Source organism: Hemiscyllium ocellatum, chromosome 14, assembly GCF_020745735.1.
Source record: "Hemiscyllium ocellatum isolate sHemOce1 chromosome 14, sHemOce1.pat.X.cur, whole genome shotgun sequence".
In the NCBI taxonomy this organism is placed as follows: Eukaryota; Metazoa; Chordata; class Chondrichthyes; order Orectolobiformes; family Hemiscylliidae; genus Hemiscyllium; species Hemiscyllium ocellatum.
In genome coordinates, this window is record NC_083414.1 from 8,881,607 (window position 1) to 9,019,616 (window position 138,010).

The 138,010-nt window shown below is 43.5% G+C and overlaps 1 protein-coding gene across 2 annotated transcripts; it reads right to left on the reverse strand.

Moving 5' to 3' along the window:
* Window positions 1–8,480: 8,480 nt before the first annotated feature.
* On the reverse strand, window positions 8,481–82,396 carry LOC132822234 (coatomer subunit gamma-1). 2 transcript variants are annotated; one of them, XM_060835347.1, is made up of 24 exons: window positions 82,186–82,396; window positions 67,727–67,779; window positions 64,922–65,002; window positions 60,268–60,339; window positions 57,819–57,898; window positions 56,167–56,242; window positions 51,486–51,578; window positions 51,099–51,185; window positions 49,605–49,759; window positions 42,557–42,690; window positions 41,604–41,671; window positions 38,626–38,814; window positions 35,842–35,937; window positions 34,022–34,265; window positions 33,189–33,264; window positions 24,374–24,477; window positions 23,221–23,346; window positions 22,508–22,576; window positions 22,253–22,395; window positions 19,115–19,286; window positions 15,265–15,362; window positions 12,755–12,893; window positions 12,227–12,325; window positions 8,481–9,017 (listed from the first exon to the last, which is right to left on the reverse strand). In XM_060835347.1, the coding sequence occupies exons 1-24, from the start codon at window positions 82,217–82,219 to the stop codon at window positions 8,887–8,889; spliced, it is 2,619 nt and encodes an 872-aa protein (XP_060691330.1). In that variant the 5' UTR covers window positions 82,220–82,396; the 3' UTR covers window positions 8,481–8,886. The 2 variants fall into 2 exon arrangements, with proteins under 2 accessions (XP_060691330.1, XP_060691329.1); XM_060835346.1 differs by lacking the exon at window positions 82,186–82,396 and adding an exon at window positions 75,241–75,420.
* Between the last annotated feature and the right edge of the window lie 55,614 nt (window positions 82,397–138,010).

Below are 138,010 nucleotides of genomic sequence, written 5' to 3' on the forward strand. Positions count from 1 at the left end.
TGGAACAGCCAGAGGAAACCCACATAGACCATCACTGGAGGCTGGAATTGAACCCTGGCAGCAGTGCTCACCCACTGAGGCAGCACAGCTAAGTTCAATGCTTTCCCTGCTCAATTTCTGTCAGTGATGAGAGTTGGTGGATGCTGTTCCCTCTTTCTGGAGGAGAAGAGACCATCGGAGGATGTGGGAGAAAGGGTTTAAAAACATGAAATGATCAGAGTGCACTCAGAGATTACTGCATGCTGCGTCTACTGCACGCAGTAGAAACAGGTGGGATCTTCGGAGCCTGAGAGAATGATAACTGATGGTTTTACTGGTCCTCCAATAAATTAACTGAAGCAGCGGGAGATGTAGAATTAATACAGAACAAGATTTAGCACAAGGCTTTAATGAGCTGTTAGCTCAGAGAAAGCAGTAAACAATTAGATTCAGTTGTGGTAGATTTTGAGGCAGCTTCTTTGTTTTGACGTTCTGGATTCCTGGAGGAAACTATCATCTTCCCATCAGTGACTAAAACTTGCTCGCTGTCTCGTCTACAGCAAACATTTCATTCTTAAATAAAACAACAAACGGCAGACACTGGAAGTCTGCTGCGAAAAGCAGAGAATGCTGGAGAAACTCAGCAGGTCTGGCAGTATCTGTGGGAAGAGACACAAAGTTAACATTGAACCCTTTCTAACCAAGTGTTCCACAAATGCTGCCAGACCAGCTGAGGTTCTCCAGCACTTGGTTTTTATTTCATTCATATATTTTGTCTCTGTCTATGGAAGTGCAGTTCTATAAATCTCTTCAAGGTTGTGAGGAGGGTTTGTGCTCTCGGGAGAGGCTGGATAAGCTGGGGCTGTTTCCCTGGAGTATCCGAGACTGACAGGTGACCTTATCGAGGTTTATAAAATCACGAGGGGCACGGAGAAGATAAACAGAAAAGGTCTTTTCCCTGACGTTGGGCAGTCCAGAACTAGGTTTAAGGTGAGACGGGAAAGATTTAAAAGAGACCTAAAGGGCAAACTTTTCACAGAGGATGGTGCGTGTAAGGAATGAGCTGCCAGAGGATGTGGTGGAGGCTGGTACAGTTACAACATTTAAAAGGCATCTGGGTGGGTATATGAATAGGAAGGATTTGGAGGGATATGGGCCAAGTACTGGCAAATGGGACAAGATTAATTTAGGATATCTGATCGGCATGGACAAGCTGGACTGAAGGGTCTGTTTCTGTGCTGTACATCCCTATGACTAAGTGCTGGAAAGTTTGACGACTGTTGATTTTTTTGTCTGTGCAGACTGAATGAGCTAAAAGCTCTCTTCAGTCCTGTATTATTCCCTATTCTTCCCACTCCCCAGTCCACACCAAATGAGCATGACCTTGAGAGGCAGTGGGACATCTAGGTAGCATAGGTTTAAGGTGAGAGAGGAAAGATTTAAAAGGAACCTAAGAGGCAACGTTTTCACACAGAGAATGGAATGGGCTGCCAGAGAAAGTGATGGAGGCTGGTAAAATTACAACATTTAAAAAGCATCTGGATGGCTATATGAATAGGAAGGGTTTAGAGGGATATGGGCCAAATGGGACCAGATTAATTCAGGGTATCTGGTCAGCATGGAAGAGTTGGACCGAAGGGTGTGTTTTCACGCTATGACTATCTCCTCTTTCCTCCAGTTCTGTCTTTCTCAGGCTATGGAATGCAAAACTTGCCTGGTCTTTACAGCTCAGTGATCCTAGTTTGTAAGTTCACTCGCTGAGCTGACAGGTTTGTTTTCAGACGTTTCATCACCATGCTAGGTGACATCTTCAGTGAGTCTCCGATGAAGCGCTGGCGTTCTGTCCTGCTTTCTATGTATGTGTCTTGGTCTGTGAAGGTGGGCGATACCATTTCCATTTCTTTTTCTCAGAAGTTAGTAACCTTCAAGGAACTATTCACCTACACCTCATGGTCCTTTCTGGCCAACACTCCCCTTCTATTAACCGTGTAAGTCCGGACTTGGTTTGTCTTACCAAAATGCAACACCTCACATTTATGGAACTGAAATTCCATCTGATCAAGGTCCCGTAGTACTCTGGTGCTTACCTTCTTTACTGTCCACTACACCACCTATCATCTGCAAACTTACGAGCCATACTTCCAATATTCACATCCAAATCTTTTCTATAAATTATAAAATGCTGAGAACCCAGGGTATAGTCTCAGTACCCAGGGCTGCCAATTGTGCACTGAGATGAGGAGAAAAATATTCTGTGGGTTCAGGGTCTTTGAAACACCTTACCACAAAGAGCTGTGGGGGCAGAGCTCTTGTGTATATTTAAGGTTGAGACAGAGAGATTCTTGATCAGAAAGGGTTATGTCGTAAAGCAGAGATGAGGAATGTTGCCTGATGAAGGGCTTTTGCCCGAAACGTCGATTTTCCTGCTCCTCGAAATCTGCCTGACCTGCTGTGCTTTTCCAGCACCACTCTAATCCAGAGTCAGGTTTCCAGCATCTGCAGTCCTTGTTTTTACCTTGAGGAATGGTGCAGCAGGCTCTAGGGACCCAGTAGCCTACTCTGGTTCCTATTTCTTATGGGAGGTTTGAAGGGCTGAATAGCCTACTTCAGTTCCTGTTTTCAATGTTTCTACCTCATTGGTCTTTCCCCACACTATCCACATATCCCTTGGTGTCTTTCACAATCTTCCTGCAATTCCCCTGTTGGGATTTTGTTTGCTTAAACCCTTCTATTTCACACTCTCCTCTCCTGATAATCTTCAGCTCTGTGACCAGTCTCTGCTACACCTCTGACATACTTTAAAACAGATTCAGAAAATCCCAAAGACCAATGTATAAACATACATCAAGTCGATACTTTATAAGACTGTAAAGTCAGGCCAAGTCTTGATGGCACCATCTGTAAGCAAGCCCTCCATATTCCAGACCTTCCAAATTCATCTCAGACGCTCCAGCCCCACGCTGTTTTACATTCCCTGAGTACAGAAAACCTTCTCACTTCAAAATAATCATCTGCTCAGACTGACTCTAAGATTGGCTCTAGAATAATTTGCACACAGGATTAAAAAATGGTTGGGGATTCTCATCGTGCAGTGGCTATGTAGCTCTGGATCAGGAGGCCTTCGGTCAGATCCCTGGGAGAACACAGCAGACTTGCTGTTAGTCAACCTTGGGTTCCAGCAGCTGCAGTTTTATTTTGTCTCTAAGTTCAGATCCCATCTGCTCCACAGGTGTGTAATAGCATCTCCAAACAGGTGGATTAGAAAGTATCTTGGTTAAATCACCATGGCCTAAGCAGACCATAGTCCTGCTCTCTTGTTACAGTGAGATGGCTGGTGGTGAGTTTAACCTGAGGGTTCCCATGCCTCAGCTGAGGGATGAGGTTGAGAAGACAGGACCCCACATGGTAACCTCTGCGAGTGCAGGAATTGAACCTGCATTGTTGACGTCACTGCATCCACCTAACTAAGCTGAGCTCAAATTCTATCGAGGGGGAAAGACTTGCTTTTCTACCCAGCTTTTCATAACACCACTTGCACCCCAAACAGAAGCACTTGAAACAGGGGTAATCTCTTAATGAAGGAGACACCCAACTTCCAGTCAGCAAGCTCTCACAAACAGCAATGTGATAAAGGACAAGGTAATCTGCCACTTTAGGCACTAAGAGATCAATATGGCCCAGACACTCAAAAGAAAATTGTTGTTTCTTGGAATGCTAGCCTTTACAATCACCTGAAAAAAGGAGACTTGGTTTAACATCTCAGCAAATAATGGTGATTCTGACAACGCAGTGCTCCCTCAATGCGGTATAGAGTGTGTCAGATAGATTACATGTGCATTACAGAGATGCCACACTGCTAATTGAGCCACGAGTGATTGGGCCAGTCCTTTAGAGTGTGATCAATTGATTCACCAGTTCACATTTACCTCAACAGCCTACAAAGATCAGCAATTTATAGAAATTTTCACCTCAGGATTTGACTAATTTTACAGGAAGTGCCATTGGACAGACTGAAAAATGGCTGTCTTTTCATTTGAGTGGAATTATAATCAGTTTCATTGAGAGAGAAACAGGCAACAGGCAGAAATATTTTCTCTGGTCACTGAGTCAGTAAATAGGAGATTAAAATGTTCAATTGTAGGTGATTCATTCTTTTTAAAAGGATTGTTAGAAACACAGATGGAAGCACAATCAATGATAGCTTTTCAAAAGTATAGAGGAAATATATTTCTTTAAGTATTTTAATGGGGAATGGCATGAAATGATTACTCTGAGCTAGCGAAAGTGTAACAGGCTCCAAACACTAATTAGATCCTGACGCCCATATCCCCCATTGCACAATTTTACATGTGCAACACAAAATGCAATACAAAGCATAAGTACAGAGAGAGTTCCCATGGTACAGTGGGTCCTGTGCGCGCGCATCTGAACCAGTTCTAGTTTCAAATCACAGTCCAGGACTTGGTCAAGGAAGCGGTGGTCATATCATGGTTAAACAGGTTGACCATCAACTTGTAAATCCTTCCTAATACACATCAGGGGAAGGAACAGAAGAGATTCGTGCTCAGGTGTGCGACAGAAGGAAAACTTAACCTTCCATCATTATCCTTATCTCCACTGTACAATATTCACTTAAACTCACAACAACACTGTAGCAACTGCTGTCAGGGACGAAAGACCCCATGCCTGTAACGTATAGAACCAACACTATTTACAGAATCCCATGCAGTGACTGCCAGAAACACTCAGCAGATAGACCGGAAGGAGACTAGATACTGGAATACACGAACATCACCTGGCAGTAAAACGACACGACTAATTCTCTCTCATCTCCATACACTGGGACAAGGAGGACTATCGATTTGACATGGATAATATAACCATCGTGGGACAAGCTAACCAAAGACACGCACTGGAATTTCTCGAGGCCTGCTTCTCAACCTGACACTATCCACAGACACATAGATATGGATCCTATATACAAGGCACTGCGGAGCATGACCCGAAACGACACAACCCACCATAACAGACCGGGTCAGATAAATCATGAGCAGAGGAGTGAAGCAACACTTCATCAGAAGGAGCACTGATGATGTTACCTCGCAAGGTGACGAAACATCTAGACACAAACCAACACACCCCGGGGACAAACTAACAATTGCATGTGCTTAAATACATTTTTTGTTGCCACAGCAGTTGGAACTGAGGAAACATGATTTTGTCCTGACACATGTTTGAAGTTTGGATGAGTGCAGGTATATAATATTATTCAATTAATGGACGGGCCCTGGGTAGAGTTGCAGAAGCCCCCTCAGGGTTCAGATACATAATTCTTTGGAATTTGCATCACATGCAGACAAGGTAGTTAAGAAGGGAAAAAAGGTCATTGTTCAGACATTTTGATTGTAGGAGTTGGGACATCATGTTGAAGTTGTACAGGATGTTGGTGAGGCCTCTTCTGAAGTACTGAGTGCAGTTTTAGTCGAGCGCAGCAGGTCAGGCAGCATCGAAGGAGCAGGAGAATCAACGTTTCGGGCACAAGCCCTTCTTCACGCTTATGCCCGAAACGTTGGATTTCCTGCTCCTTCGATGCTGCCTGACCTGCTGCGCTTTTCCAGCAACACATTTTCAGCTCTGATCTCCAGCATCTGCAGTCCTAGTCGTCCTGTTATATGAAGGGTACCATTAAACTGGAGGGAGTTCAGGACGTTGCAGGGTATAGAGAATTTGAGATATAAATACAGACTGGAAAGGCTGGGGGGGGAGCTTTTTTCACTAGAGGTTGAGAGGTTACCTTACTGAGGTTTATAAAATCACGAGGGATGTGCAGATGAGGTGAATGACGAGGGTCTTTTCCTTAGGGTGGGGTAGTACAGAACTGGAGGGCACATTGAAGTGGGAGGAGAAAGATTTTAAAAAGAAGCAACCTTTTTATACAGAGTGTGGTTCTTGTGCGGAATGAACTTCCAGAGGAAGTGGCAGAAGAGGGTACAGTTACATTTAAAAGACATTTGGAAACGTTCATGAGTAAGATAGATTTGGAGGGATATGGGCCAAGCGCAGGCAGGTGGGACTAGTTTAGTTTGGGAGCACGGACGGCATGTGGACTGAAGGGTATGTTTCCGTGCTGTATGATTCTACAACACTGGGTGTAGAAAGACTCCCAAGAAGCCCAGTCAGGCCCAGGAAGTTAAAACCTCATTCACTGCCTCCACAAAACCACCGGGATGCAGAGTGCACAGACTACTATTTGAAAGGACTGACCAAACTGGTAACTGTATCTCCTTGGAGGAGGAGGGGGCCAACAGGTACAGACCAGCACTCACCTCCAAAATCAAACAGATTCTGCGTGAGAGAGAGAAAAAGAGAGTTAAGGTTTTGAGTCCGATATTACTCCAGAACACAAAACTTTAACTTGGTCGCTCTGCCTGCAAATGCTATCAGAGCTGCTGAGTTTCTCCAGCACTTGGCTTGTATTTTAGATTGACACTGTACTTTGTTTTTATCTGACCACCAATCTCCCCCCCCAGTTCCCTTCAAAGTCTCTCAGTATTCCACCTTGTCAATAGCTTGCCGTTATCAGGTCAAAATCCTGGAAACCAAACTCCTTCCCAACTGAATTGTGGAAATGCCTTCACTACACATACTACGGCACAGGTGGCACAGTGGACGGTACGGTGGCACAGTGGTTAGCACTGCTGCCTCACAGCGCCAGAAACCCGGGTTCAATTCCCACCTCAGGTGACTGACTGTGTGGAGTTTGCACATTCTCCCTGTGTCTGCGTGGGTTTCCTCCGGGTGCTCCGGTTTCCTCCCACAGTCCAAAGATGTACGGGTCAGGTGAATTGGCCATGCTAAATTGCCCGTAGTGATAGATGAAGGGGTAAAGGTAGGGGTATGGGTGGGTTGCGCTTCGGCGGGTCGGTGTGGACTTGTTGGGCTGAAGGGCCTGTTTCCACACTGTAAGTAATCTAATCTAATCTACTGTGATTCCCAAAACAGCCCACGATATATCTTCAAGGATAATAAATGCTGGAATACTGAAGAACAGCCATTCGACCTAGAACGTTGCCTCTGATTTCTCTCCACAGATGCTCCTGGATTTGCTGAGCTTTTCCAGCGATTTGTTTTTGTTTATAATGAATGTATGCCTTGCCAGTGATACTTACACCCCTAAAAGTGCATCCCATGCTAAAACGTACAGCTTCAATCGTTAAAGATATTCAGAGACAAAGTTTGTTCAGAGTGCTGGCTCAGTAATACCAATTGTCCACTTCCCAGACCTCAAACTCAACATTAACATATTTCACCTGCTGACTGACCAGCATTGCAGAAATAAAACTCAATTTGCACGCACCGAGGAGCTGTGGAATTTTCAATGTATAAAATCGAGCTGACAGCGTAATCTGCTGCAATTCATCTGCAACAGTAATTTCACAGTTATACCATCAGGGCTGGATTGTAATTTGGAAAAGGATATACTCTTCTCAATGCACGAGTGAGGAAAATTAGGAATTATAAGATTGCTCAGCAGCAGATTCCCCACTGAGAAAATTAAATGTAATGTGTGCCACAGGAAGTAGGGGAATTGAACAGGTAGGGACACATAAACATATTAGGTATAGTAATCAACTCATCGTTCGCTATGATTGTGGAACATTGATTGCACAGCCCGAGCTGCATTCATGAAACCAGAAATAGCCCAACACTTACAACAAGCACAGGATCTATCAGTGACAGAATACAACAACACACGGGAGTACCACTGGTAGAGATTGGGGGGGAGACAGAGAACGAGAGCGACAGAGTGCTGCTCAGGAATGGCTGTCCTGAGGAAGCACATGCCATAGCCATGTATTTGGGATCACCTGAATGTGACTGCAACTGGGATGGTTTCTCTACTGGCCTCTGTTCCACCGCAGCACCTTCCCAAGTCAAGCAAGTGATGGTGTGGGGTTGGAGCCAGGGGAACGAGAAAGGAAGAGGGAGAATGAAGAGAACACCCAGACCAGGCCCTGCTGATTATTCAGGGAATCTCTACAGTGCAGAAGCAGGCTATTCAGCCCATCGAGTGCACACTGACCCTCTGAAGAGCACCCACCCAGACCCACCCCCTATCTTATAACCCTGCGTGAACATCCCTGGACACAATGAGCAATTTAGCATGGACAATCCATCAAACTGCACATCTTTGGATTGTGGGAGGAAACTCACGCAGACACAAGGAGAATGTGCAAACTCCAGACAGTCAGTCAGTCACCAGAGGCTGGAATTAAACCCAGGTCCCTGGTGCTGAGAGGCAGCAGTGCTAACCACCGAGTCACAATACAATCCTCACAAAATGTGGACTTCAGCTAACAGCGAATGTCCGCCTCAAACTGCCCAAGAACCTGCCGACAGTCAGGAAAGGGAATTTCAGATTGTACAGGGGATGGGGCTCCTTTTGAAAGTTTTTTTGGTTGTCCTAATGGGCAGCAAATCCAAAACGAGGCGAACAGAAATTGGAATAACAAAAGCCTTTTTATTCAACAAATTGCAGACAGGGGTGGGGGAGGGGGAAGAAAATTTAATGCCCCTGTGTTCCATACTACATTTTGTGCATTATACATGTGTAATGTAACAAGTCCTCATAGGCGTGAAGGGTATTTAAAATTCATTCTGATTTGTTGGTATTGTCCAGATATTTACTAAGATTAATCACATATTATTACAAGTAATCATTTTATAAACCTGCTTGCAGATGCAAAAGATCCAACAGCAGCATCTATTTTTGCACCACTGAAGCAAGCTCAGTTGTCTTTCCCCCATAATTAGCAATAAAATTAACGAGTCACGGCGTTCCCATAGAAATCTCTCACCCAGCCCGGGCAGTGAGAGTGCGGCTAAGTGTTTTCTTCACAGAAGAATCTAACCGACAGAGGCCATGATGACGTCGACGGGAACCTCGTCCTTGCTGCGCGCGGTCACTTGCATGGTCACCCCGTCCATCAGGGCGAGCCGGGCCCGCACGAGGAGGTCGTAACCTCCACGGAAAACACCTGAAACAGGAGAAGGAAACGTCATTCCCTGGGATCAAATGAAGGTCATTTGGCCATGCTCAATGTTGTTTTGGGGGGGAGATGTTGAGGTCTTATAGAAGGATCAGCCCGAGAACCTGCCGTTCTATGGTATTTATATACATAGTCAATTTCCTCCATTACACTTCATCTCACCCATCGACATACCTTTTCATTCTTAAGGCAGAAACCTCACGACACCCGGTTCTAATCCAACAGGTTTGTTTATTTAAAATCATGGGCCTTCAGAGCACTCCTCCTTCGCCAGGTGAAGTGGAGAGGTGCTCATGCACAGAATTTCATTATTTTTCATTCCTTCTCACCGCAACTTAAACTTCAAATCTGCAAACCTCCCCACCACTCCACTCCCCTCCCACCTCCACTCCAGATAACCTTTCATTCCATTGGTTTACAAAATCATGAGGGGCATGGATAGGATAAACAGACGAAGTCTTTTCCCTGGGGTGGTGAAGTCCAGAACTAGAGGGCATAGGTTTAGGGTGAGAAGGGAAAGATATAAAAGAGACCTGAGGGGCAATTTTTTCAACAGAGGGTGGTGCATATATGGAATGAGCTGCCAGAGGAAGCCAACAGTCAGAAATGTACAGCACAGAAACAGACCCTTCAGTCTAACTCGTCCATGCTGACCAGATATCCCAACCCAATCTAGTCCCACTAGTCAACACTTGGTCCATATCCCTCCAAACCCTTCCTCTGATAACGGTTGGTACAATAATAGCATTTAAAAGGCATCTGGATGGGTACATGAATAGGAAGGGTTTGGAGGGATATGGGCTAAATGCTGGCAAATGGGACTAGATTGGGTTGGGATAGCTGGTCAGCATGGATGAGTTGGACTGAAGGGGCTGTTTCCGTGCTGTACATCTCTATGACTTGGCTTCCACTGACTTACAGGCAGGAAGTTTAAAGACAAGAGTTAAATAGATTTTTGACTGACAGGGGAGTCAAGGATTTGGAGTACAGAGAGGAAAGTGAAGTTGAGATCATAGATTGAAACAGCTCAGTGGCTTACTCCTTCTCCTCTGTTAGTGTCAGTGCTGGAAGTGATTAGTAATAACATTCAGGTTATTTTGACACCCAGGACTGCCAACAGTAAGTATTTTGCAGACTCTTACCAAGTTTCTTGGAAATATGCAATAGTATAGCCTGGCAATCTGGTGGACTACACACTAAGAGGGACAGAGTTCAAATTCCATTCCAGTCGGTCCCTAAACACAATAACTCTGGCCATAAGGAGTGGCAGCAGAAAGAAATCACCTCTCCTTAAAGGGAACTGGGCATTCCCTCACCACTATTACACCTCAATCAGGCTGACACCTGATTCCAGCTCCTACAATTTGCCTTAATGTACTGTTGGAAGCTTAATGCAGCAAAAAAAGGGATGTGAGAAATGTCAGACAGGGTGGACAAAACCATCTGTAATGAGGACAGGAATCAAACAGTGTGGACCTAGGGAGTCCAGAACCAAGGGTCACAGTCTAAGAATATGGGATAGGCCATTTTTGAGGTCAAAATGTCTTCACCCAGAGAGTGGTGAGCCTGTGGAATTCTCTGTCAACAGTTGAAGCCAAAACACAATGTTTTCAGGGAGAAGTTAGATATAGTTCTTAGAGCTAAAGGGATCAAAGGGAACAAGGAGATAGTGGGAACAGGGGACTGAGTTGAATGCTCAGTCACGAACATACTGAATGGTGGAGTGGGTATCTCGGTGCAGGCTCGAAGGGCTGAATGGTCGATTTCTTATCCTACTTTCTACATTTCAATGTAAACCACCCTCACTCAGTCAAACCTACAGGACCCAACTCATTGGAACATAGGGACTGGCATCACTATGTCAAGTGATGCAGTTATTACAGATAGTGCTTTAAACAACCCCATCCTATACCACCATCCCTGAGCACATGGGACTCCCACCAGGTGGACTCCCAGAAGACCAAAGAGATTTAAAGATATCATGTAAGCAAGATGCAAAGCAAAATCCAAACAATAAGTGCAGAAAATGTACAGGGCCCAGTTTAGGCTCTTACGAGTCAGAGTTTAGATCAGAGTGGTGCTGGAAAAGCACAGTAGGTCAGGCAGCATCCGAGGAGCAGGATACTGTGCTTTTCCAGCACCACTCTGATCTAAACTCTGGTTTCCAGTCTCTGCAGTCCTCACTTTTGCCTCTTAGGAGTCAGACACTAGCAGACATTTGCATTCTTACAAATTTAGGACGTGCTGGGGACTTTGGGAAGGGTACATCAACACCCAGACGCTGACATCACCAGGGTAAGGATAAAGGCTCCATCCAGCGATGGCAGAGGCTGAGCAGAGAGCAGGGGAGTGACTGTGCACCATGTACAGCTGTGGGTGTTTATGGAGATAGCCCAGAAATGCCTTGTTTCGGGTGTCTGCGTACCAGGTCAGTGCTTCCAGATTACACTAGAAGGCATTTCCATTAAAGAACCAGCAACAGCTGTCCCCACAACCAAACCCACCCTCGCAATGCTATTCAAGTCAAAGGAAGAGTGCAGAAGCAAAGTAGCTATGTTCACAAGTCAACTTTAATTCCAAAAGGAACAGTCTGAAAATTTGTGTGTAAAAACAAAATCCAGAAATAGAAATTTGTTTTCAGTAAAATGGACAGTGAAGCAGTCAGATCTGCGTGAATACACCACTGGGTCTCTTTACAGAAGGTGAGCTACTCACGCTGACCTCTGAGACTGGAAGTGGAGCAGGAGTCGGCATTCAACCCTGATCCACCATTCAGTAAGATCAAGCCGGATGTGTTTGTGCCTCAAATTCCCATCTATCCTCTTTACTCCAAGTGCTCCCTGACTTGTTGCTACATAGCTTCCCACTTTAGTGGCCTAGTGCAGCATCCAGATCAGGGCAATGGAGGACAGGCAACTAACGCCAGCAATGCCGGCAAAAACACACGGAGCCACCATTTTCATTTTACAAGTAACCCATGCAGCATACGAGGACGGTATTTTACAACATAAGCAAGTTGCTGGCAGGCATCAATATTTAGCCTCGGGAAGGCAAATAAAGAATAACAAAGGCTGAACCTCTGACACCCACCAGAAACAGATCTCTGGGATACTGGGACATCAATATGCTCACAACATCCCAGTCAAAACTGACCATCACTGGGTGGGCGCCTGGAGGTAGGGAAGGGACCAACTTACCTGCTAGATAGAGTGTGTGAGAATTCTTATTCTCTGGCACCTTGTCAGATCTCTCACATGGCTGCATGCCCAGGAAGTTAATAATATTATTCACGGCCTCTGCAAACACAAGGACAGCAAGGTTTAGACGGTGGCTGCTGGCCTGTACCCAGCTACCCACTAAATGTCGACAGCCTGATCCAAATGACCGAATCCCAAAAGCAAGTCATGACCCACTCAATGGCACGGCATTTACTGCGGGATACTAAAGATCACAAGCAGTCAACTTGTGATTTCTAGGGATGGGGAAACACCCCAGGACCAGGGTGTGGGAGGCAGGGAGGGGGATGCCCCTGGATGGAGGGGGGGCCAATTTCAGCAGAGGCACAAGTACAGTGTAGCTTTTGCAAAAACTGCAAGTCTCATCCTGCCACAACTACTTGGAACAAGAGGATTTTGTTACAATCCAGTCCCGGTGCTAAACATTTCTAATTAACTGTGCTACATACAGGTCAGTGTTACATATGCTAACCACGGGTTACCACTAACCATGAAGTGTTTTCATGCTGGACAGGGCAAAGGTCTCCTCCTTCTCAAATTCAGATCCCACTTCCTCCCAAGCAGCGCTGAAGTTTGGTTTCAGGACTTTCTGGATGTGATCTGCCACTGTGATCTCCACATCTTCCAGCTGGGACAGAAGACAAAATAAAGCCGGCTTTAAGCAGAGGTCTGTGGCATCTTGTCTCGGCAATTGCTACTTCACACAACCTCAGTCACGTTCAAATTGCTGCAGGATTCTGGATGCCATTCTGAGTACAGTGGCGAGGGTATGTGAGTCAAGTGTTGAAAGAAAGGGACAATGCTGCAAGATGACGCAGGAACTTCTCTGGTGCTGCTTCAGATTTGCCAGTATTACTTTGCCAAAGTGTAACCAAAGCTTTGTTAATCTGGATAAACAGGGGTCAACACTGCAGGTCAACGAGGTGTCAGCAGAGGAGTAGGAGCACCTCCAAGGAATTTCCTAACCATGCAGTTAGACAAAAGCTATCAACGAGGAGAAAAAGTCAAGTGTTGCCTGGTTAAAAACAAATCTTGTTTTCAGACACCACGTGTCTTCAAATGGCTGGATTATAGGCACTTGTGGCAGAAGCGATACTTTTCAATTTACTGTGCACTCTCCTTTCAGCATTTGCATTGGGGGGTCAAGTATACACCAGACTCAAGTTCGAGGTTAAACAGAGGTATAGAACATTCCTGGCACACAATAAGGCCATTTGGCTTTATTGTGGAGTGCAGTGGAGACCGGGACATTAAATGCCTTCAGGATTGATAAATTCTTGATCTCATAAGGAATTAAGGGCTAAGGGGAGAGTGCGGGTAAATGGAGTTGAAATGCCCATCAGCCATTATTGAATGGTGAAGTGGACTCGACGGGCTGAATGGCCTTACTTCCACTCCTATGTCTTATGGCTCTTTGCATCTGTACTAACTGAAAATAAGTTACCATGTAATCTCACACTCTAGCTCTTGATCAATAACCATGCAGGCTGTGATGTGGAAGTGCTGGTGTTGGACTGGGATGGACAAAGTTAAAAAACAAAATCACACAACACCAGGTTATAGTCCAACAGGTTTATTTGGAAGTACAAGCTTTCAGAGCGCTGCTCCTTCATCAGGCAGTTAGTGGACTAAGATCATAGGACACAGAATTTATAGCAAGAGATTGCAGTGTCATACACTGATGTGAAATACTGAACAAACCTAGGTTGCTGTTAAGTCTTTCATCTTTTAGAATGGGGTTGCAGGTTTCCATTCATTAATATGTAAATCCAAGAACTTCCTTCAAGTTACATTCCTGAGATAATTTAAGGTTTTATATAAAAAAAGTGACATCTCAGCTCAGACAATACATTAAAGGTGTGAGGTTAGAGTTTGCATGCATTACAATCTTGAGTCAGGCTGGTTCTATTTCCAAAATAGGAATGTAGGTTACAGCATTTTATGCACAGAGCCAATTATTTGTTTTTTTTAAAATGTCACCATTTTAAACAGCAAATCCCAGACTGCCACTACCATTGGAGTCAAAGATTTTTTCAATTTCTTTCTCATCCTTCCACCAATTATTTTAAACTTCAGCTAGCTGGTTATTGACCTGCTGAGGGAAATGGGTCACTTCCATTCAATCTCTCCCAGCCTCACAATTGTATCCACCTCAATTAAATCTCCTCGTAATACCATACCCTCATCCTTTTCTGTTCCCAAGGATACATCCTCACCGCTGCAATCCTTTGTCATTGTTAAAACGTACCAGTCCTGGAAACATCCTCGTAAATCTCCTCTATACCCTTTCTCTATGCTCATGACTACAATAACATCCTTCCTGAAATGGGATGATGGGAACTGTGGCCAAGCTATAATTGTACACAGTTCTGGTCTGACCTCCTTACTCTTGTACCCAATACCATGGTTAGTATGCCTTCTTAAGCAGCTTACCACTGACCTGTCTACCTGCTTTCAATGGTTTGTGAGCATGCAGTCCAAGCGGTCTCTGTTCAGATATATTTTCAGCATCCTACCATTTATACTATATTAGTTTGTCTTAATTGCCTCTCACAAAGGCATCACCTCACACTTGTCTGGATTGAATTCAGTTCACCACTTGCTACTACCTGACCAGTCCAGTTTTCTTCATCAGTCTCAACCACTCAGTCACCCTGTGGACTAAGGGAGCCCTGTAATGGGGAAAAGGCTATCTTTCCGATGAACAGGGCATCCCCCATCTGGCCCCACCAGTGAAAACTTAAAAAAAATTCCACAACTTTTCTGAAAAGTAGTGATGTTACTTATATTGTCTTGGCCATTAAATATCCATCAAGTTATCATCACTAAAACAGATTATCTGGTCAGCTGGATCTTGCTATGTACAAATTGCCTGTAAAAAAATGAGACATCCTGAGGTCTTGAAAGGTTCTACATGAAATGAAAGACTTTCCTTCTATTGCTTCACTAAGGTACAGTGCAACGGACTCATCTGGACAAATTGATTCAGTTCCACTTACCACGTATTCATCTTCATAACCCTCTTCATCAGCCTCTCCCGTGTTAGGGTCACAGTCTTTCACGGTGAACTTTAAGGTACAGCTAAACGTACAGGACACTAAAAGCAGAGAAAGGAATGAGCTGCAAGTACAGGCAGGATTTGGAAGAAACACATCACACTCATGCATTGAGGAAGGGAGGAAAAATGGCAAGAGTTAACTCTGGTGCCTGCCACAACATCCTAACACTGCATGGAATACATGGGCACTGCATATTTAACAGCTTAGATCTTCAAATGTCAACAGGCCTGCCGTGACTTCTCCAGTGCCAAATCTAAGTCTTTCAAGGCAAGATTACCCATAGCTCCCATGTGAGTTCAGAACACACTTCCTTGTTTTTCTGCACATAGCCAAGCTGAACGTTGGGAAAGGCAGATTTTTGTTGGGCAAGCATATCAAGGTGGGGAAATGGAGTTATCAGCTTGATACAATGGAATGATGGAAGGGGCTAGATTGCCTAAAATGGTTCTCCTGAAAGGCTGGGGCATTGGGGTACCGGGTTTGAACCAGCAGCCTCAGCTGGTCTAGTTGTTGAGAATTGGAATACCGACAGCCAAGGTCCTAACTCAGGATTTCTGGGATAAGTGCTCCCTGTAGAAAAGAGCAATGGCATGCGCGGCCAGGAAAGAAATGCTGTGGACAGTGCCTCCCCACCACCGTGGTGACACACAGGTCCCACACACAACCAATTTCACGGGTCACAGTAGAACCACTTCCGGTAATTCAACAAGGGGCGGGCCCTCCTTTACAGGCTGGAGGATGACAGATATCAGGAAACAGAAGTGTTTCTTTTTCCTTCAGCGGATGCGAGTGTCACCAGCAAGGCCAACATTTATTGCCCATCCTAAATACCCTCTGAAACTCAGCTCAGGGGTAACAAATAAAGTCACCTCCACAGCAGCGATGACATAAAGGTTCCAGTGGTCAAAATCAGGAGTCATACAACCCCAGGTTATAGTCTAACAGGTTAATTTGAAATCACAAGCTTTTGAAGCAGTGCTCCCTTTGTCAGGCAAGTGCTAGGACTTCACCTGACAACAGAGCAGCACTCCAAAAGCTCACCATCTCAAATGAAACTTTCGGACGATAACCTGGTGTCATGTGACTTCTGACTTTGTCCACATTGCAGTAGGCCAGACTAGTTAAGTACTCTCCTGAAGAAGGGTTACACCTGAAACATTGACTTCTTCACCTCCTGATGCTGCCTGGCTTGCTGTGTTCTTCCAGCCTCCCCCCTGTCTAGACTAGGTTAAGTACGGCAGGTTTCCTTACCCAAAGGAGGACTTAGTGAATGGTCTCAATATTTCTCAGGGCCATTTCTCAGGAACAGAGAGTAGATGCTAATTCCAGCTTTATGAATCACAATTTGCCAGCAGCCCTGGTGTTGGATAATCCAGAGTTGACCTCCAGATTACTAATCCAATGGCATTATCACAGCACTGCTGTCTCCCCAAAGTACTCTACTGAGGTTGTTATGCAGTTGAGCTGTGTAAGGTATCTTGTGAAGTCTAGAATCAGACAACACAACAGCAACTTATGGGGAATAGGAACAGACCTGGCTGGGTACTTGTACTCCTGGCCACTTGCAAGCAGTATTGAAAGTTTGAGAGCTGCACTCCAAAACTGAGAAAACAAAATACCAAGAGAGACTGCATTCCCTATCAGTAATGCCAGCGCAATCCAGGCAGAATCTACTCGACTAAACAAACACAAGTGGCTTAAACTCAAAAGCCATTTTCTCGTATTTCCTCTATCTTTTAAGATGGCTCAAGATTAAACAGCTTTTATCTATGAAGCTCTCAACAATCTCATCTCTGCGTGGGTTTCCTCCGGGTGCTCCGGTTTCCTCCCACAGTCCAAAAATGTGCGGGTCAGGTGAATTGGCCATGCTAAATTGCCAGTAGTGTTAGATAAAGGGTAAATGTAGGGGCATGGGTGGGTTTCGCTTCGGCGGGTCAGCGTGGACTTGTTGGGCCGAAGGGCCTGTTTCCACACAGTGAGCAATCTAATCTAAAAGAGATTCCACAAACTATACTGGACCAGGAAATTGAGCTGATTTGTTTTTAAAGCGAGCATGAAAACAATTTTAGACTGTACCTACCTAAAGGTATTTAATTTATTAAGAAACTGCCTAGTGTACACCAAGTAAGCTACTGGTATAGAACCGAGAACTGTGGATGTTAGAGATCTGAAAACAAGAACAGAAATTGCTTCAGCAACCCACCAGATCTGGTAGCATCTATGGAGAGAAAATTGACTTAATATTTTAAGTCCCCATTGACTTTTCTTCAATACTGTAGAATTACACTGCTAAATTGTTTATTGCAAGGTATTTCTGGTATTAAAATAGTATTTCCAGGGCCTCAGCACAAAATTGACATTCCATCACAGCACCAAGAGGAGTTGAGTTGCTGGGTGTACCAAGTTCAGGTGAAATATTAACTCAAGGTTCCGTCTGTCTGGCTTGCTTAACTGGATGTAAACTACCCAGAGACACTATTCAGTGAAAGATCAAGGGACTTATTCCCAAAATATAGGCCGATGTTTAATACCCTGACATGGCAATAACAGATGATCGAGTCATTGCAGTTTAAAGTAACTTGCTGTGTACAATTTGGCTGTTGTGAGTGCTATAATAGTGATTACACTTCAAAATAAAATGCATTTAGTTGGTGCTTCAAGAAATGTGGACCATTTGAAAGGAATTACATGAGCGCAGGACTTTTTTCTTTAAAAAAAAAGGTGTATTTATAACAATTTACTCACAGATCAATTGATTATTTTAATCCACAACATCTTAAAACCTTCATCAGTGGCTGCACATGCATACAGCTTAGTGCAAGACATTGCTGGTCACTCAATTAAAAACCTATATCATTTGCTGAGAAACCCTTACCTGTTCTCAATAAAACTGCACCAGGTTACCACTCTTAAAAAGAAATTCAACAAGTACTTTTAATGAATAGAAAACAAAATAATTATTTTCTATTATGCTTCGACTGGAAGACTTCCATATGGTTATGTTAGTTATGTTTAGCAGACACCTGAAATGTGACCTGAGCAGCGCAATTACAAGCAACCTTTGGGTGCAAATACCCAATCAAAATACTCAAACGCAGAAACTTTACTCCTGGGAGTTAAACATTCAGAGTCATGCAGCATAGAAACAGGCCTTCCGGCCCAACTGGCCGACCAGATTTCCTAACCTGAACCAGTCCCATTTGACCATGTTTACCCTTATCCTTCGAAATCTTTCCTATCCATGAACCTTTCCAAATGTCTTTTAAGTAAAAAATGAGGTCTGCAGATGCTGGAGATCACAGCTGAAAATGTGTTGCTGGTCAAAGCACAGCAGGCCAGGCAGCATCTCAGGAATAGAGAATTCGACGTTTCGAGCATAAGCCCTTCATCAGGAATGAGAGAGAGTAGCCAAGCAGGCTAAGATAAAAGGTAGGGAGGAGGGACTTGGGGGAGGGGCGATGGAGGTGGGATAGGTGGAAGGAGGTCAAGGTGAGGGTGATAGGCTGGAGTGGGGTGGGGGCGGAGAGGTCAGGAAGGAGAGACCACTTCCTCTAACAGCTCGTTTCATATAATGCACTGTCCTCTGTGTGAAAAAGTTACCTCTCAGGTCCCTTTTAAACCTTTCCCCTCTCACCTAAACCTATGCCTTCTAGTTTTTGGCCTCCAACCATCCTGTGGAGAGGGCCATGGCAGTTTACCTTAGTTATGCTCCTCATAATTTTACAAACCTCTGTTACACCAATATCTCAGCAATGCAACATCTTCCAGGTAATTGCAAATGCTTCCTCACCTGCTGCTGGATCTTCCTCTGGCAACGTCACCAGGGTGTAACAGATGCCTGGCTGATTATAGGATAGGGTAGCCGCTGGAACACAGCACAGTACTTCGTAACCTTCTGTGGGTTCCATCTGTACTGTGACATTCTCCAGGATTTGATCATTCAGAGTGTTGGTACAATCAAACTACAGAGACCAAAAAGAAAGTAATTTACCAAGTGTGATTTATTTTGATGTCACCAGATAGGGTTAGAACTAGAATCTGGAGGCTGGCAACCAGTCCACCTCCCATTTACCTTTGACCCTCAGCATCCACCAGATTTTCACAATTATGGGTCATAGTCATGAGATGTACAGCATGGAAACAGACCCTTCAGTCCAACCCGTCCATGCTGACCAGATATTACAACCCAATCTAGTCCCACCTGCCAGCACATGGCCCATATCCCTCCAAACCCTTCCTATTCATATACCCATCCAAATGCCTCTTAAATGTTGCAATTGTACCAGCCTCCACCACTTCCTCTGGCAGCTCATTCCATACACGTACCACCCTCTGTGTGAAAAAGTTGCCCCTTAGGTCTCTTTCGTATCTTTCCCCTCTCACCCTAAACCTATGCCCTCTAGTTCTGGACTCCCCCACCCCAGGGAAAAGACTTTGCCTATTTACCCTATCCATGCCCCTCATAATTTTGTAAACCTCTATAAGGTCACCCCTCAGCCTTCAATGCTCCAAAGAAAACAGCCCCAGCCTGTTCAGCCTTTCCCTATAGCTCAAATCCTCCAACCCTGGCAACGTCTTCGTAAATATTTTCTGAACTCTTTCACATTTCACAACATCTTTCCGATAGGAAGGAGACCAGAACTGCACGCAATATTCCAACAGTCGTCTAACCAATGTCCTGTACAGCCACAACATGACCTCCCAACTCTGACCAATAAAGGAAAGCATACCAAACGCCTTCTTCACTATCCTATCTACCCATGACTCCCCTTTCAAGGAGCTATGAACCTGCACTCCAAGGTCTCTTTGTTCAGCAGCACTCCCCAGGACCTTACCATTAAGTGTATAAGTCCTTCTAAGATTTGCTTTCCCAAAATGCAGCACCTCGCATTTATCTGAATTAAACTCCATCTGCCACTTCTCAGCTCATTGGCCGATCTGGTCCAGATCCTGTTGTAAACTGAGGTAACCCTATTCGCTGTCCACTACACCTCCAATTTTGGTGTCATCTGCAAACTTACTAACTGTACCTCTTATGCTCGCATCCAAATCAGTTATGTAAATGACAAAAAGTAGAGAGCCCAGCACCGATCCTTATGGCACTCCACTGGTCACAGGCCTCCAGTCTCCCTCTGTCTTCTACCTTTGAGCCAGTTCTGTATCCAAGTGACTAGTTCTCCCTGTTTTCCATGAGCTCTAACATTGCTAATCAGTCTCCCATGGGGAACCTTGTTGAACACCTTACTGAAGTCCATATAGATGAGAGTTCAAATTCCTTTCTGTTCCCTCTCTTCAACAAAAGACAACTTTAGAAGATAGCACCATACCAAGATCCATCGCCCCAACTTTCACATGGTTCTGCAGGTGAAACTGCAGGGAAGTGATCACTGGAACTTTTGGCCCCGCCTCTCGATGAGAAGTGTTCACTTTACAGCTGCCCACAGTAGTTAATAATTAATTCAGGACTGCAGAGTGTGGGCCAGGCCAAGTGCAGTCCTAGGCCTATAGATCAGATGGCATTCTTGTCTTTCCAACATAAGGTCATGGATTTGGCCCCGTATCGCTGACATCAGGTACAACAGGAATTTTGCATTATCAGAGGTGCTGCCTCTCAGCTTAATTTTTCAACTGAGACCCCACCTATCCTTTTCGGTGAACATGAAAGATCCCCCAGCATTTACTCTGTTAGTAGCAGGGGATTTATCTCCTTTCATTTTATTTAGAAAGGAGCATGTTTGTACTGTTGGGAAGAGGAGCATTTCATCCCCATCCCTAATTACATTTGAGAAGGTGGTGGTGAGCTGCCTTCTTCAACCACTGCAGTATTGACAGTGTAGGTGCACCCACAGTGCTGTTATGCAGGAAGTTCCATATTTTTGTCCTAGCCAGAGTGAAGGAACAGTGATGTAGTGCCAAGTCAGGATGGCATGTGCCTCAGAGGAGGGACATGCAGCTGGTATTGCTTCCCTGCATTTGCTACCATCTCCTTATGGATGACAAAGGCTTGGAGTTGGGAAAGTACTGTTGAAGGAGCTGTTTGAGGGAATTACTACTATGCACCTTGTAGATGGTACACACACAATGTTGTCGCTGTGTATGAGCGGTGAACATTGAAGGCGATGGATACAATGTCATTCAAGCTTTGCCTTGCATGGCAGCCAAGTTTCTCAAGCCATACACTTTCAGGTAAGCAGAGACTAATCTATTACACTCCCAAGTTGTGCCTTATAGATGGTGGAGGGGTTATGGGAGTCAGGAAGTGCCAGAGAAATCCCAGCCTCTGGCATGCTCTTCTGGCTACAGTATTTTTGACTAGTCTAATTCAGTTTCTGGTCAATGGTTGTTGACAGTGGGAAATGCAGCAACGATAATGTTGTTGAATGTCAAGAGAAAATGGCTTGATTCTCTCTTTTTAGAGATGGTCATTGCCTGGCACTTCTGTGGTTCGAGTGCTATTTGGATAATAGAAATTGCTCACAAAAGAAACTACATTATCTGGGTATTATCACATAGCTGTTTGTAGGAGTTTGCTATGTACATAATGATTGCTTCAAAAGTACTCCAATGGTTATAAAGCATCATGTGACAGAGCGAGGATGGGAAAAGTGATATTCAACTGTATTTCTTTTTTTGAAATGCCTCTTGACTCCAGGGTGTGCAGCTCCTGACATGTTACAACAGCCACCATACTTCAGAAGTGCTTCATTGGCTCAGAGTTCTTTGGGAGATCATGGAAAGCACTGTATAAATTAAATGCAAATCTTCCCTTTACTGCTACTTCAGCTCAAATCAGCAAGTCAAACATTCAGCATTAGGACCGAGAAACAACACCTACAAGTAGGAAACTGCAAACACAAAAGATTAACGATTCTAACTGGCTTTGGGAAATGAGTAAAGAGGACAGCTGAGAGGCCTAGGAGTCACTTACCTGGAACACAAAGTGATTTTCAAAGGTATGCTTGGTGCAACGGATAACATATTCCGTCTCCAATTCTGTGAGGGGGACGGGATTAGATGAAGACTTGAAAAGTGAGCCAAGGCCTTTGAACTCGGGGATAACAGCAAGTTGTTCTGAAACAGAACGAGATTTTCATTTGCGGTTTATTGCATGCACCAAGTCTGAATTCGGTGTTGTAATTCTTACACCACAGGCTGAAATTCCTGCAGTCAAAGCCACTCCTACCTTGGAAAATATCCTGTCTACTTGATGCCACCTTCTCGGGCACTTTGACTGTGGTTGCTGGAGAGATTTCTGGAAATAATAAAACATCAGTAAAAAGACAACAGGGATAAATATTGTTGGGGAAGGATAGAGGTTGCAGAGAGAGCAGCAAAGATGTGTCCCTTTTCACAACTGCCTATAGGCTTCTTTTTTTTTTAACTCCCAGTGCAATTCACCAAGCTCTGCAGGGATTCACAAGGGGATCAAGTCATCTCTGTCCTTCAGCATAGTTCTGACAGGGGAAAGGAAAGAAGAAAAAGACCTCATTATCAGCCTTTTCCAACAGCTAGCTGACCTTCGCATGTCCTTCTTTCGTAGCAGCCCTAAGCTAGTGATTAATTCAAACAAGCTCATGAAATTCTTTTTTCCCAAAGGAATGCAGCACCAACAAAACTGCCTTTTCCATTTTCTGGAAAGGGAGTAGTTTCAGGGTAGCCATTAAACTCCAGCTGCTTCTCAAAATGTCATTTGAGAGATACAAAAATGAGGAGGGCCGTTCAACTTGTCTCATGCAATTACGGGAAAAAAAAAGGTCTCCCCTAACCCAGTCAAGCTGCTTTTGAAATGATTCGTGCCTCCACTACTTTAGTGAGGAAGTCCATGACAAAAACAAATAAAGTTCATGGTTTACCTGGGGCGAGAAGGGAATAAGCTCCATATGTACATGCACCTACCAGTCTTCTGTTCTGCAGAGGAAGCCATTGACAGAGGAACTGATTTTAAGTCGAAGGGTTTTTCGGATGGTTCCAGTGTGTAGTGGTGCAGTGCTCGCTCCAAGCCTGGAATTGACACTTGCAGACCTGGACAGGGAGAAGTTGCATTGCTTTTTAATTGTGCCTTGTGTGTCAAACAATGTTGGCACTTTAAAGCTAAAATCTGAAACACACCGTGCATATTATTCTCCTAATATTCGTTGTGTAACTACCAAAGACCCTGACACTCACTTCAGTGCAAGTGTCATTGCTCGATCTGGTAGATCACAGACTGTCATAATTCAGCTCAATGAGTGGCTTTTAAACCATAAGATGTAGGCCGTTCAGCCTGTCCGGTCTGTGCTGCTATTTGCTAAAATCATGGCTGATCTGATCACCCTTGACTCTCCTGTCCTGCCCTTTTCACATAACCACCGATTCCCTTACTGTTTAAAAACCTGTCTATTCAGCCTTGAATATTCTGAACAACCTCAACAGCCCTCTGATAAAAAAATTCCACAGATTCATTACCTTCAGAAGAAATTCCTCAGCACTGTCTTCAATTTGTAATCCTTATTCTGAAATTATGCCCTCTGCTCCTAGACTCTTTCACAGTGATCTGTAATGCTGGACTTTACACTTTCTAAATGGTTTTTCTCTCCTTTAGAATTTATACTTTTAAGGAACTGTACCTAAGACTGCACCATAAATGGTGATTTGTAAATTTTTCACTGTACTCAGTTGACCAGAAAGTGAAACCAGCTATCTGTATTCATCCTGTCTAGTCCTCTAAGAATTTTGCAGATATGTTCTAACCAACCTGTGCAGAGATATTATTACACACCTCTGGAACAGATGGGACTTGAACATGGAGTAGACGTATTCCCACTGCATTACAAGAACCCAGCTTTTTTTAAATAAAACCTCCACAAAATCACGCCGTTACTAATTTAGTTAAGTGCAAGCATTGCCCACCAGGTGCAGTGCAACAAAACCCAGCTCTTAGTTATTTCAATTAACTTGTGACCTGTTACAGTTTGATCAGGGCAAACACATGAGTGACCAGGACGAACACGCAAGCAACCATAGTGAACACACGAGCAAAACAAGGACTGACACACGTGACACTCCTTACCATTGAGGATGTAAGCAGAGTTCAGTGCCTTCTGTTTCTGCTCCAGCACACTCAGGTAGAAGGTGGCCCGGTCTCGCACCTCATTGTCATCATCCATCATGCATCTGTGCAAAATATGCAGCCTTACGTCAGAAATGACAGGAGGATCAGCAACCAGAAGAGACAGATTTAAAGGTAATTGACAGAAGAACCTGGGACAAGTGCACGAAAACCTTCACAGTGAGTTACGATGATTTGGTTGGTGGAGGAACCAGATTCAATTACAGTCTTCAAAAGAAAATTAGACAAAAGAAAAACAAAATACTTTGCTGGGCTCTGGGAAAAGAAAAAGGGTGAGGATTTATTTCATTGTGCTCTCAGTGAGCTAGCACAGACATGTTGGGCTAAATAGTCTCTGTATTGTATCTTTCTAGCATATAGACTAGAAAATATACACTGATTCAGTTGAGACAAAAGACATGGGGCTGTGACTTTGGATTGGTATGAGTGCGCGCACAGCATGAAATATTTAAGTCTAAGTATTTTCATCTAATTTCAGAATAATTTTGTGACAATTCTCTGGCTTTAAGAGGTGCATTTTGTCCTTTTTCTTTGCAAGAGAGATTTTTTAAGACAGAGCTATCTGTTTGAATTGAATAAAGTGAACAGCTTGTGATGTCTTGGGCTCTTTATTGAAAGATTAGATTAGGTTACTTAGTGTGGAAACAGACCCTTCAGCCCAACAAGTCCACACCGACCCTCCGAAGAGCAACCCACCCAGAACCACTCCCCTACACTTAACCCTTCACCTAACACTATGGGCAATTTAGCATGGCCAGTTCACCTGACCTGCACATCTTTGGACTGTGGGAAGAAACTGGAGCACCCAGAGGAAACCCACACAAACCCCAGAGAGAATGTGCAAACTCCACACAGATAGTTGCTCGAGGTGGGAATTGAACCTGGGTCTCTGGGCTAACCACTGTGCCGCCCATCAATGTTGGAACAATAGAAGCAGCCTGGTTTTCTAATAGAGAAAAGTTCTTCCAATTTTTTTTCTTTGTTTTCTTTTAACAAAACTGTGTGAAGAAAGTGTGCTTTACTGCTAGTTTGACTAATCGAATTGCAACACAATTTGTTTTTAAAATAAAAAAAAGCTAGAGTCCAGGCTATCTTAATATATTTTGATCATTTACCTTTAGCAACAGTGCAGAATTTTAAACAAAGGTCCAAATTCCCTGGCTTAAAATCTTAGCCAATGGGTAGAGAGGTGTTGGTAGTGGTATGATGAAAAAGTTAACTGTCATTTCTATTGGAAACCTTTCCTACTGGATCAGTCCTCCTTCACTATCGCCCCACCCCCACAATAACCCACTATATCACTAGCAGAGACACTGGAAAGTGACTGCTAACTAAGGTTTGCTAATCCTACATGATTAGAATGTAGTCTCAAGGAATTGAAGTCTAATTTCCCAGACACCACTGCAAGCAATCCAGGAGAAGAATTAATCAGAACGCTGTTAAATAAGGTTGGGGAATTATTTTTGTTCTCAACATTTTTTTGAACACCTCTACATATCGATTATGTACTGTAAATGTAAAAAAGGCTGGTGCGAATGTATGTGAAGAATCATCCAATCACGTGACAAAGTGTCTTTCCAATTGACTAGGGGAAGGCAGGTGCACCACAGAGCAGCTTTAGATGGAAGCAAATAAAAAAGTGGAATGGTTTACTTGAAAAATAATCAAAGTCACTCAATAAATACAGAAATTGTTGGAGAAACTCAGCAGATCTGGCAGCATCTGTGGAGAGAGAATAACAAAGTTAATTTTGAGTTCAATATGACCCTTCTTCCACTCTTTTGCTCTTATCAAAGCCCTTGCTAACGAGAAATTCTTCTAGAAATTTTCGTATGTGTCTCAGTTTTGGTTTGTCCTAAGATGCATGTGTTGTTTAAATTAATTTAAAAATATTTTTTAATTATTTTATATATTTATAAATACCATGCAAGAACTGTAACAAACACTACATGGGACAAACAGACAGAAAACTAGCCACCAGGATACATGAACACAAACTAGCCACAAAACGACGTGACCCTCTCTCATTAGTATCCTCACATACAGATAAGAAAGGACACCACTTCAACTGGGACAACACATCCATCTTAGGACAAGCCAAACAGAGACACACACACGAGAATTGCTAGAAGCATGGCATTCCAACCGAACTCTATCAACAAACACATCGAGTTAGACCCCATCTACTACCTCCTGAGGAAAAGAACAGGAGATGGCATCACACAGGAAATGATGTCGCCAACCCAAAGAAACCCAAACATATAATAGAAAGCAGGAATCATGTACATTGCCTCTCCTGAGGCCAACTGAAGATGTTACCTAGGACGGTGATGAAACGTCTGGAAATGAACCTCCCAGCTGAGCGAGCAAACCTACATCCATTATTTACACTCTTTTATCAGTATGATTTAACCTCCAGTGTAACTAAAAGCAATCCTAAGATATGTAAAGGTATACAGAAACAGCAAGTAAATTAATCCAGTCACACCTTACAATACTAACCTAGCAAAGAGACGTGGCAGGTTATGTAGCCCTACAATTAGTAAAAGGAGGCAACGGTAGTCTGGAACACTATCCAGGAATGTATGTTATTACTTAGATTCTAATAATTTCTCAAGACAACAGGGTTAAGAATACAATAGGAGAGTAGGCCTTTGAGCCTGCTCTGCCACTCAGTAAAATGTAGGCTGATCATTAACCTCAATACTGCCCTGCTCCAAATCTGTCTCCTGAGATTCCCCTCAGTCCACCAATCCCAGCTCGAATATTGCATTGAAGTGACCACCTACAGCCTACTCAGGTAGTGAGTTCCAAAGATTTGCTACCTACAGTAAGGAAATTTTTTTACATCTAATCCTTAAATGGTGCCCCTTGACCAGAAACTATGATCGCTTGCTCCAAACTTGGGGGTGCATCCATTCTGTCATAACCTTCTAAATAACTTTGCAAATTTCAACTAAATTCCCTCTGATTATCCTCAACTTTCCAGCATCTGCAGTCATTGTTTTTACCTCCAATGAATATACATTTATTCTACTTAATCTCTCCTCCTAGGACAACCCCCTCTTATTCCTGGCTCAAAAGGTATTTATTGGCTTTTGTAAGAATGAAGTATACAAGGAGAACTATCAATAAGAACACATTTTCACACGTGAATTCTGCAGAAATGCGCATCATGAGTTACAGTTCAAGATACAAGGGCTACTAGTTATCAAGTTTTGGTAAATGTGAGGAATTGGTTTTAATGCCCACTTTTTGGCTTTGCTTCCACTTTGCCTATGTGTGAATTTGCATTTTTCCATCTTTGCTTATTCAATTAGCTGCAATAACTACAAAATCACTCCGCAGCTCCTGTCCAAGGCAGTCACAGGATTTCTGCAAGTGCCCTCAGGAGGAGTTAGCTGTCAAAGCTAATGAAGTTTTAAGTTTTTGAACAGCTGGCACCAGCAACCTGTCAATAATCTCAGAGCTGCAAGAGCTAGAGAGTTCTTGAGGGTGAACAAACATGGACAGGTTGTGGGATCTGCAGAATTTCTTTATCAGTTGAAGCATGAATAGCAACTGTTTTTACTAGATGATTGTAGAATTATATAGCATTGTAGCTGGCTACTGGCTCATCTGATCTTCAGTGGTTCTTCGAAAGAGCTCTTCCCACTTAGTCGCTGCCTCATCCTAGCCCTTGACCTGATGAATCTTCCTCTTCAAGTATTTACCCAATTTGTATCTGAAAGTTACTATTTAATTTGTTTCCACTACTCTTACAATCAGTGCACATCACCTTAACTCATTGTGTGTGTGTGTGTGTGTGTGTGTGTGTGTGGGTGGGTGGGGGGGGGGGGGGGGGGGGGGGGAGGCAGGTTTCTCATATCGTTTTACCAATTGCCTGTATCCTCTGGCGACCAATCCGTTTGGTCATGGAAACAGTTGTTCCTTACTTATTCTTAAAAAACCCAAACCCTTTAAGATTTTGAACATCTCTAACAAATCTCTCCTTGAAGTTGCATATTCCAAGCTTCTCTAGTCTTTGTGCTGACAGGAGGTCACTTAAAACCTAATGGTAACATAATTAATGAAAGCTTTCCTTACAAGGTGTTTCTGTGCCTCCCTGCTGGGAAATGCCTGATCTCTGTTCTGCAGTTTCCCTTGGCAACGCCACGGGGATCAGAACCCCACACTGAGAATGGGAAACAGCAAGGTTTGTGAGGTATGGGAATAGCAGGTGCTGGCAGAACCTTGTAAATTCAAATGATATCGCCACAAATTTAGCATCAGTCCAAATCTGTGTTAATACACAGTCCTTCTGCTGGCAAGATAGATTTCTCCCTTTAGAATTAGAATTATTAAGCCTTTTAAATAACTTACGACACTGGGAAGTCCTAAGACTGATCCTTCCAGGTTAAAATTCTGTGTGCTAATTCAACAAACTGGCTAATACGTTCATAAAAATGCCACTCAAATCTGTTTAACACACAGTCATTAAACCTTTTAAAATAATTCCTGACATTTAATTGAAAAACCCATTTCATTAAAATGGAATACAGCGCAATTTAGCAACAGCTTTCAAAGCAGAACATTTAAAATCATACAAAAATTTCAACCTCTCTAGACTGAATATAAATCATAACTTTCACAGCATCAAGGTTTTATTGAGAACAAGCAGACTTGTATTTATAAGCCTTTGAGATGCCCCGAAGCGCTTTACAGTCAATGAATTACTTTGAACTGTAGTCACCACTGTTACATAGGCAAATCCCCCACAGTAAATAGAAATAGCCAAGACCATTTCTAATATAACAAACATATTTAAGTATACAGATTTTAAAACATGTGTCACCTTTTTCTTTTAGCGTTGTGTTTGGGAACCTTAAAAAGGGGAAGGAAAGTTGAGGGCAAGATTCCCAGCTAAAGACATGCAGTCTGTACAGCTGGCTGTGCGTTTGCCTAGGGTTTGATAAAACAATTCTCTCAGGGGTTACCAGGGAGTTGTACAACCCTAATGACTGCACTGTCGATGTAACAACCCAATGGTCAAGAGATCCATCGTAGCAGATCTTAATGATTTTAAGGGGGGAAGACGGCCTTGCATTTACATAGCATCTTTCATGATTTCAGGATATATCTAACTGCTGAAAAGTGCTTTTAGAAATTAATCAGTATTGCAGGACAGGAAATAATTTGCACATTGCAAGGATCCCACGACCATCAATCCAAAAATAGACAGGTAATCTATTTTCTATTACTCTGGTGTTATTGCAGAGGTAAATATTGGCCAGGACACCAGGGATAACCCACTGATAGTGCTACAGATCTTTTGCACCCACTGGAGCGAGGTAAGTGGAACCTTGGTTTAATAATTCCCCTGAAAGTCAGCATCTCTGATAGTGCAGCACAGGGAATATTAGCTTAAACTATAACTGGCTTTCCATAAAAGACAAAATCTTATTTCAGAAGTACAGTATGTTATAGTGCTTTAACAAACAGCAGCTTCTTACCCTTATGCTTTAACCCACACCAATTCACTAAGAAATCAAATCAAATACATATTTAAGAAGCAGCTGACAGTGACACTGTGTAAATATCTGATGGGCACCATCAGTGCTTTCTAACACCAATGTTAGGCGCTCACAGTGAGCCTAGGCACCAGGTTGTTAGAAGCCTTCTCCAATAAAACACTGAAAATGTGCAAGTACATTTTGAGGTGTTGTTGGTTGCAGATGGATGAGCTTTGCTCCAGACATGTGACTTTTCTGCCTGCAGTCACAGTCACAACACATCAACCATACATTTAAAAGTCAGTGAAACTTTCCCCAAAACCCGCTGAACTCACTTCTGCTTACCCCACCTGGATTCTACCCAAGTGATTCTCACTTGAAACATAATGAGGCTCAGAAACAAAATCAGAAATTGCTGGAAAAAACTCAGCAGGTCTGGCAGCATCTGTGGAGAGAAGGCAAGAGTTAATATTTCGGGTCACGTGACCCTTCTTGATAACTCAGCTCATCCCCTTCTTTCACCCATTCTATAAACCAAACCAGATTCGGAAAATTTCCTCAACGATATTGGCAAACAGACTTTTTTTTTAAAAAAGTCAACACTGCTTCCATGATTACATCGGACTAGCTTTTAATTCCAGATTTTACTGAATTCCAACTTCACCATCTACTATAATGGCAAACGTACGTATCCATGTCCCCCAAATATTAGCCCGAGGCTCTGGATAACTAGTCTGGCTATGTTACCACTATACCACTGCCTCCTAGTTTTAAGGTGCCCACTGTCACCCACTCAATCAATAGCTAAAGTAAATGCTTTGGTCATTTAATTAATTCCTCTTTGTGGTAGCTTGCTGGATATTCTCTGTGGAATTCTTACATTACACAGCAATCGCACTTTAAAAACTACTTAACTGTACAGCACTTTGGAATGTCCTGGGGGTTGAGCAAAATGGTACATAATATAAACAAATATATATTTGTCTTTCCTTCAACAGCTGAGCTCAACCCTCTTTTTACCCAATAACTCTTTTTCTAGCAGTATTGCTGAGAAGGCTAGCATTTATTACACTTTCCTCAGTGCTCATAAAAAGATGTTGTTACCTTCTTAAACCATACTGTGTGGATTATAGCTTCTCCGAACAGTTTTGATATGACTGAGTGGCCTCAGGTCAAAGATTTCCTTTCTTGAAGTTACAACAGTTATAACAAATTATATTTAAGTAGCCCCTTTAAAGTAATAAAAACCCCAAGGCATTTCGCAGGTGCATTTCAAATCAAAACACAAAGCCAAGCCACACAGGGAATTATAGGTCAGAACTCCAAAAGGCTGAATAGAAGTAGGTTTTTGAGGTTGGTCTTAAAGGAAGAAAGAGACTCAAGTCCTGTCCACCTGACGTAGAGAAGACCACATTGGGTGCAAGGACATGCAGGTCCTGGGCCTCCTCTATCACAAAACCCTAACCACCCAACGTCTGCAGGAAGAACGCCTGATCTTTCGCCTTGGGATCCTGCAAACACATGATTAAAGGGGATTTTTACCAGTTTCCCCATTTCCCCATGCCCCCACCTTACCCCAGTCCTAAGCCTCCAACTCGACACCACCCTCTTGACCTGTCCATCGTCTTTCCCATCTGCTCACTCCACCCTCCTCTCCGACCTATCATCTTCTCCCCCACCTTCATCTACCTATTGCATTCTGAGCTACCGTAACCCCCAGCCTCACCCTACTTAGCTCTCAGTCCCCAGCTCACAACCTCATTCCTGATGAAGGGCTTATGCCCGAAGCGTCGATTCTGCTGCTGCTGCTTTGATGCTGCCTGACCTGCTCTGTTCTCGACTTTAGATTAGATTAGATTTCCCTACGTTAGGGAAACAGGTCCTTCGGCCCAACCGATCCACACCGACCCTCCAAAGAGGAACCCACGCAGACCCATTTCCCTCTGACTAATGCACCTAGCACTATGGGCAATTTAGCATGGCTAATTCACCTGACCTGCACAGCTTTGAATTGTGGGAGGAAACCAGAGCACCCACAGGAAATGCACAAAGACAAGAGGAGAATGTGCCATCTCCACACAGACAGTGGCTTGAGGCTGGAATCGAACCTGGGACTCTGGTGCTGTGAGGCAGCAGTGCTAACCACTGAACCACCGTGCTGCCCAGGAAGCAAGGTAGAAAGGTACAGGAAAGGAAATCCAAACCAAAGACCGAGGGAACTGAAGATGCAGTCATCAATTAAAACATTTACAAATTAATTAGGTAAATAACTTAAAAATTAGAGGAATTAAGATAACTTAGAGGTTGTTAGATTGGAGAAGATTACAGAGACAGGAATGAGCAAGGCCTTGGGGGGATTTGGAAACTAGCAAGAGAATTTTAAAATCGAGACATTTCTTGGCTGAAGCCAACAGAAGATAGCAAACAGAGTGATAGGTGTTAAGATATGGAAAATATTAGTGAACCAGATGGCTTGCTATGACAACTCTCTAGTTGCCTGGACCCCATTACTGAAACAAGATTTTTAATTCTAAATTTAAGTAATCAAATTTAATTTCTCCAACTCCTGTAACTGAATTTGAACTCATGTTGCTCGCTGACTAATTCAGACTTCTGGAGAACTAGTCCAGTAACAGAACTACAATGCTGTCACATCCATGCACTCTAGCTAGTGGTCACCACATCAAAAACAGGACAGAAACGCCAGAGAGATTTTCATTTCTCTTTACCACTAAAGTGACCCTCTCTGCCAGAGATCATCAATGACCAGACGAGAAACTAAGGAGCAATCTCTCATTTTTCTTCCTCTCTTTCTCCTAAAAATACGGTTGTTTCTAATTACAGCAAGCTGAGCTCCACAAATTTTAATCTGAACAGTCAGCCATATAGCAAACCACCAGAGAATAGAATGGAACCAAGTGAATACAACAAAGTCATAGTAAGAATAGAAACACTTGCATCAGACTTTTAAATATCTGTGAAGCTGATGCTGTATTTCTGAACAAGCTGGAAATATTCCAATATATTCTCAGATCAGTAAATTTACACTGGATGGTTTATTTGCTCTCTCTGACACTATACTTACGCAGAATAAATAAATTGTGTTGGGAGGATGAACAGGACAGTACACCTGACATTGGGAAACAGATAGTAGATCGTTCAGCCCTTCCAACCAGTTCCAACATTCAATTAGAGCCACTGCTCACTGTGTCACTATATTCACTCGACTTTGGTAATAACATGTAGCTGTAATGTGCTCTTACCTCTTCAACAGCACGCTTACACTGGGATACATCTCTTCATTTTGGGCTCCAAACTTTGCCAAGGCACTCACAGCAGCTGCAAAAATGTTAGAAAGAGAGAAATACAGTTCCTTTACTTGGGTTTGCAATCCAGCAAGGTGCTTTCAAACCACACACTTGAAGTCGACAGGTACAGTGAAGGTAAAATTCAGTACTCCAGCTTTAACATTTGAGCCAGTACAATTGCCCTTGTATTGTACCATTGTGATTTGCTTCACGGGAACTCCCACACCTGCTCCTTGCCTCAAGAAAAAAATCCAGGAGAAGACAGGTTGGCTAGTTCCACCATTCAATTTGACCTTCTTTAAAGTATATATAGGGAGGCAATGGCCCAGTAGTAGTATCACTGGACTGTTAATCCATAGACAGAGATAATGTTCTGGGGACCTGGGTTCGAATCCCACCATGGGAGATGGTGAAATCTGAATTCAATACAAACCTTGAATTAAGGATTAAACAATGACCATGAAACCATTTTCAATTGTCAGAAAAACCCTCTGGTTCACTAATGCCACTTCAGGGAAGGAAACTGCCAGCCTTACCCGGTCTGGCCTACACAGCAATATGGCTGACTCTTAACTACCCTCTGGGCAGCTAGGGATGGTCAATAAATGCTGGTCCAGCCTGCGATAAACTCATCCCATGAATTAATAAAAAGAAATACAAACAGGTAGGTAATATTATATTCTTTCTTTCTTTCTTCCTCTGTGATCACCACCTTCTGAGCATTCTTTGGCTCATACTTTTTTTGAAAACGAAATATCTTTTATAAGCAGACACAAAGTGCAACTCACCTGCTCGGACCTCTTCGTTCTCCAGGATGACCCGATTATAGATGAAGCGAATGTACTTTGAAGGGTTGGGGGTCCTGGCTCCTTCCCTCCCGAGCAGGTGAAGGATGCGGGTGGCTAGGACTGTAAACTCACAGTCCTCAATGAACTCGCAGAGGTGAGCCAGCCCAGTTTCCTTGCTCTCTGGGTTGTCCTCAATAATACAGATGATGCACTCCACAATGGCACGCTTGTACTCAAATCCACCCTGAAGGAAATGTCAGAATTCAGAACATGAACTAACTTTGGATTCCTCACTGCTGAAGAATTAAACGACAGTCCCACCATCTGCTGGTTGCTGATTAACTAATTTGGAAAGGCCCACCCCTGGAAGGCAGAGATTTAATATTGTACGCCACTTATCTGAACGCCCCATGAACATATATGGATAAACATTCAAAATGGTGTAATGAACCAGAGTTGAAAAAGAGTGTCTCTGATGTCTTATTTTCACCTGCTCTGCTTTATTCACTGCAACAGGAGCATGGTAATGTGGGAAAATGGGATCTTCCAATCATGTAACTCAATAATTGGATTAACAGGGGAACTGATCAGCTGTTGGGAAAACATCCTAACACATAGTTAAAACAAAAATTACACTTTCTGTTGCTGTACTGAAGGAACCTGCTTTGGACATAACCATATACAACAACTTAGTGTATATAAGTGGGGACAGACTCAACGAGATGAAGGGCCTCTTTGGTGCTGTGTGACTAACTAGACTCCATAATTTACAAAGCAGCAAACTATACGTTTGAATAACGTTCCTAATACACTCAACAAGATGCACACTATTTTCTTCTGTATTTTTAGGCCAAATAATATTGTGGTTGTGGGATATTAGGTTAACAGGATTTATCAAGCTCTTTATCAAATTTCTGTTACAATAGCAGAGACCAGAATACCATGTAATGTGAACAAGACTGTGGGTTAACCACCTCACAAGGTGATTTTTACCCCATTGGCGTTGTAATCGTCATAATTCTGAACACCTCTATTAAATCTCACATTAACCTTACAGTAGGTAAGGATAAGAAAAAAAAAATTGAACAGTGGGGTTCAGTTTAAAAGGGGATTTTGATAGAACTGATTGAGAAAACTATTTGCACAGACCAGAAGATCGGTAACCAGAGGACATCAGTTCAGAATAATTGTTAGGAGAACTGGTTTGCGAAGGGAAGGAGATTTTCTTTTTGTTTTAAAATGCAGTGAGTTACAGGGTTCTGGAAGGCATTGTTTGAAGCAGTGACTGCAGATACAATAGTAAATTGCAAAAGGGAATTGAATATGTGCTTGAAACTAAAAAGAAAAAATTGCAGGTCTGTGGGGAGAAAGTGGGTTTAATTGGATAGGTTTTTCAAAAAACAATACAGGCATAATAGTTCTCCTTCTCTACTTTAAATTTCTGCAAAGTTCCTGAGCAATTACCGTCAAGTTGCTATAGTCCCAGAGGATCATAGGACTGTTCTCTCATTAGACAGAGAAAGATGATTAGTGGTGAGGTTAACCTGAAAGTCATCACACCTCAAGCAAGGGATGAGGTTGAGAAGGAAGGACCTTCATAGTAACCTCAGCCAGTGCAGGAATCGAACCTGCACTCTTGGTGTCACTCTGCAGCACACAAACCATCCAGCCCATTGAGCCAACCGAATCCTCCCCATTGGAGGGCAGCTGTAAACTCTGCTCTTAATGATCCAGGAGATAAACAAAAGTAATTGTAAAACATACCCTTTATTTACAAAGGAAGCAGTAATTTTTAAGTATTCAATCTTAAATTAACACACCTCTTCCCGCAGCATAGTGAACAGGAAGTTCATCATCACAGAGTGCTTTCGCGGAAACTTCTGGCACAGAGTACTGATGGCCTGCACCACCACCACCTAAACACAAGATCATTGGAAGAACATCAAAGAGCAAGCCAGAGGAGTATTCTTTCCAAACATGGTTTTTGTCTTTAAATCAGAAACAAAGCGCTTAAAAGCAAGCCAAATCAAAAATACAAAAGCGGCTCGGGCTAGACACAGGATGCGAGCTGAGAAGGGATGCCGCAGATCTGCAGGTCAAAATGACTCTCAAGCACCAGAGATGAGGGCAAGAATCAAACCTAATATCTTCAAGATCATGGAGGAATTGCCAGAATAACGAGTGATGTGCCTCACACGGTCAGCTGTCACTCAGCATAGAGCACGTCCACTCCCAAGTCAGAAAACTTCTATCTAAGCTGCAAATGTGTTGCTGGTCAAAGCACAGCAGGCCAGGCAGCATCTCAGGAATAGAGAATTCGACGTTTCGAGCATAAGCCCTTCATCAGGACGTCGAATTCTCTATTCCTGAGATGCTGCCTGGCCTGCTGTGCTTTGACCAGCAACACATTTGCAGCTGTGATCTCCAGCATCTGCAGACCTCATTTTTTACTTAAACTTCTATCTAAGCTGATCTTGTCAATCCCATTTCTGCATCCTTTCCAGAGCCGCTGGATTTCCACTCTCCTCCTGCCTTTAGGTCCCAGCCCTGCATCGCTGAATTTCCACTCCCCCCCTGCCTTTAGGTCCCAGCCCTGCAGTGCTGAATTTCCACTCCCCCCCTGCCTTTAGGTCCCAGCCCTGCATCGCTGAATGTCCACTCCCCCCCTGCCTTTAGGTCCCAGCCCTGCAGTGCTGAATTTCCACTCCCCCCCTGCCTTTAGGTCCCAGCCCTGCAGTGCTGAATTTCCACTCCCCCCCCTGCCTTTAGGTCCAAGCCCTGCAGTGCTGAATTTCCACTCTCCTCCTGCCTTTAGGTCCCAGCCCTGCATCGCTGAATGTCCACTCCCCCCCTGCCTTTAGGTCCCAGCCCTGCAGTGCTGAATTTCCACTCCCCCCCTGCCTTTAGGTCCCAGCCCTGCAGTGCTGAATTTCCACTCCCCCCCCTGCCTTTAGGTCCAAGCCCTGCAGTGCTGAATTTCCACTCCCCCCTGCCTTTAGGTCCCAGCCCTGCATCGCTGAATTTCCACTCTCCTCCTGCCTTTAGGTCCAAGCCCTGCAGTGCTGAATTTCCACTCCCCCCCCTGCCTTTAGGTCCCAGCCCTGCATCGCTGAATTTCCACTCACCTCCTGCCTTTAGGTCCCAGCCCTGCATCGCTGAATTTCCACTCCCCCTCCTGCCTTTAGGTCCCAGCCCTGCATCGCTGAATTTCCACTCCCCCTCCTGCCTTTAGGTCCCAGCCCTGCAGTGCTGGATTCTTCCAAGTCCTAGACTGCTGTTTGTTTCTGAGATCAAGCACAATCTATTCCCCCAGTGGCCTGGTAACTAAATGTACCACAAAATGTATAACGAGGCACAGAGTCTGTATTCAGTTCTACACCAAATGTGCTGGTTGCAATCAGGTCACAGTTTAATTGATTTTGAGGGCCCCTGGTTAGGGAGGAATAATCATCTTGAGTTGTTCCTGCCCTCTGACAAGTGGTTTCTGCTGGAAAGACAGCGTGTGCACATGTATAATATCCACAGTCTCAGTGGATATACGAGGTCTCTTAAGTGGATGACATACACATGAATTAGAAGTAGAAGTTAAGGTCTTAGATACTGCTTTACCACCCAGTAAGATCCTGCCTGACCTGATTACTCCACATCCCTGACTGCTCCTGACAACGTTTCACTCCTTGCTTATTGAGAATCTGTCCACCTCTTTCTTCAAATTATCCAACGGCCATGGCTCCAACACAATGAGGAAAAGTATTCAAAGACTCACGACTCTCTATGAGAAAGACATCCTTCCTTAACTCTATATTAAATAGGCAACACTTTATTTTTAATTACCCTTTGCTCTAGATCTGTCCAAAGAGGGGAACCATCTTTTTCACATTGCTGGAACCCAATGATGTGGAACATTGGCAACAGATCATGAACAAAATGGAGGGTGAAAAATATTACTATATAATATATAGGTTAATTGAAATAGGTATGTTAGAAATATATGACGCAACTTGATATGCACATAGAGAAAATAACAGAAGGATATGGTGATAGGACAAGATTCAATAGGGAATAAGTTGACTTCATCTGAAGCATAAACACTGACAAAGAAACCCTACAGTGATGAAGCAAGCCATTCGACCCATGGATGCCACATTGACCTCCGAAGAGAACCCCTTCCAGACCCACCCCCCTACCTTATCACTGTAACTCTGCATTTACCATGGCCAACCCACCTAGCCCGCACATGGTTGGACACATTGGGCAATTCAGTGTGGCCAATCCACCTAACCTACACATCTCTGCACTGTGCGAGGAAACCAGAGCACTGGACAAAATCCACACAGATGCAGGGAGAACGTGCAAACTCCACGGTCGCCTGAAGGTGGAATTGAACCTGACTCCCTGGCGCTATAAGGCAGCAGTGCTAACTACATAGCTGGAGCCAACTCCTGTGCTGTCAATTCTTTATCAAACAAGAACATCCCTTTCTTTAATAATAAAGAATATAAATCTAGTAAGGATGCCTGGGAATTATCAAAAATTCTGGAAATGGGTACAAATGCACAAGATTACTGAGTGCCATCTGTGAATAGGGAGGTGGAAATGATTACCTTGAACTCATCTGAGATTTCTGACATAAAAGAGGAGATCTGCTTCATGAGACGGTCAATGCTACTCTCACTGCCTGTTTTCAGCAGCGTGGTGATGGCGAGTGTGGCAATGCTGCGGTTCGAGTCGGTCACCAGGTTTTCCAGATCCAGGTTGCACGCAGTCACGGCTGACGGATGCTTCATCGCCACCTGGAAAACAAGCAGAACAGCAACTTCAAACCAAAAACTCAACTGCACTGACCTCCTCCCCAGATAAATGCCACTGACACTGAACGCACGTTGAAAAATTCCAACAAAATAAAACAAACTCAATTCGACCATCACTGGGGAGGGAATGACCTAGTGGTATTATCGCTAGACTATTAATCCAGAAACTCAGCTAATGTTCAAGGGACCTGGGTTTGAATCCTGCCAGGACAGATGGTAGAATTTGAATTCAATCACAACCTGGAATCACGAATTTGCTGATGACCACGAAATCACTGTCGATTGTCGGAAAAATCCATCTGGTTCACTAATGTCCTTCAGGGAAGGAAACTGTCATCTTTCACTGGTCTGGCCTACATATGACTCCAGACCCATAACAATGTGGTTGACTTTCAATTGCCTTCTTAAATGGCCTAGCAAGCCGGTCAGTTCAAAGGCAACTAGGGACTGGCAATAAATGCTGGCCAGACAGCGATGCTCATGTCCCACGAGTGAATAAAAAAGAACAAATGTCAAGAGGAAGAGTAGGGAAATGGGACTAAATAATTAGCTTTTGCAAACTGCTGTCACAGGCACATTGGGCCAAATGTCCTTCTCCTGTGCTGTATGATTCTGTGATTCTAAAGGCAATTGTTAAGTAAGGGAGCCACCTCTGTTGCATAAAACATTAAACACTTATGCAAGATGAGACTTAAACATAATACCTTGAAATTAATACGCTGATAGCAACAGATTATTAACTCATGGAAAAAATAAATTTACATGAGATAAGACCGTAAGGCATAATTAGACAGTTTTGTCTATCTAGTCTGTTTTACCATTCCATCATGGCTGTTATGTTTCTCAATCCCATTCTTCTGCCTTCTCCCATAACCCTTCATCCCCTTACTAATCAAGGACCAACTTTGTCTGTCTTAAATACACTCAATAACTTGGCCTCCAGTCTTCTGCAGCAATGAATACCACAGATACATTACCCTCTGGCTGAAGAAATTTCTCCTCCCCTCAGTTCTAAAAGATCGTCCCTTCACTCTGAGGCAGTGCCCTATGGTCCTAGCCTCTCCTACTAGTGCAGATATCTCCACGTCCACTTTATTCAGGCCTCTCACTATTCTGTAAGTTTCAATCAGATCCCCACTCATCCTTCTAAATGCCATTGAATACAGATGCAAAGTCCTCTTTGACAATCCTTTCATGGCCAGGATCATTCTTGTAAACCTCCTCTGGAACCCCTCCAATGTTACCACATCCTTCCCTAGATACAGGGCCCAAAACTGATTACAATATTCCAAATAAGGTTTGTCCGGACCTTATACAGCCTCAGCAGTACATCTCTGCTCATGGATTCTAGCCCTCTTGAAATAAATGCTAACAATGCATTTGCCTTTCTAACTACCAACTGAGCCTGCATGTTAACCGATAGAGAATCCTGAACCACAACACCCAAGTCCCTTTGTGTTTCAGATTTCTGAAGCCTTTCCCCATTTAGAAAGTTAAAAATCACACAACACCAGGTTATAGTCCAACAGGTTTAATTGGAAGCACACTAGCTTTCGGAACGTCGCTCCTATCACCTGATGAAATAGAAATGCTCCGAAAGCTACTGTGCTTCCAACTAAACCTGTTGGACTATAACCTGATGTTGTGTGATCTTTAATTTTGTATACCCCAGTCCAACACTAGCATCTCCAAATCATGTCCATTTAGAAATGCCTCTAATCTTCCTATCAAAGTGCATAACATCACACTTGCCCACATTATATTACATCTGCCACTCCTTTGCCCACTCTCTTAATCTGTCCAAGTCCTTCTGCAATATCCCAGCCTCCTCAATGCAACCATTTGTATTATCTGAAAACTTAGCAACGATACCCTCAGTTCCTTCGCCAAGATTATTAATGGATAATGTGATTAGTTGTGATTCCAATACAGACCCTGCTGAACTCCACTATAGTCACTGGCTGTCATTCTGAAAAAGACCGTCTCTGCTTTCTGCCAGGCAGTCAAACCTCTATCTATGCAAGTACCTTGACTCTAACACCAGGGGTACTGGTCTTATTTAGCAGCCTCCTGTGTGGCACCTTATCAAAGGCTTTCGGTAAATCCCCTCAATCAACACCAACACAATAGATTATCTCATAGCTTGTTTAACTGAGAGTTTGCTGTGCACAATTTGAAGGCTGCGATTTTTACCACAGCTTCACAGTGCTTCATTAGCTGAAAACTTTTTAAAATGACTTACAGTTAGGGAAATGTGTTACAAAAATGCACAACAGCTTGCAGAAAAGCATAGAATTAATAACTTCAGAAAACTGTTTTATAACACTAATCATTAGCTATGATAGCGGTAACTACTGTGGGATGGTTACAGTTCAGAAAGTCAATGACCACCAGTTTGTGACAGCAATCGATAACTAATCTCATTTCCATCGTCATTCTCTGCATTTTATTGTTTATCTGCTTTTCCATTATAAAGATGCAACGATCTCTGCCTCAAGTTACTCAGTGGGAAAGTATTATGTGCCCCAACATCCCATAGAGCACAAACTTTTTCCCATGTTTTATTTATCAGGCACCGCATCACTGAATTCCAATCCCAGAAAATCATCAAATTAAATCTTTGCGCAATTTAAATGAAAGTTTTGTTTTAAAATCTCCTTTGCTTCAGCATGTCTCCATAACTATAGGTCTCCATCACTGGCATCAACCACTCAGCATAAAGAAAACCTTTGTGCTAACGTGCAAATATCACCCTTCAAATCTCCTCTTACCTTATTGAGTGTCCTCACTGCTGCATATCGCAGGGCTGCCTTAGGCGAACTACAGAACAACTGTAGCACTGCAGGGAGCAAAAAAGTTCAGAATGAAAGGCCACATAAAAAGCAAAAAATTATTGCATCTCACTGCCATATGGTCATCAGGAATTTGTTAAACTTAACGCAAACCTAATACAGACACTGTTTGTGTAGGGTTTTGTGATGATAATATGATCCAATGTTCGTAAGGCAACCGAGGAATTCTGGCAAAAGCAAAGTAATAAAAACAGAGCAATACGGAATAGCTTGCATAGTAAAATGTAGAATTTGCCTACAGTTCTCCAGGCAATGGGCTACTATCCTCTGTCACACTGTTAGCTCACAGATATCCTAGCCTATATTCTTCAAACTTCTGACATTTTGTCCATCCTTCATCACCTTAGTCCGACCATTAGCAGCCTTGCCTTTAGCTCCCCAAGCCAGAGATGCTAGAATTCCTTCCCTTAACGTGTTGGACTATAACCTGGTGTTGTGTGATTTTTAACTTTGTACACCCCAGTCAAACACCGGCATCTCCAAATCATTCCCTTAAACCTCTGCACTTCCCTTTTTCCTTAAAGGCTCCTTGATTGAGCTTTTGGTTACCCATCCGAACAAGTTCACTAAATTCTTTTTCTGATAGTTGGAACCTATCAAGACTTTTTACCACATTAAAACATAAATTCTTACTGAAATCGAGAAAGCGAAGCACAAGCTATACAAGCACACTGGAGGAAGCAGAATGCTTGGTCAATTTTCTCAGGTCCCTTTTGCGAGGGTGAACAATTGGGAGGCCTCCTTGTGAACCTCTCAGCTTTACTAAGGGGGTCAACATTTCAATCATTGAGCCAGAACAGAAGTTATTCTCTAAGCCTTTTCACCTTTACAATATTTATTCAAACTATTTTTCTTTGCTTTCACACACTTACCAGAGACAGCAGGAGCTAGTTCTTTAGCTGTACAGTTTGGCAGGTTGACAATGGCAGAGGCTGCTTCATAGACTACCATCTCATGCTTGTTCCTCATGCAGTTCTCAATGAAGTCAAATAGAGGACTGTCACGGCTGAGAGAACAACAAAACAATCTATTAACACCCTGTTGATCAACAAACCCTTCGCTTGGAAGTCCAGGAATTTAAAAAGGCAAACTTGGATTCCAGAATTGAAAAAGGGTTGCACTTCGGCAGAGCACATAAAAAGTTAAAATAAACCTTTAAAAGGAAAATATAGCAGTACCACGTGCAGCATTTACTCCAGGAGTGGGGGCTGCCTCAACTTACTCCTACTCGTGTTTTCTCACCAAAGGCAATCCGCATAAATAACACAATGATACCCAGAATTCCTAAATATCAGGACAGGTTGTCAGAATTTGAACCTATTTCTTTGGAAAAGAACACTATGTGGGATGCAAATGCCTGCTCTAAACACTCATCTAATCGTAGACATTTGTACTCAGTTACAGAATATTGCACTCTTGATGGGACCTGCACACTGAATGGGTGGCTACTCAACAGCATGCCAGTGTGTGTCTGGTGCAGACATACCACATCGTATTCTCTCTGTCATAGTAGTCAGTCCTCTACAAAGCAGCTCTTCCATATTTTCCAATAGCACTGGCAAATCTCAGAGTCACAGAGTTGTACAGCACGGAAACAGACCCTCCAGTCCAACCCGTCCATGCCGACCAGATATCACAACCGAATCTAGTCCCATCTGCCAGCACCCGGCCCATATCCCTCCAAACCCTTCTTATTCATATACCCATCCAAATGCCTCTTAAATGTTGCAATTGTACCAGCCTCCACCACTTCCTCTGGCAGCTCATTCCATACCTGTATCACCCTCTGTGTGAAAAAGTTGCCCCTTAGATCTCTTTTATATCTTTCCCCTCTCACCCTAAACCTATGCCCTATAGTTCTGGACTTCCCCACCCCAGAGAAAAGACTTTGCCTATTTACCCTATCCATGCCCCTCATAATTTTGTAAACCTCTATAAGGTCACCCCTCAGCCTGCGACGCTCCAGGGAAAACAGCCCCAACCTGTTCAGCCTCTCCCTGTAGCTCAAATCCTCCAACCCTGGCAACATCCTTGTAAATCTTTTCTGAACCCTTTCAAGTTTCACAACATCTTTCCGATAGGAAGGAGACCAGAATTGCATGCAATATTCCAACAGTGGCCTAACCAATGTCCTGCACAGCTGCAACATGACCTCTCAACACCTGTACTCCATAATCTGACAAATTAAGGAAAGCATACCAAACGCCTTCTTCACTATTCTATCTACCTGCGACTCTACTTTCAAGGAGCTATGAACCTGCACTCCAAGGTCTCTTTGTTCAGCAACACTCCCTAGGACCTTACCATTAATTGTATAAGTCCTGCTAAGATTTGCTTTCCCAAAAATGCAGCACCTCGCATTTATCTGAATTAAACTCCATCTGCCACTTCTCAGCTCATTGGCCGATCTGGTCAAGTTCCTGTTGTAATCTGAGGTAACCCACTTCGCTGTCCACTACACCTCCAATTTTGGTGTCATCTGCAAACTGACTAACTATACTTCTTACGCTCGCATCCAAATCATTTATATAAATGACGAAAAGTAGTGACCCAGTACTGATCCTTGTGGCACTCCACTGGTCACAGATCTCCAGTCTGAAAACAACCCTCCACCATCACCCTCTGTCTTCTACCTTTGAGCCAGTTCTGTGTCCAAGTGGCTTGTTCGCCCTGTATTCCACGAGATCTAACCTTGCTAATCAGTCTTCCATGGGGAACCTTGTCAAATGCCTTACTGAAGATCACATCTACTGCTCTGCCTTCATCAATCCTCTATGTTACTTCTTCAAAAAGCTCAATCAAGTTAGTGAGACATGATTTCCCACGCACAAAGTGATGTTGACTATCCCTAATTAGTCCTTGCCTTTCCAAATACATGTACATCCTGTCCCTCAGGACGCCCTCTACAACTTGCCCACCACCGGCGTCAGGCTCAATGGTCAATAGTTCCCTGGCTTGTCCTTACCACCCTTTTTAAACACTGGCACCACGTTTGCCAACCTCCAGTCTTCCAGCACCTCACCTGTGACTATCCATGATACAAATATCTCAGCAAGAGGCCTAACAATCACTTCTCTAGCTTCTCACAGAGTTCTCTGGTACACCTGATCAGGTCCTGGGGATTTATCCACCTTTACCTGTTTCAAGACATTTAGCACTTCCTCCTCTGTAATATGGGCATTTTGCAAGATATCACCATCTATTTCCCTACAGTCTATATCTTCCATATCTTTTTCCACAGTAAATACTGATGCAAAATACTCGTTTAGTATCTCCCCCATTTTCTGCGGCTCCACACAAAGGCCGCCTTGCTGATCTTTGAGGGGCCCTATTCTCTCCTTAGTTACCCTTTTGTCCTTAATGTATTTGTAAAAACCCTTTGGATTCTCCTTAATTCTATTTGCCAAAGCTATCTCATGTCCCCTTTTTGCCCTCCTGATTTCCCTCTTAAGTATACTCCTACTTCCTTTATACTCTTGTAAGGATTCACTCGATCGATCCTGTCTATACCTGATATATGCTCCCTTCTTCTTCTTAACCAAACTCTCAATTTCTTTAGTCATCCAGCATTCCCTATACCCACCAGCTTTTCCTTTCACCCTGACAGGAATATACTTTCTCTGGATTCTCCTCATCTCATTTCTGAAGGCTTCCCATTTTCCAGCCGTCCTTTTACCTGCGAACATCTGCCCCCAATCAGCTTTCGAAAGTTCTTGCCTAATACCGTCAAAATTGGCCTTACTCCAATTTAGAACTTCAACTTTTAAGTATGGTATCCTTTTCCATGACTATTTTAAATCTAATAGAATTATGGCCGCAAAACCATGTGGAAAATTTCTTCCAGTCGCAGCACAGGTCTCTGCAGTATATCCAACCTTTTCCCTATTCCTTTGAATTTTCCTTATTGACTCACTATCATGAGCAGAAGGGCAGATGGCTCTGAATACCGTCTCTAAACCCACAGAACATTAAATGTTTCAAATGACACTACCAAAATCAGCAAGCCTCAAGTTATCAAAAGTGTCTGAGATATCAATATTTGCCTTTGATCAAAATTCGATACAGTTGCACCTATTAAAATGGCAGTTCTTCAGCATTTTTAAAAAAATCAAGTTCCTTATCACTGAGTCAAGACCATTAACTGGTCAAACTAACCTATATGCTGATGATTACGTGTGCTAAAATGGCTGGAATACTGTGCTGAGCTTGCAAAGGCCTAACAGATCTTAGGAGAAAGTGAGGTCTGCAAATGCTGGACATCAGAGCTGAAAATGTGTTGCTGGAAAAGCACAGCAGGTCAGGCAGCATCCAAGGAGCAGGAGAATCGACGTTTCGGGCATGAGCCCTTCTTCAGGATTCCTGAAGAAGGGCTCATGCCCGAAACGTCGATTCTCCTGCTCCTTGGATGCTGCCTGACCTGCTGTGCTTTTCAAGCAACACATTTTCAGCTAACAGATCTTAGTTCTACTTAACTGTCGCCTATTTATTAGTCAACTGTTCAATATTCTTTCAATCAGGATTAGTCTTCAGGCAAGAATTAATTTGAACACATGAGTTGTAGTGTTTTCCCCCCAATCATTTCTTCCCTCACCTTCTGGAAGTTTTGGCGAACTCTGAGGTTTTCTTCCTATTATATACTGCTGGGTTGTGCTAACTTTGTGATTAAAGCAAGAAATCCATACTCCAAGCACTTCTCACAATGGATAGTTCTTTCACCCACAGGGGAAAATGCTGATGTGGAGAAGACAAAAGAAAAATGGAGTGCATGCTAAGTACTGAACTCACTAACGTTTCAGTGTAATGGTTACACTTCTAATTGACATTGTCAAAAATTTGGCAAAATGGCTTTAAGTCACACATGCTCAGACATTAGAAAAATTAAAGTTATCAGATTTCATAGTGCCATCCCCTCTTACTAAGTAAGTCTGCTTCTGACTAGCTCTGTTTTGCAAAGATAAAGTGTTGAGTAATGGGGAAGACAGATTGCGGAGGACACTTGCTGTGCATCCTGAGGGATTTTGGGCACCAGGATGGATGAGGAATTCAGAGCTGCAAATTTTGGATGGCAGCCCAAAGGTTCCTTTGGAGTTGGAGCGCCAGTCAGTGTTTTTGCAAGGAATGTTGCAAATGCATTGCTACTCGCCAATGAAGAGCTCAGACTCATTTTATGCGAGGATCATAGTCAATAATCCAGTTTGAAAGTAACCTTCACTTCAATTTGACACTGCCACAAATATTAAAATCATCATTTTTTTTTAAACAGTTTTTTTTTCCCTTTTCCCTCTACCAGGGTTATCTGTGCATGAACCATGACAGTCAGTGTCGGCAGTTTTGCCAAATATGGAGCAGCTCAAAGCCAAGCCTGATCTTGTGCTCACCAGGAATCAGCTGTAAGATGCCTGGCTGATTTTCCCAGTGACACAGAGACAGATTGTAGTGCACTAACCCAGAACGGACTACAAAACCCTCCGAGGCCTCTTTGGGCTGTGTGCGTTGAATGAAAAAAAGAACATGTGGAGGAGTCTAAAATAGGAGCACACAGTCTCAAACTCAGAGCCAGGCTATTCAGAAGGGAAGTTGGGATACAGTTTCACACAAAAGGCAATAGAAGCATTATAATTCCTCCACAAAAAAAAATACGAAGTTCCACTCGAGTTGACCACATTAAATCCAAGGTCAAAGGGCTTTCTTTTCTAGACTGGGGCACAAAAGGATATGGAGCCAAGGCAAGTAAACCGTGTTTAAATATGGATCAGCCATGATCTCAATGAATGGTGAAACAGACTCAACAGCTTGAATAGCCTATTCCTATGAAAGGCCATATCTAAGAGAAACTATTCCAATCCTTGTAGTCTGTAAACCATCCTATGGTTTATTTTATTCATTTACAGGATGTGGGTTTCACAAGATAAGCCAGCATTTATTGCCCAACCGTAATTGCCCTTGGGAAGGTGATGTAAGTGGTCTTCTTGAAACAGTGTAGTCCATGTGGTGTAGGTCTTTTTAGCAGACTTTTGGTAGCTATAACATACAATGCAGTGGCTTGCTAAGTCATTGTAGTGGTTGACTCTCCAGTGGGTCAAGTGGGCCAGATCAGGTAAGCACGGCATCTTTCTCTAAATGATATTAATAAACCTGATAGGTTTTTATGATAATTGACAATGATTACGTGGTCACTACCAGACTAGTTTTTAATCCCAGATTTAGTTACTGAATTGAAATTTCGCTACCTGAACTTATGTTTTACAGCATCAACATGATTATTCCACTGGTTCCTAACAAGCATGGTGTTTAGGAGTCTTGATTTTTTTTGATGCATTTTGTGATTAAGTTAGAGCCATGGTACAATGATATTTTTAATTTTAGACCATGTGTTACAAACAAGTAACACATTAAGTAAAATGTGGCTAACTGCAGAGCTTAGGCCTCCCTGTGGTACCCCTGGTGCAACTTCAAAATGTTATTCCATCTCATCTGCAGCAGTAGCAAGGAATAAGGACCAATAGCAATTTCTCAATGCACCAGCGGACAGCCCAATTAATATTAGGTTTGCTGGCGATACAAACAACACATTTGAGCTTTTTTGTTTAAATATTTTTCTAGTTCTCATATCAGCCTTCAAGTGGCATCTATGAGTGAAATGTTCAATCAAAATAGGAACGAGGGTAAATATTATAAAGCCCATACTGGGACCTGCGTTCTTCATCCAGAGTGGTTAAAATATAGAACATGCCACCACAAAGAGAAGTTGAAGCAAATAGCACTGATGGATTTACAGGGACTGCCAGAGGGATAGTAATACTAGCGTCTCCGGATAGGTTCAGGTGATGAAGAACCAGGAGAACGTGCTTGTGGGGCAAACACAGAATACAGCACAGACACATACCCTTTAATCCAACTAGTCCCTGCTGACCATAATCTCAAACTAAACTGTCTGTGCTTGCCTCATACCCCTCCAAACATTTCTTATTCACGTACTTATCCAAATGCCTTTTAAACGTTGTTACTCTACCTGGATCCACCACTTTCTTTGGAAGTTCATTCCACATACAAACCACTAAAAAAAGTTGCCCCTCATTTCCTTTTCAAATCTTTAAGGTGAGAGGGGTAAGTTATGTCCCCTATTCTTGAAATCCCTCACCCTAGGGAAAAGACACCTGCCATTCACCTTATCTATACCCCACATGGTTTTATAAACTTCCAAGGTCACCTCAACCTCCTATGCTCCAGTGAAAAATGTCTTAATCTACCCAGCCTCTCCTTATAACTCAAACCCTCCATTCCCATCCTTTCTTCATCCCAGCAAAACCTTTTCTGGACCCTCCCTTATTTAATAATTTCATTCCTGAACAAGGCAATGCAGAACTGCACACAACAGTCCAGAAGACGTCTCACCAATGTCCTGTACAACCTCAATATGATGTCCCAACTATTATACACAAAAGGTTTGAGCCATGAAGGTAAGTTCGCTCAGCACCTTCTTAACCACCCTGACTACCTATGACACAAACTTCAAATATTTATGTACCTGAACCCCTAGGTCTCTGTTCTACAACACTACCCAAGGGCCAACATTTAATTGCATAGATCTGCCCTTGTTTGGTTTACCAATACAATACCTCACATTTATCCAAATTAAACTTTATCTACCATTTCATAGGCCAGTTGGGCTATATAGCCTGTTTCTGTGCTGTCAGGTAAATGCACTCCTATGCATTGAGATGGTCTATACCCATTTCATAGATGTTTCTTGCAAGCAGCAGACTTCTTGCTCATTATATGACTGAGGGAGACAGAGGGGAGAGCTATGAATGGCACCAACTTGATCCTTGCCAGTTCAGTCAAGTGTGGGAGACCTTGTCACAAGTTCCAATGGTACAAAAGAAGAACATGGTTCATTTGACCCTGAAAAGTTCTCACTTGTCATCCTCCTCCAACAGTTTACTGGCGATGCGGATCATCATGCAATAGGCAAATGGTGACTTGAGGCCCTGGCGTGCGAACTTCGACACCATCTTGTTAACGGCAAGCCGGTCGTTTTTCCTGATGTGGTACAGTAGCCCCAGAGCATGATACTGAAAGAAAGGAGTGCAGTCACCCACTGTTTTGGAGGAAGTACTACAACCAGTATCCTGACATGGAAAAGTTAATAAGCTCTTTATTGTGGCATTTGTTGAGCGAATATTGTCTAGAATGCTGACAAAATGTCTGTTAAAATGGGGATTGTTTAATTCCTTTTGAACAGGTAGACAATCCAATAGATTACCATCTTAAGTGAAAGGCAGTAGGCCTGATGGTGCAGAACGCTCTCAATACAAAAACAGAAATTACTGTAAAAGCACAGCAGGTCTGGCAGCACCTGTGGAGAGAAGTCAAAGTTAATGTTTTGGGTCCAATGACCTTCTGAACAGGAGGTCTGGCAATATCCTCTCTCCATGGGTGCTGCCAGGCCTGCTGAGCTTTTCCAGCAATTTCTGTTTTTGTTTCAGATTTCCAGCATCTGCAGTTCTTTCAATTTCTTTTCAGCACTCTATCAAATCCATCCTTAATTTTCAAAATGACTATTCAATCACCCACTGACCTTCTCGAAGTAGAATAATATCAGATTCTCTCATCTCTAATACCATTCTAGCAGATCTCCTGTGCACCCCCTCAAAAAACTTGACATCCTTCCTAACGTTTGCTGCTCAGCACTAGGCACAATACTCCAGCTACAGACTAAATGGTGATTTCTAAATTACTTCCTTGCTTCTGATCTCCTATGATCAATGCAATCAGCCAATTCAACAGAAAAGTACAGATTCAATCTTGAGTCTTCAAGTGCAATGGGTTTAAGTAGCATACCGGGTGGCATACATACCCACTAACTTATAGTCATAGAGTAACACAGCATGGAAATAGGCCATAATGACCATGGTGCACACTCAGCCAGTTCCCACTGCTCGCATTTGGTCCACAACCCTCCAAACTCATCCCATCCACGTACCTGCCCAAATGTTTTTTTTCAAAAAATTGCTATTTTACATTCCTCAACCACTTTCTCTGGCATTCCATATATGCACCAGTCTCTGCATGAAGAAGTTGCCCCTCAGCTCCTTCTTAAATCTTTCTCCTCTCACCTTAAACTTATGCCCTCTAGTTTTCAATTCCTCATCCCTGGGAAAAAGGCTATAAACAAGCTCACTCCACATTCCCCTATGTTCCAAGGATTAAAGCCCTATCCTGGCCAATCTCTCCCTGTAACTCATGCCTACTAGTCCTGGCAACATCCTTGTAAATCTTCTTTGCACTCTTTCTATTTTAACAACGTCTTTCCTACAAGAGAGTGATCAAAACTGCACACAATACTCAATTTGTCAGTGTCATCAGTGAATAGTTTGCATTGACTTTAAACTGTGCAACTATTCGATTTACCTGCACCATAATGTTGTCACTGGAGGCTGCCTCTTGAGCTTCGTTCACCCAGCGCTTCACCACATCAAAGCCGGTCTTGAGCAAGTGCTGCAGGATACAAAGGAAACAGTGGATTAATGACATCCTCTTCCAACATATCCATCGAATGATATTTGCAATTGAATTTCAAAATTCCCAAAGCAGCACGTATAGCATTTCGAGTTGACAAGACAAATGTCATTCCTTCATAAAATGCCACTGTACAAAATCAGAGCAATGAATTACCAGGAAGTTAAAGTAATAAGAAATGAAGTCAGGCTGTGTAAATAACTTGCATATCAGGACAGGTCAGCATTATTCCTACACCAAGTTACTATGATATATTTTGCAACAGACAACAGCACTCACCAAGGAGGAAAGCAATGCTGAGCTGGAGACACTGGGCACTTTGTCCACGATTGCCTGCTTCATGTACCTTTCGATAGCTTGCAGCATGGTGCCCTTCAGGAATCATACAAGAGAGTGAGTGAAAGAGATCCGAAACAGCACCTTCCATAAGGTCAACACTTTAAAAACTAATGGGACAGAGAAGCCCAACTAATATTTAGTGTTTAAAACCAAAAGAACTGCAGATGCTGTAAACCAGAAACAAGAACAGAAACTGCCGGAAATTTTAACCCTGATTTCTCTCTACAAATGCTAACAGACCTGCTTAGCTTTACCAGCAATTTTTGTTTTTGTTGTTTGTTAATGTTTAGTGTTTCTCAGTTCAACCCTACAGATTCCACACTTACTATTGTGTTAATAAAGGCAGGAATGAAATTGCATTGCCTTTTCCTTTTTGTCTGTCCTTCGATGTTCTGCTCCCATTCCTGGTCTGAAAATGTGTTGCTGGAAAAGCGCAGGAGGTCAGGCAGCATCCAAGAAGAAGGAGAATCGACGTTTTGGGCATGCTCGATTCTCCTGCTCCTTGGATGCTGCCTGACCTGCTGCGCTTTTCCAGCAACACATTTTCAGCTCTGATCTCCAGCATCTGCAGTCCTCACTTTCTCCCATTCCTGGTCAACCTGCAACCACGTCCCTGTAATTTTTTTTAAGATTACTTACAGTGTGGAAACAGGCCCTTCAGCCCAACAAGTCCACCCAGACCCATTCCTCTACATTTTACCCATTCACCTAACACTACAGGCAATTTAGCATGGCCAATTCACCTACCCTGCATGTTTTTGGACTGTGGGAGGAAACCACAGCACCCAGAAGAAACCCGCACAGACACGGGGAGAATGTGCAAACTCCACACAGTCAGTCGCCTGAGGCGGGAATTGAACCCAGGTCTCTGGCACTGTGAGACAGCAGTGCTAACCACTGTGCCGCCCACAATCTCGGCTACAAGATTCTGTTTTCATCCGTTTGCATGATAAATTTATCCTTTTTTTTAGGTAGCACAGTGGCTCAGTTGTTAGCACTGCTGCCTCATGGCATCAGGCTACTGTGCTCGATTCCACCCTCGAGCGACCGTGTGGAGTTTGCGTGTTCTCCAAGTGTCTGCATGGGTTTCCTCCGAATGCTCCTTTTTCCTCCCACAGTCCAAAGATGTCGAACTCGGACTAAGCCCCATTCTCTGCTACTGAATCCTCTGTTTCCTGACCCACACGCCATAGTGAAGATTGGGGACAATATTTCATTGTCACTAACACTCAACATTGCAGCACCCCAGGGGTATGTACTCAGCCCCCTACTGTACTCACTGTTCTCCCATGACTAATGTCATTTACAAGTTCACTGTTGACACCACCATAGTTGGTCAAATATCAGATGGCGCTGAAACAGACTACAGACAGGAGGTGGAAGACCTGTAAAAGTGATACACTGAGAACAACCTAGCTCTCAATGCCAGCAAAACCAAGGAACTCAATACTGACTTTCGGCAGGAGGTTACTCATGCCCCCCTACACATTAACAGTACAGAGGTGGAACAAGTGGAGAGTGCCAAGCTCCTCGGAGTGGTCATCCACAACAAGCTTTCTTGGACTCTTCATGTGGACGTACTGGTTACAAAGGCTCAACAACACCTCTTCTTCCTCAGGCAGCTGAGGAAATTTGGCATGACGGCAAATAACCTTGCCAACTTTTATAGGTGGGCCATTGAGAGCATTCTGTCCAGAAGTATCACTACCTGGGATGGCAACTGCACAATTCAAGATCAGAAACGGTTACAGAGAGTGGTGAATTCGGTCCAGATAATCCCAAAGGCCAACCTCCATCTACAGATTCCATCTACCAGGCCCGCTGTCAAGGGAAGGCCGCCAGCATTCTCAAAGATCCATCCCACCATGGCTATGTTTTTTTTACAACCTCTACCAGCGAGGAGAAGGTACAGAAGCCTGAACACACGCACCAGCTGGTTTTGTAACAGTTTCTACCCTATTGTTGTTAGAATACTGAATGGACTCACAATCTAACGTTCGCCTGTACCTGTGTTTTTGTTTTTGCTGCTGTTTACCTATTATCTACTATCTATGCTACTTAACTCTGTGATCTGCCTGTATTGCTCGCAAGACAAAGCTTTTCACTGTGCCTCGGTACACATGACAATAAATTCAATTCATTAATTCAATTCAAGTCAGGTGAATTGGCCTTGCTAAATTGCCCATAGTGCCCAGGGATCTGCAGGGATAGGTGAATTAGCCAAGGGAAATGCAGGGTTACAGTGACAGGATGGGGAAGGTGGATCTGGGTGAGATGCTCTTCAGAAGGTCAGTGTGGACTCAATCGGCCGAATGGACTGCTTCCACACTGAAGGGATTCTATGATTCTATGTGAATGCTCTTTGCATTAAGGCACAAACCTTTAAGGTTTACCTTTTTAACATTAAATAGTCCATCCCCATTACTTTTCACTGTGACCTTGTTTGATCCAGGCCCTTGATTTCTCTGCTCAATACTTTTCTTAGTCTGCCTTTGTTCTTGTCTTTGACTTCCCTTCCTCTGATTCTGTGCATAGGCTCCCACCCCTAGCCACCTTAGTTTAAAGCTTTCCCAACCACTCCAGCAAGACTCCCTCTAGAACAGCAGTGTCAGTCCTGCCAAGGTGTAATCTGCCCAGCTTGTACTGGTCCTTGCTCACCCACAACCGGTCTCAATGCTGCAGGAATCTGAAACCTACTGTTTCTACTCTGACTAGCACATGGCACTAGTAGCACACATAGAAACATAAAAAGTAGGTGCAGGAGGATATCATTCAGCTCTTTGAGCATGTGCCACCATTCAATATGATCATAGCTGATCATACAATTTCAGTCTCCTATTCTCGCCCTCTCCCCATCCCAATGATCCCTTTAGCCGCAAGGACCACGTCCAGCTCCATCCTGAATATATCTAGCGAACTGGCCCTAACAGCTTCCTGTGGGAGAGAATCCCACAACTCTGAGTGAAGAAATTCTTCCTCATCTCAGTCCTGAATGGCTTACCCCTTATTCTTAGACTGTGACCCGTAGTTCTGGACTTCCCCGATATCAGGAACAAGGTTCCCACATCTAGCCTGTCCAGGACCAGGACCTTGTGCAATACTGCTTTTAGGATATCACTTTTTAAAAAACATTTGCTGTTTGGCACATCTGCTTGATTCACATCTGCACTGAGAAGAGTGCAGAGCTCTTCCAAATTTCTAAGCTTCAAACCACTCTTGTTTTCACAGATCCTTACAGAAGTAATAAGAGTTGACAAGAGCAGTGGGCAAGGAGAGCAATAGGGCTAACCTAGTTTAGAAGAGTTTTACTTAACCATCTAAATTAAAAACACACAGTTGCAATAAGAAGCTCATTGAAGCAACACACAAAAAACATTTTAGTTAGTTTCATCCTCACAACGTAGATTAACAGATCTATTGAGAGATGGCTTTAACAGTTGTTCTCCTCTAGTTCCCCACCTCGTAAGCATGTTATTCACTTTTTTAGATATGTTAAGGTGACTTATAATGGACTGAAATAGCTTTATCTTTCTGTTTTTGAAGTTCCATTTAAAACATTGCTAATGTTTTTTGTGTTTTAAAAAAAGATAATCAATACATATTGACCGAGACATGATAAACTATCTGTGCTGAATCATTCCCTATAGCCTTTTTTTAAAACCCTAATGAATGTAACAAACAGACCTTTGGATTTGCTACTGTGGAAAATTTATCCTGAACAGTTAGCCTGATAGCTTGAGTGCCTGGTGTTACATAAAGTCACTAAAACCTATACAATTCCAGGTCTCTAGGAGAAAGTGAGCACTGCAGCTGAAGATCAGAGCTGAAAAATATGTTGCAACAGGTCTCTGTCAGGTTTGCTGGTTTTACCCTGGTGTAGTATCACATAATTACAAAATATTTTGGTAGCCTTGACCCTGCCACTACTTTCAGGACATGAAAATAGAGTCAGGGCTGCTGACATCCTCCGACTCCAAATGGAGAACATCCCTTTGATCAAAGGCACTGGGTCGAGAAGACTTCAAAAGGCAGAGAATATTAGGGAGGAAACCCCAGGGCTTAAGCATTCAAAGACACACTAGCAAAAGATGGAGTAATGAAAACCAAGGATGTACAACAGGCCAGAAGTGGAAAACGATATAATCAAAAAAACTGTCAAAATACATGTGAAAACAGAAATACATCTCTTCAAAAAAAAACTGCCTTATGAATACAGACAATTACACTTTCAATGCTTACAACTATGGGCAATGAACATATATTTTTCATAATTAAATCCCTGAGCAGGACAGTGCTGGTTAGATGCAAGATGAAGCAATCTCTTGCTGTACCCCAAACAAGGTGTTTCAAACTCCACCACACCAATGTAATCATGTCAGCAGTAACCAGTCTCTGAACCCAGTCATTCCACTACCATTCCATGGGCAACACCACCCATTTCTACTGGAAACTCGGCAGACAATCTCCAATTTAGAGTCCTTACTGCTGCGGAACTGAGATTCAAATATAAGGACGCATTGTGTTAGTAACAAAATCTCTACTTTATAATTTGATTTTTAAAACATTATCATCCTATAAATTATGTCCACACGCAGGTCTGCCTTTTGAACATGGTACTTACATCAGTAATTTTACACAGTGCTCTCACAGCAGGTCCCCGATAATTGTCTTCTTTCCCAGTCATGTCTTTAGTCAGGCTAAAGGAAAAAAAATGCAGAATAACTGAAGCAATAACTTAGCTAGATTACAAAAACCTAATCCTCTTAACTGTAACTAAAAAGAGTATTCCTTTTCAGGATAATGTGACCAACTAACTGTCAAACTACATATATCTGTAATGTGGGCTGTTTATTAAGAAACACTATTTAGATGTCGGGAGGAAGGAAGATTACAATTTGCACTTTTTAAGAGTTCTTTAAAGTCAATACATCATTTGATAGTCACTGTCAACTTTGTAACTTAGTATTACTGCAGATAATTTGACTGCAGTAAGATCCCACAAACAGCAATGTTGCTAAAGGGATAAATATTGTCCAAGACTCAGGAAAACTCCTCTCCTCTTCTTACAAAATAGTGGGATTTTTTATACCCACCAGAAAGCGCAGGCCAGGCCGCCCTAACTTCTCATGTGAAAGCCAGCATCTTAGTGTTACACCAGCAAATGAGCCAAGATTATGAACTCAAGTTCCTGGATTGAGCTCCGAAAGCTGCCTATTGACTTTTAATGAACTATCTCCGACCCAGACTTGCTCGTTCCAAGAAACTTCCATGTTGTGCATCTCCCTAACTTCCAGGTTTCTTTTCTTACAATCTGATCAGATCTCAAATCTGCTTGAATAGTCCTCCTCACAAATACTTTCAAAAACACGTTGATTGGTCATTTGCAACAAGTACATGGAGAGAAATTAATATAAGGTAGCCTTGACTAAAAAGGTGCTCAGACGCTACAAGGTCTTTACATATTGAATTAATTGGACCAGGAGAAATATACCATTGTTAAAAAAAAGTAAAAGAGAAGTGTTACTGTGGAAACAGTATACTGTGTGATGGAGAGTAAATGTTATTAACAGCCCTTGCCTAAGAAGATTGTATTGTCTGCAATCGGTATTATGTGGTTTGATTTATTTCCCATAAACTAGTAACAATCAAAATTACAAGACACTGGAACAAAATTACCCTGCAGGCAAATTTCTACAGCATATGGTATTCCTCCCATGTTGTATTTTACTGACTGAAATTTTCTTGTGTTAAAGTTGCTATTTCAACAGCTTTAACAAAATTTGATATAAACTGGCACTGGCAGGAGCTCCATACTCTAACACCTCATCCAAATGTTTAAGCAAAGTCTAACAGGACATGAAACCAGGTCAGCGAGGAAAAGGAGCGACAGTTGAACAGGCCAACAATAGCAGAGTCAACAAGAAAGCAATCCCATAAACACTCTGCTCATATGTACAAGCCACTGCCAGACGAACAATGACAAGCTTCACGGACCGCAGTGTCTTACTCTTTCAGTACAAAGGAACGTGGGTCCATAGACCAACTTTAATTCATATGACTATAAAGTACAGGAGTACAAATAGGCTATTCAGCCCATTGAGTTTTCTCCACCTTTTAATCATGGCTGATACGCTTCTCAACCACATTCTCCAACAAGACCGTAAGATATAGAAACAGAATTGGGGAAGGAACGGGCAAAAAGCCAAGTTAGGAGGACAAGGGAGAAGCTGAAGCGTTTTAACTACCTGCTAATAGATTCCCTGTGATACTAACCTGCTGGTAACAATGATGACATCCTCAGCGATGTTAGCCATTTCTTTGATTGTCAGGTAGCACATCCTTCGTAGGGTTGGCTGATCCAGATAAAAGCAGAAACAAAACTTAATTCTTTGACATTCCATGTCAACAGTTTTCAGCAATAATTATTTGACAATATGTGCACGAAAATTAGTCAGTTCCTTTACTTCATTGAACAGATTTAGAAAAATTAATCTAGAAAGGGGTAGGATTGTATTCATTTAGCATCCTATTAAGGAGCAATCCTCGTACAATAAATTACTTTGTCTTTACAACATAATAAGTATAAAGCCAATCACAGCAGCAATAATTTGAAACCATAAGATTTCACAATGAATGCAAGTTATTGAGCAAAAGATAATCCAAACGAGACAACATTGTCCTGCTCATCACCAGTTTTCAGTAGACATGATTCTATTCCCTCTCTACATCCTGCCCTAAAATGAATCCTGTTGAGGTCCCAATGCTATATGATAATATCAAATAGATACATAAAGGTGTACACCACAGACACAGAACCTTTGGTCCAATTCATCCATGCCAACCAGATATCCTAAATTAATCCAGTCCCATTTGCCAACATTTGGCCCATATCCCTCTCAGCCCTTCCTATTCATGTACCCATCCAGATGCCTTTTAAATATTGTAATTATACCAGCCTCCACCACTTCCTCTGGCAGTTCATTCCATACACGCACCATCCTCTGCATGAAGTTGCCGCCCCATGGGCCCATTTTAAATTTTTCCCCTCTCACCCTAAAACTATGCCCTTTAGTTCTGGACTCCCCCGCCCCAGGGAAAAGACCTCACCTGTTTATCATATCCATGGCCCTCGTAATTTTATAAACCTCTATAAGGTTATTTCTCAGCCTCCAACGCTTCAGGGAAAACAGCCCGGCCTATTCAGTCTCTTCCTGTGACTCAAATCCTCCAAGATTTACATCCTTGTTAATCTTTTCTGAATCCTTTCAAGTTTCATAACATCCTTCCTATAGGAGGGAGACCAGTATTGCACACAATATTCCACAAGTGGCCTAACAAGTGTGCTGTACAGCCACAACATGATGGTGATTGCACTAAGATGCTCAGAATGTCCTCTCTGGATGACAATCACCAGCCAAGCCCTTTATATTTGATCCAGCCTCAGACATCTCAGAGCCCCCTTAATGGTATCAAAGCCAGCTTTCTATCGACAAGTGTCAAAATGGTATATCCTCCATCCAACAGCGGCTGAAGTTCACCTAGAACATGCTAATTCATGCAAGATAATGCCATTGGGGTTAAAACAAAAGCAAGGAGGCCAGTTGTTGCTGGATGAAAAACTACAGTCCATCTCAGTCACCTTCTGCCATACAAGTGGCTGTATTACACAATAATGGCAATTTTGACACTTCAGAACAGTCAATTAGTCTGTAACACAAGGCAGGGAAAACCCCCATTGGAGTGTTTTGCGGACAATGGGTTCAAAGCCATTTCCTCCCTCGAATACTGCATTATCACATGTTTTAATTCCAAATTACAAGGAGTGTCAGAGAAGGAAAACGGGGCTTTTATCAGCAGTGACTAGTCCAAGTGCTGCATTATTTTTCTTCCATGCATTGTGCTGTGATTGTATCTACAATTCATGGACTGCATCTGTTCATTAAAGCATCTCGCCACTGCCTTCTCAAAGACAATAAATGCTCGTCTCACAAATGACTGCAGTTTTGGGTTAACGCGGAAGAATCAAAGTGACACGTGAGCTAAAATATTATGAATTATAAATCTTTAGCATATTCACAAGGATCCACTGAATGAGTAAGTCATTTGATCCTACATACTGCTGATCTGCTTTACCACTAGAAACCTATAAACCGCACGTGATGTCAATTTAGTGACACAATCGCAAACAATTCATTATCTGAGATTTCTAAATTTCATTTAAAGACCCAACTAAGAGCTAAATTTGGCAACAGTAAGTGCTTTCACAGTTTCTATAAAATAGAAGGATGGATCTTTGGAAGTGTTGTTGTTGGAAACAGTAGAATAAAATGTGCTGTGCTTGAGATAGGCACTTCGGACAGTATGTCACAAAGGTAGAGTACTGGTGGCTGAAATCTGGTGGAATCAACTTGAAATAATAAATCACACATGAAACACACTATTTTCAAGCATTGTTCACTGGAACACATTGGTATAAATAACCCAGTCATAAAACAGGCAGAGCTTTCTCCCCCACCAGCAGTTAATAAAAGGTAGTCCTTGGGTTGCAAACAAACTCTGTTAGATTCCATTCACAACTTGAGTTCTACACAATCGGAAGCACAATGCAGGACAACATAAAGCAGCCATACCCAAATACAGAAAACTGTCCTGAGGCAGATATTTAAAATTACATCACCCTGTATTGGTTCGCATTTGTAAATTGGAAAACTCCTCTACTTACATCATTTGACTGGAAGAGCTTGGTCATGGCAAAAAATGCCTCTGTAGCCTCTATGGAACCAAAATGCTCCCCCTGTATAAAAATAATACAAAAACTCAATTTTTACACATTCACAGAGCATGAAGTAGTAAGGTAATTTAATAAATAGTGGCTTTCCCGTGTTTAACCTTTACATGAAAAGAATAACATGTCAGATCTTAGTTTCAAAAGTATCCTCTGGACCCTCTCCATTACTAACCTCAGGAGCCTTTTCACCCAGCCTTGTCCTTCACCAGGACCATATCTCAATTCATTGTGAAACCCTTTCTCCCCAATTACTCAGTTTCTAAACTAGGACCAGTTGTCAGCCAACGTGTAATTAACTACCTTTACTTCAGCAAACTTTATGAGCTACACATCTGTCTCTGTGGGAACTTATTCTCAAAGAATCACTATTTTTAACTTCTTCCAACAAAATTATTTAAGATTTGCAAGGTCTTGTTCAACCTTCATCAATTTATATCATACTCTCTCTAGTAAATTTATTAAAGGTTTGACTATTTTCAAATTTATAACTTTAGGCCTGTGCCAAATCATACACATACAAAAATGGACATTTCACATGGCATATAGTGAACTTTAAATGTGAAATCTTCACAGTATTCCCATAAAACTATCACCAGCTAGGCACACATTAACCAACACTCCCTCCCTGCAGTCACTTCAGGTCTGACAGCAGGAATTTCCAGAGATCCCTTTGCTTGACCCCTTGAATAAATCCTGTAACACCAGTCCACTTGGCTCTGGTAAAACAGCCCTGTTCCAGGAAGGCTGCTTCATCTACTATCGAAAGATTTTATACATAAATGTTTTTATTTTCAGCACCAAAACCAGCTGCAGTAAGCCTCCCAGTCACTTGTCTATGTGCAAACTCGCATTTTCATCATAACTGAAGTCACATGCTCACTGTTCAGAAACTTGGGTGAAATAGATTTCTCTGAACGTAATCCACTCTGGATCCAAAGGTACCATCATATAAAGAAAACAGATGTTTCACAGAGTGCAAGGTTCATCACAACTCTCAATTGTTAATAGCATAAAAGCCACTAGTTTGTCACCATGGTAGTTTTATGAAAATTGCAAGTGGGAAAAAAAATCTGCTGGACAAATAGGAAAACAGTACGAACAGCTCCAAACTTACCCTTTTAAGAATTTTACTTCCTTTTATTTATGAAGATCCAAATAATGTCATTTTTATGACTTATGTTATAGCCAGCTGCACGGGATTTTTCATTGGGAACAATTATTTTAAAACCCCTCCCACACTGAACATGCTGCAGTTTGAAGGTTAGCACCTTAAAACTTACTTAAAATGCAAAAGGTCTGTTCGTGAAGCACCAGCGCCACCTGTTGTCGACAAGTCAGTAATACAAATTGAAACAAATTGAAAAGCAAAACTGCTCCTGAAGGGCAAGTACATTTCTCCATCACACATCTCTAATTACAACAGTCAAGTACACTAGTGATTAATATGTCCAGATGCTGCAATCAAAATGTACAGCAATCAGTAAATTGAATAAAAAACTGAATTATACCAATCAATTCAGAGAGGTATTGGGCAAAATGGCTTGCTTCTGTGTTGTAAGAACTGGATAATACCAGTTGATGCCAAAACCGTTGCACTATGGAAGGTCAATCCATACCTTAGTTATGGGGGCCAGTTTTGGTTATCAGACAAGAGAAAACTGAGACTCTGCAGAATAACCATAAGATTGGTCTACATAATGAGAAAGACTGGAACAAACTTGGATTTTCACCACTGAAGTAAACAAAAAGGGATTTTAGCATGGATGAATAATGCAGGAAAAAATACTTCTGGACTATTCCTTCAAGATAAACAGCAAAATTTGGACAAGATAGCAGAGTTCAACTTGGGGATGCTTTCCCCAGGCATTCTTCACAAAGCTTTTGAAATATGGTGCTCTCCATTTGGTACCAGAAGCAAATGGCCTGCAATCGTGAAGTGACTGAGATGCTGTGATCGAGGGTGGGGGGAGAAGAGACACGCCCACAGGTTTGTCTTGAGTAGATAAGTGAATGAAGAGCACTCGCCATACACATTTATCCTTTTAAACGCCCTTCCATATCCATAATGGATCCGGGATCTTTCAAAAATCTGTATAATCACACAGCACAGCTCATTCAGGCCTCTGTTTCAACTCTTTGAAAGGGCTACCAATTAGTTTTCCCCTCCTCACTCTTTCTCCATCATCCTGCAAATGCTTTCCTTTAAGCATTTCATTTTTACCCCATTTACCAGTATCTTGCTTAATTGAACAATTGCACTTAACAGAACACTTATGTTGCTGAAGCCCCTCACGAGTCATTATAATTGTATTATGTATTTGATCACGTTCACATTTTCCATTGTCTCAACCGAATTTGGAAAAAAGCATTCTTCCAGGCAGCAAAAACACTGCACTACCTACTTTACAAAACTTACACAAATTCACTTTGAAAAGTTTTATCATGGCTTTAGGGATTCCATTATTCAAGCAAAACATTTCTAATCACCACCGTTTATAAAGGGCTGCACGGTTGCACAGTGATTAGCACAGCTGCCTCTTAGCGCCAGAGACCCAGGTTCAATTCCCACCTCCCCGTGCACATTCCCACCTTCCTGCACGTTCTCCCCGTGTCCGTGTGTGTTTCCTCCGGGTGCTCCTGTTTCCTCCCACAGTCCAAAAATGTGCAGGTTAGGTGAACTGGCCGTGCTAAATTGCCCATAGTGTTAAGTGAAGGGGTAAATGTAGGGGAATGGGTCTGGGTTGCTTACGCTTCTGGGGGTCGGTGTGGACTTGTTGGGCTGAAGGGCCTGTTTCCACACTAAGCAATCTAATCTAATAAAAGTAACATCCCTACATTTAAAGGTAATTACATCTTGGTTCAGAGGCTCACTGAAGATATTACCTACTATGGTAATGAAATGTCTGAAAATAAACCTTCCAGCTCAGCAAGCAAACCTGCATCCAGAGCCTCAACCTGAAATACAAATCTTCTCAAAACTCAGTAAATACACCTGATCAGTAGTTTAGCAATAACAAATCAATGACTACCACCTGATGAAGGAGCAACGCCCCAAAAGCTAGTGTGCTTCCAATTAAACCTCTACGACTATAACTTGGTGTTGTGAGATTTTTAACTTTGTACACCCCAGTCCAACACCGGCATCTCCAAATCATGATCACAAGACAGGACACTTCCAAGCTCATCGGCCAATAGCAAACCTAGTATCCAAGGGACTTGCAAAGTCCATTTTGGTTCCATGTCATTTTATATCCCTTGTTGGGAAAAAATAATCAATCTCTCTCGCGTTTTGTGGGAGTGTGTACCAGATATGAACCACATTTCCAATGAAGAAGTGTTCTCTAACTTCCCACCTGAATGTCTTGGATCTATATTTTCTTTTAAGATCATGCTCCTTAGTCCTAGACAGTGAACAGCAGAAAATTTATTTTCAGTTTACTCATCAATTGCCTCCTCGATCCTAAAAGATCTCAATCAAATTACCCTTTAACCATCTAAATCTAAAACCCAGCACATGTGCTAAGGAATTGTAAAAGTGAAAAAGCAAGCAGAGATGCATTCAAGTTACACAAACACAAGAGGAGGAATGGACCATAAGGATGAGGTGAAGTAGTGTCAGAGGAGATTCATAAGAAGCATAAACTATAGGTTACATACCAGTCGGTCCATTGCTGTGCTGCACATTCCATGTAACTATAAAACCCACAAAACCTGTGCAGCTATTTTTAATCTGCCGGGACCATTTTTGGAGAAAATCATCATTGCTGGTATTTCCTTGCATCAGTACGACCACCACCTCAATCCTCCTCTGCTCTACCTGATACCAGACAGCGTGCAGTTCTGATAGCAGCTCATTGTATGCTGCGTAAAAGCAACTTCCAACCACCATCAGAATCAGATTATGTTGAGCAGTTTATTTTCTCGGGAGCAGCAGAGGCTGAGAGGAGACTTGATGGAAGTTTATAAAATTATGAAGTGCACAGATAGGGTTGACAGTCAGAGTCTTTTTTCCCCAGAGTTGCAACATCTAATACTAGGAGGCATACATTTAAGGTGAGAGTGGATATTTCAAAGGAGATGTGAGGGACAAGTTTCTTTTTAAAGACTGTGAGGTGGTAGTGAAACAGAATGATAGGGGCATTTAAGAGAGTTTTAGATGAGCACATGAATATGCCAAGAATCGAAGGATAGAGACCAAGGGCAGGCAAAAGGGATTAGTTCAATTTGGCATCATGTTCGGCACAACGTCGTGGGCTGAAGGGCCCAGTTCCTGTGCTGTACTGTCCTATGTTCTGAATTGCAGTCAACAGCCAGGGACCCATGTTTTCTGTAAACTAGTTCTTAGAAGCAACACTTGGGATTTTACACCAATTACTGAAACTAATAGCTTCTTTGTTTATAGTCTTCACTGCACAGCCTCACATTTACGCACACTTTGTGGCAAAGCTCCCCAAAATTGATTCTGAATGAGTCTTTCAGATTGACATGATCAGTTACAAATCGTTCAAAGGTGCGCAAGTACATTTCAAATAAATTACTGAGTAACTGTTCAAAGATTATTTCTCAAAGATACAGCAAGAGGCCTAACCTGATTTATCAGATATAAGATCTTGGTCAGAATGTGAGCACATTTCCGAGGATTGATGGGAGTTTCGTTAAACACTCGAGCCTGCAACAAAACAATAGCAAAAACGTAAGTAGTGTATGTGTTGAATCATTAACAATCTCAGCAAATCCACATGAAATGAAGAGGCAGGTTGAGAATACCCATTCAGTCCATCAAATCTCTATTTATTACCTGATCATAAAATCTAATGCAGTTTCCTGCACTAATTCAACCACTCATGGCAGACTTTGATTATCTCTTTCTTTGGAATAAAACAACCAGATCTGTGATTATAAAGAGCTTTGCCTGTAGTCTCAATAGATTTTGAATCAGCTGGGTAAGGCGAGACAAAAGCAACAAGATAAAATGTTTCAGTGAGTTAATGGGAGAACGCAGCACTTCACAGCATATTGCTTCCCTCTGAAGCTATTCAGTTAAATCCACACATCAGCATGCACACACACACACACATTTCAAAACTTACTCCTCTAATTTTTTTTCAGAAAGGAGAAAGTTGAGGATGACTTAACAGAAGCATTTAACAATACAAATTTATTTGGTAGCCAGATGCTTAGAAAACTGTGAACTATAAATAAGAGTCACTAATAAACCCAAAAAGGAACTTAGCAGAAATCTGTTAGCCCAGAGGGCTCCCACACGGAGTAACTGAGGCGAAAAACATAGATGTATTTAACAGCATGCCAGATAAACTCTTAAAGGAGGAAGAGAAGAAGAATTGTCTCGAATATGGTGGCGGTAAGCTTCCTTCTTGAACCGTTGTAGTCTCCGGAACGTACGGACATTCAATGCTGCTCGAAACGAGTTCTCGGATTTTTAGCCAGAAAAAGTGAAAGAATAGCAACATAGTTCCAAAGTTAGCATAGTGTGTGGCTTGGAAGGAAATCCACATTCATGATGTTCCCATGCAGACACTGTCCTTGTCCTTCTAAGTGATAGAGGTCATGGGTTTGGATGGCATTGTTGGAGGAGCCTTGGTGAGTTTTATAGATGGTACACACTGCTGCCAGTGTTGCTGGTGATGAAGGAACTATTAAATGTTAATGGGCAGCCAATCAAATGAGCAGCCAATCAAATGAGCTGAACAAAAACAGAACTGCAAATGCGTAAATCTAAAACACAAACAGAAATCACAGGAGAAACTCAGCAGATCTGGCAGCATCTTTGGAGAGAAGGCAGAGTCAACATTTTGAGTCCAGTGACCATTGACCAAAATAAGCTTTCCAGCAATTTCTATTTCAATTAAGTAGACTGCTTTGTTCTGGATGGTGTCAAGTTTCTCGAGTTGTTGGAATAGCATTCATCCAAACAAGTTGCACCACATTCTTAACCTGAACCTTGCAGAACATAGACAAGCATTAGGAACATAGGAAGTGAGTTAGCCACTACAGAATTCCAAGGCTAACCTGCTCTTATAGCCATTAATTTATATGGCTTGTCAAGTCCAGTTTCTGAACAATGGTAGACCCCTGGATGTAATACATTCAATATTAAATGCCAACTGTTATACTCTGTCTTGCTGGACAGATCATTGCCTGGCACTTGAAGGGCATAATTGCTACTTGCCACTTATCATCCCAGGCTTGAACGTTGCCCGAATCTTGCTGTATATAACTATTTCTGGTTCAATACCCAAGTATTCACAATGCTGAATGTTGTGCAATCATCAGCAAACATCTTGATGAGATTGGATTAGATTCCTACAGTGTGGAAACAGGCCTTTCGGCCCAACCAGTCAACACTGACCCTCCAAAGAGCAATCCACCCAGACCCATTTCCCTCTGACTAATGCACCTAGCACTATGGGCAATTTAGCATGGCCGATTCACCTGACCAGAGCACCCAGAGGAAACCCATGCAGACACGGGGAGAATGTGCAAACTCCACTCAGACAGTCGCCCAAGGCTGGAATCAAACCTGGGACCCTGTTGCTGTGAGGCAGCAGTGCTAACCACTGAGCCACCGTGCCACCCTGAAGTAGCTGAAGATGATTGGGCACTTCTCTCTCCACCTTGGAATTCAGCGATTTTGCTGATGCTTGATTCATGCAGTAAAGGCCAGGAACCAAGTTTTCCTGACAGAACCGAAACTGATCATCAGTGAGCAGGTTATTCATTTGCATGGGTTGATTGATAATACTGCTGATGACCCCTTCCATCACTTTGTTAATGTTAGAAGGCAGCCTGACAGGGTGGTAAATGGCTGGGGTTGTACTTGTCCTGCTTTTTATGGATAAGAATTGATATAGCTGCACTCATGCAGGTAAATGCAGAGGATTTAATCACAGTCTTGACTTGTGCCTTAATGATGAGCCCCAACAGACAGTAGGCTGCATGCACTACCTAGGTCTCAATACTGAAATCAGAATGTGGGCATTCGCATTAATTGGTGCTCACTGTAAATCTTTTGCCTCTACATGCCATCATCTCTACTTATGTGACGTCCTACTGCCACTCAAATCTAGCTTCACAGAAAGCCTTGATCCTTGCAAGCAAAAGGGAAGGCCACCAGCCCTGTGCACCCAACAGTGGGTGCACATTTGAGCAGGGTCTTCAGAGCTGCAGTATGGAAACCATGAATGGTCAGCATTCTGACTGACAGATAGACACATAGACACACACTGTGGCAGGGGTCACTGTATGGGAAGCTGCCATAATCTGTATCTTTTCAACGTCAAGGGAGTGTCGGAGACACTACGGTATCCCCACCTGCTGTAATCTGGAAATTGGCAAACTACTGCATTTGCATAGCACAGTAATCAATGCTCACCTCCTGCAGTACAGAACCTTTGTCCAGGTGCTGGAACGGATTTGAGCCCCCACCTAAGACAAAATAAGAAACAGGTTGATAAAACCAACCAGAACAATGTAAATGCAATCATGAATATCAATAAACAATACTTGTCCAATGCTTTAACAAAGAAAACATACTGTTTGATTAAAAAAAAAGCAGTATAAGGTTCTTAAGCTGTTTCATCCTCCATTACTACTACCAATAAACTTCTACCTGACTTTCATTTCCACTCTAAACTCATATTTCTTGCTTGTCAAAACATTCAAAAAAAATTATCAAGCTCAGTTTTGAATGTTTTCAATTGCAGAGCATTCATCTGCAGGAGGAGGACTGTGGAGATTCTTGGTGACATAAGAGCTGGGTTCCTTCAGCAAACATACGAATACTGACCGGGTTTTCAGATAATGTCAGTGTCAGGCAGCATGTAGGGTGAAAAATAGAAGGAGGCCAAGGATAGATCCTGGAGAGGGTGGGAGAAGTGACACAAATCTAATGATGAAGAAGAGAATTGTAAGCAGATGATTCTCTGAGATAAAAACAGAAATTGCTGGAGAAAATGTGTAGACGTCTGTGTTCAGATAGGTGGAGGCAGAGACCAGCAAGAGAGAGATATGAAAAGGATGCATAAACAAGGAGAGTACAGGTAACGCCAGGACAGAAGAAAAGCTGAGTAAGTAATAATAAAAGCTAAGAGTAGGAGAAAATGGGTGAGCTATACTGAATATAACCCAACAAAGGCAGTCATGGGCCTCGGAGTACATGAGATTGGGTGACTGTGCTGTGATAACAGGACCTGGTATCGGGTTGGTAACAAATATGGAAAGATAGAATAAATATCACCTTTTGAGCTGCTAACAGTTCTGATGAAGAATTGCCAGACTCGAAACATTACCTCTGCTTTATTCTCACAGATACAGACTTACTGAGTTTCTCCAGCAATTTGTTTTCATTTCAGATCACCAGCATCCACAGTTCTGTTTTATTTTAGTGATTCTATATGACTGTTAATTGTAATTTGAAATTGCTCCTGCTAAAGAGCTGAGGGATGTTTTTCTACATTAAAAACTGAAATATTAAAGTTGTTGTAGCAAATTACTGCAGATACTGGAATCTGCAGTGAAAACAAATGCTGGAAATCACAGCAGGTCAGGCAGCAATCAGAGAGAGAGAGCAAGCTACTGTCTCGAGTCTAGATGCAGAGTCCATCTAAATTCAAATTGTTAACTTACTCTCTCTTCATATTAAAGTTGTTGCTGACTGACCAGCTTTATTTGTTTCTATAGGCCTTTCCTGAAAGTAAGACATACTTGGAACTTTGTCATATGTAATGCTCTAAATATTTAAAGCAATTATCAAAAGGAATCATGCCTACAGGCATAGAGCCAACTGAGCATAAATTATCACTTCAGCCCCTGGGGCATTAACAAATAGGTTTGATCTGGTTATATTATCAGACGCCCCAAGCCAATTACTGTCAGAGTGCAATAAGAGATTCAGCATAAATCTTTAGTATTTGATTTGGCTATCACTTCATGTGAGGTGCGCAGTCACTTTGTATAAAAGAGGAGGAAACATCAAGGATCTTTCAGTAGAAGTGAAAACAATTGTGGGAATTGAGAAGTTGGGGAAAATAGCAAGCTTGTTGAAAGTGAGCGGTTGCAAGGTTTTAAATGAGGACTGGAATGAAGACAAAGACGGCCTGCAGAGGACAAAGGGAGGCAGCCACTGAGCTGCCTCCATCACAGCCTAAATACTGGGCCACTTCCTCACCATGTCTTAACATGGGGACATTGAGGTTAAATGCCATTTACTACCATTTAGCTTCATCTGGTCTGGGACTTGTTCAACACTACCAGCTCAGCTGGTTGTACCCTCTTCCTTTAGTCAGAAGGTTTAAAACCTCTCCACAGACTCTACAGCAAACATTTATGATTAACCCTCCAATGCCATAACGAGGGACATAGTAATTCACATGCAACATTACACTAAGGTTCACTCTGCTCTCTAGTGGGCCCAAAAAATCATATGGCACTACTTTGAAGTTAAGGTAGTCAACATTTCATAGATCCCCTACAGTGTGGAAACAGGCCATTGGGTTCAACAAGTCCACAATGACCCTCTGAAGAGTAACCCACCCAGACCCATTCCCCTACTACTACTCTAGATTTATCCCAACTAATGTACCTAACCTACACATCCCTGAACACCACGGGCAATTTAGCACGGCTAATTCACCAAACTTGTACTTCTTTGGATTGAGGAAGGAAACTGGAGCACCCGGACAAAACCCACACAAACATGGGGAATATGTGCAAACTCCACACAGAGAGTCACCCGAGGTCAGAATTGAATCCGGGTCCCTGGTGCTGTGAGGCAGCAGTGCTAACCACTGAGCCACTGTGCCATCAAAAAACAATCTTGGATTTCAGCAAAAAGAGTATTTCCTGACAGCTCTCGCATTTGTTTAGCTGTGATAGGGGAGTGTGAATCGAAAGTTCTCCACCTCACTTTGCTGCCTTGATTGATTGCATCTCCTTGTTGAACTAGCAGAAACAGCTCAGTCAAAAAAGTGTTGGACTGAAGATCTAAAGCTCCCTGGTTCAAACATTTGCTCCCAAGTCAATGCCACTATAAAACAAACCACCAATATTATTCTTATATGTGGGAACATGCTAAGTGCAAGTTGACTGCTCACATCGGTTCAAATTATACAAAAGTACTTCTTTGGCTGTGGGGTGAAATGACCTGAGGCTGTAAAAAGCATTACAGAAATGCAAGCTGTTATATAACCAGGTGCCTGCTGTTACTGATCAAGTAAACCTTTATTTCCTACAATCTAGTTATAATCTATTGTTACTTCTGCTCAACCAAAGTATCTCTATTTCAGATTTAAAATTAACTAATCTAGCATCAACAGCTGCTTGTGGAAGTTCTGAACTTCTATCAACCTTTGCATGTGGAATTGCCTTTTAGACTATGTCACTAGATCTAGAATCACCAACTAGTGGAATTAACTCATCTTTCGTTACACAGCCTCTTTCTGTTATTATCTTGAAGACTCCAATTCAATTCAGTACCAATTCTAATGTTTTGGAAAAGTGCTTACAAAGCCTGCCAGATCACAGCACAGACATCAGCAACTGCCACCTCCACCCCTCAAACACACAGACACGCGTTAAATGCTAAATGAGGGTTTGTTTACAGAAGCAAAAGAGCCTTTGCTTCACAAAAATCAGCCAAAATGAAAAATGTTTCTGTAAATGAACAAGGAACATATATCTATTTATAATACAGATGGAATAAATATGTTTCTTAAGTATCTGAACTCTTAAACATGCTGCCCCTTGCCTGGAAATGTTCATACTGGCTTTGGTATCACCCAAGCCTACAATTGTTTTCATCAAGTGACAACAGATGTTGATGGGCTATAGATCTAGATAGGAATCCAGCAGAAGTAATGGAATCGCAGAGGGTTGGGCTCCAGGTAATTAGGAAGGCAAATGGAATGTTGTCCATCACTGCTAAAGGGATTGAGTTTAAAAGTAGAGAGGTTATGTTGCAGCTGTACAAGGTGCAGGTGAGGCCTCACCTGGAGTACTGTGCGCAGTTTTGGTCTCCCTATTTGAGAAAGGATGTACTGGCACTGGAGGGGGTGCAGAGGAAGTTCACTAGGTTGATTCTAGAGTTGAGAGGTTGGCTTATGAGGAGAGAGTGAGTAGACTGGGATTATATTCACTGGAATTTAGAAGAATGAGGGGGGATTTTATAGAAACATATATAACACCATTTTATATAATAAAATTATGAAGGAAATAGATATGATACAAGTACAGAGGATGTTTCCACTTACAGGTGAAACTAGGACAAGTGGGCATAGCCTCAAAATTAGGGGGAGCAGATTTCAGACTGAATTGAGGAGGAACTTCTTCACCCAGAGGGTTGTAAATCTATGGAATTTCCTACCTAATGAAGCAGTTGACACTACTTCAGTATACATTTTTAAAGCTAAGTGCGATTTTTTTTTAACAATAAAGGAATTAAGGGATACGGTGAGAGTGTGGGTAAGTGGAGATGGGTCCTTGAAGAGATCAGCCATGATCTGATTAAATGCAGAGCAGGTTCGAAGGGCCAGATGGCCTACCCCTGCTCCTGGTTGTTATGTTCTTAAGAACGATCAGGCTACCTTTCCCACCTTAATTCACAAACACTGGTACTAAAGTTTATGCATCTAATAGCACGTATCAAAAATTTGTTGCATCCAATTAGTACATTCACTACTGGTTCATCATTCCTTGAAAAATCAATTTGACAGTAAACACCCACACTTCACAAAGTTCATAACTGACTGTTATTAGTATTGGAAAAACAAATATATTGTAAGTAATGTTAGATAAAATTTGAGTAAGGGAAAATATAAAATAGAAACGTTGCTGAAAAGAGAACTGCTGAAGTTTTACTCTTGCACCAATCAGGACAATTGCAAGATTATAAAATTTCAAATAATCACAACTTTTCTATTACACACACTCATTATCTGTTGAGTTGCTACGCACAGATCCATAAATTCTGCCTCAATCTACATCTTTTCACCCAGCAACTCATCTGGTCTAAGTGTGCAACTCTTCATGACAGATAAAGGAGTTACAAGGTGGTGTCCATGTTTTTTGTTATCCAAAGGATGTCCATGCCCTTATCCCCAGAGGATTTGAGGTACGGATGAAAAGGGAGCTGATTGGCTGAGGGAATCAGACCTGCTGACCATTGATACAGAAAACATAAGGGAGAATTATCGTCTCAAGCTGCTGAGGGGCAAGGCTTAAACATACTCCTTTTGCGTGCAAAGAACAAGCCGTGTGTATGAATGCATGCCACTTCGAGCAAACATAAATGAGCCAATTTATGAGCTCAACTGTTACCACTTGACAGAAAATTAAGTTCATTTATTTTTCTTTATTCTTTCATACAAAGTGGGCTTCAGGGCTAGGACAATATTTATTACTTATCCCTAATTGACCAGAGCGCAGTTAACATCACATTGCTGTTGGATAGGCAAAAGTGAGGACTGCAGATGCTAGAAACCAGAGTTTAGATCAGAGTGGTGCTGGAAAAGCACAGCAGGTCAGGCAGCATCCGAGGAGCAGGAAAAATCGACATTTTGGGCAAAAGCCCTTCATCAGGAAGGGCTTTTGCAAGAAACGTCGATTTTCCTGCTCCTCGGATGCTGCCTGACCTGCTGTGCTTTTCCAGCACCACTCTGATCTAAACCTCCATCCCATTGCTGTTGGTCTGGGTTCACATGTAAGCCACACAAGAATGGCAGATATACTTCCCTGAAGAAAATGAATTGACCACTGGTTGCCATTAGACTAGTTTTTTTTAAATTGCTGATGTGTACCAATTTCGATCATCTGTCATGACAGGATTCAAACACATGTGCCCAAAACATTGGCCTGGGATTTTAGATTTCTAGTCCAGTGACATTTCCACTGCTTCCTCGCAATGCATTTTTTTCTTCTGTTCTAACGGATCTCCTGTATATTTCCAATACTTTACAGGTACGTTTTATTTTGAACCTAAGAAAAGGCTATCATTATGGCTAAACCAGATAACAAGGAGAATAAAGTCTGAATATTCAGGAAGGAAGTGGATAGGAATTTGGCAGAATAAATCAGATTGAGCAGTGTGTTGATTATTTGGATTTTGCAACAGCCAAGCAGCTCCACTGGTCTTTTCCAGCAGATTGTCTTTGAAGTGTCCAACCATTAAAATGCTCGCACTGAACTCCTACAAATGCTGTCAAACCTCTAGAGGCAAGCACTGACAGATTTGGTACATCATTAAAAATAAAACTGATGACAAAAAAAATTATGCTAACTTATAGTAATTCGTGTACAGAGTCAAGAGTGATTCCTGATGAAGGGCTTTTGCCAGAAACATCAATTTTCCTGCTCCCTAACCTGCTGTGCTTTTCCAGCACCACACTCTTGTCTCTTGATCTCCAGCATCTGCAGTCCTCACTTTATCTTACTGTACAGCAGAGCTAGCCCATTGATAAGTCAAAAAAGTATGAAACATTGATTATAGACAGACAAGAATCCACCACTGTGATTCATTGTTGTTTTTCAGATAGGAATAACATTTCTGGTGGGATTCTAAAGAGATTAACGTGTGGATTTCTGCTCTTCCTGCTGTACGTACAAATGACCAAAACTTTGGTGTACAGGGCACAATTTCAAAGTCTGCAGATGACATTAGACTAGACTAAGTATAATCAACTAAAAGAAGCATTGGGCAGAGCTTCAAACTCACAGAAGGTAGATAGAGTGGACATACAAAGTTTAATGATTAATGAGAAGTCTAAAATGATTAATTTCATTAAGAACAATGTGCAAAGATAATATCAAAAAGGGTACAATTTTAAAGGGGGTGGAGAAGGAGAGGGACTCAAATTGGTAATTGAAATTGGCAGGGCAGACTAAAAAAGCAGTTAATAAAGCATCAGGAACCCTGACTTTCACGATTTGAGCATAAAGCAAAAGTTAAATTTGGTCCAGCATTAACTGGGCCACTGTACTCAGTTCTGCACACCAATTTTTCAGAAGGGCATGAAGAGGAGGCTGAGAAAAGATTTGATAGATGAGATCAAAATGGCTAGGAATCTGTAGAAGCATATAGGAAGAAAGTGTTCCCAATGGTGAGAGGATTGAGAACGAGAGGGCACAGATTTAAAACAATTGGTAATGAGGGAAATCTTCATTACACACGACTGGTTAGGATCTGGAATGTGATGTGTGTGTAAGAGTGTAGACATGTGAGTAAGTGCAAGTGCAAGTGAAAGAATGAGTGTGCGAGAGAGACTATAAGTGTGTGAGTGTAAACATGTGAGAGAGTATGTGCACACATGAGTGAGCGTGTGTGTTAGACAGTGTGTAAGTGCACATTTGATTGTGTAAGCATGTTTGAGTGTGGACAAACACACACGTAAGCAGATTCAATCAAGCGGGAACAATATTACTCTCTGAAAATGAAGCATGTGCAGGTTTATGAGGAGAAGGCAAGGGAATGGCACTGGATGAATGGTTCAGTCAGAGATGCAGCACAGGCCAATTCACCACCTACCGTGCAAGAACGAGTGTATGAGTCCAGCCAAATCCCAGCCCTGGGGTAAAAAATGAGGTCTGCAGATGCTGGAGATCACAGTTGAAAATGTGTTGCTGGTTAAAGCACAGCAGGTCAGGCAACATCCAAGGAACAGGAAATTCGACGTTTCGGGCATAAGCCCTTCATCAGCCCTGCCCTGGCAAAGTGTGCCATCGCTGTGCTCAGATAGCACCAGAAAGTGAGTTTCCAGCCCACACGGAGCAGCCTGAGAGAGGCTTTACCTGAACTGACTGTATGAGGAACTTGCCCACCACTTGCTCCCTTAGGCCGGTGCTGCCATAGTAACCAACACAGGCCCCTTCACCCCATCCTTCATGACTGGCACTTACCAGACTCCTCGTCCTTTTTGTCGAACTTTTTCAGCATCTTCCCAGCCTTTGAGCTTTTAACTTGCTGATTTAAGGGGCGCTCCAGGAGAAGGCCTGGCTTCTTCCAGACTGTTGCTCTAGGTCTCCCCTACTCCCAGCCACTCTCAGAGCTCCAGCTCCCACTTCCGGTGTCAGTCCCTTCACTTCCTGCCAACCTGTCACAACGACACGTCACTCACCCCACGTCTGCGCAAGCCCGAGGCCGGCACTGCCCGCGAGGAGCCGGCAGTCGGAGCATGCGTAGCATCGCAGGTTCCCCCGTCGGGTCTGAGCGTGCGCAGCATCGCCAATCCCCTGTCAGGTCTGAGCGTGCGCAGCTTTGCCGTTCCGCCGTCGGGCCTGAGCGTGCGCAGCATCGCCAGTCCACAGTCAGGTCTGAGCGTGCGCAGCATCGCCAGTCCACTGTCAGGTCTGAGCGTGCGCAGCATCGCCAGTCCACTGTCAGGTCTGAGCGTGCGCAGCTTTGCCGTTCCGCCGTCGGGCCTGAGCGTGCGCAGCATCGCCAGTCCACTGTCAGGTCTGAGCGTGCGCAGCATCGCCAGTCCCCTGTCAGGTCTGAGCGTGCGCAGCTTTGCCGTTCCGCCGTCGGGTCTGAGCGTGCGCAGCATCGCCAGTCCCCTGTCAGGTCTGAGCGTGCGCAGCTTTGCCGTTCCGCCGTCGGCTGCTCCTGCACAAGCAACAGAACGATCCATGCGCATGCGCATTAAGCTGGGTTTTTTTTAACATTACTGGATAATTTATATTATTATTAATTTGCCAATTTTAGCAAGTGTAGAAACTGGCCACGTTGGACCCAAATAGCCATTGCTGTGTTTATGAGGGTTATACAAAGGTTAAAATCACAAAAGGAGGCCATTTGGCCCCTCTAGCATGAGCTGGTTCTCTGGAAGAGCAGCTCAGGGAGCCCCACTGAGTTCCCTCCTCAAGGGATTACAAACACCTTTAGATCTTAACACAAAGGAGCAGATTTGGTCATTCAGCCTCTCTAGGTTTTGATGAAGTGATCAGTAAGGTTCTTTGATGAAGTGGTATGGCAACTGTACCAGTTCGGGATCAGAGATAGTTGCAGAGAGCGGTGAATTTGGCCCGGACAATCACAAATGCTCACCTCCCATCTATAGAATCCATCTATCAGACTCACTGTCAAAGAAAGGCTGCCAGCATTCTCAAAGATCCATCCCACCCTGGCAATGTTTTTCTACAACCTCTACCTTCAGGGAAAAGGTACAGAAGCCTGAACACACACACCAGAAGGTTTAGAAACCCGACTGTTGTTAGAATACTGCATGGACTCACAAACTCTTAACATTCGCTTGTACCTGTGTTTTTGTTTTTGCCTCTGTTTACCTATTATCTACTATCTCTGCTACTTAACTCTGTGATCTGCCTGTATCGCTTGCAAGACAAAGCTTTTCACTGTGCCTCGGTACACGTGACAATAAATTCAATTTGATTCAAGAAGGTTGACGTGGGCAGGGTGGTAGACAGAGGCTGTGTAGATTTCAGTAAAACCTTTGATAAGGTTCCACATCGTAGGCTGCTGTTGAAAGTCAAATCACATGGAATCCAGGGGAATTGACAAACACAATTGGCTTGATGGTAGAAAGCTGGGGGTATTTGTGGAAGGATTTTGTTGGCCTGGGGGCCAACAGCAGTGCCTCAGGGAATGAAGCTGGAGCCATTGCTGTTAGTAAGTTTGCAGATGACACTAAAATGGGCAGTGTTGTGGACAGTGAGGAAGGTTATCAGAAATTGCAGCAAGGGACTTTGGTCAGCTGGGGAAGTGGGCTGAGAATTGGAAAATGGAGTTTAATATAGATAAATATGAGATCTTGCATTTTGGAAAATCAAAACAAGGTAGGAGTTTCATGGTGAATGTTAGGGCCTTAAGGAGTGTCGTGGGACAGAGGGACTTCGGAGTTCAAGTGCATGGTTCTCTGAAAGTGGAGTCCCAGGTAGACAGAGCAGTGAAGAAGGCTTTTGGCACACTAGCCTTCAGCAGTCAGGGCATTGAATATAGAAGTTGTGAAGTTATGTTGCAGTTGTACAGGGCATTGATGAGGCCGTATTGGAGTATTGTGTTCAGTTTTGGTCACCTTGCTATAGGAAGGATGTTATTAAACAGGAAAAAGTGCAGAAGAAATTTACAAGCATGTTTCCAGGACTCAACAGTCTGAGTTATAGGGAGAGCTTGGACAAGCTAGGACTTGTTTTCTTTCGAGCGTAGGAGACTGAAGGGAGACCTTAGAGAAGTGTGTAAGATCGTGAGAAGCATGGATAGGGTGAATGCACTCAGTCTTTTTCCCAGGGTTGGGGACTCAAGGACTAGAGGGCATCAGTTTAAGGTTAGAGGGGAAAGAATAAAAGATAACCTGAGGGGCAACATTTTTACACAGAGCGTGTTACGCATATGGAATGAGCTGCTCGCAGAAGTGGTTCAGGCGGATACATTAACAACATTTAAAAGGCATTTGGACAAATACATGGATACGTTTAGAATGATATGGGTCAAGTACAGGGAAATGGGGTTATCGTGGATGGACATTTTAGTCGGCATGGACTAGTTTGGGCCAAAGGGCCTGTCTCTGTGCTGTAGGACACTGACTCTGTGAGAAAGTGACGACTCCAGATGCTGTCGAGTCAGAGTCTAACAGTGTGGTGCTGGAAAAGCACAGCAGGTCAGGCAGCATCCGTGGAACAGGAGAGTCACTTACACCTGAAAAGTCAACTGACTTGCTGTGCTCTTTCAGCGCCACACTTTTCGATTTTGACCTTATAAGTTTCATCATTGCTGATACGTTTCTTAACCCCATTCTCCTGTCGTCTACCTGGGCACGACATTATGTTGAACTCCTCTTCCATCTCATCCGTACCCATTTCTTTGGACAGGAGTCCTCTCTCCATCCCATAGACACTCTCACTTGCCTACAGCACATTACCTGTCCACCAGACCCATTCTTCTGGCCCTTTACTTACAGTCAATGTGTTCACTGAGAACTGTCGACGTGATATCTTTTGCCTGAATTTCTCTACCCCCTCACCCATCCAAACCTACCTCCCTCTGAACTGACTCTCAGATCCAACTCTGACTTTGAAGCCTGTCCATGAGGGTGGTGTTGCCTTTGTCTGGCAGACTAACCCTGAAATTGGGGAGGCTGAGCACCAACTCTCAATCATCTCCTATCTTCTGGGGATCTAACCTCACCTCCAACCTCTGGATATTATGCCCATGACGGTCACTAAGTTCATCTTATTTGGGGATCTCTTCCTTCCTTCCTATGCGTCCTCACTCCACTCCCCCTTCCCACCCTCCACAGCTCTCAAGGTCACAGTCCCCAACCCCATACACCTTCCTCCCAAGTTCCATAAATTGACTGCCCGCAGACCCATTGTCTCTGCCTGTTCCTGCTCTACCACAGATACTTTGTCTACACATCCTGACACTCTGCTTCCTTTAAAGACTCTCCATTCTCCCAGTGCCTCTGTCTCTGTCACATCTGCTCCGATGATTCCCACTTCAACAAAGGGGTCTCTGAAACATCCATTCTGTTGTCAACAAGGGACTCACCACTGATGTGGTTGACAAGGTCCTCAGCCATGTCTGACCCATCTCACGCAATTCTGTCCTCACCTCGTCCCTTCCCTCCCACAACAGCACAAGGGTCCTCCTTGTCCTCACCTACCATCCCACCAGCGTCCACATCCAGAGGATCATTAGATGCCATTTCCGCCATCTCCAGAAAGATGCCACCACCGGACACATATTCCCCTCCCCTCCTTTATCAGTCTGCCACAAGAACCCTTCCCGCCAGGATACCCAGATCCACTCCTCCTTCACTCCCAACATGCCACCACACCCCATTGCACCTTCCCCTCTAAATGCAGAAAGTGTAACACCTGCCCATTTATATCCTCCCTGTTCACAAGCTAAGGCTCTGGACACAATTTCCTGTGAGTTACCTGCGCTGCACTCAATCTACTCTACAGTATTCGCTGTTCACAATGTGCTTTTCCTCTACAGTGGGGTGACAAAACCCAGACTGGGTGATCACTTTGCATCTGTCTGTAAAAATGATCCTGAGCTGCCAGTTGCCTGGCCCTTCAACACACATCCCTGTTCCCTGGCTTGGCAGCTCTGTGTCAGGCTTGTTGCAATGCTCCAGTGAAGCTCAGAGAACAGCATGTCCTTTTCTGATTGGGGACTCAACACTGAGTTTAATAATTATGGAACCTGGACCCATCATTCCAGGTCCTTTATGCACTCCCACACCCCAGGCCTTATCATGATGTGCTGTTATCAGCACAGCCGACCCATTTTTCCTTAGTTACAGTCCCCATTATCAGCTCCTCCATCCCTGCCTTCCCATTATCCACCTCTTTCTCTCTCTCTCTCTCTCACACTCTGATCTCCATCTCTGCCTGTTCACTTTCTACTCTTGCCCCCTCACCTCCTATCTTTAGCATAAATACCACCTTTTCCTAGCTATCAGTTCTGAAGAAGGGTCACTAGACTTAAAAAACATTAAGATAAGATTACTTACAGTGTGGAAACAGGCCCTTTGGCCCAACAAGTCCACACCGACCCTCCGAAGAGCAACCCACCCAAATCCATTCCCCTACACCTAACACTTACAGGCAATGTAGCATGGCTAATTCACCTAACCTGTATATTTTTGGACTGTGCTGAAAATGTGTTGCTGGTTAAAGCACAGCAGGTTAGGCAGCATCCAAGGAACAGGAAATTCGACGTTTCGGGCCAGAGCCCTTCATCAGGATTGAGGAGAATGTGCCAGGCAGGCTAAGATAAAAGGTAGGGAGGAGGGACTTGGGGGAGGGGCGATGGAGATGTGATAGGTGGAAGGAGGTCAAGGTGAGGGTGATAGGTTGGAGTGGGGTGGGGGCGGAGAGGTCAGGAAGAAGATTGCAGGTTAGGAGGGCGGTGCTGTCTTCTTCCTGACCTCTCCGCCCCCACCCCACTCCAACCTATCACCCTCACCTTGACCTCCTTCCACCTATCACATTTCCATCGCCCCTTCCCCAAGTCCCTCCTCCCTACCTTTTATCTTAGCCTGCCTGGCACATTCTCCTCATTCCTGATGAAGGGCTCTGGCCCGAAACGTCGAATTTCCTGTTCCTTGGATGCTGCCTAACCTGCTGTGCTTTAACCAGCAACACATTTTCAGCTCTGATCTCCAGCATCTGCAGACCTCACTTTTTACTCGGATATTTTTGGACTGTGGGAGGAAACCATGCAGACACGGGGAGGATGTGCAAACTCCACACAGACAGTTGCCTGAGGCAGGAATTGAACCCAGGTCTCTAGCGCTGCGAGGCCATAGTGCTAACCACTGTGCTGCCCTTGCTCTGCTTTCTCTCCACAGATGCTGCCAGAGTTTCTCTAGCAATTTCTGCTTTTGTTTCACATAGTCCTACTCGCCACCTTTTCCCTGCCACTCAGGGGCTCTTATTTTTCTCTTCTGTCCAGGGCTCCTTACCTGGAGAAAGTAGTTGTGTTCAAATAAGTTTATTGACTCATATAGCATGGAAACAGACCTTTCGGGCCAACCAGTCCATGTCGAACAAGGAGATTTTGCTACCCTGATCTCTGAGATAAAGGGTGGTCTCCAGAGGAAACCATTGTTCAGGTTGGGCCCGTACTGTTTGGGGTTTAGAAAATGAAGCGTGACTGTTGCAACATATGAGATTCTGAGGGTTCTTGACATGATAAATGCTGACAGAATGATCCCCTTAGAGTCATAGAGATGTACAGCATGGAAGCAGACCAGACCCTTCGGTCCAACCCGTCCATGCCGACCAGATATCCCAAACCAATCTAGTCCCACCTGCTAGCACCCGGCCCATATCCCTCCAAACTCTTCCTATTCATATACCCATCCAAATGCCTCTAAAATGTTGCAATTGTACCAGCCTCTACCACTTCCTCTGGCAGCTCATTCCATACATGTACCACCCTCTGCGTGAAAAAGTTGCCCCTTAGGTCTCTTTTATATCTTTCCCCTCTCACCCTAAACCTATGCCCTCTAGTTCTGGACTCCCCAACCTCAGGGAAAAGACTTTGCCTATTTACCCTATCCATGCCCCTCATAATTTTGTAATCCTCTATAAGGTCACCCCCTCAGCCTCTGACGCTCCAGGGAAAACAGCCCCAGCCTGTTCTCTTGTGGGGGGGAGTTTCTAGAATGACTGGTCACAGATTCAGAATAGATGGCTTTCAATTTAAGACCAGACATGAGGAATAATTGCTGTCTCAGAGAGGAATTAACTTGGAATTATGAACTGCAGGTAGCAGTGGAGGCTGGATACGTTCAAGGGTGATTTGGATAGATATTTGTTTTACAAGTGACATTGGATGTAAGGGCGTATTCGGGAGTTGGTTAGGCAGAATGGAAAGTGGAGTCTTGGCTATAATCAGATCAGTTGTGATTTCATTTATGACAGAGCATGTTTGAGGGCTAGGTGGCCTACTCCCCTTTCTTGGGTTCTTGCGCAGCAACGTTACCAATCAAGGGAACATGCCAATAAGTTTTACAACTTATTCAAGAGGAACAAATTACATTTGAAATAGATAAAATAGAGAAATATTTGTACTCTATATTCCCTTAGTAACCTGGAGTGTTTGAGACTCTGTAAGCAAACTTTATTTGCATTGTAAAAATCCTTTGGTTTCTATACATTATAAAACACCCTCAGTTTCGATTTTTGTAAAACACCTTTAGTTTCTATATAGCCAGGGAATGTGAAGGAGAAAGTTTCTCCTTTTGTACTATATTTAGAACATTGTAGAATCAGTTTCCACAAGTTAACAGCCAACAAACCGCCGACTAGGAGTGGATTACATTCCAGTGTCTGACAAGACTCTTAACCATCAAAATATTGCTCACTCACCGTATTCACTCTCGTCATTGAAGAACATTTTCATTCCCCCTGTGACAGAGCTTCAGGAATGCATTCCCTGGTGATCGAGCCCTCAGCACCTGTGTTGGACTCGTGTACAGAAATCCCTGCACTTTGACCTCTGGCTGACGATGTTAACAATGCAGGTGAGAGAGACATTTCCTCAGGTAAACCAGTACTTAATGCAAACAAGAAAAAGGGCCACCTGGTAAATGATCTCATTCATGAGATATTCTCTCCACCATTTTCAGAATGAAAACCGGAAACGAATGGACTGCCTAAATGATCCATGCTGAGGTCAAAATTATTTATAATATATTAATGTAAATTAATATTAATTTAAAAATAATTAAATGTTATTTCTATTAATGCAAATAAATATTGATGTTTTGAAAACCGTTCATATTACAGAAGAAAATGTGCTGGAGGTCTCAAAGTATAAAGTTGGATAAATCTCCGAGACCTGCACTAGTGTTTCCCAAAACTGTGGGAAGTTAGGGAGGAAATTGCGGGGCCCCTTTGCAGAAATGCTTGTATCATCGATAACCAAGGATGAGAACCATGAGAGGTATAGATATGGTTAATGGTATGTCTCTTTTCCCATGGATGGGGGCTTTCAAGACTGAGGGGCACGTTTTTAAGGTGAGACGAGAGAGTTTTATAAAAGAAATTTGGGGCAAATTGTTTAGACAAAGTGTGGCTGGCATGTAGAATGAACCTCCTGAGGACGTGGTAGCTGAGGGCAGAGTTACAACTTTTAAAAGACATTTGGATAAGTACATGAGTAGGAAAGGTTTGGTAGAATATGGGCCAGGAGCAGGAAGGTGGGACTAGGTTAGTTTGGGATTCTGTTTGTCATGGACTGGTTGGACCGAAGGGTCTGTTTCCGTGCTGTATGACTCCGTCAGAGGAAGTTTAAAAAATATAAAGTTGGATAAATCTCTGGGACATGATCCAGTGTATCCCAGGATGTTGTTGGGAGCTATATGAAATTGTCAGGTCCCTTGCAGAAATATTTGTATCATCTATAACTGCGGCTGAACTGGTGGGTGGCAGAGAAGGGATGGAAGGAGAAGCATGGAAATTATAGATCTGTGGGTGGTGGATAAGTTGTTCGAGGTGATTCTGAAAGATAGGATTTGTGTGCATTGTGAGGTGCAAGGAATGGTTAGGGATAGCCAGCATGGTTTCGTTCAAGGGAAATCATGTCTCACAAACTTGATTGAGTTTTTTGAGGAAGTAGCTAAGAAGATTGATGGGGGCAGAGTTGTAGACATTGAACTTTAGTAAAGCCTTTGAACAGGGTTCCACATGGTAGACTCGTTAGTAAAGTTAGGTCACATGGGACTCAGGGTGAGCTTGCCAATTAGATACAAAATTGGCTTAACAACAGAAGACAGTGGTGGTGGAGAGCTGTTCTTTTTGAACTGGAGACCTGTGACCAGCAGCGTTGCGTGATGGATCCACTTTCGTTTGTCATTTATGTGATTAGATTCGGTTCCCTACAGGGTGGAAACATGCCCTTCAGCCCAACAAGTCCACACTGACCCCCTGAAGAGTAACCCACCCAGACCTATTTCCCTCTGACTAATGCACCTAACACTATGGGCAATTTAGCATGGCCAAGGTTTGTACGAAGATTTGTAGCTCGGGTGCTCGTTGTTGTGGTTCTGTTCGCCGAGCTGGAAGTTTTTGTTGCAAACGTTTCGTCCCCTGGCTAGGCGACATCATCAGTGCTCTGAAGCCTCCTGCGAAGCGCTTCTTTGATGTTTCTTCCGGTATTTATAGTGGTCTGTCCTTGCCGCTTCCGGGTGTCAGTTTCAGCTGTCCGCTGTAGTGGTTGGTATATTGGGTCCAGGTCGATGTGTTTGTTGATGGAGTTTGTGGATGAATGCCATGCCTCTAGGAATTCCCTGGCTGTTCTCTGTCTGGCTCGCCCTATGATAATAGTGTTTTCCCAGTCGAATTCATGTTGCTTGTCTGCGTGTGTGGCTACTAGGGATAGCTGGTCGTGTCGTTTCTTGGCTAGTTGATGTTTATGTATGCAGATTGTTAGCTGTCTTCCTGTTTGTCCTATATAGTGTTTTGTGCAGTCCTTGCATGGTATTTTGTAAACTACATTAGTTTTGCTCATGTTGGGTATCGGGTCCTTTGTTCTATTGAGTTGTTGTCTGAGCGTGGCTGTTGGTTTGTGTGCCGTTATGAGTCCTAAGGGTCGCAGTAGTCTGGCTGTCAGTTCTGAAACGCTCCTGATGTATGGTAGTGTGGCTAGTCCTTTTGGTTGTGGCATGTCCTCGTTCCGTGGTCTGTCTCTTAGGCATCTGTTGATAAAGTTGCGCGGTATCCGTTTTTGGCGAATACCTTGTATAGGTGTTCCTCTTCCTCTTTTTGCAGTTCTGGTGTACTGCAGTGTGTTGTGGCCCTTTTGAATAGTGTCCTGATGCAGCTTCGTTTGTGTGTGTTGGGGTGGTTACTTTCATAGTTTAGGACTTGGTCTGTGTGTGTTGTTTTCCTGTGTACCCTTGTGGTGAATTCTCCGTTCGGTGTTCTCTGTACTATCACGTCTAGGAATGGGAGTTGGCTATCCTTTTCTTCTTCTCTCGTGAATCGGATTCCTGTGAGTGTGGCGTTGATGATCCGGTGGGTTTTTTCTATTTCCGTGTTTTTGATGATTACGAAAGTGTCATCGACATATCTGACCCAGAGTTTGGGTTGAATTTGTGGTAGGGCTGTTTGTTCTAACCTTTGCATAACTGCCTCTGCTATGAGTCCCGAGATTGGTGATCCCATGGGTGTTCTGTTGATTTGTTCGTATATCTGATTGTTGAATGTAAAGTGTGTGGTGAGGCACTATGAAAGTAACCACCCCAACACACACAAACGAAGCTGCATCAGGACACTATTCAAAAGAGCCACAACACACTGCAGTACACCAGAACTGCAAAAAGAGGAAGAGGAACACCTATACAAGGTATTTGCCAAAAACGGATACCCACGCAACTTTATCAACAGATGCCTAAGAGACAGACCACGGAACGAGGACATGCCACAACCAAAAGGACTAGCCACACTACCATACATCAGGAGCATTTCAGAACTGACAGCCAGACTACTGCGACCCTTAAGACTCATAACGGCACACAAACCAACAGCCACGCTCAGACAACAACTTATTAGAACAAAGGAGCCGATACCCAACATGAGCAAAACTAATGTAGTTTACAAAATACCATGCAAGGACTGCACAAAACACTATATAGGACAAACAGGAAGACAGCTAACAATCCGCATACATGAACATCAACTAGCCACGAAACGACATGACCAGCTATCCCTAGTAGTCACACACGCAGACAACAAGCAACATGAATTCGACTGGGAAAACACTATTATCATAGGGCGAGCCAGACAGAGAACAGCCAGGGAATTCCTAGAGGCATGGCATTCATCCACAAACTCCATCAACAAACACATCGACCTGGACCCAATATACCAACCACTACAGCGGACAGCTGAAACTGACACCCGGAAGCGGCAAGGACAGACCACTATAAATACCAGAAGAAACATCAAAGAAGCGCTTCGCAGGAGGCTCCAGAGCACTGATGATGTCGCCTAGCCAGGGGACGAAACGTTTGCAACAAAAACTTCCAGCTCGGCGAACAGAACCACAACAATTAGCATGGCCAATTCACCTGACCTGCTCATCTTTGGACTGTGGGAGGAAACCCACACAGACACGGGGAGAATGTGGAAACTCCACACAGACAGTCACCCAAGGCTGGAATCGAACCCAGGTCCCTGGTGCTGTGAGGCAGAAGTGCTAATTATTCTTTAGTTATATAAGTAATTTAGATCAGAATGTAGAAAGCATAATTAGTAAGTTTAGGATGACACCAAAATTGGAGGTACAGCGGACAGTGAAGAAGGTCATCCAGGCTTACAAAGAGATATTGATCAATTGGGTCAATGGGCTGAGGAGGGGCAGATGGAGTTTAATTTGGATAAATGCATGGTGTTGCATTCTGGTTAAACAAACAGGAATTATACAATTAAAAATGGGCCATAGGGAGTGTTGCCAAACAAAGGGACCTACTGGTGCAGGTGCATAATTCCTTGACAGTGGAGTCGCAAGTAGACAGAGTAGTAAAGAAGATTTTGGCACACTTGCCTTCATTGGTCAGTGAATTGAGTACAAGAGTTGGGAGGTCATGGTGTGACTGTACAGGACATTGGTTAGGCCACTTTTGAAATGCTGCTATCAGTTCTAATCTCCCTGCTATAAGAAAGATGTTGTTAAACTTGAAAGGGTTCAGAAAAGATTTACAAGGATGTTGCTGAGCTATAGGGAGAGGTTGAATATGCTGGGTCTTTTTCCCTTGAGCATTGGAGGCTGAGGGGTACAATTACAGAGGTTTACAAAATCATTAGGGACTTGGATAGGGTGCATAGCCAAGGTCTTCTTCCTGGGGTAAGAGAGTCCAAAAGTAGAGGACCTAGGTTTAAAATGAGAGAGGAAAGATTTAAAAGGGACCCTAATGGGTAACTTTTTCATGCAGATGGTGTATGGAATGAGCTGCCAGAGGAAGTGGTGGAGGCTGGTACAATTGCAACTTTTAAAAGGCATCTTGCTGGGTATATGAATAGCAAGGGTTTAGAGGGATATGGGCCAAGTGCTGGCAAAAGGACCTAGGTCAGTTTAGGATATCTGTTTGGGATGGACAAAGGGTCTGTTTCCGTGCTGTATAACCCTATGACTCTGTGACTGTAAATTCAGCAGGTAATAAGCAAGACAAATGGGATGTTGGCCTTCATTTCAAAGGGAAATGGAATATAAAAATAGGGAGGTTTTGCTGAAATTATACAAGGCGTTAATGAGATCATAGCTGGAATACTGTGAACAATTTTGGACTCCTTATCTAAGGAATGATATGCTGGCACTGGAAACAGTTCAGAGAAGGTTCACTACATTGATCTCATGTACAGAAGGACAGTCCTTATGAGGAGAGGATCTGTAGGTTGGGCCTGTACCCATGGGACATAATCTCAATATAGAACATTAAACAGTACAGCACAGTACAGGCCCTTCGGCACCCCCGATGTTGTGCTGGACCAGAGATGGGAGGAATATCCTCCTTCAGAGAGGAGTGGATGTGAGGAATTCTTTACTGTTGAGACTGGTTCATTAAGGCTGAAATAGAAGGATTTTTAATAAGTAAGGGAATTGAGGGTAACGTTGGGAGGGGTGGGGGAAGGCAGGAAAATGGAGCTGAGGATTATCAGGTCAGCCATGATCTCATTGAAGGGAACAGCAGATGCGATGGGCTGAACAGCCCACTGTTGCTCCTCTTCTTATGATCTTATCTTCTCGTCCTTTACCTGAACTCTTGGGAGGCTTCGATCCCGGGTTGTCATCAGCACTCTGCCCAAACTTGTCCCCTTCCATATACAGAACGATCACTGGGGGGCGGGGGGAGGAATATCCAACCAGGGGAGCACTTGGTGATGATAATGTGGACTTTTGGAATGAAGGGTTTGTTTCCATGCTGTATGACTCCATGATTCTACAGCAGGAAACACTGTCCAGTAAAAATAACATACTATCGATGTTGGAAATCTGAAGCAACCACAGAGAATGCTGGAGAAACTCAGCAGTGTCTGTAGAGAGAGAGAAACAGAGTTAACGTTTTGAATCCAGAATAAAGTGACAACCACCTGATGAAGGAGCGACATTCTGAAAGCTAGTGCATCCAAATAAACCTGTTGGACTATAACCTGGTGTTGTGTGATTTTTAACTTTGTCCACCCCAGTCCAACACTGGCTCCTCCATCTCATGAATCCAGAATAACTCAGCCTGAAGAATAATCGTACAGAACTCAAAACAATTTATTTCCCCAAAGACATACTGCCAGATGTACTGAGTTTCTCCAGCATTCTCTGTGTATGTTGCTGATCTACCCAGGAATCAATTGAAATTCTTTGAAAAGTGTCTTCCTTTAAATTATGCATTTATGGGATGTGAGTGTCTGTGAGATGTGTGGAACGTATTGCCCATCCCTAATTACTCCAGGGAAAGATTTGATATGCCTTCTTCTTGAACTACTGCAGTTGTGTGATGGAGAACTGACATTTTGGGCATAAGCCCTTCATCAGAGCTCTTCCTGATGATGGGTTTATGCTCAAAATGCCGATTCTCCTGCTGCTCGGATGCTGCCTGACCTGCTGTGCTTTCCCAGCAACAGACTCTCAACTCTGATCTCCAGCATCTGCAGTCCTCACTTTCTCCTCCCTGCAGTTGTGTTATGTCAAGACATGTTGTGGTGGAAGTCAAAAAGGGTGGTGCTGGAAAAGCCGGTCAGGCAGCATCCGAGGAGCAGGACAGTCGACGTTTCAAGCATAAGGTCTTCATCAGAAGTGTTATGGTGGAAGCCCCAGGATTTTGACCTAGTGACAGCGAAAGAATGGTGGTGAATGGCTTGCAGGGGAACATGGAGATAGTAAGGACGGCAGATGCTGGAAGTCAGAGTTGATTAGAAGTGGAGTGGGAAAGGCACAGCAGTTCGGGCAGCATCCGAGGAGCAGGACTCCCGACCCAAAATGTCGACTCTCTTCCAGGGGAATGTTCAAGTCTTGGTGTTCCCATGCATCCGCTGCCCTTGTCCATTAGGACAATAGAGGTTGCAGGTTTGAAATGTGTTCCTACAGAAGCCTTGGTGAGTTACTGCACTGTGTGTTGTAGATGGTCAACACTGTTGTCACTGTGTGCTGGTGGTGAGGGGAGGGAATATTGATGGTGGCTCATGAGCAACTAATCAAACAGATTACTTTGTCCTGGGTGGTGTCAGGTTTTTTGAGTGGTGTTGGGGCTGAACGCTTCCAGCTATGTGGAGATTATTCCATCACACTCTTAACTTGTGCCTTGTAGATGATGGACAGGCTTTTGGGCATTCAGGAGTTGAAGTATTCACAAAGAATTCCCAGCCATTGCTCTGTTTCTGAAGCCAGTGTGTTTATATGACTGATCCAACTGAGGTTCTGGCCAGTGGGTAACCCGAAGGGTTTTGGTCAGAGTTTGACAACGTCATTGACTATCAAGGGAAGATCCCATTAATCTCCCTCAAGCTGTTCAGAATTGCAAATATGGCAGCCTTCCCCAGTAGCTCGCTGGCAAATAGTGCCACCTGGTGTACCGTTGGACTATGCAGGCTTTGAAAGATTCAGGTTCCATTTCCAATCTGTGCTGTGCCAGTCAATCTCACCTGAGGCAGCAGTTCCTACAAATGACCCGATTGCTTATCTACTCAGGGGCCTTTGTTCCTGCTTCCTGACCACGTTGCAGTAAGATATACTGGAGATTGTGCAGATGTGATATGAGGGCTGGAGTCCATCAGTCGTGATAACCCTTTGATAGAATAGTCTATGCAGTCACACAAGTGACACCATCTTAAAGATGTAAACACATCAGAAAATTTGTCCCATGGCAAGAGAAATCCTTTTAAACTACTCTTTAGGCCTCAGCTGGAGCATTGAGTCCCATTCACAGAATCCCAACAATTTGGAAGGAGGCCATTCAGCCCAATGAGTCCACACTGACACTCTGAAGACCATACCACCCTGACCCACCCTATTCCCGTAACCTTGCATTTCCCACGGCTAATCCACCTAGTCTGCACACCCCTGGACACTAGGGGTAATTTAGTATGGCCAATCCACCCTAACCTGCACATCTGTGGGAAAAAGCCTACGCAGACACAGGGAGTATGTGCAAACTCTACACATAAGGTCACCACAGCCTGGAATTGAACCCAGGTTCCTAGCACTGTGAGGCAGCTGTGCCAACCGCTGTGCCACCCCATTCTGCACAGCACTCTTTAGGAAAGTACCATGGAGATGACTTTAATGGTTTGCAGTAACATAATTGACATCAATTACACAGCAATATAAGGGAGGTTGGGCTTGTTCTCTCAGCAGAAAAGGTCAATGGGAGATTTAATGTCTTAGTTCGTAGGAGTGGAGATAAGATGAGTTACTTTTACACAATGTGTTACGGTGATCTGGAATGCAATCTCTAAGAAGATGGCAGAAGCAGATTTAATAATAATTTTCAATCATAATGCACGTAAATTTGAAAGGGAAATATTTGCAGGCTTATGGTGAAATAGCAGCACAGTAGGAAAATTTGGATAGCCTGTTCAAAGTACTGAAAAGTTTTCTTCTATGGTAGAGTCATACAGCACAAAAACAGATCCTTTGGTCTAACCAGTCCATGCCGACCATAATCTCAAACTAAACTAGGCCCATTTGTTTACACTTGGCCCATATCCCTCCAAACATTTCTTATTCTTGTATATATCTAAATGTCTTTTAAATACTGTTACTATACCTGTATCCACCATTTCCTCTGAAAGTTCATTCCACACATGAACCACTCTGTGTTAAAAAAAACTGCCCCTCATGTCTTTTATAAATCTTTCTCCTCTCAAATTAAAAATATGCCCCCTAGTCTGTCTTTAAATCCTCCACCCTGGGAAAAAGACACCTGCCATTAACTTTATCCCTACCCGTCATGATTTTGTAAACCTCTCTGAGGTCACCCTTCAACATCCTACACTACAGTGAAAGAACTCCCAGCCTATCCAGCTTTCCCTGTAACCTCCAGTCCTGGCAACATCCTGGTAAATCTCTTCTGAACCCTCTCCAGCTTACTAGTATCCTTCCTTTAACAGGGTGACCAGAACTGGATACAGTTGTGTAATGTATGATTCAAAATTATTTAAAAAGGGAAAAAATCTTTAGTCGAAATGTGTATGTGGAATTGCCCTGTCAGGGAGATTGTCCCCAGAAAATACCACGCATAGTCTTGCCCATTTGAGTGAAGTTTAGAGGGCAAAGTTAATCATTCACCAGTGAACGAGTCAAGGTCGAAAGAAACAGAGAACATACAAACAAGTGAATCAGGGACAGGAGGAGGCCACTCAGCCCCTTGAGTCTGCTACACCATTGAATAAGATGGCTGGCTGTGGTGGTGTCATTTCCTGAAGCATGGACTCTTGGCAGCGTTTCCATTGCTGTACCTGGAGCCAGGTCTCTAAGTCCTGGGACATACCACAGAGATCTTGAAGAAGCCCTGGAGCTGTTTTTGAAGACCCCTCGTGTGGAAGATGAACTCCATGTAATTCCTTTTTATTCTTTTCGTAATTCAAAGTGGTGTCAGACTGTGGTAACAAAATACCTTTCACTGTATCTTTCTAAATATATGTGAATAAATAAATTAATCCACAGCTAAAATAAATCCACAAGATCATGGATTGATCTGATCTGATGACTCTATATTCTGGCCCAGCCTTGGTAACCGTTCACCCCTTACTCACCAAGGCCATCCTTACCTGGATTGGCCTACATGTGACCTACACCGAAGTGCTTGACTCTTAACTCCCCTCTGGGCAATTAGGAAAGGGCAATAAATGCAGAACTAGCCAGTGACTCCCTCATCCTGTGAATGAATAAAAAAAATAGTAGTTGCAATGTTCTAATCCCAGATCCACACTCCCTTAGGAATGTATCTCCTTACTCTGAGCACAGTAGTAACTTTGAAAGGGGATGGCTTGTGAATGGAGTTTTAAAATTCCCATCAAATCCTTCCATGCCTCATGGCTTTATCCCTGCAATCTCTCCAACTCTATCATCCCCATGTACTGTTCAACATCTAGTCTTGGCTGTATTCATGATTGGCTTCCCCCACCCAGGGAATCCATATCTCCAATTGCTGGGGCCCTAAGCTTTAGAATTCTACCCCTTCTCCCTAACCAATAGATCTCTCTGGGCTCTGTCACCACCACTGCCAACCATCTTATTCAATGGTGTAGCAGACTCAAGGGGCTGAGTCAAGATTCAAGTGGTGCTGGAAACACACAGCAGGTCAGGCATCATCCGAGGAGCAGGTAAATTGACGATTCGGGCAATAGCCCTTAATCAGCCCTTGGATGCTGCCAGACCTGCTGTGTTTTTCCAGCACCCCACTCTAATCTTGACTCTAATCTCCAGCATTTGCAGTACCCACCTCCTCCAGCTTTAAGTCACCTGTCCTGATATTCCCTTGGATGAATTAATTACAAATTGTATCTGACAAAGTTCATGTGAAGCATCTTAGGGCATTAAAGCTAACAAATCTTGCCCTGTGTTTGATAAACAGAGCAAAATGCAAAGGAAAAAATCCACCAGAAGTGCTGGAATGGTTCAAGAATAGATTTAATTTGTCTATTACACAATAAATAATCAGAACATGAATAAAAAGCCACACTTTAGATACAAGTTAATTTTTCTTTTGTTCATTTTCCAATCCGTGCCATCAGTGCAGCATTGGCAGCAGCTTTTGCCCTCATATCTTTTGCCTTGGCGAGGTCAATGAGGATGCTGAGAATGTTGGTGGGCACATCCAGGGATAAGGAGAACCTGGTACCCTTGCTATTCCTCCTGGACAGCAACATCTCCCTCCCCCTCTGCATGTCGAAGGTGTACTGGAATGGCAAGGTTAATGTCCTCCTGGGCCAATAGGTCACCGCATCAAGGGGGCGGATCAATGCGGGGTCTTCACGTTTGACTTGTGAGCGATCAGGATACCGGTCACTTCCCTCAGCTGCCATGGTGTTCCCGAGTCTTGGGTCAAGGATTCTTATGGCCAGCAGGCTTTTCATTTCCTCCTCCTCCTCCGCCATCTTGGCTGTGCTTTTCTCATTGCTGTAGCTGCCCACAAACCTTTCACCCTTGACCTCGTGACCTTTCAGTGACACAAAGGACACGACGAGGAGAATTGAGAGCATCATGAAGCTCTGACTGAACATCCTGGTCTGGTCTGATCTGAAGAGAAAGATAACATCGTGAATTTGGCACCAATTAAGGTCCTGAACGCTACAGAAAGGAAACACATTTGAAATTGTTCCACTGCAGAAAGAGGCCATTTGGCCCATCGTGTTTGCACTAGCTCACCGTACAAGTAATTTGCTCATACCATTCCCCCCCTCCCCCTATCCATGTAATATGAGCAAGTTACCAATCATGCACTGAATTTAAGAGATGCCTGGATAATATGTAAACATTGACTATGACATGTAAATACTACATGGCATTTACTGGAGGGGTTATTAAACCAGTCCTAGAGACAGAAATGGTGGGTCCTGATCTTGACTCTGATCTTTGTAGCCCACCTTGCCCTGACCCAAACAGAGTGATCCTATATCCCCAGTTAGGGTGCAATGGCCTCTCAGTGTTCCCAGGCCTTGGTTATTGACCCTGCCAATGTACCCTCTGTCCTAAACCAGGTATTAAACCAAGCTCTCTAAGGTGAATGACGAAAGATCCACAGTACTATTTGCAGAAGAACATGGGGATTTCTCTCCTTGTTCATATTTTAAAAATTTATTCACAAGATGAGAGCTAAGCCAGTGTTTATTGCCTAGAGGGTAATTTTTTTATTATTCATTGGATGCAGGTGTGACATTTATTGCCCATCCCAGAGGCAGTTAAGAGTCAACCATATTGCTGTGGTTCTGGAGTCACATGTAGGCCAGACTAGATGAGGACAGTAGATTTTCTTCCTTAAAGGGCACACATGAAACAGCTAGGTTTTCTCCCAGCAACCAATACATTGTCCCCGTTAGACTCTTAATCACAAACTTTTAATTGAATTTAAATTCCATTATCTGCTGTGGCAGGAGGAGAACTCAGGTCCCCAGAACATTGGGCTGTTAATCCAGGTAGTGATAATACCACTAGGCTGTCGCCTCTCCCTGTTCATGGAGATGTCTCAAATAACACAAAGCAAAACATTAACTGGTCACTTATCACATTGCTGTTTGTGAGAGCTTGCTTGCCACATTTCCTATATTACAAAAAGGAGTGTACTTTGAAAGTATTGAGTGCAAGGAACTTTGGGATAACCTAGGGCATTTAAAGATAAAAATGCAGCTTCTTTCTGATGATATATAAATCATATCACATGATATGTTCATATATTAAAAATTAATTATGTAAGGTTGAAGAAAGAAATTGGTTGACAATGAACCAAAGTTCTCCATAGTCAATGAGATACTTCCTCTCTCTCTCATGCATCTATCTTTTAGTCAGTTCAGAAACCTTAACATCATGTAGTACAGAAGAGGCCCTTCAGCCCATCAATTCTGTAGTATCATAAATACATTTCAACTTACATTTTCCAACACTCAGCCTATTTCCTCAAATTCTATGAAACTTCAAATGCTCACCCAAGTGCTTTTTAAAGTTTGTGAGATAACCCACCTCTACTACCATCCCAGACAGTAATTCCAGACCCCCACTGCTCTTGGGGGTTAAGAAACCTTTCCTTAAATCCCCTCTAAACCTCCTGCCTTGAACTTGAAAAGGCATTTCGATTTGCTAAAATTGCGAATTGCAATTCTGTACATTTAAACATGACTTTCTCATCGAATCAAGACCCTAGATCACGGGAGAGTAAGCCAAGAGTGCTCCTCTAGTTCCTCAGTGCCTGGTAACACCAGGAGGACACCATGCAGCCCCTGTAGCTGTTGTAAAGAGCCTTGGTCAGATTATAAGAGAAAGTGAGGACAACAGATGCCGGTGATCAGTGTCAAAAAGTGTGGTGCTGGAAAAGCACAGGAGGTCAGGCAGCATCAGAGGAGCAAGAGACTTGATATTTCAGGCATAAGTCCTTCATCAGATTTTGTCTGGAGTAACTGCCTCTAGTTTTAGACCGCATCGTAGGAAGGTTATACTGACTCACCAGAGATTCACCAGAGTAATTATTTATATTATTCTAATGGGAAGTGGGCATTGAAACATAGAAACATAGAAAGTAGGTGCAGGGGTAGGCTATTCGGCCCTTTGAGTCTGCCCCACCATTCAATATGATCATAGCTGGTCATGAAATCTCAGTATCCCAATACCACCTTCTCCACATCCCCCTCTCCCCTTTAGCTGCAAGGACCATGTCCAGCTCCCACTTGAATATATCTAACGAACTGGCTCCTACAGCTTCCTGTGGGAGAGAATTCCACAGGTTCACAACTCTCCAAGTGAAGAAATTCTTCCTCATCTCGGCCCTGAATGGCTTACCCATTATTCTTAGACTGTGACCCGTAGTTCTGTACTTCCCCAACATCAGGAACATTCTTCCCACATCTACCCTGTCCATTCCCATCAGGATTTTATATTTTTCCATAAGATCTCCCCTTATTCTTCTAAATTCCGGTGAGTACAAATCCAGTTGATGCAATCTTTCTTCATATGTCAGTCCTGCCATCCCGGGAATCTGTCTGGTGAAGCTTCACTGGATTCCCTCAATAGCACAAATGTCCCTCCTCAGACTAGGAGACCAAAACTGCACACAGTACTCAAGATGTGGCCTCACCAAGACTCTGTATAACTGCAAGGAGAAAGTGAGGACTGCAGATACTAGAGATCAGAGTTGACAGCGTGATGCTGGGAAAGCACAGCAGGTCAGGCAGCATCCGAGGAGCAGGAGAATCAAAGTTTCAGGCACAAGCCCTTCATCAGGAATTCATCCTCCCATTCCTGAGAAGGGCTTATGTCCGAAAGGTCGATTCTCCTGCTCCTCAGATGTTGTCTGACCTGCTGTGCTTTTCCAGCACCACACTCTCAACCCTGTTTAACTGCAGCAAGTCATCCCTCCTCCGATACTCAAATCCTCTCTCTATGAAGGCCAGCAGGCCATTAGCGTTCCTCACTGCTTGCTGCAGCTGCATGCCAACCTTCAGTGACTGTTCCACAATGACACCCAGGTCTCATTACAACTCACCTTCTCCTGAACTGCCAATATTCAGATAATAATCTGCCTTCCTGGTTTTGTGACCAATGTGGATAATCTCACATTTATCTACATTATATTGCATTTGCCAAATATTTGCCCACTCAACCAATCTGTCCAAGTCACCCTGCAGCTCCTTAGCATCCTCCTCACATGCCGCCCAACTTAGTGTCACCTACAAATTTGGAGATATGGCATTCAATTTCTTTATCCAACTCATTAATGTATATTGTGAATAGCTGGAGTCCCAGCACTGAACCCTGCAGTACCCCATTTGTCACTAGGTTAAAAACAATGACTGCTGATGCTGAAAACCAGATTCTAGATTAGAGTGGTGCTGGAAAAGCACAGCAGTTAAGGCAGCAACCGAGGAGCAGGAAAATCGACATTTCGTGCAAAAGCCCTTCCTCAGGAATTAATGAAGGGCTTTTGCCCAAAACGTCGATTTGCCTGTTCCTCAGATGCTGCCTGAATTGCTGTGCTTTTCCAGCATCACACTAATCCAGAACCCCATTTGTCACTGCCTGGCATTCTGAAAAGGATCGTTTATTTCCAACTCTCTGCTTCCTGTCTGCCAACCAGTTCTCTGAGATGCTGCCTAACCTGCTGTGCTTTAACCAGCAACACATTTTCAGCTCTATCCACGTCAATACATTAGCACCGATAACATGAGCTTTAATATTCCTTTCTAATCTTTTGTGTGGAGCCTTGTCAAAAGCCTTTTGAAAATCCAGCTACACAGGATCTATTGATTCACCATTGTCTGCTCTACTGGTCACATCCTCAAAACATTCCAGAAGATTTGTCAAGCATGATGTCCCTTTAGTGAATCCATGCTGACTAGGACCAATTCTATCACCACTTTCCAAATGCATTTCTGGCAGACCACCAGACAAAGGCACAGAAAGAGGCCACTGAGTCCACTTTGCTATTCAATGTTAAAAATCACACAACACCAGGTTATTGTCCAACAGATTTATGTGAAAGTACAAGCTTTCGGAGCGCTGCTCCTTCATCAGGTAAATAATGAGGCAGGATCATAGGACACAGAATTTATAGTAAAAGGTCAAAGTGTCATACAACTGATGCCATGTATTGAACAAACCTAGATTGCTGTTAAGTCTTTAGTCACTTAGAATGGAGATGCAGGTTTCGATTGATTAATATGTAAATTCCAGAAGTCCTGCTACTCAATGTAATCATGGCTAATCTGATAGTCCTCAAACTCACTTTCCAGCCTTTCTCCAGAACCTTTGATTCCCTTACTGATTAAGAATCTGTCAATCTCAGCCTTGAAAACATTTAATGGTCAGTCTCTGCAGCCCCCACGGCAAAAAATTCCACAAATTCACTGCCGTCAGAGAAGAAATTCCTCCTCATTCTTGTCTTAAACATGTGACCACTTACTCTAAGATTGTACCTTCTGGCCCTAGACTCTTCCTCAAGGGGAAACAGCCTTTCTGTCAGGTCCCCTAAGAATCTTATATGTTTCAATAAGGTTGCCGGTCAACCTTTCAAACTAAAATGTGTGGCCCAACCTTCTCAATCTCTCCTCATAAGACAGTCACTCCATACCTGGGATCAGTCTCATGAACCTTCTCTGGACTACCTCCAATGACAGTCTGTCTCTCCTCAGATAAAGGACCCAAACCTTTCACAGGATTCCAGCTATGGTCTCACCAGTGCCTTGTATAGTCTGAGCAAGAACTCTTTACTTTTACTTTTATGCTCCATTCCTTTAAATATTCTATGTGCCTTCCCTATCAGCTGTTGACCTTGCATTTTGTGGTTTATGTATGAGGACTCCTAAATCCCTCTATGTGTAGCTTTCTGCAGTTACTTAATCTGCACATTTCCCTGTGCAGACTCTGAGTCAACCCGACCACTTGCCTTTGCTCCCACTTTCGCATCATCAGCAAACTTGGCTATAGTGTTCACTTTCTTCATCCACATCATTAATCTATAATATTGTGAATAATTATTTCTCCAGCATTGATTCTTGTGACACTCCACTAGCTGCAGCTTGCCATCCTGAAAATGTCTCCATTTTCCCAATGATCTGATTTCTATTAGTTAGCCAGTCCTCTACCCATCTTAATGTGATGCCTCCAATTCCATGGGGTCTCACCTTATGAAGTAGCGTACTTGTTTTGCCTTACCAAACGTCTTCTGGAAATTCAAATACATTACAACCATCGCTTCCCCTTTATTTATCATGCTTGTATTCCTCAAAAGAATTCTAATAGATTTGTAAGGCACTACTTCCCCTTTGTGAAGCCAAGCTGACTCTCTTGATTATAGTGTTAGAATTCCTACAGTATGGAAACAGACCCTTCAGCCCAAAAAGTCCACACTACCCCTCTGAAGAATATCCCACCCAGACCCATTACCCTACATTTCCACTGTCTAATGCACCTAATCTACACAACCCTGGACACTATAGGCAATTTAGCTTGGCCAATTCACCAAACCTGCACATCTTTGGATTGTGGGAGGAAATCCACACAGACACTGGGGGGAACGTGCAAACTCCACATAGTCACTTGAGGCTAGAATCAAACCTGGGTCCTTGGTGCTGTGAGGGATCAGTGCTAACCACTGAGACACCATGCCAGTATAGAGCATATGTATTTATACTCTACTATTACATACTTTATAATCATGCTGTGGAGGTGCCGGTGTTAGACTGGGGTAAACAAAGTTAAAAGTCACACAGCACCAGGTTATAGTCCAACAGATTTATTTGGAAGCACTAGCTTTCAGAGCCCTGCTCCTTCATCAGGCAGTTAGTGGAGCAGGATCATAGGACACAGAATTTATAGCAAAAGATCATAGTGTCATTCACTGATGGTTTGTTCAATCCATCACATCAATGATTGAACACTTTGATCTTCTGCTGTAATTTCTGTGTCCTATGATCCTACTCCACTAGCTACCTGACAAAATAGGAGGGCTCTGAAAGCTTGTACTTCCAAATAAACCTGTTGGGCTATAACCTGGTGTCAAGTGATTTTTAACTTTATCCTTTATAACGTGTTGGTGGCTCAGTGGTTAGCACTCCTGCCTCACAGCACCAAGGACTTGGGTTTGATTCCAGCCTTGGGAGATTGTCAGTGTGGAGTTTGCACATTCTCCCCGTGTCTGTGTGGGTTTCCTCCGGGTGTTCAGGTTTCCTCCCACAGTCCAAAGATGTGCTGGTTGGGTGAGTTGGCCATGCTAAATAGCCTCATTGCGTCCAGAGATGTGCAAGCCAGGTGGATTGTCCAATGGAAATGCAGGGTTACAGGGATAGAGTGGGATGCCCTTCAGAGGGCAAATGCAGATGGGTCAAATGGCCTTGATCTGCAATGCAGTGATTCTATAATTAGTTCCGACATTTTCCCAATATCGTCAAAAGGAAGAAGGCAGCTTACGTAAGGTGGAGGAAGCAAGGATCTAGCACCGCTATACAGGATTACAGGCTTATGAGAAATGAGCTCAGAAATGGACTGAGGAGAGCCAGGAGGAAGCACAAAAAAGGCTTGGCATGAAGGATTAGGGAGAACCCAAAGGCATTTTATTCATACATGTGGAATAAGAGAATCATCAGGGAAATGGTAGGGCCAGTCAGAGATAGCGTAGAGAGTCTGAGCAGATTGGGGAAGCCCTAAATGAGTTTTTTGCTTCACATTTCACCAAGGAAAGGGACTTTGTTGTGAATGAGAACTTTGAGGAGCTGGGAAATAGACTTGAACAGATCAAGATTAATAAAATTGATGCGCTGGAAATTTTAGCAACATTGAGATTGATAAGTCCCCAGGGCCAGACCAGCACTGTCCCCATGACTTGTCCTACCTGCCTATCTTCTTTTCCACCTATCCACTCCACCCTCCTCCCTGACCTATCACCTTCATCCCCTCCCCCACTCACCTATTGTACTCTATGCTACTTTCTCCCCACCCCCACCCTCTTCTAGCTTATCTCTCCAAGCTTCAGGCTCACTGCCTGTATTCCTGATGAAGGGCTTTTGCCCGAAACGTCGATTTTACTGCTCCTCGGATGCTGCCTGAACTGCAGTGCTCTTCCAGCACCACTACTCCAGAGTCTGGTTTCCAGCATCTGCAGTCATTGTTTTTACCCAGATTTATCCCAGGCTGCTCTGGGAAGCGAGAAAGGAGGTTGCTAAGCCACTGGTAAAGATCTTTGCTTCCTCACTCTCCACAGGGATTGTACTGGAGGATTGGAGGAAGGCAAATGCTGTTCCTCTTTCCAAGAAGGGGAATAGGGAAATTACAGATCAGTCAGTCTTACGTCTGTGGTTAGCAAGGTCTTGGAAAGAATTCTGAGGGATAGGATTAGCCCTCAGAAAGCACAGCGTGATTAAAGGCAGTCAGCGTGACTTTGTGAGGGGCAGGTCATGCCTCACAAATCTTATTGAATTCTTTGAGGAGGTGACGAGACAGGTCAATGCAGGTTGAGCAGTGGATGTGGTGTATATGGATTTCAGCAAGGCATTTAATAAGGTACCCCATGGTAGGCTCATTCATAAAGTCAGGCGGTATGGGATACAGGGAGATTTGTCTGTCTGGATTCAGAATTGATTGGCTGATAGAAGGCAGAGACTGGTTGTAGATGGAAAGCATTCTGCCTGGAGGTCATTGATGAGTGGTGTCCCGCAGGGCTCTGTTCTTGGGCCTCTGCTCTTTGTGGTTTTTATAAATGACTTGGATGAGGAGGTTGAGAGGTGGCTTAGTAAATTTACTGATGACATAAAGGTTGGTGGTGCCATTGATAGTATCAAGGACTATTGTAGGCTGCAGTGTGACATAGACAGGATGCAGAGCTGGGCTGAGAAATGACAGATGGAGTTCAACCTGGATAAAGGCTATGTGATGCATTTTAGAAGGTTGAACTTGAATGCTGAATACAGGATTAAAGACAGGATGCTTGGTAGTGTGGAGGAACAGAGAGATCTTGGTGTTCAAATGCATAGATCCTCAAAGTTGCCACTCAAGTGGATAGGGTTGTTAAGAAAGCAAATGGTGTTTTGGCTTTCATTAACAGGGGGATCGTGTTTAGAAGCCACGAGGTTATGCTGCAGCTCTACAAGTCCCTGGGTGAGACCACACTTGGAATATTGTGTCCAGTTCTGGTTGCCCTACTGTAGGAAAGATACAGAGGCTTTGGAGAGGGTGCAAAGAAGGTTTACCAGGATGCCGCCTGGACTGGAGGGCTTGTCTTACGAAGAGAAGTTGACTAAGCCCAGAGGTTTCTCGCTGGAGAGAAGGAGGAAGAGAGGTGACCTGATCGAGGTATCCAAGGTAATGAGAGGCATGGATAGAGTCAATAGCCAGAGACGTTCCTCCAGGGCAGGATTGACTGGCACAAGGGGTCTCGTTTTAAGATATTGGAAGGAAGGTATAAAGGGGACGTCAGAGGTAGGTTCTTTACGCAGAGAGTTGTGAATGCATGGAATGCGTTGCTAGCGGTGGTGGTGGAACCAGAGTCATTAGGGACATTTAGACGACTGCTGGACATGCACATGGGCAGCAGTGAATAGAGGAATGCGTAGGTTAAATTATTTTATTTTAGATTAGGAATAATCCTCAGCACAACATCGTGGGCAGTCGGGCCTGTTCTGTGCTATACATTTCTATGTTCTGTGTTCTGTGTTCAATAACAGGCCTTAGTCTAAATGGCCTATCGTTACTAGTTTTTGTCTCCTTTCTTGTTTAAATAAAAAAAAGTGTTACATTTTAATGTTCAATCCTCAAGGACTTTTCCAGATTCTGAGAATTCTTGCAAGATTACTACCAGTGCATCCATTATCTCTATAGTTACTTCGTGTAATATCCTAGGATGCAATCCATTAGCCCACCTTTTCTCTAGTAATAGTTATTATATTTATTTGCTCCTTGAATATTTCATAATTTTGGAATTCTATTAGTGTTTTCTACTGTAGAGTATTCATTAACTCCTCTACCATTTCCCGTTTCTCATGCTCTAAGGGCCCACATTAACTTTGGCCTCGCTCTCTTCCTTCTTATATATTTAAAGAAGGTCTTACCATCCATCTTGATATTAATTGCAAGTTTGCTCTCAAAGTTTATCTTCTCCCTCTTTATTTTTTTTTGATTGCTTTTTGTATTTAAAACTTTCCTAAATCCTCTGGCTTATCACTAATCTTCGTCACATCATATGTTTCGTGGGCAGCACGGTGGCACAGTGGTTAACACTGCTGCCTCACAGCGCCTGAGACCCGGGTTCATTTCCCGACTCAGGCGACTGACTGTGTGGAGTTTGCACGTTCTCTGCGTGGGTTTCCTCCGGGTGCTCCGGTTTCCTCCCACAGTCCAAAATGTGCGGGTCAGGTGAATTGGTCATGCTAAATTGCCCGTAGTGTTAGGTAAGGGGTAAATGTAGGGGTATGGGTGGGTTGCGCTTCAGCAGGTCGGTGTGGACTTGTTGGGCCGAAGGGCCTGTTTCCACACTGTAAGTAATCTAATCTAATCTTAAACTTTAATTTGATTCCATCCTTGACTTATCTGGTTAACCACGGTTGACTTATACCCTTCTCAAAATCCTTCTATCTCACTGAAATATATCTTTATTGTGAACCATAAGCTATTTTCCTAAATGTCTTCCATTGTTCCTTAACCATCTTTGCCATTAAACCCCTTTCCTCGTCTACTCCAGCCAGCTCTGAACTAATTTCTTTGTAATTATTCTCATTTTAAGTTCAGCACAGTTGGTTACAAACCAGGTAACCCCCTCTCATACTGAATGCTCAAGTCTCCTGTGTTATGGTCACTATTTCCAGGAGGATGTTTTACCCTGACATTGGTTATTAAACCTGCCTCATTATGCACCACCAGATCCATAATAGCCTGGCTGGATTCACAACATGTTGTTCTAGGAAGCTGTCCTGAATACCCTCTGTGAATTAACCATTTTTGAGAAGATTTGTAGCTCAGGTTGTTGATAAGTCTGTAAGTTAGCTCGCTGAGCTTGAAGGTTTGTATGCAGACATTTTGTCACCATGACTGGATAACATCATCAGTGAGAGTCCCCGGTAAAGCACTGCAGATATGTCCCACCTGTCTATTTATAGATCTTGGTTTCTTAAAGTGAGTGATGTCTATTTCTGGTTTTGTTTTTCAAGGGAAGGTAGTTAGGATCTAAACCGATGTGTTTATTGATGGAGTTCTGGTTAGAATGCCATGCCTGTAAGAATTCTCAGACATGTTTTTGTTTCACCGCTCCTCGGATATGTGTGTTGTCCCAGTCAAAGTGATGTCCTTCTTTGTCGGTATGTATAGAAATCAGTGAGAGTGGGTTGTGTCCTAGTTGGTGTTCATGTATTCTGGTGGCAAGTTTCCTGCTAGTTTGTCCGATGTAGTGTTTTTTTCACAGTTCTTGCATGGTATCTTGTAAATAACATAGTTTTGCAGGTGGTATCTAATGGATCGTTTAAGTTCATTAGTCACTATTTAAGTCTGTGAATGCTTCCTCGTGGCTTCCTCTACCAATATGACTACCCCAATCTATATGAAGATTAAAGTAATCCATTATTAATGCCCTGATTATCTCTTTATTTATTCTCTGTCCTGCTATTGTTGGACGGCCAATGTACACTATTCCTGTCAGTGTTTTCTTTCTCTTCTCATTTCTTATCATAGCCTTATGAATTCTGCATCTTCTGATTTAAGATCACTTCTTACTATTTGTGATGATTGGAACCATTGACTATAAGATCCTTTATTGGGGTTGTTAAACTGGGGCCAATCAGAGATCCCTGGCTGACCAATGTACTCAGGGGAGAGGTGGGCACCATGAGGTGTGGAGTGTTTTATTTTCCCCTCCAATTGTATTTTGATTTAGTCCCTGATTTCCCCTTCACCCTTTGTCACTGGCCGCTTGGGTGTTTCCTTTCTTCCTGTGGTGGAAATTAAATAAAGATTTGTAAACCTTGTGTCTTTCACTGTGTGTCTCACACCTACACACACACCATGGGTGCTGTGGAAAATATAAGCACGACCACCTGACTGTGGTAGTGCGGGGGTGAAGGAGAGAAAATATATAACCAGGAAATTAGAATCTCCACTTTTGTGAAAAATAACTATAACCAGGGGAGAGGTGGGCACCACAAGGTATGGAGTGTTTTATTTTCCTCTCTAATTGTATTTTGATTTAGTCCCTTCACTTTTATGGTCATGCAGCATTGCCCTTCATTGAGAAGGGCTCTGCTTGTCACTGGCCACTAATGTGTTTCCTTTCTTCCTGGTGGTGGTAAATGAATAAAGACTAATACATCTGTTAGTCTTTATTGTGCCCTACACCTGCACGCACACATCATGGGTGCTGGGGAAATTAAGCTGAAAATGTGTTGCTGGTTAAAGCACAGCAGGTTAGGCAGCATCCAAGGAACAGGAAATTCGACGTTTCGGGCCAGAGCCCTTCATCACCGCTGTTAGGCAGTAGTGCTGGGGTTTAGGAAAAAGAAAAAAAGAAAATACAACCAGGGGATTCAGAATCTCCTCAGTTCAGGGGACTGACTCTAAACTGGCTGTCCACAGCCAGTGTACTGTGCCCTAGTAAGTAAAGGGCGATAGATATATAACCAGAGGATTTAGAATCTCCTCAGTTCAGGGGACTGACCCCGAGCCAGTGTACTGTGCACAAGTAAATAAAGGGTGACTTGGTGATGGGATCCCAGCCTCTGTGCAGTTATTTCACTATTGTACTTATTCTATCCCATAACACTGCTGGTCCACCACCCTTTGCTCTCTGCCTGTCCTTTCTGAAAGTCAAAGATCCCTGAATATTTAGTTCCTAGCTTTGACCTCAGTGCAGCCTTATCTCTGCAATGCCTGTGAGATTACATCCATTAACTGAATTTATTTTGTTCTGAATACTGTGTGCATTCAATTAAAGAGCTATTAATTTTGCCTTTTTTAAAACCATTTTTCGTTCTTTGACCCAATTGGCTGTTGGTTTTCTATGTTTGTGGAATCTGTTTGTATACATCATTATTCAAATAACTGCCCCATATTACTGCCATATCGTCTTGCTTTGTAAGCCTATTATTCCTCTCTCTCAAGCCCTTTATTGGTTTATCTCCCCTCTGCAGCGATTTTATTCAATTTCCCTGCAAGGTTCCAATGAAACTTGTCCCACTAGAACAGCTCCCTTCCAGCCCAGTGTTGAAGTCAATGTCTCACAAATGTAAACCCATCCACCACCAATCTCTCGCCCACCCCTAATTGCCCTTGAATTAAAGGCATGTTAGGTCATCTAAAAGTCAACCACATTACTGTGAGTCTGGAGTCACTTGCAGGTTAGGCTTCCTCACCTCTTTAGCAAATCAGGTTTTACAACAACAGTTGGTGGTTTCATAGCTACCATCAAAGATAACGAGCTTTCAATGGCAGTTCTGCTGTGGTGGGATTTGAACCTATTTCTGAAAAACATCAGTCCGAGCCTCTAGGTTATGAACCCAGTGACATCACCACTATGCCATTAGCAAAAGTACAGGGTATGAAAGGGTTAAGTAATGAAGAAACTGCCCCCAAGTATAACAGATAGAAGGGCTCTCTATTCAAAGTGTTTAAAATCTTTAAAACATTCAGTAGAATAGATAAACCGAAACTATTTCCCTTCATGAGAAGATCAAAAATGAGATGATAAAGATTGAAAGTTAGAACGATGCCATTTTGGACAGGAATCAGGAAGCACGTTTCAGACAAAGCAATGGAAATCTGGAATTCACTCCCCCCGCCCCACCCCCCAAAAAAAGGCTGTGAATGTTTTCAAGAGGAAAATCAATATATTTTCATTGGCTAAGGAAATGAAGGGATATGGAGTGAATCGAGAGTATGGTACTGGAAAAGCACAGCAGGTCAGGAATTCTTAATGAAGGGCTTATGCCCGAAACATTGATTCTCCTGCTCCTCGGATGCTGCCTGACCTGCTGTGCTTGTCCACCACCACGCTAATCTCGACAGAATTGTGTCTGTCAATGCTGTTCAGAGTGTAGTAAAATTAGAGGTTGCCCGAGCCCGATATATATCATTGTGGCTTACCTCTACCTCTTCTTCCTGGTTTCAGCAACAAAAAGTGATTCACTGTTCTCTTGGTTATGCAGACACTATGTTGCTGGGTAGTCCACACCATATATGCCTTTATCTCCCCTGCCATACTTCTGAATCTCTGTGGTTAATTCACCTCCTGAAGCGACTGGGCTTGTATACCCTTGAGTTTAGAAGACTGAGAGGGGATCTGATTGAGACATATAAGATTATGAACGGATTGGACACTCTGGCAGCAGGAAACATGTTTCCGCTGATGGGTGAGTGCCGAACCAGAGGACACAGCTTAAAAATACGGGGTAGACCATTTAGGACAGAGATGAGGAGAAACTTCTTCACCCAGAGAGTGGTGGCTGTGTGGAATGATCTGCCCCAGAGGGCAGTGGAGGCCCAGTCTCTGGATTCATTTAAGAAAGAGTTGGATAGAGCTCTCAAAGATAGTGGAATCAAGGGTTATGGAGATAAGGCAGGAAGAGGATACTAATTAGGAAGGATCAGCCATGATCATATTGAATGGCGGTGCAGGCTTGAAGGGCTGAATGGCCTACTCCTGCACCTATTGTCTATTGTCTATTGTCTATTCTGATTTCATGTCCACAACCCATGATTAACACTTACAATTGAATTGGATTATTTATTTGGCTTGGGTTTACCTGTGGCCTCAGAAACTTTCATTAGACTGGCTGTTTTAACCCACCGCTGCATTCCTGACATCCTTACACTCTTACTGGTAGCTTGGGTGCCTGATGCCTAGCCCCTCCATCTCATCCTCATCATCACTGGACTGTTTGTAGTATCTCCAGGCTGAAGAATGCCGAAGAAACCGAATCAAACGCTGGCCATTCTGGCCATCAAGCCTGCTCTGTCACCTCTGATATGGGCCTCACTTCCACACTCTTGCCTCTGCCCTTTAACCCTTGCTCCTTGACAATCAAAAATCTACCTAAACTCAGCCTTGGAAGTATTCGTAAAATCCCTACAGTGTGGAAGCAGGCCACTCGGCCCGTGCCAACCCTCCAAAAAGCATCCCACCCAATCCCTGCATTTCCCATGGTTAATCCACCTAGCCTGCATATCTTTGGACTGTGGGAGGAAACCCATGCAGACACGGGGGAGAGTATGCAAACTCCACACAGACAGTTTACTCAAGGGTGGAATCAAACCCAGGCCCCCGGTGCTGTGAGGCACCAGTGATAACCACTGTGAGGCACCGTGCGACTCCTCTATTCACTTACTCATTCTCTACTGGTTTATGTGAAAAATAATTCCAAGCACTTATCGTCCACTCAGAAGGAACTCCTCTTCATTTCTGTATTAAATGGAAGAATTTGGACTTTGAAATTGTACCCCAGATCTAGACTTCCCAATAAGACTGTTTCCTTTCAGTATCCATCTCACCAATCCCCTCAGAATCTTCTATACTTAAACAAAGTGTAATATAATGCTGTATCATTGTCCTATGTACATACTCACTGTAACACAGCGCTTTGATTTCAAATGATCAGGAGTTTGTTTGGGATCTTGGACGGCATGTTTCCACAATTAAATACAGCAATTTAAGCTGGATTCTACAGGGATGCATTTGTAAGTATATGTTTCACAATGAGACTTAGACTTCCCTGCTGTTCTGTTAGCCCTCCGTGGTCTCTGCACTCCCCTGAGCCTGGTCCTTTGTGTATTCCTGACTTCAACTGCTCCACTATTGCTTCCCCCTGCCTCCCCCACCTCGCACCATCCTCCCTCAGCGTCTCTACCTCACTCCTCCTTGCACACAACTATATAATCATCTTCTGATAGGGACCTGTGCTCAGCACTCCCTCCCTCAGGCTCCATGTCAAACCTTGTCTGTTTGTACTGCTGCCAAACTGCTTGCGATGGGGTGCTACATAAGTGCAACTTGTTGTTGTAAATTGGCACCCGACTGGGCTTGTGATTCCTTAGTGTGGGCTGAGGTTGGAGGTGGGGGGGATTAGCATTTTCTTCTGCTACAAAGTGTGTGGGGGTCAACCTACAGCCGGTAGGCTGCAGCAGATTAAGAAAGCAGCTCATCCCCACCTTCTCAAAGGGAAACTAGGGACGGGGAGTAAATACTGGACCTGCCCACCTCCGAGGAGTGATTAAAACAAAAACAGAGTTAGTGCAGTTTGAGATGTGCACTCTCCACGTTTCCCCTTCAATTCGATTTGGCCATTGCCACAGTTCTGCTTGTAGCAAGATTCACTTTTAGTATTAAATGGAAAAAGATATCCACTCTCCAAAGCATAAAAGTGTTCCTAAATTCTCATTCCCATACACTGTATCCAACACCAACGCGATTAAAAATAATCAGCTGAATAAAACGTGACATTTATTTGTCACAATACACAAATAGCATTATTTACAAACTTCACTAAGAATGACTCTATAGAAACAAAATCATTAAAAACAATTAGTTTCTTAGAGACCATTCACATAAACTGAGGCTGAAATTGATCAGCTACTGTGTGGCTCCTTAGAGTAACTTTGAAAAATAGTTTATGTTTCTTCTTTCTCGCAAAAAAATCAGATAACCCTTACCAGTGGTTGGTTGCTTGTTGAGAAAATTCCTGTGCGCGTTAGCTTTCTCGGACAGATCAGATGTAACCAGCGTCTCTCCGCCTCAAAGAACCTGCTTGATTTATATTTTCACATTCCAGCTTCCAGATCTCATCTCTCTCTCTCTCTCTCTGTCCTCTCTAGGGGGCTAACACAAGCGCTCGTCATGTAACTATTTTCCTCTTACGTAGGAATGTGGTTAACTAACACACACAATCGTTAAAAGTATGAGATAAAGATGCATTGCAATTTTCTAACAGACCAATTTAGATCCTTCTATTCTGACTGTCACGCTGTTTGCCAGTCAAATAACATCCTCTGTCTCCCATTTCCCCAGAGGACCGGCTACAATTGGAAAAGACATTACCACGCAATTAGATAAAAGTAAGGTGCTGTGGTTGCTGGAGATTGGGGATAGAACAAAACAGAAAGTTTTAAAAGCAGAATTACAGCACCTGTGGAGAAAGAAACCTTTGGAGTCCAATATTACTCATGCTTTAAGCTTATCTTTATTTCAACTGCAGTTAACATATTTATTTCCATAAAAACTCAGCCTAACGTAAACCCATCAATCTCAGTTTTCAAATGTTCAATTAAAATCCTAGCCTCAACTGCCAAGGGACTGCAGAGGTCCAGATTAATGCTGTAGGGACATGGGTTTGAAATCCCCAGAGGCACCTGGTGGAATTTGAATTTAATTACAATATCTTATTACATCCCATTGTATAGATGGCACGGCTGCCCCACAGTGCAGGGATGATGAAGGGCTCTGGCCTGAAACGTCGAATTTCCTGTTCCTTGGATGCTGCCTGACCTGCTGTGCTTTAACCAGCGACACATTTTCAGCTCTGATCTCCAGCATCTGCAGACCTCACTTTTTACCCACAGTGCAGGGACCCAGGTTTGATTCCAGACTCAAGTGACTGTGTGGAGTTTGCACATTCTCCCCATGGGGTGAATTGGTTAGGGTGGATTGGCCATGGGAAATTGCCCATAGTGTCCAGGGGCATACAGGCTGGGTGGATTAGCCATGGAAAATGCAATACTATAGTGTAGGCGGTGGGTGTGGGTGGGATGCTCAACGCAGGGTTAGTGTGGACTCAATGGCCTGCTCCCACGTTGTAGGGATTCTATGATCTGGGATTGTAAAATTGTCTTGATAGTAATGACTTTTATAGAATTATTTTAGAGAATCCCTACAGTGTGGAAACAGGCCCTTCAACCCTACAAGTCCACACCGATCTTCCGAAAAGTATCCCAACCCAAACCCATTTACCCATTACTCTACATTTACCCCTGATCTACACATCCCTGAACACAATGGGCAATTTAGCATGGCCAATTCCCCCTAACCTGTACATCTTTGGACTGTGGGATGAAACCAGAACACCCAGAGGAAACCCATGTAGACACAAGGAGAATGTGCAAACTCCACACAGACAATTGCCCGAGGCTGGAATCGAACCTAGGTCCCTGCCGCTTTGAGGCAGCAGTGCTAACCACAGTATTTATTGATATTCCCTATGTCTAGGGGTTAATAACTTACGCAGTGCCAAACAATTATCAAATTGATGTGCGCTTAGATTAGATTAGATTCCCTACAATGCGGAAACAGGCCCTACAGCCCAACAAGTCCACACCGACCCTCCGAAGAGCAACCCACCCAGACCCATTCCCCTACATTCACCACTGACTAATGCACCTAATACTACAGGCAATTTAGCATAGCTAATTCACCTTACCTGCACATCTTTGGACTGTGGGAGGAAACCCGAGCAAACCCGAGTAGAATGTGCAAACTCCACACAGAAAGTTGCCCGAGGTGGGAATTGAACCCGAGTCCCTGGCGCTGTGAGGCAGCAGTGCTAACCACTGTGCCACTGAGCCGCCCGTGAGAACGTACTTGAACACAAATTTTGGGTTTTGGATCATTTTGGGTTTGTGGACTTGCAGTCAAAGGATACACGGCCTGCATTAACAAAGATACACAGCCCGCCTTAACAAAGTGCTCCACTAGGCTCACCATTGCCACCTCCAACTGGAGGGAATCTCATCATCACCTCTTGGTAGTCAACTGTATTACCATTACTCCACCCTCCACCCTCCATCATCTTGGGTTTCACTGTTTAAAAAAGCAGGTCTTACATTTAAAACAGACATGAGAAGGGGTCATTTTTGTCATGGAAATTTGTGAGTGTTTGGGAATATTTTCCTCAAAGGACAGTAGAAGCAGAGGCTTTGTAAATTTTTAAGGCAGATGTAGATGGATTCCTGATAACCAAGGAGGTGAGAGGTTATTAGGGGTCGGCAGGAACGTGGAGTTAGCAGATCAGTGATGAACTTATTGAAAAGCAGAGCAGACTCGAAGGGCCGAATGGCCTACCCCTGCTCCACTCAGATACTATTTCAGAGGGCAACTGCATTGCTTTGAGTCTGGATTCACAGGTAGACCCAGACTGGGTAAGGATGCTAGATTTCTTCCTTAAAGGACATTAGTGAACCATACGAGTTTTTCCCGATAATTGTTTCAGTAACTCTGGACTCAAAATGTTAATTCATTTTCTCTGCACAGCTACTGCTGAGTTTCTGTGGTAATTTCTGTTTTTGGGCCAAGGACAATACTCTGAGCAATTCATGCAGTGATATCCAGGGCATGAGATAATTGACCTCTAACAACCATCTTTCTTTGTGCCGGGTATGACTCCAACCAGCAGAGAGTTTTTACCTTAATTCAGTTTCTTTCCAGTTTTGCTAGGACCCCTTGCTGACAGACTCAGTCAAATGCACCCTTAATACTAAGGGCAGTTACTCCCACGTTATCTACAAAGTTTAGCTTCTCTGTCCCTATTTGGACAATGGTTGTGATAGGCCAGGGGGTAATGGCCCTGGCAGAAATCAAACTGAGCATCAGTGTGTCAGTTATTCCTGATGACCCCTTCCATCACTTTATTAATGATTGAGAATAGACTGATGCAACAGTAATTTGGGGGTTGTCCTGGCTTTTGTAGACAAGACATACCAAGTAATGTTTTTGCATTTCTGGACAGCCATGAGCCTTATAATTGGATTAGAAGAAATTGGCTTGGGGGTGCAGCTATATAGAGTCATAGAGATGTACAGCACGGAAACAGACCCTTCGTTCCAACTCATCCATGCCGACCAGATATCCCAACCCAATCTAGTCCCATTTGCCAGCACTTGGCCCATATCCCTCCAAACCCTTCCTATTCATATACCCATCCAGATGCCTTTTAAATGTTGTAATTGTACCAGCCTCCACCACTTCCTCTGGCAGCCCATTCCACACACGCATTTATCTGGAACACAAATCCCGCGTACTGTTGCTGGAAAATTATCAGGCCCATTCCCTCTGCAATGTTGAGTGTCTCCAACCATGGAGTGGTCTGAATTGGATAAAAGATTGCCATCTGTGATGCTGGGGATCCTGAGGAGGCTGAGAAGGGTCATCCACGTAGCACTAATGGTTGATATTGGATGTCAGCATTTCAGCTCTGGGCCCTGGGCTCCTCCATCACTGGGGATGGGGATATTTGTGGAGCTTCTGCTGTTAATTATTTAGTTGCCCACCACCATTCATGACAGGACTGCAGAGCTTAGATCTGATCCATTAGGAGTGGGATCACTTAGCCAGGTCTGCTGCATGCTCTTTCTGTTCTTTGGCATTCAGGTAGTCCTGCGTTATAGCTTCAACAGGTTGACTTCTCAGTTTAGGTATGTTGGTGCTACTCCTGCACTCTTCACTGAATCTCCTGCCTTGATGATAATGGTAGAGAGGGGAAATTGCTGGACTCTGGGATTGCTGATTTATAGTTGGATAATTTCATTGCTGCTGATTGCCCACAGTTCCTCATGGAGACCGAAACTTTAGTGGCTAGATCTATATCTATTCAAATGTTGTTCCATTTAGCACAGTGGTAGTGCCATAAAATTGATGGAGGGTTGTGTGTGCGTATATTTGTGTGTGTGTCAATGTCTGTGTCTGTGTGTGTCTGTGTCAGTGTGTCTGTGTCAGTGTGTCTGTGTTTGTGTGTGTGTGTCTGTGTGTGTGTGTGTGTGTGTGTGAGAGTTGGAGGCTGTGGGGGTATGTATCTCCAATGTGAAAATGGGATTCCGTGTAGCCATCACTCCTATCAATACTCTCATGGACAGAGTAGATTGATGAGAGCAAGGTCAGGTCGGTTTCTCCCTCTTGTTGGTTCCCTCACCATATGTCACAGACTCCGTCCAGAAGCTACATCCTTTAGGACCTAACCAGCTCAGTCAGTACTGATGCTACAGAACCACTGTCAGTGACGGACACTGAAGTCCTGCCCAGAGTATGTTCTGTACACCTGTCATACTCTTCCAGATGATGTTTGAAGTGGAGGAAGATTATGTCAGTATTGATCGCAGTAGGTGGCAATCAGCAGGAGTTTTCTTGGTCCATAGTTGACCATGAGATCCAGAGTCAATGTTGAGAGCAGACAAAGTAACACCCTCCTTGCCATCTCTACTGGAACAGGACATATCCAGGGATGGTGATGGTGTTGGCTGGGACATTGTCTGTAAGATATGATTCTGTCAGTATGACCATGTCTGACTGTTGATTGACTAGGTTGTGAGGCACCTTTCCTAAGTTTGATTCTAGGCCCCCAGATGTTAGTAGAGAGGACTCTGAAGAGTTGTCAGGGCTGAATGTGTTATTACTGTTTCTGGTGCCTGGGTCAATGATGCATGATCTGTCCAGTTTCATTTCTTAGTTTACATTTGTCATGATTTTGCCACCTATCCGCTCCACCCTCCCCTCCCATCTATTACTTTAAACCACCTATTGCACTCTCAGCTACCTTCTCCCCAGCCTTACCCCCCTCCCATTTATCTCTCCATCCCCGAGGCTCCCAACCTTATTCCTGATGAAGGGCCTTTGCCCGAAACATCGATTTGCCTGCTCCTCGGATGCTGCCTGACCTGCTGTGCTTTTCTAGCACCACACTAATCCTGACTCTAATCTCCAGCATCTGCAGTACCCACCTTCTGCCTATGGTTTTGATGCAACTGAGTTGCTTACCAAGCCATTTCAGAGGGTGGTTAGGAAGCAGCTATACTGTTATTGGCATGGAGTTACATGTCGGCCAGACGAGGAAAATGTGAGATTTCCTTCCCTACAGGGGCACTTAGTGAATGAGATGGGTTCAACAATTTCATGGTCACCATTAGGCTAAAAATCACACAACACCAGGTTATAGTCCAAAAAGTTTAATTGGAAGCACTAACTTTCGGTGTGCTGCTTCTTCATCAGGTGGTTGTGGAAAATTGTGGCCTTGATGAGGGAGCAGCGCTCCAAAAGCTAGTGCTTCCAAATAAACCTGTTGGACTATAACCTGGTGTTGTGTGATTTTTACCTTTGTAAACCCCAGTCCAACACTGGCGTCTCCAAATCATGACCATTAGGCTAGCATTATAATTCCCGATTCTTTATCAAATGCAACTTTCTCCATCTGCCTTGCTGGACTTGAGACCCGCTGTCAGGGACTCTGGATTACCAGCCCAGTAGCAATACCACAGTGCCGCCTCTCCAAAGGGAGCAAGAATTTGAGTATATCTGAGAAAACTCATGTCAAAGCTGTTCCATCTTGCACTCATCAGGACCGAATTGCAAGAATACAAAATCTTAAAAGGGACAACAGTTTATACCTCATAAGAATCTGGATGCACATTCATTAGTAAGCAGACTTCTTGTCCTGATTAACTCAAGATGAGAAGCCTCACACAACCTTTGCAGGTTTTATTTTCTGTCTCAGCTCTAACCTCAAAAGAAAGCGTACAATTTTTTTTTGATTGACATCTCTAACATCAGTCACCTTCCTTCTTTCCTGAATGAAGTCACCTTTCAGTTGCTGGGTCCATGTTATACCCTGGATCGTGAGGTGGAGGCAGGGGAATGCTCAGTGGTAGAACCAGATCTGTACAGAGACTACGAGAAAGTGAGGACTGCAGATGCTGGAGACTAGAGTTGAAAAGTGTGGTCTTGGAAAAGCACAGCAGGTCAAGCTGCATCCGAGGAGCAGGAGAGTCAATGTTTTGAGCATGAGCTCTTCATCGGGTAGAGGCTGGAAAAGATGAAGAGCTAGTGCTTGAAATATCGACTCTCCTGCTCCTCGGTTGCTGCCCTACCTGCTGTGCTTTTCCAGCACCTCACTTTTCGACCCCATATAGAGAATACTCCAGCTCAGCTAAATAGGACTTAAATGGGCAAAAGAACGATTTAATTATTCCACACTGAACTGGACTTAAGCTTGCACATTAGCACACAAAAGCTGGAGCAGGAGGAGACAACTTGACATCTCAATCCTCCTTTCAACAGTTAATCTGATGATTTCACATTTCCCCTGACAGCCTTTGTTTATTAAGAATTCATTAGCTTCTGCTTTAAAACATTCAAATACTTTACTTCCACTGCCTATTCAGGAATACAGTGCGAAAGATTCAAAACGCACAAAGAAAAACACTGTTCTCCTTAGCTCTGTCATAAATGAGCACACCCTTATTTATTTACATATAGTGACACTGTTTCTAGATTGTCCTACCCCACATTGATGTTCTGGTCAAGAAAGAACAACAATGCTTCCTCAGGAGGTTAAGGAAATGCAGCATGTCTGTAGAGACTTAACAATTTTTATAGCTACACCATAGAAAGCATACTATATGGTGGATCCTGGCTTGGTATGGCAACTGCTCTGCCCAGGACTGTCAGAGACGACAGAGAGTTGTGAACACAGCCCAGTCCATCACGCAAACCAACCTTCCATCCATTGGCTCCATCGAGAGGTCTCGTTGCCTCAGGAGCATAATCAAAGATTCCTTCCCACCACAGTTATAATTTATTCCATCCTCTTCCTTCAGGCAGAAGATACAAAAGCTTAGACGCACACATCAATTGGTTCAAAAACAACTTTTTCCCCAACTTTATTCGACTTCTGAGTAGATGCCTCAAATTTTAGCTTTAATGTTGATCTTGCTGTTTGGGCACCTTCCCTGCAGCTGTACCATTGTTTCCTCGCTCTGTTCTATTCTTCTCATGGAATTTGTTTGGTACAATCTGTACGCAAAACAAACTTTTCATTGTACTTAGGTACATGCAACAATAATCAGTCAACTCAAATCAATGCAAGAGGAAATATCCTTCCCCATTGATCACGTCAAGACCCCCTGGGCTCTTGGATATTTCATTCAAGTTGACCTTTACCTTCTAAGCTCCACAGGACAAAGTCTGATCTGCCCAATAATGGGTCTTGTGACTGAAAGGCCAAGGACTAAAACCTTACATTTATTGCATTTCAAAACAACACCTTGCATTTATATAGCATCTTTAATAAAATAAAGCATCCAAGGTACATCATAGGACTTTGCTTCAATGCAGAGTCATATTAGGTCAGATGACCAAATACTTAGTCAAAGAAGTAAGTTTTAAGGAGTGGCTTAAAGGTGGAAAGGGAGGTGAAGAAGGGATCCAGAGTTTGAAGGTTTGGTGACTAGCAGTGGAGCGCAGTGAAACTCAAGAGGCCAGAATTTAAGGGGTGCTGATTTCCTGGAAGGTCATGGGGCTTGTGGGGCTGTCACATAGGAAACACTGAGGTCATGCTGTGATCTGAAAACAATGGATGAAAATGTTAAAACTGAGACATTGTTTGAGCAGAACTGCAGCTGAGATATATTTCAGTATATATGAAACATTCAGGGAGGTTGTGAAAGGGGCTATACCAATGCAAGTCTTTGCTATTTAAAAATAACTAGATGAGACGCAATTAGGGTAAGCAACCCCAAAGGTGGACTGGACTGAAAATGAGAAATCCTCAGGAAACTTACTAAATTTACATTAAAATTATCTTGTTGGGGGGGGGGAGAGGGGCTGCGGAAGACACAGCCCAGTCCTCCTTGCAATGTTTTCTAGGACTGGGGAGGTATTAGCATAATGGTACAGCCACTGGATTAGTAATCTGGAAACCCTACGTTACTATTCAGGGGAAAGCAATCCTATTATGACAGACGGTGAAATTTCAAATGAAAAGGGTAGGAAATAAAAAAACTTGCCTAATGGTGACCGTGTAACCACTGTTTATTGTTGTAAAGCTTCATCTGGTTCGCTAGTGTCCTTTAGGGGAAGTAACCTGTCATCAAAAAATTGGTTTGCAGGTGCAGAAGGTAATTAAGAAGGCAAATGGAATATTGTCTTTCATTGCGAGAGGGATTGAGTTCAAATGCAGGGAGGTTATGCTGCAGCTATATAGAGTGCAGGTGAGGCCACACCTGGAATACTATGTACAGTTTTGGTCTCCTTACTTGAGAAAGGATGTCCTGGCACTGGAGGGGGTGCAGAGGGGGTTCACCAGGTTGATTCCGGAATTGAGGGGGTTGGCTTATGAGGAGAGATTGAGTAGACTGGGACTATACTCATTGGAAATTAGAATGAGAGGTGTTCTTCTAGAGACATAGAGCATTTATGAAGGGAATAGATAAGATAGGAGTAGGGAGGTTGTTTCCACTGGTGGGTGAAACTGGAACAAGAGAGCATAGTCTCAAAATAAGAGGGAACAGATTTCGGACTGAGTTGAGGAGGAACTTCTTCACCCAAAGGGTTGGAAATCTGTGGAATTCCCTGCCCAGTGAAACAGTTGAGACGACCTCATTGAATATTTTTAAGGCAGGTAGAAAGATTTTTGAACAGTAAAGGAATTAAGGGCTATGGTGAGAGGGCGGGTAAGTGGAGCTGAGTCCATGAAAAGATCAGCCATGATCTTATTGAATGGCGGGGCAGGCTCGAAGGGCAGGACAGCCTACCCTTGCTCCTGGTTCTTACGTTCTTATCCTGACCTGGTCTGGCCTACACAAGAGTTTATGCCAACAACATTGTGGTTGACTCTTTACTGCCCTCTGGGTAATTAGGAATAAGCGATCAATGCTCAGTGAAGCCCAAATTTAAAAAGAACATAGCCAAGATTAATTCTGTTCTCCCATTGTAACTGGGGTTAATGAGAGTAGTGACCATGGCCAGGCATTGAACTGCTCCGCAGCCCATCGCACTGAGACCAGTTTTAGCAACCCTTCCCCAAACATGGATTGAACTGCCTGCTATTGGTTAATGCAACAGAGAGATGGCATTGATCTGGGTCTTCCGGTTGTGAGTCTAGTCACTGGCAAGGGTGGATGCGGCTAAATCCTGCTCATTCTTAAGGATTTCATCTCTTCATAGAAACTGACATGATTCAAGAAGTGGGATTACAAATCTGAATCTTTTGATGTGCCGTTGTGCCTCAGAGACGTACTGTTGACGTGCGTTTCTCCACTATTACAAACAAGAGTCATGTTTCTGACATTGACACTGAATCCGATTGAGCTCCAACTGACGTCGAAAACTCAAATCACTCTCAGTTTTCCGTTTTGAGATAGGCCTCTGGAGTTCAGTTAACGGTGTTTTGGTGCCCTGTACTCTCTGAATCTTCCAAATTTGTGTCAACCTGGATTTCTAGCCTCTGAACAAATTACAGCAAGTTCTGGAACCTCATATGAAGGCATGGAGGAATGAGAGTTAAGCCTTTAACTTTAAGTGAGGAGATTAAAAAATCATCAGCCGCTTTATTAATTTCTCTCCTTACTCAGTACTTGCCGGAGGGGTTATGTAGTAAGGAGGTAGAGAGTTCCTGCAATAAACACTGACTATTGCCTGTTTGAGGTTTGAGTTATGATGCTAATCTCACAGCATGATTTATGTCTAATTGAGTCTTTGTTCTACGTCTTTTCAGCTGAAAATGGCTGCATTTTTTGAGCTGCACATCTTTCAGGAAAGCTTGTTTCTTACAAAATTAGTTGACTCCATGCATCGGATTTCAGTCAACTGTGAGCAATAACCAGCTATAAGGAAACACGTGCATTTATATAGTGCCTTTCATAAACTCTGTACATCTCAAAGCGCTTTTCATGCAATTAAGTGCTGTTGAAATGTATATTTTACTATAATGTAGGAAATGTGTCAGCCAATTTGCACGCTGCATTATGACAATGACCAGATCGTTGGCTTGGTAATGTTGTTCGGGAGACAAATCGTGGAATCCTTATAGTGTGGAAGCAGGCTATTTGACCAATCAATTTCACACGACCCCTCTGCAAAGCATCCCATTCAGGCCCACCCCCTCCCTTACCCCTGTAACCCTGACTTCCCCATGGCCAATCCACCTAATCTGCACATCCCTGAACACTATGGGCAATTTCCCATGGCTAACCCACCTAATCTACACATCTTTGGAATATGGGAGGAAACCAGAGCACCCAGAGGAAACCCACGCAGACACAGGGAGAATATGCAAACTCCACACAGACAGTCAGCTGAGGGTAGAATCAAACCCAGGTCCCTGCCATTGTAAGGCAGCAGCGCTAACCACTGAGACACCAAGGCCAGGTCAACTTAGTCTTGGATGAAATAATGCCTTGAGATTTTTTTGCAAATCTGAGAGGGTGGACAGAGACCTGGTTTGGCATCTTGCTTGAAAGATGGCATCTTCAGCACTGCACTGGAGTGCCCACTTCGATGGTCAGTTCACATCTCTGGACAGTGGAATTCACTCTCTAATCTTGATCAATAAGTGAACCCATATTGCAGCTCAGTGGTGATATAGTGTTACCATAGAGCTCCTAGCTGACTCGCTAATTAATTAGAATGTTCCCCCTTATTATTCAACTTCAAATTGTTCAATTTGCTTATAGTTGGACCACTGTTTTTCCAAATCGACCCATCGAAGCCTGCTCAGTTATTGGCCAGTGCAGCAACTCGTTAAAACCTCTCCAGTAATACCACCATCCCAGCCATCTCCACCTTGAAGAATATCAAAAGCAAAATGTGCAGGCAAATACTAAATTACCTTCCAAGTCCATCGCCATTCTGATTTGGAAATATACCGCAGTTCCCTCACTTTCACAAGATCAAAATCTTGGATTTCTCATGATAACCACATTGTGGGCCCTGCATTCTATTCCTGGAATCACTGTCAAGGCCAATGTTTATGGGTCAGTTTTAGGGGAGGTGATGGCTTAGTGGTATTATCTCTGGGCTATTGACCCAGAACATGATCTGGTTTCAAAACCCACCATGCCCGATGGTGGAATTTGTATTCTGAAATTTGTTTTTAAAAAAATATGGAATTGTTGATCATCAGAAAAACTCATTTGGTTCACTAATGTCCTTTAGAGAAGGACCCATTGCTGTCAGTCTGGAGTCACATGTAGGCCATCCTTACCTGGTCTGCCCTACATGTGACTCCAGACCCACAGCAATGCGGTTGACTTATAATTGTCCTCTGGGCAATTAAGGATGGGCAATAAATGCTGGCTGAGTGAATTAAAAACGATTGTCCTTGAGTAGGTAGGGGATAAGTCAGCCAAGTAAGGAGTTCTGTTGAAGCCATACACTAGTGTAACTGCCTGGAGTCACATATAGACCACATGGAGTAAGGCCTGTAGATTTCCTTCCCCAGTCATACATGAATGATTCCGATGGGCTTTCACTGCAATCCAGTAACATACACTAGTAATCATTGTTTTTAAGGTGAACAATGTTATTCCACATTCATCAATTCAACTGAATCTAAATTGCTGCAGGTGCTGAGGTGGGATTTGTGCTCAGGTCAACAGAGCATTCATTGAGGCCCCTTAACTATCAGAGCTGAAAATGTGTTGCTGGAAAGGCGCAGCAGGTCAGGCAGCATCGAAGGAGCAGGAGAATTGATGTTTCGGGCATGAGCCCTTCTCCTGAAGAAGGGCTCATGCCCGAAACATCAATTCTCCTGCTCCTTGGATGCTGCCTGACCTGCTGCACTTTTCCAGCAACACATTTTCAGCTGTAATCCCCAGCATCTGCAGACCTCACTTGCCCCTTAACTATCAGGCAACTTGTCCAGTCATGTCAATGCTATGCTTAACATTAATGCCTTAACAACAGTGGTTCAATAAGTTGCTCACCACTGTAGTTTCAGGGCAACTAGGGATAGATGATGGGGTAAACATAGGATGGATGTTCTCAATGACAGGGGAGTCCAGGACCAGGGGTTAGAAGAAAGTGAGGATTGCAGATGCTGGAGATCAGAGTCAAGAGCCTGGTGCTGGAAAAGCACAAAGGGTCAGGCAGCATCCGAGGAGCAGGAGAGTCGACATTTCAGGCCAGAGCCCTTCATCAGGTTTCAAGGCTCAGGATATGGAGAAGTCCATTTAGGACCGAGATGAGATGTATTCACCCGGAAGGTGGTGAGTTTGTGGAACCCTCTGCTACAGAAAGCAATTGAGGCTAAAACATTGAATGTTTTTCACGAAAGAATTAAATATCGTTCTTAGAGCTAAAGGGATCGAAAGGTATGGGGTCAAAGCAGGAACAGAGGACTGATTTGGATGATCAGCCAGGATCATATTGAATGATGGGCCAGGTTTGAAGGGCTGAATGGCCTATGCCTGCTCCTATTTTCTAAGATTCTGTGATTCATTGAATGCTATCCTTGCCCGTGATATCCAAATCCTAAGAATAAAGTATATGGGTGCAAGCCCACTCTGGTGCACAGTGTTAAGTGAATGCTGTCATGTCCTCCATCCGATGTATCAGGTATAACATTGAACCATGACCTATCCTCCCTGTCCCTAGGCGGCAATAAGCAGTGTTAAACCCTCAATCAGCATGACTAAAACATATGGAACTGGCCATTATCAGATAGCTGTTTGTGGAGTCTTACACTCCCTTGTTTCTAAATTGCAACAGTGTCTCCTCTTCTACAGTACTCCATTGGCTGCAAAATGCTTCTAGGGGCTTTAAAATTGTGAAAAGCACTATATAACTATAAGATGTCCCTTTGGTTATGCAGCTCATGTTGTACAGTGCTCAATTACTGGTTTCCTATTGCTGGAGAGTGTGATTGTGCTGTCTTAATGGTAAGGTCATTAAGACAGGAGTAAGTTACACTTTTTGCTTGATTTTTGTAATTGGATGTGAGGCAACATTTATTACCCATTCCTAATTGCCCCTGAACTGAGTGGCCCATTTTAGAGTGAACCTAATTGCTATCACATTGAAATCACATGTAAGCCAGGTAAGGATGTTAAATTCCTGCTCTAAAGGGACATTAGTAAACCAGATGGATGTTTATAGCAATAACTGATGGTATATGGTCCTGCTGTGTCATACAAGGAGCTGTGTTGACACTTAAGACAGACAATGGCAGGGCATGTGAATGGTGGATCTGTTACAAGCACTTAGCTCATCATGTATGGGATCCACTATATTGTGCCGATTCCCTGAAGACGCCATATGCAGGGTGCATAAAGGGATGAGATTTGCATTTTCATGAAGTCAATTTGGTATTAGATTTACCAGGATGGCTGCATAACTTCACAATAAGGAATCCAACACCAATCGTAAACTCTGTTTTTTGTGGTTATGGATGTGAAGATGATTAGGAGTCAAGGAGATGTTTACAGGTCAAGCTGATTGGCTGTCAGCTACCTGAGCAATTTGGCACTGGAAACAAGTTACAGAGACGTAGACAAAGAGAGAGTGTGAGTGCTGTTGTTCTTCCCAGCAGAAGCTGCCTGTTCTCTGCAGTAAAACAATGATTAAACATGAATTCTGCAGCATTGTGGTAAGATGTAACTTATGAATTGATAAATCAGAGACATTTTCCAAATGAATCCATCACTCTGTACTTCTTGCAAATCAATGGGAACTTCTAGAGAAAGACAACTGAACACCAAGGACCTGGGGAGCCAAAGAAAGATCACCTCAACATTGGAACTGGAAACAAAGAATATTGAACTGATTTTCCAGTTTTTCTTTGTCTTCCCTGATAATCTCCTCCCTAAGTTGTTTGCTTGTGTGTATATAAAGGAGAGTTTATAAGGGGATTAGAGTTTTAGATAGTAGGGTCACATGACATTGGGGGTATATCCATTTACTTGTCACAAAAGTTTAATCACTTAAAATAAATATTTATTCTTCTTTAATGTCTTTTTATTCACCTTGGTCTAAAAGTCAACATATTAGCATGCTGTGTGTACCTAAGTGTTAACACTTTGAATCACTCCAGGAATAAGAGGGTTAGATTTACAGTACGCTACCCCAGTGAGTCAGAACAATATATAGTGTTGTGGACTAAATAGCCACCACCTCAGAAAATACAAATACTTCAGGCTGCAACCTGACTAATGTGAAAGATCCCTGATGTGATTTCAGGGTAACACATCACTGCCAGTATGATGTGCTCTGAGTGCCTTCTATATGATCACCCTTACTACATAGAGCACAAAGACCAGATCTGAGTGGTGCTGGAAAAGCACAGCCAGCCAGGCAGCATCTGAGGAGCAGGAAAATCAAGGTTTCACTTGGAAGCCCTTCATTAGATTCCTGATGAAGGGCTTTTGCCTGAAACGTTGATTATCCTGCTCCTTGGATGCTGCCTGACCTGCTGTGCTTTTCCAGCACTACTCAAATCTTGACTCTGATCTCCAGCATCTGCAGTACTCACTTTTGTGTCTATACCACAAAGACAGACTGTCATGTTTAGACAGATCTCTTAAAGTTTATTAGCAACATTGTTATAAATTGCTATTGTATTGAAGTCTCAGACTTTTTAAAATTCATTCATGGGATGACAGTAACTCTGGTCACTAAAACAGCATTTATTGCAGAGAATCCATATGTGGTTTTCCCCAACATTGGGTTCATTGTCATCATTGCATGTCTAATTGCAGATTTTTATTAAATTCAAATTTCACCATGATGGCATTCAAACCCCGAGTCCACAGGACGTTAGCTGAGTTTCTGGATTTATAGTCAAGCAACAGTATCACTAGGCCATTGCTTCCCACGTACATAGCGATACTAGCTAGGGTTAGAGGCCTACAGGTTCTGTAACAGCCTGCTCAGTGAGGTGAAAGGAAAGGTAGCCTCCGCCAGGTTTCATCAAAGTGCAGCTCCATCACACATTGCAGCTGCTAACCGAGACGTCAGAGACTCCAGGTAGACTCACTCTGAGCAAGCTTGCAACACAATGATATTAAGTTCAAAGGTGTATTTCTGAGAATTGACTGCATGGCCCTCATTTGTGTTCCTTGGAGTATAAAAGACTAAAGGGTGTTTGGATTGTGAGGATGAAATGGTTGAAATGGTGCTTCCCAAATGATTTCCCATCGTGAAGCTTATCAACTGGTGCAACCGTAGAATGGGTGGGAGGGTGATGGGGTATAGCCATGAGGGTGGTGGGGCCCGGTGGGGGCGGTGGGGGGTTTGGTGGGGGTGAACTGAAAGTTGTGAGACTGGGAAATGGTGAGGAACCGTAAATATGAAGCAGTATTAACATAATTTTTGTTCCATTGGGTGGTACAGTGTGGTCTCTTTATTATAATTGAGTTATGGGGTGAATATATAGTGTTCATGTAGCATAGGAGAGGCCCTTCTGCCCATCGAGTCTGTACCGCCAAAAGTATACCATTATGTACTGTGTACAGTTCTGGTCACCGCATTACCAAAAGAATGCGGACAATTTGGAGAGGGTGCAAAGAAGGTTTATGAGGATGTTGTCTGGTATGGAAAATGCCAGCCATAAAGAGAGGTTGAGTAGGTTAGGATTCTTTTAATTAGAAAAAAGGAGACTGAGGGGGAACTTGATTGAGTCTACAAAATCATGAAGGGAATAGACAGGGTAGATAGAGATAAGTTTTTCCCAGGGTGAGGGATTCAATAACGGGAGGTCATGCTTTCAAGGTGAGAGGTGAACAGCTTAAGGGGAATACATGTGGCAAGTACTTTACACAGAGGGTGGTAGGTGCCTAGACCACACTGCCAGCAGAGGTAGTAGAGGCAGGCATGGTAGATACATTTAAGATGCATCTGGACAGATGCATAAGTAGGTGGGGAGCAGAGGGATACAGATGCTTAGGAAATGGGCGACAGGTTTAGATATTGGATTTGGATTGGCTCAGGTTTGGAGGGCCGAAGGGCCTGTTCCTGGGCTGTAAATTTTCTTTGTTCTTCTTCGTTCTATGTACTCCAGTCCCATAGACCCAATTGTACTGTAACTATAACAAATAGCCCGATGGAACTTGCTTTTGATCCAATCAGTCAACTGCTGGGACACAGCCTATCTACCAGGCATCACACGAAACATTGGTATTTCTGTACAATCTTGCTCAATTTTGCGATAGTCAGGAAGTATTTGTTGGACTGACAGCATTACCCTGTTAGCAGAGGTCATCGCTTGTGTAGCAGCAGCATGAGCCAGTTTGCTTCACCTGTCATTCAAATTTTCCCAGCCAGCACCTGATCATCTGAAATTTGACGTTCTTGCATTTGTCCTGATGAGTGGAAAATGAAAATCTCCAGCAGCGTGTCTCTCTTTCCAGTGGAATAGTTTCAATTAGCCTTTCAAAAACCCTCAGGACAACTTGACTGTCTGTTCAAACCCATTTAAGAACAGCCTGGGATTTAACCAGGGAGCAACCCAAACATTGGCTTCATTTATTCAAGCTGACGAGGAGCAGTCATGTAGTTCAACGATGGAATGAATTAACAATAAAAGTCTAGCCTTGGGTCTTCAGTGCCCGGTTAATAGAAGCATACAAACACTTGGTGGCTTCAATCACTCACCTTGCCTCCCATAACTGTCATCCTCGCCATCTCACAGTTTGGATATCTTTTGTAATTGAACTCTCTATCTCACATTGACTCCCTACAGCACCACACAAATTCTTGGTGTTATTGGGGGGGGAGTGGGGGTCATCAGCTTTTCATGTGAAAAAGTATAAACGTTGTTACAGCTGGGCTCTTACACAGGGTCAGAGAGAGGATTAAGCAATTCCTCACAAGAGCGTAGAGGGGCATCAGGTTTTAATGTGGAAATGTAATTATCAAGACACAATCTTGAGCAGACTCTCCAGTAAAGAAAACAGTGATTACCCCGTCCCACTTAATCTCTCCATCTCAGGCTTCTCTGTTATCCTCCACCTTAGAGTTCTGTTACCAAAACTGGTCTACTGAACTTGCCTCTCTTTCAATACTGTTATTCTCCTTTCTTTATGTGTGCTTCCCGTTTTCTATTGCTTTCTATTGCAATATGATACGATGCCTGGGTAACCCACTCACTGGTGGTTTGTGGTTTGGGGCAGAGTGTTGCTGTCAATCTTCCTTCCCATGCCAGTCTAAGGGCCTAGTCTGTGGTGGAGGGTTAACCACATGGAAGCTTCAACAGTAGGGGCACTTATCCTTCATAATAAAATGTAGTTTATTATTTCATTCACTTGTGGGATATGGGCATCACTGGTTGGGACAGCATGTCCGACTCTAGTTAAGACCAAAAGACCAAAAGAAATAGGAGTAGGAACAGGCCATTTGGCCCCTCAAGTCTGCTCCATCATTCAACAGGATCGTGGCTGATCCAATATTCCTCACATCTACTTTCCTGCCCTTTCCCTGTAACCCTTAATTCCCTGATTGATAAAAATCTCTCTGTCTTAGCCTTAAATATGCACAAGGTCTTTGACCAACAGCTCTCTGATTTCTAAAAACTCACAACCCTCTGAGGAAAGGAAATTCCTCCTTATCTCATGCTTAAATTGGCATCTCTTCAGCCTGAGATGAAGCTGTCTCGTCCTAGACTCTCCCAGGAGTGGAAACGTCCTCTCAGCATTTACACTGTCAAGCCCTTAAATGTTTCAATGTGATCAAGTTCCATTCTTCTTAACTCCAGTGGGTAAATACCCGAAATCTGTCTAGCCTTTGCTCACTAAGACAATCCCTCTGTACTAGGGTAGAGGTGGTGAGCTGCCTTCTTGAACTGCTGTAGGTTGACCATTTGGTGAAAGATTTCCAGGATTTTGATTCAGCGACAGTGAAGGAACAGCAATATATTTCCAAATCAAGATCTTAAAAAAATTATTTTATGGGGCGTGGGACACCGGCTTGCCAATATTCATTGCCCTTTCCTGTTTGCCTTTGAGGAGCTGGTGGTGAAGCAGTGATCGCTGATGAGTGGTTTGGCAGAGAACGTCCAAGTAGTAGTTTTCCTCAGTAACCCCTTCTGGAGTAAAATTGCTGTGGGTCTGGAGTCACATGTAGGCCAGACTAGGTAAGGACTAGAGGGCATTTGTGAAGCAGACAACGTTTTTATGGGGATCAACAGCAGTTATATGGTCACTGTCTTTTGTTCTAAATTCCAGATTTTCCACTGAATCCTAGTTTCACCATCTGCCATAGTGGGATTCAACCACATTGCCGTGGGTCAGGAGTCATCAGACTGGGTAAGGATGACAGTTTCCTTCCCTAAAGGATGTGAGTGAATGAGACAGGCTTTTCCCAACAGTCAACAATGAATTTGTGATTGTCTTTAGCTTTATTTGCAGATTTTTTTATTGAATTCAAATTCCACCGTTTGTCACGGTGGTAATCTGAACCAGTGTTCTTAGAACATTGCCTGGGTCTGCAGATTACTAGGTCTAGAACATCGGCCTGGGATTACTAGTCCAGTGACATTACCACTACACCACTGCCTCATCCCTCACAGTGAGAGGTGAGAATGTGGAGCTCATTACCACAGGAGCTGCTTGAAGTGAGGGGAGAGGATAAGGCAATAGGATATAGGAACAGAGTTAGGCCATTCGATCCCTCGAGTCAGTTCCACCATTCATTCAGAATGAACGATAGATAGATAAATACGTGAGGGAGAAAGGTTTAGAAGGTAACACTGTTAGATTTGGAGGAGATATGATAGTGGAATGGAGTATTAGCATGCTTTGGCTGAATGACTGTTTTGGAATGTTCTAGTTCTTGTGCAATCTGACAAAGTCTTTACATCCTTGTTGTCAGTGCTAAAACTTGATTGGTCAGTTTAGTTTATCTACGCAGGGGATTGAACAGCAGTAAAAGACCTGTTAGTCATTTAAGCATTCAGCATGTTAGTGAGACCACTTCTGGAGTACTGTTCTGGTTACCCTGCTATAGGAAGGAAGGATTACATTGGAGAGGGTGCAGAAAGGATGTTGCTGGGAGCGGGAGGGTTTGAGTTGTAAGGAGAGGCTAGATAGGCTAGGACATTTTTCCTCTGGAGTGTAGGACGTTAAGGGGAGATCTTATAGAAGGGCACGCATAAGGTGAATAGCCAAGGTCTTTTCCCTTGGGTAGGAGAGTTCAAAACTAGTGGACATAATTTTAATGTGAGAGGGGAATGATTTCATTGAGGTGCAACAATTTCCATACAGAGGGTGAATTGCATGGGAATGAACTGCCAGAGGAAGTGATAGATACAGGTACAGTTACAACATGTAAAAGACATTTGGACAGGTATATAAATAGGAAAGGTTTAGAAGGATGTGAACAAGATAGGGGAGGCAATGGCCTCATGGTATTATTGCTAGGACCTGGTAACCTGCAAATGCAGGCAATGTTCTGAGAACCTGGGTACAAATTACTACCGTGGCAAATGGTGTAATTTGAATTCAATAAAAATCTGCAATTAAGAGCGTGGTGATGATCATGAATCCATTGCCAATTGTTGGGAAAAGCCTATTTCATTCACTCATGTCCTTTAGGGAAGGAAGCTGCCATCTTTACCTGGTATAATCTACATGTGACTCCAGACCCACAACAATGTGGTTGACTCTCAACTGCCCTGTGGGCAATGAGGGATGGGTGTTTCTTCCTTCACCCTATGTATCACTAACACCACCACCTTAACCTTCCCTATTCTAAAGATGGCACGTTTAATTTCCTCTTGGCTCTCCAAATTAACTGAAGACCCTAATCACCGTTAGCATTTTAGTAAGTCTCCTCACTACCCTCCAGGCCATTCACATTCTTTCTTTCTGCAGGTACCCAGAGTTATGCGCAATGTTCTAGCAATGCCCTAACCAGTCACTTAGAAAGATAGTCATCTACTTTCTAATGTCCTGCTGACAAAATCTATCAAATTATTCAGCACTGAGCATCTAACCCTAAACTTGGATTCTGTGTGATTCGGTTATACATTGGGTGGTGTGTCTGCACATTAAGCTTTCAGGAGGAAATATTTTATTGGATTATGAGGGTGGTATTTAATCAAGGTGATTGGGATCTTACCTACCAGCAAGACAACTGACTACAACCACACATCATTTCCTTAAGGGAATGTCATACACATTTATTTATTCATTTGTGGGGTGTAGGCATCACCAGCTGGGCCAGTATTTATTGCCCATCCCTAGTTGCCCCTTGAGAAGCTGGGGGTGAGCTGCCTTTTTGAATCGCTGCAGTCTATCTGCTTTAGGGAGACCTACAATGTCCCCAGGGAGAGAATTCTAAGATTGTGACCCAGTGACGTTAAATGAACGGCGATGTATTTCCAAAGGTCACGTGGTGACTTAATGGTTCACACTGCTGCCTGACAGCGCTGGGGACCCAGGTTCGATTCCAGCCTCGGGCAACTGTCTGTGTTGTCTGCACATTCTCCCCATGTCTGCGGGGATTTCCTCCGGGTGCTCCGGTTTCCTCCCACAGTCCAAAGATATGCAAGTCAGGGTGGATTGGCCATGCTAAAATTGCCCCATAGTGTCCAGGGATATGCTGGCTAGGTGATTAACCATGGGAAGCGCAGGATAGGGGGCTGGTCTTGGTGGGATGTGCTTCGGAGGGTCGGTGTGGAGTCGATGGGCCGAATGGCCTGCTTCCACACTGTAGGAATTCAATGATTCTATGATTCAGGAGATAGTGAGTGGCTTGAAGAGGATTTTACAAGGGGTGGTGTTCCCATGTATCTGCTGCCCTTGTCCTTCTAGATAGGAATGGTGGTCTGTTTGGAAGGTGCAGCTGGAGGATATCTTTGGTGAATTTCGGCCAAAAACATTAAGCACCAATGAAGCACTAACTGGGTACTCAATGGAGCAAGGGCCTTAGGGACTGACGTTCTCTCCATGGAGATGCCAGCCAATTGGAGGTGAGAGCACTTCCTAACTCAGCCGTGCCCTGACCAGAGAGGCAGTGTCAATATTACACCCACCTGAGGGGCAGAAACACAACGGACCCAGGAAGAAGGGGAATGTCAGTAGGAAGGGAAGTCTCAGGGGAGTGTCATGTGTGGAGGAAGTGGAAGTGGGAGTGGGAGGCGTGACCTCGCAGCATGGGACAAAGGGTTGGCTGGTATCTGGGCCTGCCACTCATTCCCAAAGCCAGGTTTCTCAGTTTGGAGCTGAGTGCCTTTGAATGAGGATCACTCTCGCCCCACAACCTCAGCAGTGTTTTCTTTCTCAGGCTCCCTGCCTGATGAATCCCACACTCACTGCTGAGTGAATGGAGGAATGAGGCATTTCATTGGGCATTAATTCCCTCATTCAGGACCTCAATAGGCAGGAGGGCGGGAGGGGAATCCCTAATTGCCACTTCTCCACCCCATGCTTGATCATTTGCCTACGTGCCACCAAACCCAACATGGCGAGGGCATTAAATTCCACCCACAGCATCATAATAACACAGAGAGAGGCCAATTGACTCAATGCCAGCTCATTATGCAACATTGCAATGAGTCTGGGTCCCTTGTGAGATTCTTGTGGAAGTCTATTTCTCACAAGTGCCTATTCAATTTCCCTTTGAAATCATTTATCAGCTTCACCTCCACCTTCTCATGGGTACAGTGTCAAGAAATGTTGGTCCTTGTACCCACCCCTTGACATCTCTCACCCACAACACTAAATTCCCTAACCCTCGTACCAATAGCTAGTGGAAAGAGTTTTCCTTTTCAGACCTGTCATAATGTCCACCAAATCTCCCACCAACCTCAATTGTTCCAAGATGATTAAACCCCATCCTCCACCAACCTAACTTGGCTGTGAACTTTTCTCATCCCTTCAACCCATTCTGGTAAATCTGCTCGACATTCTCTCAGAGAGCTTTTCTGCTGTGGTCAAAATTGGAGGCAACATTCCCCTTGTGATCTAACTAGACCTTTATCAAGCTTCAGAGTAACATGTGTCCCTTATCAGGCAGATGATGAGCTTCAGGTTTTATCACTAGATTGTAAATGCAGAGACCCAGGCAATGTTCTGGAAACTTGGGTTTGAATCCTGCCACCACCTCCAAATGGTAGATGGTAGAATCTGAATTCAATTGGAAACAAATAAAAAATTACGAGTCAATGATGATCATGCTGCAGCTGTACAAAGCTCTGGTACGGCCACACTTGGAGTATTGTGTACAGTTCTGGTCACCGCATTATAAGAAGGATGTGGAAGCTCTGGAAAGGATGCAGAGGAGATTTACTAGGATGTTGCCTGGTATGGAAGGAATGTCTTACGAGGAAAGGCTGAGGGCCTTGAGGCTGTTCTCGTTAGAGAGAAAAAGGTTGAGAGGTGACTTAATAGAGACATACAAGATAATCAGAGGGTTAGATAGGGTGGACAAGGAGAGCCTTTTTCCAAGTATGGGGACGCAAACGCGAGGGGACACAACTTCAAAGTGAGGGGAGATAGGTATAAGGCAGATGTCAGAGTAGTTTCTTTACTCAGAGAGTAGTAAGGGTATGGAATGCTTTGCCTGCAACGGTAGTAGATTCGTCAAGTTTAAGTGCATTTAAGTCGTGATTGGACAGGCATATGGACGTACATGGAATAGTGTAGGTTAGAAGGGCTTCAGATTAGTATGACAGGGTGGTGCAACATCGAGGGCCGAAGGGCCTGTACTGCGCTGTAATGTTCTATTTTCTATGTTCTATGAATCTATCTAGTTCACTTAATGTCCTTTCGGGAAGGAAGCTGGTCTGGCCTACACGTAACTCCAAAGGGGCACACTATAAATGTGGGGCTAGCCAGTGATACCTTCATTCAAAACATTCTATTTACGAAACTTGAGACCCCGTCAGCTTTGCGAATTACTCTGTTAATGCATCCTGCCACCCTGTGTTTGCACAGATATTGATCCTGTCAGTGTTTTGGTTTGCCAGAACACCTCTCACACCACCCACACCGCTCAACACCCCCCAAGTTACAATGGGTGTCTTGGATGTTCTGAGAGTTGAGGATCTTTGCGGAGATCTCCCAGCAGAGCTTCATGGGAAGAGGGAGATGGGAATGCTTGAGGAGGTCTTTAGGGAAATGGCAGATTGGGAAAATCGAAGGCCTGTGAAATGTTGGAAAGAGGTGGCACAGCGTGGAAATAACACAGGAAGATCCACCTCCGTTCTGTAAAGGATAACAGAACAAAAACCATAGACAACAAATAGATGGAAAATGGCAGGGAAATTGTGCAGGTGGTGTAGTGTGATAGGGTTAGGGTTAACTTGCAGTTAATGACCAACCGAGGAGGAGAGAGATAACCATATCGATAAACTCCGCAGAGTTTTGGTTTTGTACACCTCTGTGTTGAACATAAGCTCCTCTGAAATCTTGTGTGAAAACAATTGTTAGACACAGCAGCAGCAGAGAACTGAAATTCTTATTATTCTTTACCTGCTCTCAAAAATCAATTAATTTACAGCTCAAGAAAGCAATTTATTGATTTGAATACATGCACACTCAAGACAGAATATGGGAATTAATATGTTTATAAACCATCATAAGAGACAATAACATTTTGCTCCATAATTTAATAAAGGTCATTATTGCAGCCAAGAATGAGGCAGCATTGCAAATGTCACTGACTAATAATTCAAGGAAGTAATGATGAGAGGTTAATAGTACTGGGGCTTATAAATGATCAGGAGACTAAAAGCATAATGATACAACTATTTGAGCTTCTTTGATGCAAATCTTTATTGATAGCATTTCCAAATATTTGACAAGGGCCTGAGGAGTCTGAAATGAACCAGAAACACACGGTACTCAGCAGTGTTGAAATTCCAAGCGAGTTGCAAGGAGCTTTGAGCTACACTGTGTGGAGGTTCAGCATTTGGTGTGAGGGTGCCTAATGCCTGACACCAACACACCAAAAGCAACTTTCCTCTTCTGCTTTCCTCTTTGGCTTTCAGGAGTGGCTCAGTGGTTAGCACTGCTGCCTCACAGCACCAGGGACCCGGGTTTGTTTCTAGCCTTGGATGACTGTCTGCGTGAAGTTGACGCTTTCTCTCTGTGTGTGCATGGTTTTCCTCCCACAGTCCAAAGGTATGCAAGTTCAGGTGGATTGGCCATTCTAAATTGCCCATAGTGTCCAGGGCTGTGTAGGTTAGATGCATTAATCGGGGGCAGATGTAGAGTAATAAGATAGGGGGAATGGGTCAGGTGATGAAGGGTCAGCACTCTAAAAGCATGTGGATTCAACTAAACCTGTTGGTCTATAATCTGGTGCTGTTGTGGCGTGGCATTGTTATCCTATTTTTAATCTGGGAACCTGGGCTCAAGTCTTGCCTTGGCAGATGATGGAATTTGAATTCAGTAAAAACCTGGTATCATCTAACGATAAGCATGAAACACTTGCTGGAAAAACCCACCCAATTCTCTAACGCCCTTTCGGGAAGGAAACTTACCCGGTCTGGCTGACATGTGACTCCAGACCCACAGCAATGTGGTTGATTCTTAACTACCCCCTGGGTAATTCGGGATGGGCAATAAATACTGGCCTAGTCAGTGATGCCTTCATCCTGTGAATGAATTTTTTAAGATGGTTTGGTTGGATATATGTATGCAGAGCATTCTCATTCGCTGTACGTGAGTATGGAACTCAGGGCACTTTTCCATATCTTGGCTCGTTGCTATCACACCAACAGAGAACAACTAGACCATTCAGCCCTTCAAGCCTACACCACCATTCAATACAATCGTGGCGAATCTGATTTTGACCTCAACTCACATTCCTTCATACCCTGCAACATGCAGCAGAGTTGAGGTCCAACTGTTGAATTCCACAGCTTCCGCAGCAAGGGAAGCATTCGGAGACCCAGGGCTTGTAGAAAATGAGCTGCTCATGTGATAGATCGTGTGCCCTTGTCCCAGAGTCCTCTGGATTTCTGCGCTGAGGCAGATCCCTTGCATTCTAGCTTTCTTTCACAGAATGTGAGTGTCTTGCTGCCCGTGAGCTGGGAGGCTTGCTGGGATATTTCAGAGGGCAGTTGAGAGACAACCACACTGCTGCAGATCTGAAGTCAGGTGTATGCCAGAAAAGGACAGGCAGGAGGCTGGGAAAACACAGCAAGCCATGCCAGTGTCAGAAGGTGCAGAGATCGACGTTTCGGGTGTAACCCTTCTTCAAGACTTGGGCTAGGTGTGGGGGTGTGGGGGGGAGGGGGAGAACTGCAGATAAAGGGACAGTGTGGTGAAGTGTGGGTAGGTAAAGAAAGGTAGAGGGTATGACCTGGTTGGTCAATGGGGAGGGAGGAATCCAGTTGGTGGCAGGAAGCAGTGGAAGGGAGGGGCCCCCCAGGGTGGGAAAGGTAGTCGGGGGATGGGAAGGGAGTTTATTTGAAATTGGAGAACTCAGTGTTGAGTCCTCTGGGCTGAACGGTGCCTAGGTGGAAGATAAGGCGTTGTGCCTTTAATCAGAGCTGTGGTTTGTTTTGGCAATGAAGGAGGCCAAGGATTGTCATGTCAGAAAGGGAGTGGTTGGGGGAAAGCAGACAGGTTGGGGAAGATGTTCTTGGTGCTGGGGTCTTTTTGGAGTTGGTGCAAGTGCTTGAGGATGATCCATTGGATGTGGAGACTGGTGGGGTGGTAGGTGGGGACAAGGGGGACTCTGTCTTATTGTGTTGGGAAGGGGGGGGGTTTAGACCAGTAGAATGGAGAGTGGAAGTGGTGTGGTGGAGGACTGTCTGGATGACAGAGGGGGAAATAGCACGTTGTTCAAAGTAGGTGGACATCCGTGATGCCCGCGAGTGGAATGTCTCCTTGTCCAAGCAGATGCAGCGGAGACGGAGGAATTGTAAGAATGGGATGGAGTTATTGCAGGATACTGAGTGGGAGGAGGGAATGCAAGGACCGTTCCCTCCGACAGCCCTTGGTTCATGCCACCTCCGCCACCGAACCCCTAGGTACCTTCCCCTGCAACCAGAAAAGATGCAAAGTCTGCAGGTGCCCCCCCCTCCCGCACCTCTATCTAGGGTCCCAAACAGCCTTCCAGGTGAGACAGAGGTTCACCTGCCTCTCTTCCAACCTAGTTTACTGCATCAGGTGCTCCTGGGAGACCAAACGTAAACTCAGGGAATGGAATGCTGAGCATATCAGCCGGGCCCGCAGGGGCCAATTTGATCTCCCAGTCACTGCCCATTTCAATTCCCCCAACCACTCCCTTTCCAAAATGACCATCCCTGGCCTCCTCCATTGCCAAAACAAACCACAGCTCCTATTGGAGGAACAACACCTTATCTTCCACCTGGGCAGCCTATAGCCCGAAGGACTCAACACTGAGCTCTCCAATTTCAAGTAACCTCCCTTCCCATCCCCTGACCCCCTTCCCAGCCCCTCCCCCTCCCTTCCACTGCTCCCTGCCGTCAACGGGATTCATTCCTCCCATTGACCAACCATTGACAACCCTCTGCCTGTCTTCATCTAGCCCCACTTTACTACTGTGCTCCCTGCCACCCCCATTATCTGCAGCTCCCCCTACACCCACCCTCAGTCCTGAAGAAGGGTCACACCTGAAACATTGACCTCTGCACCTCCTGATCATGCCTGGCTTGCTGTGCTCTACTGCCTGTCTACTTTGGATTCCAGTATCTGCAGTTTTATTGTCTCTAGACCAGATAAGGATAGCAAGTTTCCTTCCCGAAAAGCCTTTGGAGAACCGAGTGTTTTTGTACGACAATCAATGCTTGCTCATGGTCGCCATTACAAAAACACACATTCAGTTCCTGATGTTTACTAATTGTATTTTAGTTGCACAAAGGTGCTGTCGTAGGATTTGAACCTGAGCCCCACAGAGCATTAAGCCTGCATGACTGGGTTATTATTCCAGTGATACTATCACTATGCTAATTATCTCTCATACCAGGTAGTAACACTACCGGGAATGAGGATGAGACAGTTCACATTACACGATCATCATTGTCATCAGTGTCCCATATTTATGATTGGGTCAAAGGAAATAGACGAGGTCTTGGCTGAACATGGAAAAATACAGCACAGGATCTTGACCTTCAGGCCAAAATGTCTATGCCGACCATGTAGCCTTTCAAATTGTTTGCATCTGCCATGGTCTGTATGTCTCTATCCCTGCCTGTTCATGTGTCTGTCTAAATGCCTCTTAAATGTTGCTATTGTATCTGCTTTTACCAGCTCCCCTGGCAGCGTGTTCCAGGCACCTACCATTCTCTGTGTAAAAAAAACTTCCCTCTCACATCTCTTTGAAACTTTCCCCCTCTCACCTTAAACCTATACGCCCAAGTATTTGACATTTCCACCCTGGGGAAAAAAAAACTTCTGTCCTATCTGTGCCTCTCACAATTTTATAAACTTCTCTCGGGTCACCCCTCAGCCTACACCAGTCTAGCGAAAATAATCCAAGTTTGTCTAACCTCTCCTTATAGCGAACACACTCTAATCCTGATGAACCTCTTTTGCACCCTCTCCACATCCTTCCTATAGTGTAGCAACCAAAACTGCAACCAATGCTCTGAATATGGCCAAAATGATATTTTATACAGCTGTAATATAACTCAGTGCCCTGACTGATGAAGGCAAGCATGCCATACACCTTCTCTACTGCCCTAGCCACTTGTGTTACCACTGTTGGGGAGTTGGGAGAAAGTGAGGACTGCAGATGCTGGAGATCAGATTCAATGAGTGTGGTGCTGGAAAAGCACAGCAGGTCAGGCAGCATCCGAGGAGCAGGAAAGTCGACGTTTTGGGCATAAGCCCTTCATTCCCCCTCCACATTCCCGACTGAAATTTGCTCCAAGGTTGGAAACCCGGCAGGTTTCCGTTCCTATCCAAATCATGATCAAATGAGGTGATCCACATCCAATATGCCCTCCCTCATGTCTTCTGGGTTATTCATCAAGTGAGATACTCCTCTGGATTCCTGCTGGGAAGTACCAGTGTGTGAATGATGTGCCAGGACAGGGTGGGGTGCAGAGATTAAACTCTCCCCTCCCCCACTAGCCAACCCTCTGCCCAGTCTCACATTGTCAAAGGGATTGCACACACAGCCAGAAAGTATCAAGGAGAGATATCCATCATAGAACTGGCTCCTTTCTACGCATCAAGACTAAGCATTGAGAGAAACTAAGGGATCAAGAGAGCAATTGAAAAATACAGCTAATGATCAGTAAAGGTCTGTTTTGATATCATTTGCACCGAGGTACAGTGCAAAGTATTGTTTTGCACACTATCCAGATAAATCATACCTTACATAAATACATCAGGGTAATAGAATAGGGTGCAGAATATAGTTAAGAATCACACAACACCAGGTTATAGTCCAACAGATTTAATTGAAAGCACACTAGCTTTCGGAGCGATGCTCCTTCCTCAGGTGATAGGAATCATCTGATGAAGGAGCGTCGCTCTGAAAGCTAGTGTGCTTCCAATTAAACCTGTTGGACTATAACCTGGTATTGTGTGATTTTTAACTTTGTACACCCCAATCCAACACCAGCATCTCCAAATCATGCAGATTATAGTGTTACAGCTACAGAGAAGGTGCAGAGAAAGATCAACTCTAATGTATGAGAGGTCCGATCATAAATCTGATAACAGTGGGGATGAAACTGTTCTTAAATCTATTGGTACCTGTTTTCAAACTTCTGTATCTTCTGCCTCTCTCAGGAAGAGACAGAGGGAGAGAAATGCAAACTAGAGAGAGGGTGAGAAATAAAAGTACCCAATCCTGGGGGTGGAAAGAGAGGTAAATAAAGGGGTTAGAGTGAGGGCAATGTACACTGGGGAAGCAGAGAAAGAAACAAACCAGAGAGAGAGAGAGAGAGAGAGAGAGAGAGAAATCCAAACCGTTGCACAGAAGGGTTTATTTTGTGACATGCATTGGTTTACAGTATGTTTTATTACATGAGACAGGATCTCCCTGAGGACAGAGTTTCAAATCTCTAAGCTAGGTTTTTAGGTATGCGATGAATTGAATAAGGTTCAATTTTGATTTTATTTATTATTTTAATAACTCACTGTGTGTGGTTAAAAAAAGTTCCGAGAGTTGAAAACTTTTGTTAGAAGCTACATTTAACAGCTATTTCAGTTGAACCCCGAGTGGTATATGTCAATGAAACATAGCGAAACAGGCCATTCAGTCCGTGCCAACTGAAAAAGGCAAAAATGTCTTCACATTGTACTTTGTCAATGTCCATCATAAGATTAGAAGCATTCATTAAATATCCTCTCAGCAACATGAGACTGGGTCATTAAGTACACTCAAGACTGAGGTGGGCAGTCTTTTTT

Excerpts from the sequence above, each read along its gene's own strand:
- LOC132822234 (XM_060835346.1), bottom strand. The coding sequence starts at position 75,277 with ATGCTGAAAAAGTTCGACAAAAAGGACGAGGAGTCTG. Across the intron at positions 65,003-67,726 it reads AAGGTTCTGTACTGCAGGAG|GCTCGAGTGTTTAACGAAAC; the intron begins GTGAGCATTGAT and ends GTTTTGTTGCAG. Across the intron at positions 49,760-51,098 it reads GTGACAACATTATGGTGCAG|TATCATGCTCTGGGGCTACT; the intron begins GTAAATCGAATA and ends CCTTTCTTTCAG.